This window comes from Balaenoptera physalus, assembly GCF_965194825.1.
Source record: "Balaenoptera physalus genome assembly, chromosome: 4".
Lineage (NCBI taxonomy): Eukaryota > Metazoa > Chordata > Mammalia > Artiodactyla > Balaenopteridae > Balaenoptera > Balaenoptera physalus.
In genome coordinates, this window is record NC_138891.1 from 563,019 (window position 1) to 707,197 (window position 144,179).

A 144,179-nucleotide genomic window follows, 5' to 3' on the forward strand; every position below is an offset into this window, starting at 1 on the left:
GTTTTGACGCTATCTCTCCTGCTTAGGAAAAATGAGAAACTAAATTTACTGCATACTTTCCCAAGGAAAAGAGTGTGTGTTATGGCTGACAGCACCCAATCTGTCATGGAGAAGAGCAATTGGAACATTAATAAATTGGGATTCAGCATGTACCCACAGTGTGATACACTGTAATTTATTATCTTAAGACCTTTTACCTTAACTATAGCCGTCAACTCTCAAAATGGTTGGCACTTTCTCAGTACTGACATGTACTGTCATATAGGTGAAAAGCAAATATTCCTGTAGTTATTAAACTGTATAGTCTGTTCCTTATGATGGACAAGAGTTATTAAATCCTGGCAGCTTGGTTAAGACATACAAATTGTTAACTTGGATAAAGTCCAATGTCGCTTAATTCACAAAATGTCCAGCTAGGCCTCCGCATGACAGGCGGTAGCTAATTTCAAGAGTGACAACACAGACTTGGAATGACGTGTACTGATACAAGAAGAGGCAGTGCAGCCCTCTGTGTATGAGAAGACTGTGGTTACGGTCTCTATTCTGCCTAAGTAAATCGTGGGACCTGGAGAGTCACTAAAGGGTGTTGGGTGTAAATCCTTATGTAAAGAATGAGGATAATAATTATATATAAGGTTCTCAGGCTTAAGTGAATTAACCCACGTGTTAATTATCATGAGGATGACAAACGTGGAGCAGTATTGTGAGGCAGCCGCTGGAGTCCGATCGTGGCACTGAAATCCCCGCTGTACCTCGGAGAAGGCGTGGCCTCAGCGTGTTCATTGCTCTCTCCATGCTGCTGTTCCCCCATCTGTAAAATGTGAACCATAATAGTTTCTACTTCAGGGACTTCCCTGGTGGCACAGTGGTTAAGAATCCGCCTGCCGATGCAGGGGACACGGGTTTGAGCCCTGGTCCGGGAAGATCCCACATGCCTTGGAAAAACTAAGCACATGTGTCACAACTATTGAGCCTGTGTGACACAACTACTGAGCCCGCATCTAGAGCCCCTGCTCTGCAGCAAGAGAAGCCACCGCAACGAGAAACCCGTGCACCACAACGGCGCCCCGGCTCACCGCAACTAAAGAAAGCCCGCGCGCAGCAACGAAGACCCAACGTAGCCATAAATAAATAAATAATTAATTAATTAAAAAAAAATAGTATCTACTTCAGAAGGTTGCTCTGAAGAGTAACCAAGGAAGGCCAGGAAGTGCTCAGTGTGATACCAAGCACATAGTAATTGTTTAATAAATGTTACTAGCTGACGGTGATAAATTTTCATTACTTTATGGTAGATGTTAAATTTCTGCAACACAAAAGGGTCCCAGGGAGAATTTTCTTATATTGAGTCTTAAAAACATTGCACTTAATCTTGTTTTTTGGCAACTAGGATTACCTTTTTAATAGAACATTTTTTTATTGGCCTTTTTAGACTCTATGAGATGCCATTTGAGTGGCGTGGGTGAGCTCAAGGTATAGGCATTTCATACTCTACTCTCCTGAATGAAATATAGAGGTTGCCCAGGTCTCCAAGCAGCAGGTCCCCCACGTGTGTGGGGGGAGCTAAAAAGACAGAGATTTCAGCTGGTTCCAGCTCTCAGGTCAAGTGTTAGACAAGGAATTTAATAAACGGCGTTAGCCCGAGCTCAGTCATCTCCCTGCAAGGTGACAAGCAGTTACAGCTCTAGATTTAAAGCCTTCATTAAAAGAGGTCTTCAAACGAAATGAACTTCATCCTTTTATGACAAGCAGAAGGAAAAATGTAAGACCATTTAATCTGCGATGCAGTTGAAATCAAACCTATTTTTGGCTACATCAGGTTGAACGTGACAGTGAAATCATGTGGCCCGGCTAGAATAATTAGGCTGGTTTTATGAAGCCCCTTCACTGATTCCATTATTTTCATGTAAAATCATTCGACTTTAGGGTTGGAGCACGACCCCAGCAGTAACAACTATGATGGCGATAGTGACCATGATGATGGTGACCTCGATCATCTCCCTAACCTCCCTCCAAGTCACTGAAAACTCCATCTCCACTGCCACATCTCTGCCCAATTCATCGGCATGTTCTACCTGGATCTAGCGCAATAAATACCTGGGCTCCTCATCCCCAGTCATCCCACCGCTCCTGACAATTCGTTCTGACCACTTCTGCCAGGTATCTCTCAGAAATGCAAAAATTGACTACCCTCTCATCTGGGCTTGAACTCTCCAAAGGATCCCACGAGAGGCAGTGGGAGTTTCCAGGAACTTCAAGATGGGAAAGGCAGAAGCCTAGTGGGTTTGGGGGATAGAGGCAAGAGATCATTCTGGAAAACCGGACAGAGGCGGTCAGGAAGGGCCATGTTAGCATTAAGGGGCCTGGTCTTGCCATTGTTGAGGGGAAACAGGAAGCCATTACATGCACCTGCACAGCAAGCATAGTATGTCCCTTTTCTGCAGATGTGTACAGACAGAGCGGTCCAGAGGGAAGCTGAAAATATCAACAGGAGTTCTGAGTGGTGGGATTTGGACCACTTTATACCTTTTGCTTCATGTTCTTTAATATTGCTCTCATTTTCTACATGATTGTCTTCTCAGATGTTTAAACACAAGTTATTTTTATTTTGTAAGTGAAATAAATCCTGTGCCCTTTTTGCCATACCACAAGGCAAATTAAAACACTGGCTTAATTGGGCCTCTCTGCTCTTTATGCCTTCACAGCAACTGAATCTGTGGCACAATTAACTGTTTTCTGATGGGCTTCCTGGTGTCTAAGTTTCTTGCCCGTAGAAAAGTCTTTTGAGTCTCTACCTAACTGGTGCCAGCTGTGTGCACCACTGACCAAAGGTAAGCCAGCTCCAGTGACTGCCTGTATTGCTCTGTGAAAGGTAAGGGTCTTCATGTACGATACTGGTTGGAGTTTTCAAAGCCCCTCATCAAGACATGATCATTGAAGTTGTAAACTGAGCCAGTCTACCCTGAAAATGGCTAAAAAGGAATTGATAAAAAAAAAACTTTCCATTTTTTAATGTTTTTTATTGTAGTCAATATTTTTTAATTGAACTATAATTGATTTACAATGTGTTAATTGCTGCTGCAAAGTGATTCAGTTACACACACACACACACACACACACACACACACACACACACACACATTCTTTTTTATATAGTCTTTTCCATTATGGTTTATCATAGGATATTGAATATAGTTCTCTGTGCTGCACAGTAGGACCTTGTGGTTTATCCAAAAAACTTTCCACTTTTCAGCCCCTGCTTTTAAGGACAACTAGTTTAATGGAGTGGCTGGGATTTTTAACTCTGTGGAAATTTTCTAATGAAGCTTGGACAGGAGGTGGAATTCAGATGTGATTAAATAGGGGACACACAGATGATTATATCATTCTTCCAATTAAGATGTTTTATTACCTATGGCCATTTTCCCCTTTAAAAATAGTCTTTGTTTTCTGGAAATGAAGCCAGCACAACCTGATCACATATTCACTCTGTCTCTTGTTCCTATACATCCACATGAAAGTCCTCATTTCTTAGAGCTCTTATACTTACTTTCCAGCCCTGCGGCATGTCCAAAGGACAGAGGTAGATCCATTTCAAAAACCAAATTCTCCCTGAAAACTAAGGGCAACACAGGAAGATCCAGACATGCGATGGCATACATTGATCGATTGCATTTCTTCAAATATCTCATAGTGCCTCTCAAGAAAACCTGCAAATTCTCCCTGGGAATCAAGAGTTAATGTGATGTCTTAGCTTGTTAGGGCTGCCGTAACCAAGTACCGCAGACTGGGTGACTTAAACAACAGAAGTGTATTTTCTCACAGTTCTGCAAGTCCAAGATCAAGGTGCCAGCATGTTGGTTTCTCCTGAGATTTGTCTCCTTGACTGCAGACGGCGCCTTCTCTCTGCATCCTCATGTGGTCTTTCTCTGCACGTGCATCCCTGCTCTCTGTGTGTCCTGATCTCCTCTTCTTACAAGGACAGCAGTCAGATTGATGAGGGCCCATCCTAAAGACCTCATTTTAACTGAATTATCTCTTTAAAGGCCTATCTCCAAATGCAGTCGCATTCAGGAAATTCCCTGGTGGTCCAGTGGTTAGGACTCGGCACTTTCACTGCTGGGCCTGGGTTCAGTCCCTGGTCAGGGAACTAAGATCCTGCAAGGTGCATGGCATTGGCAAAAAAAAAACAAAAAACAAAAACAAAAAAACCCCCACAGTCTCATTCTGAGATACTGGGGGTTAGGACTTCAACATATAACTTTGGAGGGGACACCACTCAGCTGATAACATATGGCATCAGTTGGAAAGCACAAAGGGAGGAAAAAAACAACAAAGCACTAAAATATTACTTGTTGTCTTAAAACAACAGTAACAACGACAATATGATCTACCAACTTTGAGTAGAGATGCATATGGACTTTTTTCAAAACCCCCCAAAAGTCAAGTGTTCTCTTGAACCAGATCATTGCTCCTCTCCTTGCAAAGGTGCACATAGTTCATAAATGAGAGGTGGATAGAGCTTCCTGCAAGTCCCAGCTCTCACCTCTTACCTGGAGACACCTTGGCAGGTCACTAAGCATCTCTAGGTCTCAGTTTCCTCATTTGGAAAGTGATGCTCTCATACCCTGTACCTCCTCCTTTCCAAGGAGGGTGAGGGAATTACATGAACAAAATCCATTCAGGGGTTGTGAGTTTGTGAGGCTTGAACTTATGTTTGATTCTGAATCTTGTTGATTTGGGCAGATGCAGTTTCATAGCAAAGGATGATTGGATATCACACATTTGGGGGACATGAAAGCAAGGGGAAAGAAATGATAAAAAAAAAAATAGAACTTAAGCAATACAGAATAAAAAATGAGTCTAATAGAGAATAGACTGCTGGTTGCCAAGGGGGAGGGGGCTGGGGGAGGGATGGAGTGGGAGGTTGAGGTTAGCAGATGTCAGCTTTTATACATAGAATGGATAGACAAGGTCCTACTGTATAGCACAGGGAACTATATTCAATATCATATAATGAAACAAAATGGAAAAGAATATTAAAAAAGAATATATATATGTACAACTGAATCGATTTGTTGTACAGCAGTAACTAACAACATTGTAAATCAACTCTACTTCAATTAAAAAAGAGAAAGAAATGAGCCTAAAACAATCTATACATTTGAGAGAAATGTAAAAGGTGGGAAATAAACATAAATGTTTTCCCTGTTTAATGACATCAAGGGTTTGAGGGGTCTTAAGGAGATACTTAAAATAAAAACATGCAAATAATAAATTAAAACCAGTCAGAATAACTGACAACTTACAAGTAACAGCAGGTCAAAATAAAGGAAATTAAACTGCAGCTAGACGGATTATGAGATCCTCTATAGTTACTAAATTAGCAGCACGGATTTTCTTTTTTTTTTTTTTTCTCTTAATTTCCTGGCATGTGAGGCGGAAAGGAGAACTTTATTATGGGCTCGTACGACACTCACTCAGCATGAGAGGAGAGAAGCTGACTTTTTGTGGCAGCAACGTTTCGAGAAGCACAAACTCTGATGACCCAGAGTGGGTCGCACGTTCTGGCGAGGGAGGGGCCGTGTGTTTACCCACCAAGTCCCCAGGAGTTGTGGCTTGTGGGCCACTCCTAGAAGGTGGCAGCTCCCTGGTGCCTCCAACCTTCTGTGTAAGTGCAAAGTGTGCTGTGGAAGCCAGAGAAAACCCTCTGGTGAAGGCCTGCCAGAGCTTCCAGGGCGATTTGCCTGGTGCAGATGAATATGGTAGGACCGAGGGAGATATGGCTCCACAAAGCAGGGCCTTGAACACCACCCTGAGCCCCGTCCCAGAGGCAACCCGGTAACTGAGGGTCATCGTTCCCAGGACTGAGAGCTACACATGCATCTGTCCCGCCAAGAACGTGGTTTCCTTTACGCGTCCGTGGGATTTCAGGGCTGGGCGCAGAAAGGATGGGTGTGAAAAGGGGATGAACCGATGCGGTTCCCAAGCACAGGCTCTGCTAACCGGCTGAGTGAAAAAGCGTGTGCTTCTTTTCTTTTGAACTTCCTTTCTCCCTTGTGCCAATTAAGAAAAATCTCCTGCTCTATTCTCCTCCATTTATCCTCATGAAATTTAAGGTGAGACTTCATAAAATGAAAAGATGCAGCATAACTAAACACTGTGGCTAGATGACTAGACCTGGGCTCTGCTATTGCACATCAGCCGAGTGATCCTGGGTCATTCTGGACCTCAGTTTCCTCATCTGTGTCATGGGAACAATGATAGTATCCACTTGGCAGGGCTGTCGTGAGAACGAGGAAAGGTACAAACAGAACTTAGTACTATGCCAAGTAAATGATACCTGTAGTGAGGGAAAGGTAAAACTATTTGATGAAGTGTTCTTCTATTTTATATAAGGTTCTTTATCTGTGACTTACACACAGGGATTCCTCAGTCCATGTTTTAATATGAAGATGAAATGTCTTGTCAATGTCAGTCAAAGTCCGTCCTGTTTGTCCCCCCAGAGCCTTGCTTCCAGGGAGCACTTTCCAGAGTTTTCTTCACTTCTCATTCTCCTCTTGTCACTGCAGCTTGTTTCTCAGAGAGCCAGGCAATCAGCATGACTGTCGGTGAGGATGAAAGACTTTGAGAGCAGACCAGCGTCTTTCCTGTATCTTTCTTCCAGAAGAAATGTGGACAACCTAAGGAAGCTGGATTTGTGTAAATTAGCACCATCCTACTTCCTATGAGCCACTTTATCTTACTTTTAAATTTTTATTGGAGTATAGTTGATGTACGAAGTTGTGTTATTTTCAGGTGTACAGATACAGATATATGTATATAAAGGTATACATATACATATATCCATTCTTTTTCAGATTCTTTTCTCATGTAGGTTATCACAAGATATTGAGTAGAGTTCCCTGTGCTATATAGTAGAAACTTGTTGGTTATCTATGAGCCACTTCATTTTAAAATCTATTCAACAAGCAATGCCATTAGCTCAATAGCTGGCTTGTTCATCTTTAGCCCAACAGCCAGACTTTAGATCACCTTTCATTTTGCAAATGCGTCTCTGAGGAAAAAAAATAAATGAAATATAAAAGAAAAAAAGAGAATTTTGGTCCCAACCCCAGAGAAACCCACAATGTATTCATTACAGGCTTAGCTTTCGAGGTCAGATCCAGAAAACTTTTGTCAGTTGGAAGCTCATACGGCCACAGGCAAAGAAAGTAAATGCATTGATTCTTTTTTGAAAATAGTGAGCAAAATGTAGGCGATCCATCAGCTAAAGAAAGAGTACGGTTCACAAACTTGATCGACTCAGCTGCCATTAGTGACAAGTGTAAATGTTTTCACTGAACTTGGGGACAGTCTTGAAAATACATCTAATAATTTCCCCGGAAAACCCAAACCTGGGCTATCTCTAGATCAAATGACTGACAGATAGATTTTGTTTTCATTGCTCCCACTGTCTCTTTTCCTGATGCTTTTGGGACCCAGTTCCCCATATTACCCCAACATGCATGTGGACACACGCTCTCATGCATGCACGTGTGAGAGCGCACACTTCTTGAGCGATTTACACCACTTTCTGGTTCTTTTAATGTTGAAGAAGTTAGAACCATAAAGAGAAATGGATTTCCTTTTACTGTCACTCACCCATGAAACATAGGGCTCTATGTGGCCCTAGGAGGACTCTATGTGGTCTTGTGGCCTCAAGATCATAAATTCCCTGGGTTGGATGGAAAAAGTGGACTTTGAGGAGTGCCTCCTGCTGGATCTACGTGACCCACTAATTCATGTGGTGTATTTGGGACCATCCATATAATGAGTTTGGGCAAATGCGGGGTGAGGAATTCAGGTCTTCCTTTTCCCTAAATCCTACTTCACCTATTTGGATTTGGAAAGGGCTGAGGAGGGCATGTGCAAATGTGTGGTAAATGAATTAGCCTCGGGTTCACTTTGTCTGGGTCAGACCCAGCCAACTTGATGAATCAGTGGTACCACTTTGGGAAGCCAGGTTGACAACAGCTCTGGAAACAGAGTAGAACGTCACATAAGGGCAATCACTCTCCTTTTGCCGGCAGGGCTGTACTTGACCACCCTGGGTTTATGCTGCTACTCAAAGAAGCAAATGCTAATCATCTCTCCCTAGCCAGGAAGGTGCATCAAGATCATCTTCTCCATCTCTCCACGGGGAAGCCAGACCATGCACAGCACAGAACACATTATCCAGGGCCTATTTGTGAAAGGGAAAATAATCCTCTCATTATATCTTAACATTCATAGATATTCTTTATTACAACTCTGTGGCAATGTAGGAACCTTAAGTGCATTCCAAACCCTCAAAGACACTTGCTGATAGCCAATGATGTTTTCACTGTGTGTAATATTATGTTGTTCTGTTTCTTTGAAGACTGGGGAGCAGTTTATCAGGAGAAGCCTATTAGGGACACTGCACGGGTATATGGAGATGTGAGCCCTAATGCCCAAGCCTGTAGGGATTTCAATGTCAACACCTGAGAAATCAGTGGATGAGATCATCTCTAGGACTCTTCCATTCCTGACATTCTAGGAGTTCACCTATCTCTAGTAACGTGAACATTTAATTAAGCAGAATTTTCCACTCTCCAGCTGTGCCAGACAAATGAGAGAACTTACTGTATGAGCCAATAAGAAAAACCTACCCACACCCCAGGCTGCCTTATGCTGGTGGATGTGAGAACAAGAATTATTATGGGTAATCAAAGAAGGATATAAAAAAGAACAACACGTACATGGCAGACTTTGTATATCAGTGCCTTATGATTTGCCAATGCATTCTTGAAAGTTAAATCTTCCATTACATAACTTTTCATCACTTTCTGAAAACTGTTTGAGTCGGGTTGGCATGTTTTATGATTTGCCTTGCTTCGGAGATAAGCACCTTGTCAACGATTAGATTAAAATTCCCAGGTATTTTTTTCATTTAAAAGGTTGAGGTTAGGGAGGGGTAAATTGGGAGTCTGAGATTGGCAGATACACACTACTATATATAAAACAGATAACCAACAAGGACCTACTGTATGCACAGGGAACTCTATTCAATATTCTGTAATAACCCAAAAGGGAAAAGAATCTGAAAAAGAATAGATACATGTATATGTATAACTGAACCACTTTGCTGTACACCTGAAACTAACACAGCATTGTAACTCAACTATATTCCAATAAAAAATTTTTAAAAAATACATGAGGGTAACTTTCTCAAGTTTCTCACCGGACATTGAGAACTACTGAGATATTTATCTCTGTGATATATATTGATACTATGTGAAAACAACTGCTGAGATAACCATTATTATTCAACAGCTGCAGATGTTTCAACCCATGTTAAATCCTGGGAAGAAGCTCAGAGACCACTGGCCTCCAGTCTAGGACTGTCTGAGACTGGGAATGAGTCCCTGCCCTGTCGCCTTTGCTGGCTACATTGATGCTGTGATAGCCTTTCGGTGGCCACCTCTGACTGACCAAGATCATACAGAAGGCAGTCGCTAAGCCTGGGCAAGACAGGCTTTTGACAGATCTATGAAGGCCTGTGAATAGTGAACCCATTCCTCTGGCAGATGCAAGAGAGAAATAAAAGTATTTCCTGCATATACATGTGGAACCTAGAAAAATGGTACAGATGAACCAGTTTGCAGGGCAGAAATTGAGACACAGATGTAGAGAACAAACGTATGGACACCAAGGGGGGAAAGCGGTGAAGGGCAGTGGTGGTGTGATGAATTGGGAGATTGGGATTGACATGTATTCACTAATATGTATAAAATAGATAACTAATAAGAACCTGCTGTATAAAAAAAAAAATTAAAAAAAAAAGTATTTCCTGCATACCAAACAAGCTTCCAAGACACTAACCAAGCTCCTCAGGAAAAGCTTCATGTTGTAATTCCCTTAGTTTAAGCTGAATTCTGGGAAGAAATTTGGTTTGGAAAGAGTGTCCGTTTATTCAACAAACTCCAGACATTTAATGATAGAAAGTAAATTTTCTGACTTGATCTGAGTTACTCCCAACCCTGTACACTGTAAAACTCTGTAACTCACATATCTCCTTTTTTTCTCGATGCATTTTGTTGAGTATAAAGAATAGATGCTTATATATGTATAACTGAATCACTTTGCTGTACACCTGAAACGAACACAACATTGTTAATCCACTACACTCCAATATAAAATAAAAATTTAAAAAGTAAATAAATAAAGGTTGAAGTTAAAAGAGTGATGCCAAAGGAGAGAGCTGAGCAAAGAAGCTGTTATGTAGAATATTTAGAAGGGAAGACGCCATGTGCATCAGATAATAGTTCGTTTCAAAAACCTTACAGCCCTAAAATAAGTTGCTCTCCATGTAACGTAAACATGTGCAAGGGTTTGGAAATTAAGGAGCGTGTTGGGATCAAAGCCAGGGTGTGCACATTGGGCCTTTTTCTATATAGCCAGCCGTGAGCTTCAGGAAGATCTTTCCACTCCCTGACATCATTCCTACAGGCTGATAGGAAGAGTATTTCCTTTCAGTTTTGGCCCTGTTATTTGTTTAAAAAAAAAAAGAATTAATTTTCTCCTCCAACGGCTTATATATTCCAATTCATGGCAATTTAAAGCATTAGGTTTTTTTAAGCACTTGCACTTATGGCACTGTTAACTGGAAACATACAGGCAGGGAAAGGGATTAACCTAGGATGTGCTTTTAACTCTACGTATGCTGAGAATTACAAACTAAAATGTGGGAATTGAACTTGGCCACATCTGGACAAGACCAGGACTCTACATCAACACATTTCAGAGGTTTTTTTCCCCTTGACAGGTACTTTCACTAGACTAATATAATTGGGCAGTAGGAAAATAAGCTCTTATTCCTAAGAATATACAGATTATTTTGGAAGAAACAACCTGAAATGGATTATGTGATTTATGAAAGCTTTTCTAAAATGAATGTGATTCACACACTCAGATAAACACAATTAATTTATTGACTGTTTTAAAAGGTTGTCTTAGCAAAGCCTTGATTTTTCTATTCTTTAGGGAAAAAAAAAAAAAAGCATATTCTGTTAGGCATCTTTCTATGGTAATACTCACAGAGATATATTATAAGGTTGTCCTCCAGGGGGTGTTAAATCTTCAGCAAAGCTCCAGTGTTGCTGCAAGGCGTTCAAATCCAGTTAGCACAGGCAGATAATGTGGCTTCCTTCTCACGGGGATGCAGGAGTTCTAGGGCCCGCATCCTGAATTTCGCATCTCAGGCTTCTACACGAGACCTCATACTTTTCAGTAAGGCTAACGCAGGCATGAAAAGCCGGTGGCCGTGAGGTGTGCGCCATGAGCCCAGCCATACTGCTCTGAATGTCAGACGGCAAATCTTGGGCTGGCTGATCCACAGCGTTCACACTGCTAAACTTTGCAAGACACTATTGTTACGGATAGAAACCGTGGTGCTTTCCAAGGGCAGAAATGTGATTCCTGAAGGCCCAAAGATAACCTCATACGAGCTGGAGAAGGCTACGTCTGTCAAAATGGCAAAGGATCCTTCCTTCCTACTTAATCCCCTCAAAGGGCTATTTTTGCTGTTATTTCTTAATGAAACCATCCCTTGGGAGTCTGCAAACCTCTAGGTCTGGCGAACCAGCAACTTGAAGTAGTAAAAGTCTACGACGGCAAAGCATACAGTACAGCAGCTAAGAGGTCTGTTGGTTCTGGAGTTGACTGACTGGGTTTCAATATCTGCAGTACTTCTTACAAGCTTATAATACTTCTCTAGGATCCTGAATTAACGACTTAAACTCCTGCGTCTCTGATTCGTCATTCACAGAAGACTATCTCATAGGGTAATGGTAGGATTAACCAAGACAACCCAAAGAAAGTGTTTGGTGTATAAGTGTTCCATAAACAGTATTAGTTACTTTTATTCCTGAGTCTGGGGTCGAGTGCCCATGACGTGGCCCCAGCCCTGTCTCTCGCTTCCTGTTACATAGACCCCTTCATCCCCCACACCTTCCTACTTTTATCCCTGTGTTCTGCTTCCTTTACCTTCCTCACCTACAGCATCTGATGAGATCCCACCCAAGTCTCAAGGATGACCTTTAACTGCAGCTTAAACCCGAAGAAACACAATTCCCTCCTCCGAGCACCAAATGAGCTTTCTCCTATCTCTGAACAATGTCAGGGACAGACTATCTTGATACACAGGTGTTTGCATTTGTCAACTATATGGAACTGTACGCTTAACATGGGTGCATTTTTTAATATGTAAATTATACCTCTATCAGCCAACCCAGTCAGAACATAATGAGAAGACCTCAGTCTTTGGAGTCAGGGAGACTTGGTTCAAGTTCGAGTTCTGATACTTTCTACCTCGCAGGTCACTGGACTTCTTTCACGCACAGCTTCTTCCTCTGCAGATGGGGTGGTTGTCACTTTCTCCTCTGGGAGTCAGGGTTTGGAGTCATCGTATACAAATGCCTCACACCATGCTTGCACATAGTTGATGCTACATGATTATTAAGACCTTCCTTTTTGGCATGGCTATTTCTATGTTGATCACACACCTCTGTCCACCAGAAGGTAATCCTGAGGACAGAATATGTGCTCCTTTTTTTTTCCCATGTGTCTAGCATAGAGTAGAAGTAGTGTGTTTTGCTAAACACACCGACTTTTAGGTAGCAAACACCTAGAGACCGCCCAACTTACGCCTCTGCAGGTTGCCACGCTATGTATTATCACTTAAGTTTGCTAAGGCTTATTAGTATTTTGAAGTCTGACATATTTTCCTTGGCCGATAGCTCAGCTATGGCACCCCAGTGTACGGTAGAACTTAATAACATCTCTCACTATGATCATTCTTTAGGTTCACAAGAGTTGTCTGTTTCTCTTTAAAGCAATGGAATGACTGTACTGTTTTCTGGACCAATAAGTCACTCTGTTTTTCATGGTTCAAAGTTAGGCTTTTATTTGGTTTCAAATTAAAAAAATAAATTTCATTATTAAATACTGAGATGGATAGAACTAAGGTTCAGAGAAGTAGCTGACTCAGGAATATACCACCAGGAGTACAACGGAGGGGTGGATCACCTAAACGAAAATGATTTGTTATGCTGTCATGTTCGTTAAAAGTTCAACAGTGGCATGATTCAAAAGAAACTGAGATACAAAGTTTCAAATGTTTACAATGGATGAGAGAAGTAAACCACTTATTCTACTGCAATCCCAAACGGATTTCTTTTTCCATGCCAGTCAGTTGGGACACTACACCACTGTACTAATATCGTCGGGTTCGTCGGCTTTCTTTTGCCTGCTCGGCAGGGATTTCAAGTATTCAAGGTGTCTTCGCGCATCTTCCTGATTTTGCCTCACATAATACACCACATACGAGATCACCATGGTGAACCAGCCAAACATGGTGACCAGCATGGCATAATCAGTCGTTTTTTTAGGGAGGTTACAAAGGTCAGCATCATCGGCAGCGTTGAGGAACGGTCTCCCGGCGTGTTCATCCAGCACAGAGGTCTTGCAGATCACATTGTGGGCCGTCTCGTGATTGGACACCATGCCCCTCAGAACTTGCTGGAGCGTACAGTCGCAGTGCCAGGGGTTGTTGGCAATCCTGGCCCTGGCCTTCAGGTTATTGAAAGCGTTTTTGTGCACGCTCTGAATCCGGTTGTCAGACAAGTCCAGAGTCTGCAGAGTTTCAGCGACTCCTTTGAAGGCATGCTCATCGATAAACTCAATGCCATTTTTGGACAGGTTGAGAACCCTTAGTTGATGGAGGTCCTTAAAAATCTCATTGGGGATGGATGTGATCTGATTGGAGTCCAGATACAGTAAGACTGTTTCAGGAGGAAGATCTCTAGGTATTTCCTTGAGATTTGCATTGCTACAGGTGACATTTAAACCCCCAGAGGAAGAACAAAGACAGCCCTTGGGACACATACTGGCGGAATGAAAGCACAGTATCATAAGAACAAAACTTTGTAGGAGGAGACACATGGAGAGGGAACGAGTTAACCACAGGTCCACCAGATTCATGCTGGGATGTCAGCATAATCACAAGCCCATTCTTCATTTATTCCAACAAGCGAGTGTGGTAACGCTTCCAGCCCTGTCCACACTGTTGATTTCCTTCTTGCGTGGTTCAAAGGGCTGCAGCTAATACACGTATCTCTTCATTATTCCGGTCCATGCTTGGGTACCTAAAGGAAAGGAAAGCAGATGCAATTAGCTCTTTTGCAAAGGGAGGTACATTGCAATTGAAAATGCTCTCAGGCATCTGGCATTTTATGTGGGCAGGAGAGTTGGTTATGCAGGTAATTTCCATCAACACCACAGGGAGTTATCTGTGTAATGGGGTCTCCTGCTCAAATCCCAGGTCCTGGGGGAAAGGACTGTCAATAAATGACATTTCCAAATGATGTTGACTCGTTGTTCATTGCACAGAATTAGAGCAGACAGTCCAGATTTCTCTCATTTCTACTGGCCTTCACCACATCCTGAACCCTTTGTAAATTTCACAGCAATAAGATGTAATTACCCCTTTGCTTCTTCCTACAATAACAGAGGCATCAAGGCAACTGAGCCCTTCACTTGGGCAGCAGTGAGAAATAATACTGATATTTTACAGTTAATGACCATAGATAACAATATCTTTCATGGCTTTTGAATGGATGCCCAATTTGGACTATTTTCTCTAAAGAAATCTCTTACTTGAACTATGGAACGTATAAGTGCATTCCATCCTTCACAACAAAATGTTGCTAAGGACCTACAGCATGGAATCTCCAAAAGAGTTGCCTCCTTTGTGACCTCTTAAGATTACATTTTACCCGGAAGGATGTCCTTAACTGAATTTCCAAAGGATTCTCTCTTTGTTTTCTAAACAACTTATCCCCTCTCCAATAGATCTTTAAATATGACACACACCTCCAAGCCTTTTTTTTTTTTTTAGTATAAAAAGAGAATTAAGAAATACTAGCCTCTTATATGTAAGTCAAATCATTATGCTGTGCACCATAAACTTATACAGTGCTGTATGCAAATTATATGTCAATGAAACTGGAAAAAAATGATGTAATTAGCAGCCAGAGAAATGCAACTATAAAATGAGATATGAATGTTTTTCTTCTATCAATGTAATTTTTGAAAATACCATCCATACGCTTATAAAAATAGTATAATATAGCTTCCTCATTAACACATCTTTTGAGAATACGTTTTGGAAAGAAATTTGGCAATATCTATTGAGAACATTAAATTTTATATACATATACATCTCTCTCTCTATATATATATATCTTTTGACATTGTAATTTTCTTTCAAGTAATCTGTTCTAGGGAAATGTTCTAAAATTAAACAAAAATTTACCTCCCCCCCAAAAAAAGAAATACTAGGCTCCTAGGCTCTAAGACTTCCTCAATAGCCTATTTTTCTTTCTAATCATATTTTTATATATATATATATATATATATATATATATATATATATATATATATATATATATATATATATATACACACATGTATTAGTGTTGGAAAAAGGCCAAAAGTAATTGGAAAACTTTAGTGATATGAGCAAGGTTATGAACTTACCCCAAAATGGAGATGAGAACATAAGTGAACATTCAAAACTACTCTCTCATGTAAAGAGGACAGGCATCCTCACAGGTTAGGCAAGTGGATCTTGGACAGATTATGTGACTTGTCCAAGGTCAAATAGCTTGCAGGTGGTAGAGACAGGAGTCAGGCCAAAGACTTTGTTCTGACTCATTAATCTCACAAGTCTTTCTACTCCCCCTACAGCTCTTTCCCAATCCCATCTGCTCCACGAGGGCAAACAGAATCCAGGGATTGCTGTAACTTCTGATGCTGTTACGTTGCTACTCCATCCCTCAATTAAGGACCCCATCGGGTCCCAGGGAGGGGGCCCTCTGCCTTGTGGAGGGGATCCGTGTCTGACTTCCGAGGATTCTCTCTCAGGATCTGAGAAACAAGGAGAACATTCATTCCCCTTACAGCAGTGAGCAACAAATGACTCTCTGCAAACTTGTCTTTTCTAAAGATCCCAGATGGATAAATACAGAGGGAAATGACTCCAAATGTTACCAAACTCACAGAAAGGAAGATTAATGTGAGCTGAAAACATAATGAACTGGGTTGTTCATCATGGAAAAAATAAGATTAGCAACAGCAGAATGCAATGAATGTGCTTTTGGAATCCTGAGTCCCTCCAATGCCAGAGATGCTAGAGATGAACCCCTAGGCGTACTAAGCCGTGTGTCAACAGCTCATTTCATCTGCAGTGGAAGTTTACCTCCCTTCCATGTTTTCCTTCCTTCAAAACTTCATCGCATGGCATTTGGGGACTGTAGTAATTGTCTAGATGGGAGAGAAAAAGCACGAACAGGTGTGGAGGGGAGAACGCTCAGAGAAGAAAGAGTGTGGCAGTAGGACAAGGCAAATGTGGCTGTGAGCAGCACGTGAGAAGGACACAGGAGATGGGAGAAATGAGTGTGATTACAGAAAACAAAGGGAGTCCCTGTCATCAAGCGACTTCCACCACCTGAGCATGTGCGACCTGAGTATGTGCGGAAAGAAGGAAAGTCTTCTCTGGAGGGCATTCCACATCTCTCCAGAGACTGATTCCAAGTCTATCTGGAGGAAAGTGTTTTCTAATTTAGACTCTAAGTTCTGTGAGGGCAGGGACTTGTTTCTACCTTGTGTAGAGACAATAGTAAACAATTAAGAAGTGAAAAGTACACTGGGTTTGTATTTCAGCTCTAATCCTGATGAGCCTTATGCTATCTGAACCTCACTCCCCTTCTCTTCATATAGAGATTATAAAAGCATCTAATAACAATGTTGACTTGAGCATTATATGAGATAATCCGTGTAAAGCATTTAGCACAATGCCTGATAGATAGTAAGTGCACAGTACTTGTTAGCTAGAGTTATTATTATTATTCCAGGAACATTCTGAACTCCTAGCATTGTGCCTGGCCTGTGTGAAGGGCTAAATAAATATCCATTGTATGAATGAACCAATGAAGTATTGAGCAATCTAGCTGTGGTTTTTCTTCCCTACGGTGATTATTTTTATTACTTCAAACATAAGCACTGCCTCATCAAATGTCTGTTGGTTTTACATGTCAAAATGGTGGCCTTTGGAAAAATCACAAATGCACACTCCTATTTGAAGAATAGAACTTTTTCCCAGTACACGTCTCTAGACTTAATCTATTGTTTCTCCAGAATGATCAGTCCAATGGTCATGGTCACAGACAAGAAATGGTGCAACGTTTCTTGAGATGAAATCCTTCATGCCTCAAATGGTCCACCTGAACACCAGATGGAATGCCTATTGGGTGTACAAATACCGATTATTCCTTGCATTCAAAGAGTTTGGACTCAAACTATTTCGTTTTCTCTCTATGATTCATAAAAAGGGAATAAAATCTTCTGAGATTGGCTGGATCACTGGGTTGCCATGACAGCCTCTAGAGCCTCCACTCTCATCCAGTATAAAGTGACAAAAGATGCAGGGTGTACAGAGCTGAGCCCTTAGATGTCCAAATACATCGAATCAAGGTTATCTTCAGCAGGAAGGACAGAAGAGCTGCCTCTCCACTCTATTGTGCTGAATTACTATTTTCCAAAGGGATTATCAGCTTGGCATTGCCTTAAAGTACTGGAAAGGTAAACAGTGATTCCTAGGAAAGGAAGCCGTGGGGAGATGTGCCTCAGAGTAAAACACCGGGCATTCTGCAGACATCAGTGATCATCCAGCAGAGGACAGAGCTAGGGAGAAGCCTGGAAACCTACAGCTCCCTCCTGCTCTGTTCGTCATCAGGTCTACCCGCAAACCCAAAGTAGCAAACAAGCCATACTGCTGGTGGAAAAGATGCCTCCTTGCTAACTTCAGAATGAGCGGGTGGAACACAGTGAAGGCTTGGGGTCACACTGGTGATGCAACAGTGGTGGCAGCAATTCCCGCCTGCCCTCCTGAAAAGGAAGAAGACCCACCAAGAGGACAGCCCAAATTCAACAGCATCTTTCCTACCTCCTGCCTCCCCCTTCAAATTTCTCCACTCATTATACTGCCCTATCCTCATACCCTCATTCCTTTCAAATATGTTTGGGGCAACCAGGAAGCTACAGGATTTCTGGATGTGCTGTTCAGGTCTGAGCTGTGCCTCCAAAGAGGGCCATTTTATCCCTATATCCATGTCTTGCTCCCATTTCCCTCTCACACGAGTTTCAGAGCTACAGCAATTAATGCTGGGATTGGGTGTCAACCATCAAATACTGTTTCCAGGAGAAAAAAAAAAATGCACTTGGCAGCCTGCCTGAGAAGACTGTTCTTTCAGTGCTGATTAAAAACTCTGTCTTGGGCTTCCCTGGTGGCGCAGTGGTTGAGAATCTGCCTGCCAAGGCAGGGGACACGGGTTCGAGCCCTGGTCTGGGAAGATCCCACATGCCGCGGAGCAATTGGGCCCGTGAGCCACAACTACTGAGCCTGCGCATCTGGAGCCTGTGCTCTGCAACAAGAGAGGCCGCGACAGTGAGAGGCCCGCGCACCGCGATGAAGAGTGGCCCCTGCTCGCCGCAACTAGGGAAAGCCCTCGCACAGAAACGAAGACCCAACACAGCCAAAAATAAATAAATAAATAATTAATTAATTTTTAAAAAAACCCCAACTCTGTCTTGTTTCCTGTTTCTTTCTTCTCATCATTAGGGGATACCCAGGAACACTCAGGGTTTCATGAACTCTTCAGAGATAGCTATATGCCTTGATTCAGAGAGGAATACCGGACACACCAATTTCTTCCAATTACCTTCCATGCAACTCTGCTACCAAACAGGAGGATTTGATTAAAAGGCCAAAAATAGAAAAACAGGAAGGTATTTCAATTTAGGACATAAAATTCAAACCAATAAAAAACCATAAAAGTAAGTACTTAAAATTCAAACTTCAGTATGGCAAATATACAAAGTGAAATGACCAATGATAAAATAAAAGGCTGATTTCTCTAATATACAAGAAGGTCTTCCCAGAGGCATAAGAAATGGATCCAACAGAAAAATGGACAGAAAAACAATATATACAAATGGACAATAAATTATATGGCCAAGACCAGGAGATATTTTGCAAGATTCATGGCCTTTTTACTTTACTTCCTCACCTCCTCCCGCTCTCTGTTCTATAAAAGAAACTGGCATCCAGAACCCAATAAGATGGTACTCTAGGACACTGATAAGATGGTACTCTAGGACACTGATAAGATGGTACTCTAGGACACTGATAAGATGGTACTCTAGGACACTGATAAGATGGTACTCTAGGACACTGATAAGATGGTACTCTAGGACACTGATAAGATGGTACTCTAGGACACTGATAAGATGGTACTCTAGGACACTAGTCCGCCATCTTCTTAGTTGCCCGGCTTTCCGAATACATTCCTTGCCTCAACACCTCGTCTCCTGATTTATTGGCCTGTTGCGCGGCAAGCAGAACGAGCTTGGACTCGGTAACATCTATCACCAAAAGATTCCACCGGGGCGTCAAACTGGGCATCCCTAAAAGCAAAATCATTTTCACCCTTCCACCCCACCCAACGACCTCTCTTCTACCACAAACCATATCCCATATATAGAAAAGCACTAAAATCCTTAACTTGAGATGCCTGGTTTTTGTTTGTTTGTTTGTTTGTGACTAAAGTAATCTTTTGATTGACTACCTGGGGTTTTTTTGTTCGTTTTTTGTTCTTTTTCAGCAAAAACTCCTATGTATCTGGGCTCCTCCCTTACGTCTTCTGAGCAGTCCCTCAGAGCTACCTGAGAGGCTGTCTCTCCTGGGCTATATTCCTCATAATGTCTCCGAATGAAACTTAACTGGAAACTTTTAGGTTGTGGGTTTTTTTTTTCCAGTTGACACTAACAAATAAACAGCACCTTTTTTTTGAACCCAGCATCTATCCCTCTCTGGGTACTAACAAAGACTAAAGATAAGATTATATCTTGGCTAACATCTGTATTTATTATTCAACATGCTGCAAGTTTATAGGAAGACTGAGTGGGAACCCATCTGTCTCAGTTTCCTTCTGCTTCTCTGTTATTATTTCTCAGTAAGTGCCTAAGGCATTTACAACCATGAGAGCTTTGCAAACTCTTAACACATAATCTACATAAATGTAGGGTCCCAAAGATGCTCCAGGGTCCAGAGGCAACTTGAAAGCTGCTTTTAGAAAGCACTAACTTATGCTGTATTCAGTTGTACTTCTGAGTGGGGTGAACGATTGTTATCATTTTTTAAAAACTTATCCTACTTAACCCTAGCCAATGACTTGGTGGCAAATGTATAGGATTCAGATCCAAACCCAAGGTCCAGAAACTGGATTCAAAGTCCAGCTTCCTTGAATTCTAGGAATTTACTGAATCACTTACACACCCATGACTTAGTTGCCTTAGGACTATCACCAGTAATATCCACCTCACTGGTCTCATAATTACAAGGATAAAATAAAATAAATATATGTCAAATGTGCTTCAGAAACTGTCAATGACTGTTCAAAGATTATGCTCTATTATGAGTTTTAGTATTTAGTTGTTTTTCTCAAATATCAATCATCATTTTTTCCAGAGCCTCACATTTATTTTTCGTAAGCATAATCAACTATGAAATAGTTCTCACATCACTTATACAGCTGTCAATGAAAAAAGGTTGCTGCTGTATCAGTAAACAAAGGATGCTGCAGCCATCACATTACAGCCGCCAGGTGAGCCCTGAGGGAACTCAGGATAGAAACTGGAAGCCTTCCATCAGGCCACCAGCTGCTGCAGCCACTCTCTCTCCCCCCACCCCACACACACACTGTGCACCCTGAAAAGACTCAGGATGTGAACACACAGGATACTGGTCCCAGAAAGCTGAGGTGCATATCAAAGGAATGATTTCAACGAGCCCAGACTCTTGCATCTTCCCATACATAGAAAAGCACTAAATTCCTTAACTTGAGATGTCTGGTCTTCTTTAATGAACAGGAATCTTTTGGTGTTCCAACTACCTGGTGTTTCTTGCAAAAACTCCTATATATCCTGGCTCCCCCCCTGACCTCTTCACAGCAGTCCCTCAGAGCGATCTGAAAGGCTGTTTCCCGGGCTTAAGACCTCGGTGTTGTCCGCAAATGAAACATAAATCTCAACTTTTAGGTTGTGCTTTTTTTTTTTTCAGTAGATACAGTATGCCAAAATATATTTAACCTGAATCTAATCAAGAGGAAGCGACCTGACCAATCCAGAACTTGAGACATCTTACAGGGTGACTGGTCAGGATTCTTCAAAGAGTCACTGAAGGGAAAAAACAAACAAAAACAACAAACAAAACCAAAATCAAATAAGAACAGGCTGAGGAACGGTTCTAGATTAAAGAAAAAAGAGACGTGACAACTAAAAATGTTACCGAATTAGTTGCCTGAACCCACACTGGGGTCCTAGCCTGGGCTGAGACCCTTTGTCTCGGCCAGGGAGGTTCTTTTTCTGATCAGATTTGCACAGCCAATGACAAAACCAGTGCTGAGACTGGAATAGCGCAAGCTTTATTCAACGGCCAAGAATGGAGAAGCAGGAACTTAGTTCGCAAGTCAACTTCTCTTGTATATTTGGAGACAGCAAATATATAGGAGATTCACAGTAAAGGGAGGGGGTTGGAAAGAGTGGGAAGAATATTTGTGAGTTATCTGAGAACAGGGGTGTGGTTAGGACCTGAGGCAACACTCCTTTTCAGTCCTTATATGGGCTTTTCTGGCTGTTGTCATGGCAACTGTCAACTGTCATGGTGCTGGTGGGAGTGTCATTTAGCTAATTTAATGAGTGTATAATGAGGATCAAGACCCACTGGAAGTCAAATTCTCTGTCATCTTGGGTCCAGCAGGTTCCAACCAGTTCTTGTTTTTTCCTCTTTGCAGCTTCCTCCTTAAACTTAAGTAAGAGTAATTGGTTTCCATTCGAGGGAGGGGCGGGGTATGATTCTGGGGCAACAGCCTTGGTAACAAAGGCGTTGTGAGAGATTGACTTCTGGATTTTTAAAAAAAAGGTTGGAAAAGGGCATTATTGGAACGATTGGGAGAAATTTTGTGTAAAAACAATGTCAGCTATTATTGTATAAAATTTAAATTTATTTGGTTTTATCATGATATAAGTAGAAAGGAGAGAGTCCTTGTTCTTAGAAGGTACCAGATTTGGTGGTCAAGAGTCACGACGACTGCAACTTTCACATTGTCCAGCAGAAACAAAACTATATTTATATGTAGAAAGAAAAAGACAAAAGTGGCAAAAGATTAACAATTGGTAAATGGAAAGTGAAGGGATGAACGTGTTCATCGTACCGATTTTTCAACTTATCTGAAAGTTTTGAATTTTTTCAAATGAAAATTTGGAGGGGAGGTTCTATGTTTTAAAAATAAACAACCACAAAAAAGAACTTCAAGAGGAGAAGAAACCCCTTCCTGAAAGCAGGAGAATCTTAGGAATGCTAATCAGAGTTTGACTTATCTCCTCAGAGATACACAAAATGGAAACCCAAGGTGAAAGGAGCAGCGATTCTTTAAAACTTCATTTCATGAATATCAAGACTAGAAAAAGGAGGGCACACTGACATAAGACTCATGTGTCAGGTGGACCTAGTTTTAATTGGGCAGCATGGAGATCATGGCTTGGCTCCTTACTAATTAGGTAACCTCTCTATCCCACAGTTTTCTCAAATGAACATGGGGGTAATAATAGTTCGTACCACAAAGGGGTTTCATGAGGATTAATTTAGATAACATGTATTGCTCAGCCATAAAAAGGAACAAAATAGTGCCGTTTGCAGAGACGTGGATGGACCTAGAGACTGTCATACAGAGTGAAGCAAGTCAGAAAAAGAAAAACAAATACCATATGGTATCGCTTCTATGTGGAACCTAGAAAAATGGTACAGATTAACTTATTTGCAAAGCAGAAATACAGACACAGTTGTAGAGAACAAACTTACAGATACCAAGGGGGGAAGGGTGGGTGGGATGAACTGGGAGATTGGGATTGACATATATACACTATTAATACCATGTATAAAAGAGATAACTGTATAGCACAGGGAACTCTATTCAGTGCCCTGTGGTGACCTAAATGGGAAGGAAATCCAAAAAGGAGGGGATATATGTATACGTATAGCTGATTCACTTTGCTGTGCAGCAGGAACTAGAACAACATTGTAAAGCAGCTATACTCCAATAAAAATTAAAAACAGAAAAAACCTTAAAGCTTCAGTTGCATGAAAAACTCTCAGCAAGAGTTACTGTTACCACCACTTCTGCTACTACTACTGTTATTGTTATCATTATCATCATTTTATATCTTGTCTTCTCTCTGCTAGGACAATGTGGAGGCTACAAGTGTTACCCTCCCCTTAATGCAATGAAGGGAATAATTCTGATGGTGGCTAACATTTCTACTATATGCAAGGCAGTGAACCAAATGCTTTACTTTAAAAATAAAGAGGAATTTTGCCCCAGGGTGGATCATACCTGGAGTGTCCCCATATCTACTTTGAATAATTTAGATGATGAGATTTGGGACTTTAAAGCTGACGCTATTTAGATGAGATTTTGGATTCTGAATTGATGCTGTAATGGGTTGAGACTTTGGGGAATGTTGGAATAGAATAAATATATTTTGCATGGGGATGAATATAAATCTTTAGGGGCCATAAGGTAGGTTGTGGTTGGCGAAAAGATGCCCCCCAAATATCTAGGTCCTAATTCCTAGAACCCATGAATGTTACATTTAGGAAAAAGAGACTTTGCAGATGGGACTAAGTTAGGGATCTTGAGATAGAGGGACTATCCTGAATAATCTTTGTGACCCTCTAAGTAGGAGGCAGAGGGACAATTGACACAGAAGAGGAGAAGGCATGATGTCTACTGAGTTAGAGCTTGAAGTGATGTGGCTACAAGTCAAGGAATGCTGGCTGCCACCAGAAGCTGGAAGCATCAGGGAATGGATTCTTCCCTAGAGACTTTGGAGGAGATATGGGCCTGCCAACAGACTGATTTAGGTCCAGAAAGACTGACTCAAAATTATGGCCTCCAGAATTATAAGAGACATGTGCTTTTTTTAAACCACAAAGTTGTTGGTAATTTTTTCAGCAACCATAGGAAACCAATACAGTAGAGTAAGTGGGAAACAGAACTCGAAGTCCATTCTATCTGACTCCCCATTACACTGGGTTAAGGACTTTTGCTGCAACTAAGTAGCTGGCTTAGCTCTGAGTTTCCAGGTAGCCAGTGGAAGATAAATAATGTCGTTACAAAATGGTAATTATCTAATACAGTGAAGGATGACTGGTTATTGGCAGAGATAAACTTTTTCAAATTTCAGCATTTTTAGAAGGTCCTGTGAAAGGGTTACCATACAGCATAAGGGATAATATCTTTTAAATTTCACCTTATGCTTGAAGCTAAAGAGGCCCCAGTGAATGGAGTTATATGTTAAATTTAACAGCTAATTATAATTTTGTTAGATATTTTGGGGTTTTGTCCCCATTTTTGTTCTCATAAACAATGTGGAATTGAAAAGAATGTTTTGCATCAACGCATTTATCTCTTTTGGATAAATTCCTAGTGGTGAAATTAATAGGGTTAAAGGATTCTCAACTTGTCATCTGAATTCAGTTCATGGTCTACATCATTGAAAGGGCCATTGCATAACATAATGAGCAATGTCTTTAAAATGACAAAAAAAAGTTGGTTACATCTGTCCAATGTGTGTTGCATCTGTGTCTACAGCATCAAAAACAAACCATGCAGAGCCGTCCAGTGGGGAAGGTAGCAGCTCCAGGAGGCTAAGTTGCCTTCTCCTCGTTTAGCCATCATTGATCTTGGTCATAAAGGCACCTAATGGGACCAGTGGCTCAGTCATTTTGCTCCCTGGTAAGAGCCCAGCCCACCAGATAAACAGGATACTATTTCTTGGTCAAAAAATGTGTATTTAAATAAACCTGCTTGGGCTTCCCTGGTGGCGCAGTGGTTGAGAATCTGCCTGCCAATGCAGGGGGCGCGGGTTCGAGCCCTGGTCTGGGAGGGTCCCATGTGCCGCGGAGCGGCTGGGCCCGTGAGCCACAACTACTGAGCCTGCGCGTCTGGAGCCTGTGCTCCGCAACAAGAGAGGCCGCGACGGTGAGAGGCCTGTGCACCGCGATGAAGAGTGGCCCCCGCTTGCCACAACTAGAAAAAGCCCTCGCACAGAAACGAAGACCCAACACAGCCATAAAATAAATTAATTAATTAATTAATAAAAGCAATCTTTAAAAAAAAAAAAAAGAATGTTAACAGGCAATTATTGAACGCTGTAACTCTGTGCCATGGGAAAAAAACCTGCTTATTTACAGCTCCTATAATATTTTCTTGGCAATAGTACACTATTCTTCTATGGTATGGTACCCTGCATTTTTTTTTGTTTTGTTTTCCATTAAAAACATAACTGTGCAAAGATGTATGTATAATATTGTTTCTTCATTGAGGCACTGTTTGTTATAGCAAAAATATATAAATATATACATAAATAAATGAATAAATTAAAAACCTACAAGGAACCTAAAAATCCATCACACAAAGGCTGATTAAATAAATATGGTACATCAATACAAAACAAAGAAACAATCTACAAATCCTGATAAAAATGATGCCAAATAAGGTACAAACTTCCAGTTATAAAATAAATAAATCCTGGGGTGTATAGCATGATGATTATAGTTAATAACACTGCATTATACATTTAAAAGTTGCTAAGAGAATAGATCTTAAAAGTTCTCTTCCCAAGAAAAAATATCATGTCACTATTTGCAGAGGACATGATACTATATATAGAAAACCCTAAAGTCTCCACCAAAGAACTGTTGCAGGATACAAGATTAACATAGAGAAATCTGTTGTATTTCTATACACTAAAAATGAACTAGCAGAAAGAGAAAGCAAGAAAACAAACCAGTTTAAAATCGCATCAAAAAGAATAAAACACCCAGGAATAAACTTAACCAAGGAGGTTATAGACCTATACTCTGAAAACTATACTCTGATGAAGGAAATTGAAGATGATACAAAGAAATGGAAAGATATCCTGTGTTAATGGATTGGAAGAATTAATATTGTTAAAATATCCACATTAAACAAATCAGTCTGTCTACATATTTAATGCAATCCCTATCAAAATACCCATGACATTTTTCACTGAACTAGAACAAATAGTCTTAAAATTCCTATAGAGCCACAAAAGACCCTGAATAGCCAAAGCAATCTTGAGAAAAAAGAACAAAGCTGGAGTTATCATGCTCCCTGACTTCAGACTATACTATAAAGCTACAGCAATCAAAACACTATGGTACTGGCACAAAAACGGACACATAGCTCAGTAGAACAGAGTAGAGAGCCCAGAAATAAACCCATGTGCCTATGGTCAACTAATCTACATCAAAGGAGGCAAGAAGATACAATGAAGAAAAGACAGTCTCTTCAATAAGTGGTGCTGGGAAACTGGACAGCTACATGTAAAAAATGAGATTAGAACATTTTCTCACAGGATAAACAAACAAACAAAAAAACCCCGAATGTATTAAAGACCTAAATGTGAGACCAGAAACCATAAAAATCCTAGAAGAGAACATAGAAAGAACACTCTTTGACATAAACTGTAGCTATATATATATATATATATATGTATATATATATTTTTTGGATCTGTCTCCTAAGGCAAAAGGAATAAAAACAAAAGTAAACAAATGGGACCTAATCAAACTTAAAAGCATTTGCACAGTGAAGGAAACCATTAACAAAATGGGAAGACAACCTACTGAACTGGAGAAGATATTTGCACATGATATGACCATTAAGGGGTAAATATTCAACACATAAAAACAACTCATACAACTCAACATCAAAAAAACAAACAACTCAATTAAAACAGGGAAGACTTGAATAGACATTTTGCCAAAGAAGGTACATAGATGGCCAACAGGCACATGAAAAGATGTTCAACACCAGGGAAATGCAAATCAAAACCACAGTGAGATATCACCACACACCTGTCAGAATAGCTGTTGTCAAAAAATAAATAATAAATGTTGGCAAGGATTTAGAGAAGAGGAACCTTAGTACATTGTTGGTGGGAATGTAAATTGGTCCAGTCACTATGGAAAACAGTATGGAGGGTCCTCATATAACTAAAAATAGAACTACCAGATGGTAGTGGAATCTACCAGCAATTCTACTCCTGGGTATATATCCGAAGAAAATGAAAACACTAATTTGAAAGGCTACATGCACCCCAGTGCTCACAGCAGCATTATTTACAATAGCTAAGATATGGAAACAACCTATGTGTCCATCAACACTTGCATAAAGGATGGACAATAAAATGTGGTATATATATAGACAGTGGAATATTATTCAGCCATAAAAAAGAATGAAATCTTGCCTTTTCCAACAACATAGATGGACCTGGAGGGTATTATGCATAGTGAAGTAAGTCAGAGAAAGACAAATACTGTGTGTTTTCACTTGTATGTGAAATCTAAAAAATTAAAACAAACAAATGAGTATAATAAAACAGAAACAGTGTCACAGATACAGAAAACAAACTGCTAACAGTGGGGAGAGGGATGGGGGAAGAGGCAAAATAGGGAAAGGGGATTGAGAGGTAACAAACTACTAGGTATTAAAAAAAATAAGATACAACGATGTAATGGACAGCACAGGGAATATAGCCAATATTTTATAATAACTTCGTATGGAGTATAATCTATTAAAATATAGAATCACTACATTATATACCTGAAACTAATATAATACTGTAAACCAACTAGTTGTAACTATACGTGGTGATGGATGTTAACTAGACTTGTAACAATTTTCTGCAATATATACAAATATCAAATCAATGTTGTATACCTGAAATAATATGTTACACATCAATTATATATATATATTTTAATTAATTTATTTAATTTATTTATTTCTGGCTGTGTTGGGTCTTCATTGCTGCGCGTGGGCTTTCTCTAGTTGCAGCAAGCCGGGGCTACTCTTCTTTGTGGTGCATGGGCTTCTCATTGCGGTGGCTTCTCTTGTTGAGGAGCTCGGGCTCTAGGCACGTGGGCTTCAGCAGTTGTAGCACTTGGGCTCAGTAGTTGTGGCTCACAGGCTCTAGAGCTCAGGCTCAGTAGTCGCGGTGCAGGGGCTTTTTGTTGCTCCGCAGCATGTAGGATCTTCCCGGACCAGGGCTCGAACCTGTGTCCCCTCCATTGGCAGGCGGATTCTTAACCACTGTGCCACCAGGGAAGCCCCCATCAATTATATTTTAATAAAAGGTTTCAAAACATATATTAAGTGAAAAATGTACATATATGATCTCATCTGTGTAAAACAAAACAGAATGATACACACACACACACGTATAATTAAAACATTATGGAAGAACATATAAAAAATGGATAATGGTCTTATCTTTAGAGTATGGTTCTGGAGTTGATGGTATGGAGAATTTTTACGTTTTATCTTATACTCTTCTCTACTATTGCAATTTTTGCCATGAGCATAAGGATAATAATAACTAGGTAATAAAAAAAGGGACTGGCCTGTAGGTACTGACTGATAAGCTATCTTCTATTAGGAGCTACAGGGACTACAAAAGTATGTAAGACATGGTGTCTCTTCTGACCAGCTGAGTCATCCTAAAAAGTCACTTAAACTTTCTGAATCTCAGCAAAGGCTGCAGGACACACCCTAGGCGTGAAGTTAGATAAAAGCAGGGTCAACTTTCAGTTTTGGTACCAGCTGGGGGATCTTGAGCAAACAGAGTAACTGCTTGCAGTCTCAGCTTCCTCAACTATCAATAAGAATAAAACCTATTTCATGGGTTTCTGATGTGGTTCTAATAGTGCCTCTCTCACAGCAGATGCTTCACAAAATACTATTGACTCCAAACATACCTTCAAAGGGATCAGAATCAAGGTCAGATTTCCCAAGGGTTCTATGGAATACTAGGCATCTGTGAGTGGCACCAAATAAATGAATATTCTGCAGTTATGGAAGTCTGAGAAATGGACTCAGTGAGAATTACAATGGTCATCAGCCTACGTAAGATTCTGAGAAATTACAGCAAAGTAACCTGTTAACTCAGAATTTCCCAAACATACCTGGTCACCCTGCCAAAGGTCTCCCATGTCCCGTAGTTTTTATAGTATAACCACCCACAGAATATGATAATTGGTCAATTCAGATCTAATTAAAGAACATTTAATACTACCTCTACTGCTGCTATTACTCTTACTTTCCCCAAATATTCTGAAGGAATATGGGTGACAAGTTTTGCAAATGAGAATTCTATTTGCACTTGATCCTTCTCAAGCCAAATAATATTACCATACAGAAACACCCACCACCACCAAATATTTATTGCAGGAAGAGATGAAAAAATTAATAATCCATAGCTATCACAAAGGATCATTTTGTTTGATGAAAGAAATGCCCCTTGATTAAAACATTCATGCCTATAAATAGACTGCAACAAATGGGCTATTATTATGTTTGAATTTTCTCCTCTCCTATTTCCTCATCCTCAGGCACCACTTTCATTTTTGAAAAAATCATTAATAACGTGACCCTTAAAGGCCTTGAAAACCTTATAGAGTGGCAATTCAAAGAAAGGGCTTTGCAGTTAGACATACCTAAGCTTGTCAAACTTTGACATTCAACAACTTACTAGATACTAATTAATGCTAGTAACTTACTATTTATTAGTTTTACAATTTTTAGGGTATGTTACTTAGCTCTGAACCTCAGCTTCTTCATCTATAAAATGGGCATAATACTGCTCATTTTTCATGGAAAATGTTCTTTAATTAATCTGAATTTAGCAAATATCATATTCTGTGGGTGGTTATGCTATGAAAACTACGGGGCAAGGGAGACCTTTGGCAGGGGGACCAGGTATGTTTGGGAAATTCTGAGTTAACGGATTACTTTGCTGTGGATTGTTTTCAAAAATGGCTCCCACGATCCCCTGCCTTGTATTATTCCTGCTTTTTCGCTAGGTAACCTGCAAACTCCTCCCACCAAGAGGTGGGGTCTGTTTCCCCACCCCTCGGATCTAGGCTGGCCTTGGGCTTTGCTTTGACCATAGATGAGGGGGAAGTTACGTTATGCCAGTTCTAAGCCTAGGCCTTTTCAGGAGTCAGTACACGCTCTGGCCTTTGCTCGTGGGCTCTCCCCAGCCACCGTAGGGACAGTGCCTGGCTAGCCTACTGGCTAATGAGTGTTCCTGTGAAGGAGAGGCCCGCTGTCCCAAACTAGAGCCAACCACACTCCCAACATGTGAGAAAGCCCAGCCAGATCGTCAGAGCCACCGCCCTGACCTGCGGCTGACCACAGACTCATGGGCGAACCCAGCTAAGACCAGAAGGGCCACCCAGGTGCTCATGAACTTGTAAGCAATAAATGCCACCGAGTCTGGGGACACCGTTATGTCGCAAAAGCTAGCTGATACGCACGACCATTTTAACCGTTTAAAAAACTAACATATTTATGTTAATCATCACAAGGCCTGATTGATGTTTAACAGATTTATACCAACAACTGTTAGAAGAGTAAACTTCTTAAAGTCTCATAGGAACCTCATTCAAGAATGTTGTGATGGCTCAGTGCTGAAGGACATAAGCCGTTACATTATCAGTAGAAACCAAATTATTTAATTCTACCTGCTGACCGTGATCGTCAATAATGTTCCAAATTGTTATGGGATTCTCCCAGTAGCCCAGGAAAACCGATACATAGATGAAAGCTATCCATCCAATGCCAGGGCCAAATCTGAATAATACATCTAAATACTGTTTGCTCCCATATCCCTGGTGCCTATGGCTCAGTGACCAGCATGAAGTCAGTGCTCTGTCTGTGTAGCCCGATGGCCAGGAGCAGGGGCTCAGGAGTCAGACTGTCTGAGACGGAACCCCAGTTCTGTCCAGGACTTCGCCTGACTCAGTCTCCTCATTTGTAAATGAGGTTAGAAGCAACAGTTACTTCTATTTGTAGTGAGGATGGAGATTATTCAGGCAAAGCAGTTGAAATAGTACCTGGCACAAAGTCAGTGCACAATAGATGTTAGTTATTCCTCTTTGTTGAGTGAGTTCTGCTGGAAGCCTACTCTTGGAGAAGGAGCCTGTGTGGTCGTTCTGGGTATTTGTGCTATAGCCATCCTAGTGCTTTTGCCAGTTCTGCCAGGCTTCAGAAACTAGCATGCAGACACAGAGACAAATATCAAAGAGACAGCTACAGGGAAACCAAAGTTTCTAGAGATTCCGTGAAGAATTGAAATGTTACGTTTTAACAATCATGATGAAACAGAACTGAAATAAATAATGTTTTATTAATTCAGGAGCTACTGCCAGCATATAGTTACTCTGAGATTCTCACCTATTGTTTGTCTGTAAAAGGTTCCCATCAAATGAAACCTGCTCTCCATTACAGACACCTGAAGGTAGAACCCCGAAGGATTGTTTTCTTCAATTTCAGGTTGGCCATTCACCCATCAGCAAGCCTGCCCAGACCTGTGACTTCACATAAATTGTCACCGAATAATCCAAGCTGATAACCTGGGACCGACACCTGAACCCTGATTTCAATTTAAGGTGAACAGAGAACTCGTTTGCATTCAGATTATCCTTCCTTCTAGAACTTCATAATTTTTCCTTTCCAGAATGACTGTCTGTCAAACCAAGTAGAATTGCTACCCCTCCAATCTGTTAGCAAAAACCAAGTGGTGTACAAATCATCCTCAATCTTCACGTGATTTGCCTTTGATTTCAGACTTAGAGTCTTCATTCTGTTAAGTATCCTACTTTCATTTTCTCAGTGATCACATGGGGGATCATGCAATATGTAACTTTTCCTCATTAATTTTATCCTGTGATACATGTTTTTCAAAAAACTTAAGTCCTCTACTGTGTAGCACAGGGAACTCTACTCAGTGCTCTGTAATAACCTACGTGGGAAAAGAATCTGAAAAAGAATAGATATACGAATATGTATAATTAAATTACTTTGCTGTACACCTGAAACTAACACAACATTGTGAATCAACTATACTCCAATATAAAATTTAAAAATTTTTTAAATAAATAAATATGCTAATCTGCGTTAAAAAAACTTAAGTCCTCCTTAAAGAAGAAGATAGAATGGAAAAAAAACAACCAATATCCATAAAGTCATACGAAGAACTTGCTTGGATATTACTGATGACAATTTAATTCTAACAGAAAGCTCATCAGACAGGCCGCCTCCTGTTTATGAAATTACGCCAGTGGGTTAATGAAGCAGTGCTTTTTAGATCAGTGGGTTGGATCTAGTCTAGAATTGTTCTTACCTCTTCCTGTTCTCCACCTGAGTCCTTTATCTTCTCAGTTAAACATAGATTTCTTCCCCAAAACTTCCTTTTACGTAAGGAAACTCAACAAAACAAAAAACGGAAATCAGAACTGAGATCTCCATACTACGTAGTTCACTGAAGTTCCATAGGGAAATGTAGGGGCCTGTGTTGGCTTGGTTTTCCTCTGGGAATCACCCAGAAAAATGAACAGCCACCCAGGGACTTAGTTTTTGTCAACAACAAACCAAATGAAAACCTTCCAAACTCATTTAATTGTCTGCAGGATGCAGTTAAGACTTCCCCATCTCCTCGCTCAGACATAAGATGCCAATGTAAATGAAACGGAATTTGTGTTCTCCATCCTAGCATTTACTCTATCTTGGGGAGCCAACCAGCCAGGTAACATAAGTAAAAAAGGTAAGAATCAGTCCAGGAGAAGATAAGAAAGTCAAGCAGAGAAGAGAAAGGCACTCCCAGAAAAAGATAACAAATTCCCATTTTGTCTCCTCTAAATGCTTGCACAATTTAAAACATGTAAACCGTCACAATATTAAGCTGCAGTCACAAACTTCATTGCCTATAGGACGGTTTCAGGAATTGTGACCAAACTGCTATTGCATTAAACCAAGTTTTATACGTATTCAGCTGAAAGAATGATTGGTCAGGGGACAGTGTGTTCTTTTTACCCCACCTGCGGCTTTTTGCTTTGCACAGGGTCTCGGGGTGTGAGAATGGGAGGGACGTGAGTCTGGGCTGGTCTCCCAACTCCCTGACGTAGAAACAGTTGATCTAGCATGAGGGGGACACCGCTCCCCCCCTCCACATAGCAAGCACTTCTTTCCTTTTTACCCTTTCCACCTCAGCAGTTCCTAAAGTAACAGGTGGGAGTGTGGACAGGGTAGGGAAAATGCCCAGGCGTGGGTGGGTGCGAGCCTCCCCAGGGCCGTCTTGGGGCGAATGACACAGCAGGCGCTCAGGACCTCTTTGCTCAGTGAAGGGCTGAACGGCTGAAAACAAAGCGGAAGTTTCTCAAGAAGCTAAGAGCCTGATGGGGTGCAGACTTCCCCTGCTTTCAACTAGATGGCAACCCATGTGGAAACGCAGGAAGAGAGAGAGCACCATTAAGCGTGAGCTGCTTCTCTTGCAGTCGGGCTCAGAATAAAAACAGGTAGCTTTTCACACTGAGGAAAGGGAGATGACAGCGACCAATTCAAGAAAACCAGCCTCTAACACATATATATGGAATCTAAAAAAAAAAAAAACAGGTTCTGAAGAACTTAGAGGCAGGACAGGAATAAAGACGCAGACATAGAGAACGGATTTGAGGACACAGGGAGGGGGAAGGGTAAGCTGTGACAAAGTGAGAGAGTGGCAGGGACATATACACACTACCAAATGTAAAATAGATAGCTAGTGGGAAGCAGCTGCATAGCACGGGGAGATCAGCTCGGTGCTTTGTGACCCCCTAGAGGGGTGGGATAGGGAGGGTGGGAGGGAGACGCAGGAGGGAGGGGATATGGGGATATATGTATACGTATAGCTGATTCACTTTGTTATACAGCAGAAACTAACACAACAACGTAAAGCAATTATACTCCAATGAAGATGTTAAAAAAAAAAAAGAAAACCAGCATCTAACAAGATCAGGAGGACGACAGCCAAGCATGGCCACAGTTGCAGGAGGTCGGGCCCTGGGAGGGCTCACTGTGTTTAACACGTCGAGATGGGGCCCAGCCCCCCAGACACACTGTCATCAAGCCTGTGACATTGGCCTGGCCTACGAGTTTCAGAAACACGAAGTCAAAACACGAAGGTAAAATATTTATGGGGAAGCAGTGGCAGACAGAGACTGAATCTGTACCAACTGTATTTTTCACTTTAAATTCGCAGCATTTCCCTCTTTGCCTGTACCGTGTCTCATCTAATCATCGACCCTGGGGGAGATGAAGGGTCTCTGAGTCTACGAGGCCTCTTTGTGCTCCGCGGCAGGGAATTCCCCGGAATCGAGGCAACCTTGGCAGGACTGACACACCGAGCTCTCTCCAGCTGCAGGAACAGATGGCACTCATCCCGTGATGGGGAAACCGAGGCCTGGACCACAGGAAGAGCTGACTCTTCTAGTATCCACGTAGTAGACTCTTATCTCTTTGGGGATCCAGGTAGATCTGTTCCAGCAGATCAGCAATTATATATGGCAGGGGCTGTGCTTGCCTTTCTGTAGGCAGAATTAGGAGAGAGTGATTGAAAAGTCTACTCTAAGCAGTGATGATTGGGGTGGTTTGGAAAAGGTCATTATTCTCTGCTGATGCTGGCGGATAGTCCCTGATGAGACTTGACTTTTCCCCCAGCACAATAAAGCAACAAGCACCCTTCCTTCTGTGGTCCTTTATTTAAAATATATGTCTGTGGAAACAACCTAAAAGTCCATCAACAGATGAACGGATAAAGAAGATGTGGTACATATATACAATGGAATATTACTCAGGATCAAAAAGAATGAAATAATGCCATTTGCAGCAACATGGATGGACCTAGAGATTATCATACTAAGTGAAGTAAGTCAGACCAAGACAAATATCATATGATATCACTTATATGGGGAATCTAAAATATGACACAAATGAACTTATCTACAAAACAGAAATAGAATCATGGACATAGAGAACAGACTGGTGGTTGCCAAGAGGGAGGGGGATGGGGGAGGGATGGAGTGGGAGTTTGGGATTAGCAGATGCAAACTATTATATAGAGAATGGATAAACAACAAGGTCCTACTGTATAGCACAGAGAACTATATTCAATATCTTGTGATAAATCATAATAGAAAACAATATATATATAAAAAGAACGTATATATGTGTATATATATATGTATGACTGAATCAGTTTGCTATACAGCAGTAATTAACACAACATTGTAAATCAACGATACTTCAATAAAAAAATAAAATAAAATAAATAAAAATAAAACGTATGTCTGTTATCCTCTGCAGGGGAGAATTACTCTTATCTGCTGACCTGAGAAGGGCAGATGCCTGGGTATCTGTTTGTGGACATATTTTTAAAGACCTCTTTCCTCTTAATCTATCACAAAACTTCCATGTTATGTCTTCCCAGGTGACCTGGGGTACCCGAACCTCTTTCTGCGATGACCAGGATGGAAGCTTCAATGAGGTGTCTCTACAGTGTTAACACCCTGACAGGCACCCTTCCGCTTTGGGAATGTCTCCTTGTTTGGAGGCTCTGCCCAGTGGCCACAAGGTGATACACCTGCGGGAGGGTACAGGAGCCAAGGGCTAATGTTTGATTAGTCAGACTCTGGATTCTCTCAACCCCGGTTCTCGCTTTCATCTGCCTCCTGGGTCCCAGGTCATTTTCCACCCCTTATTATCACTAGCACCAGAGGGAAGGCAGAGGAAATGAAAGAAGATGAAATTCAAATGAATCAATTCTGTCACTTGTTAGCAGCTCAGTTCGCAAGTATACAAGGGGGAGAAGGCTGCAGCTCTTCTGTGGGTTCCCATTCTCCGTGCTATTCCCGTCGCCCTTGCTGCCAGGCAATGTTGAGTGGGAAGGATGGAGATGATCTGTGGGATGACAGAAGAAAGGCAGGGGGAACACCCACTCCAAAAGCAACTTCTTCAAAGAAAAGGGAAAGGGTGTCACACAGAGTAGCCCGAATTTTATTAAACAAGCTCATGTTTGGACTCATCTTATCCCCTCAGAACTAGAGGAAAAGGGGTGCTGAGACCATATTGAGAGCAATTATAATACAGAAGATGCACGGATTGTCATAGCAACAAAAAGAAAGTATTCTGGAAAGATTATGGCAAGGACCGCAAAAGCAGAAACAAGTAAGGACTGTATGAAAATCTTAAAGGATAATGAAAGGAAAGCAAAACACAGTAAGACCTTTAACCCCGCTATCACCCACACAGGTAGGATGGCAGGAGAGGGCAGGGAATGTCCTCTTCTCTCTGAGCTTATGTAAGAGGAAGGGATTGGACTTTGGTTCCCAATGTCCTGTCCTGCTCTGCAGTGGACCCTGAGATGTGCCACCCACACGGCCCTGCAGTGGAGGGCTTGTCCCAGCTACTGGGATGCCGACGGACAGGTTCCCCTTTGGGGACTGTGTCCATGGCAGAGTGACTTTGCCTTCCAGGAAGAGCCTACATCCAATGACTGACCAATGCAGGAGAGAAAGTCCTGGCCACGGCGGCCCAATCTGAGCAGCTACGGGGCTGGCTGAGGCTGCTGCAGGGCCTGCATCACAGTTAAACTTCTTCCTCTCTCCAGCCCAGCCCATCTCGTCCACAAATGTTGAGCCCAAAGGCACTTCTTAATAAACCTCTTCGGTATAGAGTCCCATTTCCAGAAGCTTCTCCCCTGAAAGCTCAACAAGTGATCATCCTGCCTGGGATGTACAGCTGATCATTTTTTTCTGAGCTAAAAGATTTACTTTTGGTTATGATATTGGTGTATACAGGAGAAGCTATAAAGCACATAAAAGAAAAAATATAAGTTGGGGAGATGCGGGATGCAGGAGAGAAAAAGGCTATGCATGAGTGAAATGGAAACAGGATAACGAGATTGGCCTTCAAATTGAAAATTAAAAGAAGCAGGTGAAGTGACCCTAAGGAACAGGGAGCACTAAGAAGTCACAGCTACATCATTCAGCAAATGTTATGGCACCCAGATCGGGTCCAAGCTTTGCAGGGAACAGCGAAGGGGTCAAGCGTGGCGTTCACCAGGTGAGGGCAAGGGGTAGAGTCTGTGTACCTCCTATACCACAGCTGGGTCCATTAATGGGAAAGTGACCATTTGGGGCCAAACCCAAGAACATGGTACTTTCTATCTGGGGGAAGTTTTGGCAATACAACCATAAGAGAATGTTTGCCACCAGATAAAGATGTCATAACAGAGAGACTGGGCTAAATTATCAGTAGATCTGGACATACTTCCCCACCAAATGGCATTAGACACAGTCTTTAGACCCTACGTCTGAGGGGGGTAAGGCAGGAAACAGGTCAATGAATGGAGACGCATGAAACCATGGTCTTCTTGAATTGTACTACAGGAAGTTTTAATCAATTGAACGGCAATTAAGATATGGCCAAAAAACAGAATAGTATGTAGCTATTTTTAAAAACAAGATGAATACACACACATATATGCACAAACATACACACAGAAATATATATATATGTATATATATATATAAAATCTACCACATCTTAATATTAAAAGAAAAAAGCCAGTTGTATTCCATTTAATAAGCAAATACATATATGGCATCAGGTACTCCATCTGATAATTTCACAATCGTTAACATTTAACATGCATAATCACCTCTGGAGGAATTCACAATTGCTGTCCCCACTTTCCAGGTGAAGAAATTCATGCCCAGAGACGTTAATTTGCCCAAGATCACAGAGTTAGTAACTGGTTAAGGTAGTATTTGAACTGGTGTAGAATTCACGCTAGCTACTTCTTTCTCTCTCTCTCTCTCTCTCTCTCAGTGTGTGTGTGTGTGTGTGTGTGTGTGTGTGTGTGTGTGTCTGTATGTGCTCTGTCTCTCTCTTATCTCCAGATTGACGCTGGCCCTTGCAAAGAGAAAGTACAGTGACTCCGCCTGACAGCTGTATGATATTCTAGGGTTTACCAGGTGCCTTGACGGAGGGGTGCTGTCATCAAAGTGCTTCAGAAAATCGTCAGCACTCCTTGAGGGAGGGGGAGGGCTACACTTCCCCACCCTCTTTGCAGTTAGTTGTGGCCATGTGATCACTTTGGTGAATGAATTCTGAGCAGAACTTCGGTGAGAATTAAGGACCCTTTTACTCCCCTCCTCCATCTTCCTGGGTCAATAAGTAACTGGGAAAAGCAGATCCTGTCACTGATACATACTGGACACATAGCATGAATGAGAAATAAACTTTCGTCCTTCTTATTTATTTATTTTTTTGCTGCACCACGTGGCTTGTGGGATCTTAGTTCCCTGACCAGGGATTGAACCTGCGCCCCCGGCAGTGAAAGCTCAGAGTCCTAACCACTGGACTGCCAGGGAATTCCCCAACTTTTGTCCTTTTAAGCCACTGAGATCTGGGGATCATTTATTAATGCAGCATTACCAAGCCCATCCTCAGCACTGTAAATTGCTTATCTTCCTTCTACAGATAAAGAAACTAAGGTTCAGAGAAGCTTAATGATTTGTCCATGGACACAGGCTAGTAAGATGAGAAGCCCTTGACAAGCAGAGACTCAGGAGAGGAACCATTTTAGGAAGCGCGCGCGCGCACACACACACACACACACACACACACACACACACACACACACGCACACACACACACACACACACGCACACACACACACACACACGCACACACACACACACGCACACACACACACACACACACACACGCACACACACACACACACACACGCACACACACGCACACACACACACACACACACACGCACACACACACACACACACACACACACACACACACGCACACACACACACACACACACACACACACACACACACACACACACGCACACACACACTCCAGCAAAGTCAAGAAGGCAAAAGAGTACATTTGAGCCACTGTAAATATTCCAGTGTGGGGAATGCAGAGCTGCTGACAGGGAAAATCAGAGTTCTGAATTCCACATGAATATCAAGTTCATTCTGAACTAAATATGTTTATAGTAAGTCAGTAAGAAAGCTGGAGCAAAGGACTGGACATTGTCAGAAAAGAGATAGAAAACTGTCAACACGGTTGCAGCACGCATCATGCTCAAGGCCAGGACACCATCAAGATTTTCCTACCAACTCACCCAATTCCTGACACTGCCCGGTCTTTTAAACGGCACGTAGAATGATTCTCTGACTTGATGCCCTGGGAACCAGCTCCACTGACCAGTTCCAAGCAATCTGCTCTCACCTTTGGTTCCTTGGCCACTATCAGAAAATGCAAAGCCTTCACAGAGAGGGCTGGAACTTTCCCAACTTTATTTTTTAAAAGGTTGGGGGGGAGCTCCCAAGGGAATTGTTCATCCAGCCACGATCCCTCTGAATAACTTACGCAAACTGTGTAAGTTGGCAGATTCACCAGCAGAAATGGGACAAGGCCACGGCAGGCGCTTCAGCTAGAAGGATCCTGAGAAAATACTGAAAGGAACAAGCCATGTGGGCAGAGGATCAGCCTCTGTCAGACTTCACCGTGCCTGACACTCAGAAAACAGCCCAAAGAGCCGGCACCAAGATGTGTCTGGCGAAGTGTCACAAGGTAAGAACAGAGGTTTGTTCCCCAGAAATTCTGTTGCAGGTATTTTAGGAAAAGTGAGCATCCCAATTCTGTAAAATAAGCAGCAGGACACAAAATGGAAACCTGAGCGGCTTCTCTCTTGGCCCAGAAGAACTGATGACCACTGGCCTGGGCAGGGTGGTAGAAGCAACCGGCTTGGAGCAGGCAGGACTTTATGAATGTAGTCTGGGATGCATTCACTGCTTCAACAGGCAGAGACCTCCGGCACCCATGAGCCCACATAGCCACAGCCCGTCCACGCTGGACCAGACCTTTGAAAATGGCTGAGCTTTCATTCCTGATCTGCATTCTACAAACCCTGGGGGGAAGCCCTGCCAGGAACCTCCCTGCTCCTTGGGGATCCAACCCCCGGAATACTCTTGTCACTCCTCTTCTTCATGTTTCTACATCTTGCTAGAGCTTCTGCTGGGTCCCCAGGAACGGAGGTGCTGCAAGTGCTCAAATCTGGCTTTGCCAGCGGTTAGAGGGTCCAGCTGCGGTCTGTGCTGCAACTTACCCAACAGACGAGTTGGTTGTGATGCTAATGCCACCCGGTGTCAAGCCAGTGTCTGCCATGCCCCTATTATAGGTGTGGCCTGAACTGCTGTCCCCTTCCCGGATGGGCCAAGGGAAGCCTCAGAGCCTCCTCAGTTTCCCTTTCCCAGGTCCTGACCTTTCCGAAGCTCCTCCCATTTCCCAAAGGTGCAGCTGCCTCCTCAGCATGCCTAAGAACTAAGCATGACTAGAATATAAAAGATCTCCCGAACCAAGCTGCCCAGGTTTAACTGGTATAGAAAAAAAAAAATGCAGCCAGAATTGTTTTAGTGTGCCGCTCTTCGTACATGCTGCAGAATGCCTGTGTAAAGAAACACAGGGTGTCAATTAGGAAATCTCAGATTTTGCATTGTTTGGGGTAAACACAATGGAAAAGGGAAATAGGAGATAATTGATGTAGAAGGAGGAAAAACAGCAAGCTTTTGGTGCTGACATTCTGTGGGCGGACACCACGTGCAACTGCAATGGAAGGGGAGACCCACCCCACTGGGGTAACGATGCCCCCGGTGTAAGCGTCCTGAGTGGGGGCAGTGCACGGGCCCAGGGGTGCTTTAGAGTGAACAATGCCACCACCAAAGAGGGTGTCTGCTTTTTCTCCAGGCTGGGGACTGTCTTTCCAGAGGCACTCGGCCAGGAAGCGTATTTTCCCATCTCAAGGACAGGACTTCCTGGGGGAAAATAAATAGCTCTTCCTCACCACCAGGAAAAAAAGCAAAAGGAAATTTAGTCATGCAGTAAACCAGGTGACGAGAGAGCCACCAAAGAAGTTCTCTTCTGCAGGTGACATGTGTGTATGCACTGGGAGGGGAGCAAAGGAGAAAGAGGATGCATTTAGAGTCTGCAAGGGAAAGGTGGTGATACCTGGATACAGGTAATGTCCAGAGGGATCTAAATTCTAGGTAGCATGTGAGAAAAACAAAATGAACGTAAAATAAATGGGTTGAACAAAGAGGAAGGAGTGGTTACAAAACTTTTGCCAAGTCCCGAGTGAGAAGGGATTCGGTATTAACTGTATAACTTGGCTAGGGTGTAAAATGGGTGTGGTTAACTGCTAACTCTGGTAAACACATTGCACAGACTGGTTTATTAAATGAATCATTTTGTTTACATTTTCAAGAGCCTTTGCCCATTTCAGAAATACTTTTGTTTATACCAGGTTCGTCAGCCATCTGGCTTCTACTCTAGTATCAGACGGTGATTGACATTAATGATAATATAGTGATTATAATTGTGGTGGCTGATAGTTATTTAGCCCTTACTTTGGACCAGATGTTCTATACACATTGCATCATCCTATCCCACCCGCAGAGCTACCCAGAGAGGTGGGAACCACAGTCTTCCCTGTCATAGATGAAGGAATGAAAGCTCAGAAGAGCTTGCTTGAGTCAGTGGCACAGCCTGGATTTTGACCCATATCTGCCAATTCATAATCTTGGGTTCATCAACATTATAGAATATCATCCCTTGCTGAGTGGCATTGATGCGGTTTACATCTATTCTTGCCTATTAGATTGTGAGGAAGAGAGATTTCACGTGCTACCGTGTTCTCGTAAGTACATTTAATTCAGCCTTCGTTTTCAAATTGCTTTCGCTGTTATAACTACATATTCAATATTACATGTTTTTAACCATAAAATCAACACCTATAATTATGTTTGTTAACACAATTTACTGTGATCTCAGATTACCTGTCGAAAAGAACTTCCATAAACACAAAAGAACAATAAAAAGAACAAGTAAATGCCAATGAGAACAGAAACTATATATTACTATCTCACCTTCCAATCTTTCCTTACTTCTTTCTCACTCCCTTAAAAGCTATTTTTTTAAAAGCCTGATCTAGACCACAGTATTTAAATTGTCTTGTGTAGCATGTAAGTGACAAAAACACATTTTTGAGAGAACAAAAGAACAGATTTTCTCTTATCTGTCCAATGTTACCTCTGGGTTTTAGCTTCTAAAAGAAAACTCAATGATTAATAATGAAATAAGAAAGATAAAATCATCTTTCTAGATTAGGATACTTGTCTGAAATAGTTGGAAATCTGTGTTTTGAGATATGCAAAAATAGGTTCTCTTTCTGGGCTGGAACATACTTTGATTCTTTTGATCACAATGAAATAAAAGTTCTTGGAGACCAAGAGGGAGAAGCCGGCTATAGTTTCCTCCACCAAATGCAAAACCCAAAGAATGTTTGCATATTACCCATAGGCTTTTGGCAGGCATTCGCTTTGAAGGTGTAAAAGGTCAATTGTTTGAACAGCTCTGTGCTGTGGAGTAGAAACTGCACTTTTGTGAGTTGGAGTGAGAGAGGCTTAAGGAAACTACAGAGTACCTAACGTGTGTATGACATTTCTGGGATAACCTTCCAGCAAAGAGATAAAATGTAAAATCCTACGTCCCAGACCCATTGAGAAATTTACAATCTCTGCCCATGGCATTAGACCTCGTCCAGGAGAAATTCCCATCAGAACTTCTTTTTATTTATTTGAGAAATAAAGACATAGTCAATCCCTAAATTAAGAAGACATACATTTCAAAATGCAACTTAGCAGGATTCCTAAACATAGAAACTTCAAAAAGAGCATTTATGCATGTCATTTTTTTCTCCATGGATATTTTTACTGGGAAAGTTCTTGAAACTTTGGGACAATAGCCACAATTTATTGATACCTTTGGACTCATATAAGAAAAAAAAAACTTGAAATGGCAAGAACCAGGAGATTCAGATTCCTATGGAAACAACCTAAGGTTCCCCCATCAATTTCAGTTAATGCTAAAGCTCTGTGCATCCCTTTCTCAATTTAAAAAAATGGGCTATTTAAGCTTATTTGACATTTCTTCCATAAAATAATAAAGCAGAATAAAAGGCGTGTTCTGGGGTGCTATTTCAGATAGAAGAGTTGGTAGAAGCCTCTCCAAGGAGGTAACTTTTGAGCAGAGAAATGATTTATGAAGCTGGTGGGGGGAATAGTGTTCCAGGCAGAAGGAACAGCATGTGCTAAGACCCTGAGACACCCTCAGCTTCTTTGAGGAAGAGTGAGAAGCCCAGTAAGTGGTCAGGGGAAGGGTGGTAGTGAGAGGTTTAGGGAGGTCAGGAGGGGCCAGACCACGGAGGTCCTCACAGAACATGGAAGGGGCTGGGGTTTATTTTAAGCATGATAAAAAGCCATTGGAGGATTTTACACAGAGAAGCAAGATGGTCTGATTTATTCATTAGAAAAGTCACACTGGCTGTTGTGATCGCACCAAGGCCACCACATGCCATCATCTCTCCTACAAAAACCTACAATACCACAGAATGTCCATCCTTGAGGACTTTGTGCCTTCTTGTTCAGAAGTTTGATGACTGAATGAATATGCCAATGAATGGTTCTAGTTGTCCAGATTTTGGCTACCCAAGGCCAAGAATCCGGTGTTATCCCATATTCATTAAAATCTTTTCTCATCAAATCTATTTGGACTTGTTATAGGCCAGCAGACATGTTGTCAACAGAAAGTCCACCCAAATATTTACGGAAGAGGAATTCTAGTTTTCACTTTGTTTCTAAGGGGGAGATAAGAAAAATATACATTTTTCTCATGACCAATCAGTGATGGAACGAGAATGGGAATCCATGCTCCCTGACCCCTAGACTAGTGTCATTCCTAGTCTATTCCGACACCTTACCCAGCTCCTACTTTATACCGTGATTCTGAGTGGCAAACATTTCCATTCTACACGTGAATCCAGGGCAGTGCCTACAATGAAGCCTAGACCGCCACCTTCCAAAACCACGCTTCTAGCCCACTGTTCACAGCAGTGTACAATTTGGAAATGAAGCAGACCAAGGACTGACATAGGGTTGCTACATTTTGCCTAGCCTGTCACCACCATTATTTCCTAAAAGTGACATGTTCACCACGAAAATAAGAAGGGGAACACTTAAGAGTAAGAGCTTAGCCTTTCCTAAGAAACAACCATGAAAGCATTTTATATCACTCTATTTTTTTAAATATAATTATATTTTTGAATTTAAATGCAGAAAAATTAAAATAACTTTCCTGGATGCTTTGTATATAATTATTAATTGTCAATCTCAGTACCTGTAGGTATGTACATATAATATATATGCATATATATTCAGCAAGGTAAGGAAAAATATTCCATTTAACTTTATTTTTATCCTTATCATTATCAAACCTCCAGTTTCATTTCTGTTTGGCAAAAATGGAAACAACCCTCACTGGGGCTTCTTCACACAGCTTGGAATATTCTGGGCAAACAAAGAAGTTGAGGATTAACTGTTTCCATGCCACTAGCTGCTTTTCTGACCATCTCTCTCTCTGGAACGCCAGGAAGGTGGTGGGTAGTTGGAAGATTGTGTATCTGGCTGAAGGTGGTAAATGCTGAAAGAAGGGGGATGTGGTACCCAGAGCCACTGCAAAGACCCAGCCAGACTCACAGCCCCGCCCGTCTGTCAGCTGCAAGTTACTGATTATGGTATCACATTGCAGACCTCACTGTTAGAATCACTGGCTTTGTTTCCAGGCTATACCTGAAAGTCTCCATTTATTTTAAGAAAATGACACAAGTTTCTACCTGAATGGTATCTACCAACCTATTACTTAAATGCAGCAGAAATCAGGAAGAACTCTGTACATAAGACATTCTCCTACAGTACACAGAAAACATACACAAAACACCATTAAAGAGAAGGATTCTTGTCCTTTCTGCTTGTGGTACCTCAGGGTGCTTCCAGTTATTTCAAGTCAAGTCATGGAACATCAACACAATAGCCAATATAAAACTACTTTGAACCCATTTAAATTCTATTTAAGCACATGCTATTTGAGAAATAGTCAGGAGGGCCAATTAGTAGGACTCAGTCCATGTTGACACTCAGGTCAAACCTGGTGACTCTTCACTGAGAAAGAAAATATGGAAGGAGCAGATAAGAAAGGAGCAAATTTGAGTTCATTTTTATAAATGCTCAGTTTGAAGTACTTGTGGGACTTCCAGGTTGTGAGGTCTGGTACACATTTATAAATCCACCTAGTTAACTAAAAATGTTTATTATATACATTTACTGAAGGTCAAACTCTGTGCGAGGTATGATGGGTAAGAAAGAACGTGGGCACTGCTTCCGCAATGAACCTGGATTTTAACAGCAATAATTTCTGAGGTAACTGATAGCATGTTTTTATTCTTTAAGAAAACTTGTTTTAAAATATACCATTCATTTGGAAATTTTAAAGATCATCCTTCATTCTTTTTTTATGAGAAAACAGAAATAGAAGCCAAGTGCTGTAATTTGCATAATATTTTACTTTTCTTTTTTTGATTTAGCTACATTAGTCAAGAGCTTACATTTTATTTTGGTCCATTTAATTTCATCTTAATATTTTTCATTCATCAGTACATGTGTTTGCTTTTGTCCTGTGAGAGCATGACAACATATATTGACCAAATGTGCATAATTAACCTGTTGAATTGGAGATATTTAACGTCACACAGACTTCAGAAAAATCTCCATCAATTAACTTTGGGATATGGTAAACGTCATAGCCACATTTCTGATGGTGCTGCCCCATTAATTCAAAAACTAACTCAATCTAACCTCTCCTGTAAAATGCAGAGTATGCTTGCTCTAAAAATTCAAGTGGTTTACATGACTTCTCTCAAATCATGGAGTTGACTTAGTTCAGAACCCCCTCAACAGCAGATCTATTTGTTTCTTCGTTATTTATTATTACTTGTTATGTACCATCTACAGAAGGCCAGGGGTTGAGACTGGGTCTCCTGCAGCCTGTTTAGCTTTCTGATGTGGTGCACAACCCAGGAACAAGGAATTCCGTGGAGAAGGGTGAGTGTCACTCACCAAGTCACGTGGTTGTGTTTAGAAAATGCCTTTGGCACTAGCAGAGTTCATCCACCTTTATATCTGAAATCAGGTGGGAAAGCACTCTATAGGGAAGGCATCGTACTACAGGACACAGAAAATATACATCCAAACTAGAAAATGACGAGAGGAGGATTCTTGTCCTTTCTGCTTGGGAAATCCCAGGATGTTTCTAATTATTTCAAGTCAAGTCATGGGACATCAACACAAGAGCCCATATAAACTACTCTGAATCCATTTTAAATTGTATTTGAGCACATGGTCTCCTATAAATAGTCAGGAGGGACGATGGGTAGAACTTGGTCTAGGCTGACACCCAGGTGTCAGATCTGGTGACTCTTCACTAAGAAGGTTGAGAAGGATGCTATCCAAGGACTGAAACAGGGATGGGGACATTCTCAGGGGGATGGTGGCCGAGACCTCACAGGGCCTATGACATCATAGAAGGAAGAGCAGCCAGAGAGACGCAAACCAGGAAGAAAGACTGAGGGCGCTGCTCCCACCCACCTCACACCGGGGGACCAGGACCACTGGGTTCTTCTCCCTGCCGTGTTACAGCCTGGAATCAGGTATGGAACAGGCAAGCACTCACTAGTAGGTCTGAGTATCCACCCCACCCCATGGAGCTGCCCCATTTCCTAAGACTGCCCCTCAAAACCACCCCAGGCAGCTGAGAAAAACCTTAACAGAAGGAGACTTTCATTGTACTGTGGCTCAAATCTGGTGCCAAGTTTTTCTCCCCATCTACAAATTCCACAATCCCCCTTCCATGTACATGGGCTTTCATCTCACACAGGTACGTCTAAAGACACAGCACTGCACTTACTGCTTGAAATGAAAACCTTAGCCTAAGAGAAGTAAAAGACAGCGTAACCTCAGTTTTAGACAATTCACATTCTTTTTTTGGTTTTTTTTTTTTTAAGTTATGACTTCTAGGAAAAACATGAAAGCAACCTATGAACACTTTGATTTTTTATTTTTTTGATTTGACATATGTGCAGAAATGATGGCTAACCACCACAACACACCTTTGTTTGGACAATTCAGGACTGAATTGTCGCTAAGGTTTGTTTCACATGGCAACATCGACAGATGCTGAGGCTAGAATTGGAATCCCCAGTGCTATGAGGCTGGGTGAGTGGCCCTTTTGGACAGTGAGTAACTAGCCCACCTCCCACCCAGCATCCTCACCTCACCTCAAGTGCAGCTCGCTATTCTCCCAATACCACCCTGAACTCTTTATGTGCATTGTTGCTTTCCACTCTCCTAACCTAATGAGGTAGTTACTATGATTATCTCTATTTCATGCTCAGGGAAACTGAGATACACAGAGGTCAAATAACTTGCCCAAGGTCATACAGTTAGCTACTATGGCTGGGAATCCATACCCGGACTCATGATCTCCTTCTACAATAAAGAAACTAATTTTAAAAAAACTAAAAATAGAGCTACCATATGATCCAGAAATCTGACTCTTGGAGAAAACCATGGTTTGAAAGAATACATGCACCCCAATGCTCATTGCAGCACTATTCACAATAGCCAAGACATGTATGCAACCTCAGTGTCCATCAACAGAGGAGTGGGTAAATAAGACATGGTATGTATATACAATGGAATATTACTCAGCCATGAAAAAGAACAAAATAATGCCACTTCAGCAACATGGATGGACCTAGAGATTATCATACTAAGTGAAGTAAGTCAGACAGAGAAAGACAAATACCATATGATATTGCTTATATGTGGAATCTAAAAAAAAAAAAAAATGAACTTATTTACAAAACAGAAACAGACTCACAGACTAGAAAACAAACTTATAGTTACCAGGGGGAAAAGTGGAGGGGGAGAGATAAATTGGGAGTTTGGGATTAACATACACACACTACTATATATAAAAGAGATAAACAACAAGGACATACTGTATAGCACAAGGAACACTGCTGAATATTCTGTAATAACCTAAATGGGAAAAGAATTTGAAAAAGAATAGATATATGTATATGTATAACTGAATCACTTCACTGTACACCTGCAGCTAGCACAACATTGTAAATCAACTATAGTCCAATATAAAATAAAAATTTTAAAAAACCCTCAAAAAATAAAATAAATGGCCTTTGCCTTCAGCTTTCTCATAAAATCTTTGATGCAGTAATAATTCTTGATATTTTTATAGCACGTGTGATATTTCATGACCCAAACAACCTGGGGAAAACATTAGCTCCATTTTATAGGTTAAAAAGCTCAAAGCTCAGGGACTTCCCTGGCGGTCCAGTGGCTAAGACTCCATGTTTCCAATGCAGGGGGCGTGGGTTTGATCCCTGTTCAAGGAACTAAGATCCCACATATGCCGCAGGGCCAAAAAAAAAAAAAAAAAAAAAGCTCAGAAAGAAGAAACAAGACTTCAAGTCTTCAGGATAATAACAGAATGAAAATTCCCTGTATCATCCACTGTGCCCTTCCAGCAAGTAGGAAGGAGGGGATGGGCCTCAAAATCAAATCCCTTGAGTTATTTTGAGTAACACACTGTGTCTCCACATTCTAGGAGACTGCTTCCTGTCTCTAATTGCTGAAAGTAAAAGTGATGAAATAACTTCTCCTTGGAGCTGAGCATACTCCAGGAAATGTCCATCATTCTCTAAGCCACCCTCACTTCTCCTGTGATGAAAGCAATGAACAGCACATGCAGGATAAAAATGAATGGGACAAAGGAGAGAAATGATGAGGATGAGGCTCTAAACTGAGCGCAAACTCAGGCACAGAGAGGGTCAGGGAGATTAACTTAAGCAATTTACAAAGAGAAAGCTAAGTAGGGTGTAGAGAGGGTAAAGAGCATTTTATTAAGCTTAAACAAAATGTGCTTAGGGATGTTCAAGATGGTGGAGGAGTAAGACGTGGAGGTCACCTTCCTCCCCACAAATACATCAGAAATACATCCGCATGTGGAACAGCTCCTACAGAAGACCCACTGAATGATGACAGAAGACCTCAGGCTTCCCAAAAGGCACAAAACTCCCCACGTACCTGGCCATGTGGCTGACAGGGTCTTGGTGTCACCTGGCCGGGTGTCAGGCCTGAGCCTCTGAGGGGGGAGAGCTGAGTTCAGGACATTGGACCACCAGAGACCTGGCCATACATAATATCAATCAGGAAGAGCTCTCCCAGAGATCTCTATCTCAATGCTAAGATCCAGCTCCACGCAATGACCAGCAAGCTCCAGTGCTGGAAGCCCCATGCCAAACAACTAGCAAGACAGGAACACAACCCCACCCATTAGCAGAGAGGCTGCCTAAAATCACACTAAGTTCACAGACACACCAAAACACACCACCGGACACGGTCCTGCCCACCAGAAAGACAACATCCAGCCTCATCCACCAGAACACAGGCACCAGTCCCCTCCACCAGGAAGCCTACACAACCCACTGAACCAACCTTACCCACTGGGGGCAGACACCAAAAACAATGGGAACTACGAAGCTGCAGCCTGCAAAAAGGACACCCCAAACACAGTAAGTTAAGCAAAATGAAAAGACAGAGAAATACGCAGCAGATGAAGGAGCAAGGTAAAAACCCACCAGACCAAACAAATGAAGAGGAAATAGGCAGGCTACCTGAAAAAGAATTCAGAGTAATGATAGTAAACATGGTTCAAAATTTTGGAAATAGAATGGAGAAAACACAAGAAACGTTTAACAAGGACCTAGGAGAACTGAGGAGCAAACAAACAATGAGTGAAATTTAAAATTCTCTAGAAAGAATCAATAGCAGAATAACTGAGGCAGAAGAACGGATAAGTGACCTGGAAGATAAAATAGTGGGAATAATTACAACAGAGCAGAATAAAGAAAAAAGAATGAAAAGAATTGAGGACAGTCTCGGAGAACTCTGGGACAACATTAAACACACCAACATTCGAATTATAGGGGTCCCATAAGAAGAAGAGAAAAACAAAGAGACTGAGAAAATATTTGAAGAGATTATAGTCGAAAACGTCCCTAATATGGGAAAAGAAATAGTCAATCAAGTCCAGGAAGCACAGAGAGTCTCATACAGAATAAATCCAAGGAGAAACATGCCAAGACACATATTAATCAAACTATTCAAAAATTAAATACAAAGAAAAAATATTAAAAGCAGCAAAGGGAAAGCAACAAATAATATACAAGGGAATCCCCATAAGGTTAACAGCTGATCTTTCAGCAGAAACTCTGCAAGCTAGAAGGGAGTGGCAGGATATATTTAAAGTGATGAAAGGGAAAAACCTACAACCAAGATTATTCTACCCAGCAGGATCTCACTGAGATTCGATGGAGATATTAAAACCTTTTCAGACAGGCAAAAGCTAAGAGAATTCAGCACCACTAAACTAGCTTTACAACAAATGCTAAAGGAACTTCTCTAGGTAGGAAACACAACAGAAGGAAAAGACCTACAATAACAAACCCAAGACAATTAAGAAAATGGTAATAGGAATCAATAATTACCTTAAATGTAAATGGATTAAATGCTCCAACCAAAAGACATAGACTGGCTGAATGGATACAAAAAATAAGACCTGTATATAGGCTGTCTGCAAGAGACACACTTCAGACCTAGGGACACTTACAGACTGAAAGTGAGGGGATGGAAAAAGATATTTCATGGAAATGGAAATCAAAAGAAAGCTGGAGTAGCAATTCTCATATCAGACAAAATAGACTTTAAAATAAAGAATATTACAAGAGACAAGGAAGGACACTACATAATGATCAAGGGATCAATCCAAGAAGAAGATATAACAATTGTAAATATTTATGCACTCAACATAGGAGCACCTCAATACAAAAGGCAAATGCTAACAGCCATAAAACGGGAAATCAACAGTAACACAATAATAGTAGGGAACTTTAACACCCCACTTCCACCAGTGGACAGATCAACCAAAATGAAAATAAATAAGGAAACACAAGCTTTAAATGATACATTAAACAATATGGACTTAAGTGATATTTATGGGACATTCCATCCAAAAACAACAGAATACACTTTCTTCTCAACTGCTCATGGAACATTCTCCAGGATACATCATACCTTGGGTCACAAAACAAGCACTGTTAAATTTAAGAAAATTGAAATCATATCAAGTATCTTTACTGACCACAATGCTATGAGACTAGATATCAATTACAGGGAAAAAAAATGTAAAAAATACGAGCACATGGAGGCTCAACAATACACTACTAAATAACCAAGAGATCACTGAAGAAATCAAACAGGAAATCAAAAAATACATAGAAACAAATGACAATGAAAACAGGACGACCCAAAACCTATGGGATGCAGTCTAAAAGGGAAGTTTAAAGCAATACAATCCTACCTCAAGAAACAAGAAACATCTCAAATAAACAACTTAACCTTACACCTAAAACAATCAGAGAAAGAAGAACAAAAAAACTCCAAAGTTAGCAGAAGGAAAGAAATCATAAACAACAGTTCAGAAATAAATGAAAAAGAAATGAAGAAAATGATAGCAAAGATCAATAAAACTAAAAGCTCGTTCTTTGAAAAGATAAACAAAATTGATAAACCATTAGCCAGACTCATCAAGAAAAAAAGGGTGAAGACTCAAATCAACAGAATTAGAAATGAAAAAGAAAGTAACAACTGACACTGCAGAAATACAAAGTGTCATGAGAGATTACTACAAGCAACTCTATGCCAATAAAACGGACAACCTGGAAGAAATGGACAAATTCTTAGAAAGGCACAACCTTCTGAGACTGAACCAGGAAGAAACAGAAAATATAAACAGACCAATCACAAGCACTGAAATTGAAACTGTGATTTAAAATCTTCCAACAAACAAAAGCCCAGGACCAGACGGCTTCACAGGTGAATTCTATCAAACATTTAGAGAAGAGCTAACACCTTTCCTTCTCAATCTCTACCAAAATATAGCAGAGGGAGGAACACCCCCCAACTCATTCTACGAGGCCACCATCACCCTGATACCAAAACCAGACAAAGAGGTCACAAAAAAAGAAAACTACAGGCCAATATCACTGATGAATATGGATGCAAACATCCTCAACAAAATACTAGCAAACAGAATCCAACAGCACATTAAAAGGATCATACACTATGATCAAGTGGGGTTTATCCCAGGAATGCAAGGATTCTTCAATATACGCAGAACAATCAATGTGATATACAATATTAACAAACTGAAGGAGAAAAATCATAGGATAATCTCAATAGATGCAGAAAAAGCTTTTGACAAAATTCAACACGAATTTATGATAAAAACTCTCCAGAAAGTAGGCACAGAGGGAACTTACCTCAACATAATAAAGGCCATATATGACAAACCCACAGCCAACATCATTCTCAATGGTGAAAAACTGAAAGCATTTCCTCTCAGATCAAGAACAAGACAAGGTTGTCCACTCTCACCACTATTATTCAACATAGTTTTGGAAGTCTAGCAACAGAAATCAGAGAAGAAAAAGAAATAAAAGGATTCCAAATCGTAAAAGAAGAAGTAAAACTGTCACTGTTTACAGATGACATGATACTATACATAGAGAATCCTAAAGATGCTACTAGAAAACTACCAGAGCTAATCCATGAATTTGGTAAAGTAGCAGGATGCACAATTAATTCACAGAAATCTCTTGCATTCCTATACACTAATGATGAAAAATCTGAAACAGAAATTAAGGAAACACTCCCATTTATCACTGAAACAAAAAGAATAAAAATACCTAGGAATAAGCATACCTAAGGAGACAAAAGAGCTGTATGCAGAAAAGTATAAGACACTGATGAAAGAAATTAAAGATGACAGAAGGAGATGGAGAGATATACCACGTTCTGGGATTGGAAGAATCAATATTGTGAAAATGACTATATTACCCAAAGCAGTCTACAGATTCAATGCAATCCCTTTCAAACTACCAATGGTATTTTTCACAGAAGTAGAACAAAAAATTTCACAATTTGTATGGAAACACAAAAGACCCCGAATAGCCAAAGCAATCTTGAGAACGAAAAACAGAGCTGGAGGAATCAGACTCCCTGACTTCAGACTATACTACAAAGCTACAGTAATCAAGACAGTATGGTACTGGCACAAAAACAGAATTATAGATCAATGGAACAGGATAGAAAACCCAGAGATAAACCCATGCACATATGGTCACCTTATCTTTGATAAAGGAGGCAAAATTATACAATAGAGAAAAGACTCCCTCTTCAATAAGTGGTGCTGGGAAAACTGGACAGCTACATGTAAAAGAATGAAATTAGAACACTCCCTAACACCATACACAAAAAAAAACTCAAAATGGATTAAAGATCTAAATGTAAGGCCAGACACTATAAAACTCTTAGAGGAAAAAATAGGCAGAACACTCTATGACGTAAATCACAGCAAGATCATTTTTGACCCACCTCCTAGAGAAATGGAAATAAAAACAAAAATAAATAAATGGGACCTAATGAAACTTAAAACCTTTTGCACACAAAGGAAACGATAAACAAGACGAAAAGACAACCCTCAGAATGGGAGAAAATATTTGCAAACGAAGCAACTGACAAAGGATTAATCTCCAAAATATACAAGCAGCTCATGCAGCTCAATATCAAATAAACAAACAACCCAATCCAAAAATGGGCAGAAGATCTAAATAGACATTTCTCCAAAAAAGATATACAGATTGCCAACCAACACATGAAAGGATGCTTAATGTCACTAATCATTAGAGAAATACAAATCAAAACTACAATGAAACTAAAAATAGAACTGCCATATGATACAGCAATCCCACTACTGGGCATAGACCCTGAGAAAACCAAAATTCAAAAAGAGTCATGTACCACAATATTCATTGCAGCTCTATTTACAATAGCCAGGACATGGAAGCAACCTAAGTGTCCATCGACAGATGAATGGATAAAGAAGATGTGGCACATATATACACTGGAATATTACTCAGCCATAAAAAGAAATGAAATTGAGTTATTTGTAGTGAAGTGGATGGAGTTAGAGTTTGTCACACAGAGTGAAGTAAGTCAGAAAGAGAAAAACAAATACCGTATGCTAACACATATATATGGAATCTAAAAAAAAATTAAAGGTTCTGAAGAACCTAGGGGCAGGACAGGAATAAAGACACAGACGTAGAGAATGGACTTGAGGACACGGGGAGGGGGAAGGGTAAGCAGGGACGAAGTGAGAGAGTGGCATGTACATATATACACTACCAAATGTAAAATAGATAGCTAGTGGGAAGCAGCCGCATAGCACAGGGAGATCAGCTTGGTGATTTGTGACCAGGTAGAGGGGTGGGATAGGACAGGTGGAAGGGAGACACAAGAGGGAGGGGATATGGGGATATATGTATACGTATAGCTGATGCACTTTGTTGTACAGCAGAAACTAACACACCATTGTAAAGCAATTATACTCCAATAAAGATGTTTTTTAAAAATGTGCTTAAAGTTGGAATTTACTGTAGTGGAAGAGGAGAGCTTTATCTTTCACCTGGGGGCCAGTTTCCACCCCTAAGTAACAGGACTGAACCAAACCAAACTAAAACAAACTAAACTAAAATAATTGGCTGGGAAGGGGTATCTTTTAACACATCCTGCTTATGGAAAATCCAGGAAATCATCTTTCACCAGCAACCATATGATTTCAAGTAAGAGTCAACTCTGGAGTAAGAAAAGTAATGAAGTGTGAGATAGTTTTTTCTTTAGAATGGCAAATAGGAAACGCCTTTTATTTTCCAAGTTATTGGTTTGCTCTCTTCAAATAGGACAGATTGTACTAAGAGAGTAAATCTTAAGACTACATTTCAAGTAAGTAGCAAAGGTTGGGTTTCAGCCATAGTACTCTTGGGGTCACCGTGGGGCAAAAAGGTAAAAATCACCATCTCCGTATTTTACAAGTAATGGTATATTTAGATAATATTTTTGCTTTGATAATCAAATCTTTCATTTTCTGGATTTAGCTAAGCCAGTTAAAGTTAATCCACCTGTGGAAGAAGGATCACCCAACAAGGTGAGCAATCTGCTGCCTCTTAATGAAAGGATCTAAATGGGAAAATCAAAGGCAAAAGAGGTGTCCTGGGCACATGTGACCAGCGTGGGCTGAAGTATGACAGGGTGGAAACAGCAATGACTCTGCACTCCTTCCCTCATCGCATTTTTGTTTTCACCTTTATAAGCACAAGAACCCCTTTGGAACATCAGCACATCTGTGGCCCATAAAACCGTTGAAGTTATTTAATATTCATTGACTGAAAGAAATAACTAATGGCAACAAGCTACTCTAAATTCAGTGGGGCTTGTGAATGCATTTGCATGTATTAATCTCAATGAATAGCATATTTGTGTGTTTACCCAATGGTTGAACGTGTGTGCAACATACTAAGTTGTTCAATCTACAGACGATGTTTGATAAGCGTGTGGATTTGAAGACCCTTATAAAGTAATCCATGGCTCCCCAGGATTTTCAGCTGCCAGACGAGAACTACTGAACCCTTCTCTCCTACTAAAGACTCCATGGTCTAAAAATAGACTTTGGAAGGTATTCCAGCATGTTATCCTGCAAAAATTTGCAGCCTATATGCATTAATAAAGAACCGGAATATCACACGTTGAAATGAACAACATTCACTGCTGACTAGAATAGTTTAGGGAGGTTTATTTGCTTTGCTGTGTTTTCCAAGTAGTAGTGAAAACAAACAACAAAAAAGCAAAACAAAGAAACAACAAAAGGGCTCCATACCACTTGATCAGAAAGGCCCCAGCAGTAGTCTGTAAACTTAACAAAAGAGAGATAAGAGTCACAGATGTAGGAAACAAACTTATGGTTACTGGGGGCGGGGGAGAGATAAACTTGGAGGTTGTGATTAACATATACATAGTACTATACATAAAATATCAATAGATAACTAAGAAGGACCTACTCTATAGCACAGGGAACTCTGCTCAACATTATGTAACAACCTAAATGGGAAAAGAATTTGAAAAAGCATAGATACATGTATATGTATAACTGAATCACTTTGCTGTACACCTGAAACTAACACAACATTTTTTAATCAACTATACTCCAATAAAAATTTTAAAAAAACAAAAACTCAGATTCTGGGAAAATGTCCCTAATATCTGCTCCCAGTCGTCCTGGGGACCCATTCCTACAAAGTGACATAGGAAATTATGGAAACTGAAATGTTCATTCTACCATCACGACATAGTCCACAAAAACTAAGTTTCTGGCAAGAACAACTACCTTGTCGTTGCACAAGTAAACCTGTCACGCTTCTGCTTAAGTTCTTCACCCCATTAACTTTTAAGGTAACACCATGGTCCCCCAAACTGCCTGATCCTGTCCTACTAACCGCTCTAGCCGCACACCTAACCACTCTGTTGAGTAACCAACACTAGATCTGTCAGAACCGCCTTACTTGCTACTTCTTGGAAGAGCATGTGCTCTGGAGCAAGGCTCCCCAGTTCTCCTACCAGAGCTCCTTTTTGCAGGGAGAAGGAAAGCCATCTCGCATTCTGAGGACACAATACAAAGACAGCAAATACATTTTCTTTAGGATTTAACTGCAACCCAGATACGTTCCCATCATCTAGTTATTGGAAAATTACAGGTCCAAAACAGTTTATGCAAAAATTAATGAGAGGTCCAAAACAATGTTGAGTCCAAAGACCCAACATGGATGGTGCACTGAGAACTGTTAGTAAACCAATCATCTGTGTCTATATGTGCATGAGGGGTTGAATAGTGTTGCCAAGTGTGGTAGCGACCACTATTTATCTCCCAGTTGCCAGTCTCATCTTCATCTTTGGTGAGAGATATTCCCTTTTGCCAGGCACAAGACCCCCGCCATGAAAATCATACACCCCAGCCTCCTTTGTGCTGGGGAGTGCCCATGTGACTAGGTTTTGGTTAAGGGGCTATAAAGAGGCTGCATCATGTTGTACTTCCAGAAAATCTTCTTATAAGAGAGAAGACACACCCTCTTCTTGCTCCATCCTATTACATGGAATGTGGAGGTGATGACCAGAGTTTTGTCCACCCCTCTGGATCCTGAGGATGTGGCCACACTCTGGGGATGACAGAACAGTGAGCCAGAAGGAGCTGAAGTCCCTAATTAAGTAATTTCTGTAGCTTCTATTCCAGGTCTGGATTGCCTACTATGCATTGTTCCTAGGTGAGAAAAGAATAAACATTTTCCTTCTTCAAGTCTCTGTATTTGCAGGCCAATTTTTTTTCAGGTCTTTTTACTTGCAGCCAAACCTAATCGTATAGAATATATGGAGCTTTTCTTGACACCAGGCATTTCAGCAGAATATAGAATTAGAACCCTTAATAAACCTAATAATGCACTACGTTAAGTTAGTGAATACAAGTGTTAGTGATCCTTAAGAAGTCACTTAGAAGGCTAGCATCCTCAGCAAATCTCCCAGGGGCTGAAAGGCCATGGGATTGGGTACGCCTGTCTAAACCGAGGCTTTTTTCTTTTTGTTGGAAGAGAGCCTTTACTAGCAGTGAAAAAAATCACAGAGGGAGAATTCCCAGAATTCAAGGAGCCCAGGCATTGCTACAAAACAGTCCATTCTTAGTCTTAAATGTTGTTGCTGGCAAAAGTTATTAGTGATACCTCTTTTCTTTTCCATTTTTACAATTTTTTAATTGAAGTATAATTAACATGTAACATTATATTAGCTTCAGGGATAAAATATAATGATTCAATATTTGTATATTTCTGCACTATTTTTATTTTATTGTTTATTTATCTATCTATCTATCTATCTATTTATTTAGTGGCCACACCATGCAGGATCTTAGTTCCCCAACCAGGAATCAAACCTGCACCCCCTGCAGTGGAAGCACAGAGTCTTAACCACTGGACTGCCAGGGAAGTCCCAGCTGCATGCACTGTTTTAAAAGGTCAGATGTAGACTATTACATCCATAGCAAAGTTCTGTAAGGTTATATGAGAAAAATTTAGCGGATGTTAACTCTGGTTAACTCCTCTGTGTGGGACTGGGGACTTTCAATTTCCTTTCTACAATAGTGAAACCTCTTTTCAGCTGAAATTCCTATCTTTGATGAAAACGTTGCAGTCGATATATTTCTATTGGTGTAGCAATTTCCACCCTATGAAATAGCTCATCAGTGATCCTCAAAACTGTCAAGGTCATGAAACAGAAGGGAGGCCTGAAATATCATCACAGACCAGAAGAGAAGGTGGCAGGAAAGCAGAAGATAATCTGGATCCTGGATTGGACTCTGGAAAAGAAAAGCACAGTAGTCGAAAACAGGCGGCATCCGAAAAATGTCTGGAGTGTGGTTGAGGGCAGTGCACCAATATTTGTAACTGGGACAGACAAACCAAACTAACATAAGATGTGAACAACAGGGGAAACGGGTGATGGCACACAGAAACTCTCTGTTCTATCTTTATAACTTTGTGTATGTCTAAAATCATTCAATTTTTAAATTTTTATTTAAAAAATTAGCAATATTTACTGCTAAATAGTCAGGAGGATTGGTTGAGATAATAGGTATAAAGGCTTGTAGAAGGAATACAATAAGTGTTCATATACTTCCTCTCAAGTAAACCCTTAAAATCCCACCAACCCTTTTGTGATTAGATAAATTCTTTTTTTGTTGTTCGTTTTTTTTAAAATTGGGTCTGTTTTAGTAGAAGAGCATATGATCCCAAGACAGAGTCTCACACTCCCTCAAAGCAAACTCTTTGCCCTAAAATAGTTAGTTTTGAGATGATATTTTCATAAAGTAAATATTTATCATTATCATGTATCATTCAAAAATGTGGTTTACTATGACCTATGGGGTTGAGTCCATATCTGTCCAGTAGTATGTGAAATTATGCATACATGCATACCTACCTGAACATTTTTCTTAGCTCAATTCCTCTCTCATGGTAAGACTCAGAATTGGTTAACTTCCTCTCAGACTCAGCAGACAATCACCCAATAACTACCCTGATAGAATGCCAGTTGGTACTCACTCCCCCCTCCCTCCTACCTGATATAAGGAACTTCATTTGTTTTCACCCATGGATAAAATATTGGATCAGCTGTAAAGTAATCTAATTGGGACAAGATAAACCGCTTACTTCATCATTTAACTGAACTTATCAGATACTTTCTTTGACATGTACTTCTGTCTTGGCTGAACAACTTACCCTCTTGTCATAAACTTTCACGAATTTGAAGATGGGCTGTAGGCTTTCCAGCCCTTTCCTTCTCCACCATGACTGAGGTGTTTGTTGTCAGATTTTCCTCATACACTTCCTTGAAGGCTTCTCTCTGTAGTCTTTCAAATTTCCACACATAGACTAGATTTAGGATCCACATCATGTGTCTTTTTTTTTTAATCGTTTCTTTCTTTCTTTCTTTCTTTCTTTCTTTCTTTCTTTCTTTCTTTCTTTCTATTTATTTATTTTTGGCTGTGTTGGGTCTTCATTGCTGTGAGCAGCTTTTCTCTAGTTGCAGCAAGCAGGGGCTACTCTTCATTGTGGTGCACGGGCTTCTCATTGTGGTGGCTTCTCTTGTTGCAGAGCACGGGCTCTAGGCGTGCAGGCTCAGTAGTTGTGGCTCGCAGGCTCTAGAGCGCAGGCTCAGTAGCTGTGGCACATGGGCTTAGTTGCTCCATGGCATGTGGGATCTTCCCGGACCAGGGCTCGAACCCGTGGTCCCCTGAATTGGCAGGCAGATTCTTAACCACTGCGCCACCAGGGAAGTCCCATAAGAAGTGTCCTAAGGACAAAGTTCCTTTTCTCCATGGGGATCCGCCCTCCCTTCCCTCCCTTATGGTCCATAAAGATATGGCCACACTCTAGGCATGACAGAATAAGTTTTACACCGAGTAGGTTCTCAGTATGTTTCTGTGAACTTGATTTAAATTGCTGAACACCAACACCAAGCATAATGAAAGGACCGTTTCATGATTTTTGAATGATTTATTACCTTTGCAAGCATTCCAGCATGATGTCAGATTTAATTATGACACGAAACACTTAGCTCTTTCATATTTATTTCAAAGCACCAAGTTAAACAGGTTTCCCAGTACATGAGCTCCTCTTGAGAACATTAGGTGACTCTGGGAGCTCCATGAACTCTTTCAATCAACCAGGAGGAAACGGCAATGGAAACTCTCTTAGTAAGATAAAAACATACCTTAAGGTTTGACCATAATTCCCACAATTGCCAAAAAATTCCTCACTATTTCCAAAGAATGTCTGGCAAATCAACCACTTTTTTTTACTCTAGGTTCTTTCTTGCTCATTTAGCAATTTTGGTATCTGGTTATTTATTTCTTTCACTGTACATATTTATATGATTTATTGTCTCAACTCTCTTTTCTATACTTATCAGGACTGAACTCTACCTTTTTCTAATAACAACATTTTGAAATTTTGGTCAATTATAATAAAAGAACACACAAAGGTTCAGCTGGGAAGAAAAACATGTCAATAAGACAAAGCAATGGTGCCTCCAGGAAATATTTTTAGCAGAACTGAATGAGGAAGGATAAAAGATGACCAAAGATGGTAAAAAGAAACAGTTTAGTAAGTGTGATTTTCAATCACGGCAAAGTGAAGTTTGGTTTGAATTTGGATACTCAGCTGAGTGAGTCCTGCAAATTGGGACCTGAGTTACTTGGATCATAAATGGGGCCAGCAGCTCCCTGCTCTCAAGAGCTCAAATCCTCTTGGACATTAGTCAGAGCCCACCCCCAGAAGCAGGTGCTGGAGATGCTCTACCCTTGTCTCTGTGGATCCCTTGATGACCGCTTCCGGTGTGTTTCACTCCCAAAAGCCTGCACGCATACATTTATTGTAGGATGACCCTGGGGTTGCTGTAAACTTAAATTAGTGCTCGTCAAAGTGTGATCCACAGACAAGCAGCAGCGACATCACGGGGGAACTCGTTAGATATGCAAAGGTGGATCCCACCCAAACCCGCTGAATCAGAAACTCTAGGAGTGGGGTTGCTAAATGTAAGGCCAGACACTATAAAACTCTTGGAGGAAAACATAGGCAGAACACTCTCTGACATAAATTGCAGCAATATCTTTTTGGATCCACCTCCTAGATTAAGGAAAATAAAAACAAAAATAAACAGATGGGACCTAATGAAATTTAAAAGCTTTTACACAGCAAAGGAAACCATAAATAAGACAAAAAGACAACCTTCAGAATGGGAGAAAATATTTGCAAGTGAAGCAACCGACAAGGGATTAATCTCCAAAATTTACAAGCAGCTCATGCAGCTCAATATCGAACAAACAAACAACCAAATCAAAAAATAGACAGAAGACCTAAATAGACATTTCTCCAAAGAAGACATACAGGTGGCCAAAAAACACATGGAAAGATACTCATCGTTGCTAATTACTAGAGAAATGCAAATCAAAACTACAATGAGGTATCACCTCACACTGGTCAGAATGGCCATCATCAAAAAATCTACAAACAATAAATGCTGGAGAAGGTGTGGAGAAAAGGGAACCCTCCTACACTGTTGGTGGGAATGTAAATTGATACAATCATTATGGAGAACAGTATGGAGGTTCCTCAAAAAACTAAAAATAGAACTACCATATGATCCAGCAATCCCACTACTGGGCATATACTGGGAGAAAACCATAATTCAAAAAAACACATGCACCCCAATGTTCACTGCAGCACTATTTACAACAGCCAGGACATGGAAGCAACCTAAATGCCCATCAACAGATGAATGGATAAAGAAGATGTGGCACATATATACAGTGGAATATTACTCAGCCATAAAAAGGTGAAATAGTGCCACAAACTGTATTTTAATAAGCCCCCTAGGTTCTTCTGACACATGCTAAATGTTGAGCCCCACTGACCTATCTACATGGGCAGCTGAGCGACTGGGAGTTTATATTTTGGGGAGAGGCAGCCCTGAGCCAATGCTGGCACAGTGGGTGTATCAACACCCCTCTGCCTCACTGCTGGTGGGGCCCTGACTGTTTCCAGAACCCCCTGCAGAACTGAGCCACAGTTACCCTCTGTGGGACTCTCTGAATAGCACAACCTCACCTGGCCTCCTTCCTTTCAACTCCTTGTCTCACTTTCCCACTCCCCCACCAGCTTTTCCTAGGACCACTTCCTAATCAATCAATTTCACAGGAATCTTCAGCTCAGAGTCTGCTTCTAGGGAACCAAACCAAACCTACCTCTTTCCATGAAAACTTCAACTTTGGTTACAGCATGGTGTCCTGGCAATTTTTTCTAGACTAGGTACTAACTAGAGTCTGAGGATAACAAGGTTAGAACTCTCTCTGACCTCACAGCACTTAGGGCTAGTGGAGTCGTGGTGCGGAGCATACACATGAATGGATCTTGTCAATAGAACAATATTGAAATTCTCAACAGTGCTGGGAAAACATTTCCCCCAAAATTCCTGGAAGAGGTAGTAGGCCAAGCTAACTGCTGAAGTGTGGTTGAGGGTCAGCGAGTTAGGATACGGAAAGTGAACAAAATATTCTTGCCAAAGTCATGGACCAAAACATGGAAGTGAGGAACAGAGAAGGCCATGCATCACTTGGCATTCCTCTGGTGTTAAATTCAAATTGAAGAAGGGCAGGTGATGAAATTGAAAAAAATAGAGACACAGAAAGACTGCTATGCCCTGCTAACTAGTGGGGCCTTTATTCCGTGCACGATGGGCATTGCTGATGGGTTTTCAGCATAAGGATTCTCCTGGCTGAATTAAGAGGGCAATCTGTCAGCAAGGAGACCAAGTCAAAGACTACAGCCATAGTCTAAGCAAGATATAACGAGCGCCTGAACTTGAGGAGAAGGTGGAACCCAGGAAAGATTTAGGAGGTGAAACTGGCAGGGCTTCAACTGAATAAATGTAGTAGTGAATGACAGGGAGGAGTGAGACCAGGACAAACCCAGGTTTCTGGCTTGAGTGTTGCAATTAACTTAGAGTCATAATCTTTTCTATTTTGCCAAACTTCATCAGTGTTGAAAGACATAAGGCAGCTCTGATTAGTGCTGGTACAGAATTGCTTAATCAACAAAAACACCAGGCACAATTAATACACAAGACTTTTCAGTTAAACACAATTTAGGGATGATCACTTTAAATGGAAAGTTTATGAAAATTTTCAGTATTAAATTAACGAAATTCTAATTCTTGATAAAAGTAGACTTAAAGACACACAGAAGTTTACTAGAAGAAGAAACAGTACAATGAACAGTAATGGGTGGGGAGCAAAAACATAATCAGAGTGATCTGTCAACAAGCAAACTGCAAAATGAGTCCCACAGATTCCTATTTGGATGGAAGCAAAACACAACCCTAACCCTAACCCTAACCCTAACCTTAACCCTAACCCTATCCCTAACCCTAACTGTGGTTCATAAAGACTAATCATTAAATGTGCCCCTTTGTCAGAGACAGAACCCAATCAAGCCAAAAGCCGCTGCCAATAGGGGGAAGCCTGGGGAAATGGCTTGGAAGAGGTTGTTTACTGATGTCACTGTGCCTGGAGTGGTTCACAGCACAACCCAGTTTACCCTGTCCTCTTGTACCTGATGCCTTGGGAGGAAAAGGGACAGAATGGCAGAGCCAGAGCAAGAGTCCAGTTACCCTTCTGCCTAACTGTTCTGTCTCTTGATTCTTAGAAAGGCCCCTGGATTAACAAAGATGCACACACTCACATCTTCCTTTCTGCTCTATTTGACTTCAACTCCTTGGTATCCAAAATGAGGGAAATATCAACAGGAAAGGCCAGTTTCAGGCTTTCCTAAAAATAATGGAGATGCCAATTGGCCTCATCACCCACCATCAATCTGAGAAAAGGCTTCCAGTAAAGGATTGAGTAAAAGCATGAGGCAGTGGTAGGAATCAATATCACTACCACCAGAGCAGGTAGATTCTCTCCAAGAAACTTATAGTTACAGACTCAAATCCCAATTTGAATAAAGCAAAGGGTGGTATTAACACACACACACACACACACACACACACACACACACACACACAATCTGTCTGTTTATCTTAAGATAGAGGCAGAAACTAATCAGTGTGGACAATGTCATAGCTGTGTCACAATGTCACGGTAAGTCCCCTACATACAAATGAGTTCCATTCTGAGAGCATGTTCATAAGTCCAATTTGGTCGTAAGTCCAACAAAGTTAGCCTAGGTACCCAACAAACACAATCGGCTATAGAGTCCTGTACTGTAATAGCTTTATAATAGTTTTCACACAAATAATACAGAAACAAACAAACAAACACAAAAAATAAAGAAGACATTTTTAATCTTACAGTACAGTACCTTGAAAGGTACAGTAGTGCAGTACAACAGCTGGCACACAAGGGCTGGCACTGAGTGAACAGGCAAGAAGAATTACTGACTGGAGAAGCAAGAAGAACTAGTTCTGCAGCCTGTGAAATAGAAACCACATTCACAGAAAGATAGACAAAATGAAAAGGCAGAGGACTATATACCAGATGAAGGAACAAGATAAAACCCCAGAAAAACAACTAAATGAAGAGGAGATAGGCAACCTTCCAGAAAAAGAATTCAGAATAATGATAGTGAAGATGATCCAGGATGTCGGAAAAAGAATGGAGGCAAAGATCGAGAAGATGCAAGAAATGATTAACAAAGACCTAGAAGAATTAAAGAACAAACACCTAGAAGAATTAAAGAACAAACAAACAGAAATGAACAATACAATAACTGAAATGAAAAATACACTAGAAGGAATCAATAGCAGAATAACTGAGGCAGAAGAATGGATAAGTGACCTGGAAGACAGAATGGTGGAATTCACTGCTGCAGAACAGAAGAAAAAAGAATGGAAAGAAATGAAGACAGCCTAAGAGACTTCTGAGACAATATTAAACGCAACAACATTCACATTATAGGGGTCCCAGAAGGAGAAGAGAGAGAAAGGACCCAAGAAAATATTTGAAGAGATTATAGTAAAAAACTTCCCTAACATGGGAAAGGAAATAGCCACCCAAGTCCAGGAAGCACAGAGAGCCCCATACAGAATAAACCCAAGGAGAAACACGCCAGGACACATAGTAATCAAAGTGGCAAAAATTAAAGACAAAGAAAAATGATTGAAAGCAACAAGGGAAAAACGACAAATAACATACAAGGGAACTCCCATAAGGTTAACAGCTAATTTCTCAGCAGAAACTCTACAAGCCAAAAGGGAGTGGCATGATATATTTAAAGTGATGAAAGGGAAGAACCTACAACCAAGATTACTCTACCCAGGAAGGATGTCATTCAGATTCGATGGAGAAATCAAAAGCTTTACAGACAAGCAAAAGCTAAGAGAATTCAGCATCACAAAACCAGCTCTACAACAACTGCTAAAGGAACTTCTCTAAATGGGAAACACAAGAGAAGAAAAGGACCTACAAAAACAAACTGATAACAATTAAGAAAATGGTAATAGGAACATACATATTGATAATTACCTTAAACGTGAATGGATTAAATGCTCCAACCAAAGGACACAGGCTCGCTGAATGGATACAAAAACGAGACCCATACATATGCTGTCTACAAGAGAACCACTTCAGACCTAGGGGCACATACAGACTGAAAGTGAGGGGATGGAAAAAGATATTCCATGCAAATGGAAATCAAAAGAAAGCTGGAGTAGCAATACTCATATTAGATAAAATAGACTTTAAAATAAAGAATGTTACAAGAGACAAGGAAGGACACTACATAATGATCAAGGGATCAATCCAAGAAGAAGATATAACAATTATAAATATATATGCACCCAACATAGGAGCGCCTCAATACATAAGGCAACTGCTAACAGTAAGTAAGTCAGAAAGAGAAAAACAAATATCGTATATTAACGCATGTATGTGGAATCTAGAAAAATGGTACAGATGAACCAGTTTGCAGGGCAGAAATAGAGACACAGGTGTAGAGAACAAACGTATGGACATCAAAGGGGGAAAGTTGGGGTGGGGTGGTGGGATGAATTGGGAGATTGGGATTAACATATGTACACTAATATGTATAAAATAGAGAACTAATAAGAACCTGTTGTATAAAAAATAAATAAATAAAATTAAATTTTAAAAAAAGTATTCATTAGGAAGTGAGCATTGGGCTGGAAAACAAGGACCAGGCATGCAAAGAAAAAAAAAAAAAAGAAGAAGAAGAAGAAGAGTTACTGACTGGAGGAGGGAGTGGGGGTGGGAGATGGTAGAGGTGAAGATCATCAGCAGTAGGAGACAGAGGGCAAGCTGCAATTTCACTCACGTCTGAGGTTGATGGCACAGGTTCTGGGCTTGAAATAAAGATACTGTACTCTCTACAGCACTGTACAGTAAAGTACACAAAAGCACAACCACTTGCAGAGGATGCACACATGTGACAATATACACCAGACATGTGAACTAACTTACGTGATTGGACACACGAACTCACGTTCACATCTTTGAAAGTTCACAACTTGAGGGTTCGTATTAGGGGACCCCCTGTATAGCATCCAGCTCCTGAGGAGCTGGATGCCAGAGAAATTTCAGAGAGGGGGCTGGGCTTGCCAGGGCATAGTGGGAGTGGGAGGAAGTTCAGGGGTGAATGGGGGCCCTTTAAGGGGACATAGTGGCAGAAACTATTAATCTGTGCTAATGCATTTCAATATTTCAGCAATTGGTATGTTGGTACCATGTCTATCAGATGACAATCAGCCCTAGCGAACAAGAATGTTTTCCTTGTATTAAACTCCATAAATCCCAGAATGTGGAGCATGATTAGGGCATGGCAGAGAGTCTAAGAACAGTAATGAATTAAATTGACTATAGTGATGTATTAAAAAAAAAAGATAGGACAGGCTAACTTTAATAGCTAGAAGAAAGGACTTAATTATCTAATTCAAGAGATGGATAAAGGAAGACTTTCATGAAAAGACCGGAAATGTTTATTTCTTTCAAGGTGAGGTGAGTATGATTGTTTGCTGGGACAGCCAAGGGAATGCTGGGGAGATATGTTAAGGACAATAGCATTTCACAGAGGAGCCACAGGATCCTCAGATAATTACTAGAAGTTTCTGAGGGAGTCACAAAGACAGCACCTGTAACCCCAGGAACATAGTGATCAGCACAATTTATCTGAGCAGGATAGACACCCTCTCGCCATTCTGAACCTTTCTGCACTTTCCTGACCTTCCAGGCTTTCAGAAGAACTGAAATGTCTGAGACCCACTCTGGACTTTGATCTTGAGGCTGAGGAATCTAAGAATATCAGGAAATGCAGTGTAAGAAATTGATGGTGGCTGCATCAACCAGGTGATACCAAGCAGGACCCTGTGGGGCTCCTGGGCATGGAAGTCTTTCTGTGTCCCCCGTTTCTTGTTTGTAGGGAATATACTTCAGCCTCCATGACCTCCCCTGAGATCCAAAGGGCAGGTTCAAACAGTTGCTGATCAGGGAAGGGAGGGAGGGGATGCAGAGACAAGGGAGGAGAAGACAAGACACAACAGTGCAGCCTTGGGGCGGGTCCTGGTTCCCCCTCAAGGGATACACGTCACAATATCTTTGAGCTGTTTTGCAGATACTGAAACCCCCACCAGGTGGGAGAAGTTAAAACTATGCTGCCCACAGGCATGTAGACCCCAGACCTGTTGGAACAAGTAGGTTGATGATGCTGACGCCTGCTTACCTCCCCATCAACCAATCAGAAGAATGTCCACGAGCTGACCACACCCTCCTCTTTGAACCATTGCTATAAAACTCCTCACTACCCGCTCCAAGTTGGGACACACAGGTTTGAGGGCACTCCTCAAAGGGGGCACACCTCTGGCCCCCTTTTCCTGGCAAAGCAATAAAGCTATTCTTTTCTACTTCACCCAAACCTCTGTCTCTGAGATTCAATTCGTCAGGGTGTAAGGGCCGGATTTGGCTTCACAAGTTCCAACTCTAACGACTGTCACAGGTTTGGCACCTGCAGGGCTCGGGTGACCACTGCCATAAATGCCACAGCATCAGTATTTACAGAGACATTCATGGCAGCAGTGTGTATGACAGCAATCACCAGGGGAAGCATAAATGTTTACGAAGTTGGCTAGATAATCAACAACACATCGTTCAGGGTGATGTTACACAACCATTAAAATTATGTTGTAAAAATTTTGCAATAATGTATTTATATATATAAATAAAAGGAAAGATATAAAATTGCCTGTATAGTATGATCACAAATAAAAACAAAAAACCACCTAAAGTCATCAAAATCACCAAAATATTAACACTATTTAGGGGTGAAGTTTGAGATTTTGAGTGTCATTTCTTCATCCTCCTATTTAGTATTTTACCAATTTACTTTAAATAACCATGTAATAACAAAATGAATTGAAAACAGTAGTGTGCTTTGGATGAAGTGTAGGCACTTATACTAGTTCTGTAGGTAGTAAGTGTAGTCTTCAGAGAGGAATTACCCTTTTGGCTCCACAGTAGAAGCTATAACATTTCACATGCTGTTCGCGCAAGACCTTCCCCTAAACAAAGGCCGATATATACGTGGGTATATGTGTGTGTGTGTGTGTGTGTGTGTGTGTATAGTGAGGGGATTTCAATTAAAGATGCACACAGCTCTGGGGTCAGCATTTCTATAGGATTGTTTGAAAGACACTCATAATGCATTCAGGGGGTTTTTGAAATTGTTCAAAAGTCTAAGAAGATTTATTGGAGCTGTTAGGATCCCACATGCATTAATGGTAGGTCAAAGATAAATTCATAACAAAATTAACTTTCTTTTTTTTTTGGAGAGAAGAATAGGCTCCCTGGAGTAAGAAGTATTTTTTAAATTTTCTTGGAGTAGAGTTGATTTACAATGTTGTGTCAGTTTCAGGTGTACAGCAAAGTGACTCAGTTATACACATACATATATTCATTTCTTTTTCAGATTCTTTTCCAAAATTAACTCAGCTTAACAATTTTGTTTTTTAAGAAATATATGATACGTCACACACCACAAAGCCCTGAGGTCGGTACTACTATCATCCCCCTTGTATGGATGAGGAAACAGACATTGAGGCAAGATAAGTGACTCACTCAGGGTCACACAGCTAAGAAGTGGAGCTGCATACTCTCTGACCTCAAGGTCTGCCTCTTTGACCACACTCTATATTGTCTATATATTTTGATACCAGAAATACACACCTAGATATCTTGGAAGTCGCTGGTCCTCACAGACCATCCTTCTCTATCAATGTTTGCTCTAGAACAATACCGGAGAAGACAAGCAACGTTCTGGAAGACACACACATATTAACTACTGGAGTTGCTTATACCAGCCACTCCAGAAACCTAAATGAACCCTATCTTAGAAGCCACAGTTAAAAGAAAATGATGATGCAATTGTCTGACGCTTCTCCTTTTATTAAATCAGCTTTAAAATGTTACCTATTTGCATGCATAAAGCTCACTGCATCTTTGTTCTGGTTTGAATTTGCTAATTTATTTAAGAGAGTTAACTGTATCCAGCTCTAATATTTACTCTGAAAGACTTATCATGATCTGTTGCTGAAAAGGAAAAGATTCTGACTGGCTAAAATGAATGAAACAGAATCAAGTTCTGGTTTAAACTTTACTTGCTTTCGTGGGGGAAGGATAAATTGGTAGTTTGGGATTGACATATACATACTACTATATTTAAAACAAATAACCAACAAGGACCTACTGTATAGCACAGGGAACTCTACTCAATATTCTGTAATAATCTAAATGGGAAAAAATTTGAAAAATAATAGATATATGTATATGCATAACTGAATCACTTTGCTGTACACCTGAAACTAACACAACATTGTTAATCAACTATACTCCAACATAAAATAAAAATTTTAAAAATAAAATAAAATACTTCCATGGATTTCTGACAAAAAGAAAAGGAAATTCATCTCTAATTACAATGTTCATAATTTAATAATTAGGAGGCACTTCCATCCCCTGCATCCAGGAGCCAGAGACATAGAAATCCTGGCCCCAGCAACACAAGCAAAACCCCCGTCATCCTTCCTTCTCACAGCTCCATATTCTCATAAGTCCCCTGAATTCTTGGGCTGAGGGGGGATGTAATAATACAATGATGAGGGAAACCCTATGTTAATTCCTGCTAAGATTCAGAGGGAGAAAAATGTGTGCAGCTGGAACATTAAAACTATAAGAAAAGTGAGGGGTTTTGAAGAATGATGACCATACTGGGATGAGACAAGGTAACAAAAAAATCACGATCCACATCGAAGTGCAAAGTTCTAGGGTGAAATTGATTTCATCACAAAACACCTTTCCAAACGAAGAAGTAAATGCAAGAGGAGTTGGAAAATCATTTCAATCCAGATGGGCTAACACTTCGGAGAAGTACCTCCAGGGAATAATATCACAAACTAGGAATGAATGAAATCAGCTGATAGGCCATCAACTGGTTTTTAGCCTCTACAGAATAGTCTATTTTCAGAAAACCTAAGAAAACAAATCCAAAAATATTTTTGTTGTTGTTGCTTTTTGTTTAAGGGTCCCGGCAAAACTAGTTCTTCCGAGGAAGCAGCAGAAATATAAACATAGGGACTAAAGAAACATAAGTTGTCTATTTACACAATACTATTCAAAATATAACAATAGTAATCAAATGCATCCATCTAATCTTTGAATCTGTCTGTACAGCTGTATATAATTTATAACGTTTCACATGCATTGTCTTATTTCAACTTCTCAACCATCCTGAGAGGTTCCCAGGGCATCATGAGGACAGAGAGACTAGAGAGCTTATTCAAGGGCAAGTGCAAATGGCCGAGTCTGAACTTGAACTCACATGTCTTTACGGTATGTGAGTCCAGGAAAAGCATGATAAGAGCCAGCCTACCCAGATTGAAAACCTGAACACTGGTGATTTGGAGAATGTACTTAACCTTTCTGTGACTCAGTTTCTTTATCTATAGAGTCGATAACAGTACCTACTTCATAAGGTTGTTGTCAGAATGAAATGAGTTGATATTTGCAAAGTGGTCGGAAGCACCATGCATGTGGCTGTTATTAATAGAAGTACAGGTATCTGGTTCCACCTCCTCTTTTAAGCATACAAATATATTTGTAAAGTCATGTTCCCAACGTTTATTTTTGGATATCCCAAAACTCCCAATGTACTGTGCAAAATCATTAGCAAGTTAGCATCTGAGCCCAACCCAGATCCTTAATTTCCTGTGATCCTGATACATCCCTGCTTTTATAGTTAAGGAGCCCTTCTGCCGGGTAATTAGTGGTAGTGACGCCCATCCCATCACTCAGATGGAATGGGCTGTTACCTTCCTGTTCATTGTCAGTGTAAATGCAATCTTAGAATTGGAGCTGCCTAACTTACGCAAATTCACAATGACCCAGAGGAGGAACTCTGTAAAATACTGTAGATTGAAAAGACATAAAAGATTCCACTTTCCTCCTGATTGCAATTTCTTATCTGTTGCTACAAGTACAGCCTGGATATTACTCCTTATTACAGAAACTACATCATCTGAAAATATGTATGAAGAATGAGGCCTTGGTACGAATGGGCCCTTCCTCAACAACTCTTCCCCCTCCTCAAAGTGTGGTAGCTGGCCCAGCAGCATCCCTGGGGAGCTTGTTGGAAATGCCAGACCCCTGGTCCCACTTCAGGTCGAATGCATGAGGATCTTCATGGTAAGAAAATCCCAGGTGATTCCTGTGCACGTGAAAGTTTGAGAAGCACAGAGTTCCCTCTCTGCAAGTGCTTTATTTGCAATTTCTCTTTTCTTGGAGGGGCCATTTACAGAATGACATGCTGCTAGTTGTTCCGTGGGTGGATAAAGTCAAGATTAGCCTAAGTTGGATCGTCAGTGCTACACTTTGGCAACCATTCTAGAACTAAAGGCAGCCGGTCCCTTCCTGATTTTCTCTACTGTCTGTTGTTACTTATTAAAGCTTGAAAAAAAGCAGATGCAGCCTCACCTGCAACAACCCAGAAAAATGGAAGAGTGAATCATCCCACGCCCCGATTAGCAGAGCAAGCTCTGCCTGTCGGTTCATAGCTGACTGAGCCCAGAAGTGAATGAGAAGGCAGGCCAGACGATCATCCCTCTGCACGACTCGACTCAGAAGGCAACCTGGAAGGAAATCAGCGCCTTGGCTGGAATTAAGAAGTTACAAGAGAAATAAAAGAGGGAAAGGAAGATAACTTGATGAATCACTCTAATTCTGGAACCACTCAATGCAGAAAGAAAGCATGAGTCTGTTTAAGTGACTATTATCATATTCAGAGAAGTGACTTAGCAAATAAGAAAGTTGGAATGTGATCAGCCAGGATAAACCCTCCCTTCAAAGACAGAATGGCAGCGGGGAGAGCTTCACATTACTGCCAGTGTCACTAACTATTACTGTGCTGGCCCCTTGGTCACTTTGTCTTTGGCCAGATAGTCTATTTGAAACTTCAGGGGCTTCCCTGGTGGCACAGTGGTTAAGAATCTGCCCGCCAATGCAGGGGACACGGGTTTGAGCCCTGGTCCGGGAAGATTCCACATGCCGCGGAGCAACTAAGCCCCTGCGCCACAACTACTGAGCCCGCGCTCTACAGCCCACGAGCCACAGCTACTGAGGCCGTGTGCCACAACTACTGAGCCCGTGTGTCACAACTACTGAGCCTGTGCTCTACAGCCCACGAGCCACAACTACTGAGCCCACAAGCCACAGCTACTGAGGCCGTGTGCCACAACTACTGAGCCCGTGTGCCACAACTACTGAGCCTGCGCTCTACAGCCCACGAGCCACAACTACTGAGCCCGCGTGCCACAACTACTGAGCCTGCGCTCTAGAGCCCGTGAGCCACAACTACTGAGCCTGCATGCCACAACTACTGAAGCCCGTGCACCTACAGCCCGTGCTCCACAACAAGAGAAGCCACCGCAATGAGAAGACTGCACGCCACAACGAAGAGTAGCCCCCGCTCGCCGCAACTGAAGTCCGCACACAGCAATGAAGACCCAACACAGCCATAAATAAATAAATAAATAAGAAACTTGAATGTATCAGTCCCAAACTCCCAATTTATCCCCCTACCCACCACCTTTCCCCTTTGGTAACCATAAGTTTGTTTTCTAAGTCTGTGAGTCTGTTTCTGTTTTATAAATAAGTTCATTTGTATCATTTTTTAATTTTTTAAATTTAGATTCCCACTACTATATTCAAAATAGATAACCAACAAGGATCTACTGTACAGCACAGGGAGCTCTACTCAATATTCTGTAATCACCTAAATGGGAAAAGAATTTGAAAAAGAATAGATACATGTATATGTAAAACTGAATCTCTTTGCTGTACACCTGAAACTAACACAACATTGTTAATCAACTGTACTCCAATATATAAAAAACAAACAAAAAAGACACACTATTTACATTTGACTTGTTTATAAAAAGAAAAAAAGAAAGAAACTTGAATGTAATTCAGTGAGTATCAGTTGGGCAGGGACTGTACACACCGGGCATGATGGGAATTTCAAACACGGAGGTGATTCGGGCTGTTCCCTCAGAAGTTTATGGCCACTCATGGTGTGTGCTGAGACATCTATTTCAGTTTTTTGAAAAAAATATTATTTTGTGCATAAATGTCCTACTTCATTCAGTCAGGAGGAAAGGATAAAGCAGGGAGTTTGGGTTCAGAAAGCACTCTCCAAGGAAAATAGTCCCCAGTGATATCAAAAACAAAAATTTGACATTTAATGACTTTCAAACACTTTTGCACAGGCTGCTGATTTGTACATGCTCTGGATCCCTATAAAGAAGGTAAGGTAAGTGCTTTTCCTTCTAACTTAACAGAAAAGGCTTCCCAGCTCAGAGACCTCAAATGAGTGAGTCATGCTTGCACGGCCACAGAGTAGTGGAAAAAAGAATATCAACTTGGATTCCATGTCCCAGTCTAGAACTTTGTCTACTCTCCCATGCTAAGTCTTATGAAGTTGCTTATAAAGCATGCCCACATATCTTATTTAATTCTAATTTCGATCTTAAATTATCCTATGGAGTAGAAAGCAGCAGGGGACGGTGATTCTGATTTTCAGATGAAAAACTTATCAAGTGGCTCTACAATGGCTCATAAGGACTGAAACCTCAATCTTTGGATTCCTGACTGGGGAGCTTTCTTCTTCTTCCCTGGTATGAATACTCCCTAAAATCTATTTCCTCTTCTTCTTGCATACCTGGCTTGACTATATTTCACAGCCTCCTTTGCAATTAGCGATAGCCATGCAACTGAATGCTAGCCAATGAACTGGGAATGCAAGGCATGTATGCCTCTTCCAAGGCTTGGTCCGTAAAAGTCTCCCAGGTACACACCTCTAAGCCTGCTCTGCTCCTGGCTGAGTGCAATGGAGACAACAGTGACAAACTTGGAAGCTATGTATTGATGACAAGAGTGCCATAGTCCCTCTCGGCCCCTGAATGCGTGGAGCCAAGTCCCCTTCCCACCTCACCACCAGCCTCAAATTGCCCTCAAATTGGACAATCACGTGATTAAGAAATAAACTTCCACTGTGTTGAGTCATGACATGTTTTGGTGGATCCGTTATGGATTTTCTTGGCTGTGATACACAAGCTGTAGTGAATGCCAGCTCAGTGGGGCAGCAGCTCCATGCCTCCTGCTCTACTTCAGAGACTATCAAATCCATCCCTGCTGTGATTCTTCAGGGCATTCGGGGATCTGAGCAAGCAGGCAGAGCCATTTGGAGGCAGTGTCGAGAAGCAGAAGAGACCAGGCTTTGTGAACACACCTCAGTCTGAAGTCCTGCTCTATCATTTATTAGCTACGCAAATCCTGGCTGCTCCCGTAGCCTCTCTGAGCCTTGGTTTCCTCATCGGTAACATAGCGACACTAAACAGCAATAATGTTATGGTGAATTTTAAGCTATATCACGACTTAAGTGACATGCTCGGCACAGACCCTGGTACATAAAGGATATTTAGTCACCAATAGGCATTATTCATCTTCAGCTTGTGTGAGCTTTTCTATCACCACAACACAAGTAGAATTGTAGCTGAGGGTAATATGGGTGGTTAATAGTGGAGAAGTAGAGACTGCAGCTCTTCATTTGTTATTCTAAAGAGGACGCAGCTACGAAAGACAGTTAAGACAATTAAAAAGGTAAAGGTAAGTGCTGTTGATGCCACTGGGACAGATGAGTTAGTGAAATGAGCAGAAGCGCATTTATCTCCAGTACTACCGGCTTCCACTAATAATTCTAGGTCACCCTGCCAAGTAAGAGCTACGATCAGCAAAACGGCTTAGTCACGTCATCGTAGGAGGCTGTGGATTGGATTTTACTAATAGTCTACGTAATCAAAGCAGCATGTAACCCAAATACAGACACGATTACACCTCTCAGAGTCCTTAAAAGAACTCCAGTGGGTTAGAGAGAATTACATCTCCTTATCTCTTGCCCACTGACTTTAAAGATAGGGTCATAATATTTGTTCTATGACTGCAGGCTTATTTCTTTCATTACCTTCTTTGGCTAGTAATTTCAAAACTTTACTTTGGAAAATTCCCATTTACCCTAGTGCTTCGTGACCATCTCACACACACACACACGCACATATGGACACAACAATTTTCCTGTTGCTTCAAACCTAATCCAACCATCACCAAAATAAAATGTGCCCATATAAGACAATAGCCGTGCGGTACACGGTTTTCAAATTCCATGACATTTCAAATTCTTATGTTACTCAATATTGCATTTTAAAAATGACACTCTCTAAATCCAAGTATGTTGAGTTAAATTACACGTTACCAGTTCAGTTCATTCACAGTGAGAACAAGTACATCCTTCCTGGGATTATCAAACCATTGGGAGCTGCCTTTCCTGCAAGCAGAATAAAAGGGGATGATTATGGGGCTTCCCTGGTGGCGCAGTGGTTGAGAATCTGCCTGCTAATGCAGGGGACACGGGTTCGAGCCCTGGTCTGGGAAGATCCCACATGCCGCGGAGCAACTGGGCCCGTGAGCCACAACTACTGAGCCTGCGCGTCTGGAGCCTGTGCTCCGCAACAAGAGAGGCCGCGATAGTGAGAGGCCAGTGCACCGCGATGTAGAGTGGCCCCCGCTCGCCGCAGCTAGAGGAAGCCCTCACACAGAAACGAAGACCCAACACAGGCAAAAATAAATAAATAAATTTATTTTAAAAAAAAAATTAAAAAAAAAAGGGGGATGATTAAATCTGAAAGCACTTTCAGAGATTTGCTGTTGTGATTTTTACCATGTTTCTCAGCCAACCCCTTGCAGTATCTCAGCATTCAAGCTGACACACGGCAGACTCTGCATTCTCTGGGGCAACACTGATGAAATGCCCATCACCCCGGGCAGAGTCAACAAGGGCCACTGGCCAAAGCCTGGGTGTGTCTGTCCCTGAGCTGTCTCACTCCCAGCCCCTCTCCTCCATCCTCACTGCCACCACCCTGCTCAGTGCTATTCCGGCTTTAACACCACTTGCAAATCTCCTCTTGCAAAGAGTTAAAGGTGTTAAAGACAGAATCGTTGGCAGGTGACGGTATCTAACAAGAAACAACTTTATTTTTATGGTACTGGTTCCTAAGGTTAAACGTCTATGTATGAATAGTGATACCGGTTTTCCACTAAGATGGTATGAGCCTGGCATCCAAGCCCCTTTCCAGCATATTCTGATGCTCCCTGACATTCTCCCCTGCTCTTCCTTTACGCTTCCATGCTCTAGGCAACAGGAACTTCACACTGGCCCACTACCTGCTTTCTTATTTCTGTTTTTGCCCAGGTTGTACCTTCCACCTACCACCCCCTCCTTACTCCCTGCCAAAGAAGTCTTTGCTATTTCTCTTTGAAGTACTCCTTGAGCTATCTGCATGTCTCATGAGCATTATTATACCTTACCTTATTTTATAGCCATGTATCAGAACCACCCGGGAGATATTTTAAACTACTGATGCCTTAGCTCCAGCCTTAGAAATCCTGGTTTCTAGAGTAGAGCTCAGGCCTTGGAGGACTGTAGAACCTCTGCAGGAGACTCCAGTCTGAAGAGAAGTTTGAGAACCATTGCTATAGACACTTGTGATCTTCTCCAGGCCCCTGCAACCGGATGGTCAGTCTCATATTTGCTCACCTCGGCATGGATGGAATGGCCGAGAAAGGCTTGACCATTCATTTCAGTGTCCTGAACCCATCTGGGCCTGGGCTTGCTAAGTCCACTCTGGTCTTGTTCCAGGACACCCAAATCTCTGATGGCTTTTCAATCATGACTCTATTACATTATTGTACACGTTATTAAAAACAGACCACCAGGAACAGGAAGGCAGCACAATTCAGCCAAGCATTGGACTGCTTCCACATCTAGGAAAAGTATCATGCAGGCTATTTTAGGTTGTTAATTAAACATGGAAAAAACAATAGCCATCTGGTGCCACCAAGTATGGACACTAAAATTTTTTGTCTCCAATTTCCACATGATATAATTCACCTCTATAAACTAAATGCTATCGATTAGAGAAACCATTGTTTTTAATATGGCGTCTCTCAGTATGGCTGTGCCTAACTCCCTCATGGCATACAGGTGGGGATAGTCTGTTCTCCAGAAGAAGCAGTTCAGAATGAGTTTAAATGGCTGCCATCATAAGTCATGGTACAATCTAACACCTGGCCATGAGTCGTAACCAGAGAAATGATTTAAGAGCCTAAGATACCCAACATGATCAAGAGCTCTCACAATCTCTGCCAGACTTCAGGTTATCTTACTGTTGTTTAAAAGACACTGTCAGCTTTTTTTCTGTGAGTTCTTCTGACAGTTTACAGGTTTTGTTTTATACTCCATCTCTCTCAGCCTCCCAGGTTCTGAAATCAGTGAGAAATGGCATGTCTGTTTCTCCTAAAACATTATTAATGACAGACCAAGGTCTGCAACATCTGACCTCACATGTATATCCAAGTGCATCTTTGAGAATATTTTAAATCATTCTTTGCCATTTTCGTTACTCTGCCTGTAGAAAAATGACAGACATTCCAGATTTCACGGAGAAACTGTCCAGATAGAGACTGTGGCTAGTACAAGTCAGCCGAGCTAAATGTCAGGGAGATGCAAGTCATTTTCCTTTCATTAATTCCCACTAATATCTTCTCCTCCCCTCATTCTTCTCTGTCCCCACGTACGTTCCACGTTTTGTGTTCAGTCTTTTAGGCCCTTTTGTTCTCTCTTCCTTAGAATCTTCTCTGATACCTCCTTCATTCTTTTATCTCACAAGCTCAGCCTCTGGTTTGGGGGAGACCTCTCCCTAAGAGTAAATCTACCAGGGATGCTCTCACCCTTTCAGTTCATCCTTGGCCCTGGTGATGCCTTGCTTGTACTGGTAGCCGTGGAAACAACTCCGTCTGGAAACAGATCCTAGCACATTAAAGATAGAAGCATATGCCATAATAAAAGCGGGAATGCATATGCACAACGACCGGAAAGGAAAAGACCCAGAAAAAATGGAAAATCTTTTGTAGTGCTGTGTGTAGATGCTTTGTTTATTTTCCCTAGTGTTGTTATCATTTTGTTAGTAGAATTTTAAACTTTGGAATTAAAAAATGCATGCACTTTTTTAAAAAGTGACTTATCTCTAAAACATTTATGGAGTGTTAAAGAAAAAAAAAAAAAGCGGGGCTCTAGGGTGAGGAATTCAAAGAGTGAGACAGAAAATAAGGAGAACTTTTGCAGAGGCAGACTTAACTTAGTACACGGATGTTTGAAAATGGCCCGTCTTGCTCGCGCACGACTCTTCTGGAATAAAGGCTTCCTACACATCCTTCCCCAGAGGACCGTCTTCTGTATTCTTGCAGGATTTGAGCTGACACCGCTCTCCCACCTCTCTGAAGCCTTGCATTACGCTCGGCTCTGCTGTGCTCGTCCTTTTGCTTCTCTCTTCCGCCCCACTTCCCAGCTGTGCGGTGACGCGCTGACACCTAACACTTCGCGGTGGCATATGCCGGCGGTAGCAGGTGCCAAAGCAGCAGAGGCTGTGAGAGATGGACAGGATCCCGCGAAGGGCCGGGCCCCCAGCTGCTCTTCCTTCCCGGTCCGTGGTCCCGGGGACCTGGACCTTCCTTCCCGGTCCCCGTCCTGGGGGGAACGGGCAGGCCCAGATGACCACGCTGGTGGCGTCATTTTCTCACCTCTACAATGGCTTTTTGAGAATTCATTGAGAGAAGGCATTTTAAAGGGCCTAATTATAGTACATTGTCAATATATGGTCATTTTTATTATACCGCCCCCTTCCCAGTTAGGTTTACAGGTTAAACGGATGCGGTGGGAAGCTCAGGCAATTTTCCACCGACCTCAAGAAAACCACGTTCTTTTAAGATCGGCAAAAGGTACTTCTGGAACCCGTCTGAAGGTCTGTTCATTCTCCCCACTTCAGATGGGCTCCGGAGAGAAGAAAATAAACGAAAGGCCTCTGTGGGATTTATTCTGACACTTCTCTCATTCGTTCATTTATTCAGTCACTCAGCAAATGTGGATTGAGTGTCGACCACAGGCCAGACCATCTGACAGGCGCCTGGGATACTGCGTCGATAAAACAAATTTCCTGACCCTATGGAACCTGAGACTAACAGAGGCGACAATACTCACAAGCGAACACACACACACACACACACACACACACACACTCATGTATAATATATCAGGAGGTGATAAGTGCTATGGAGAAAAACTCACTGGGCTAAGAATGCTAGAGATCGGGCAGGAGAGGGTAGAGGAGTGATCACATCTTGCAGCTGCTGGCTAGAAAAAGCCTCTCTGACAGTTGTGTAGAGCCTTCTCTGGAGACCTCTTTGGAAACTGTTCTTCAGTAAGAGGAGCAAAACGGATACACAGAAATTCTCACTATATAGTACTCTCAGAGTAATTCGTTTTTAACATACCCCTCCTCTATCTGAAAAAAGTGATTTTCAGTGATAATCATGAAATGTGCCCTCACCAAACGAAATCACATACGTGAAGTATCCGAACGATAAACACAAATAAAAACGAAAAATGGCCTCAGAGAATGACAGAATGCATGTAGCTCAAGGTTTACTCATTTTTATAATCATTGTGTTCTTGTGGTTTATTCCAAAGGTACTATTTAAATGCAAGAATATCAAAGGTTCTGGAGACCTGAGCTGTGCCTGAAGCAGGAGAAAGGTCCCAGAACGGGTGTGTCCTGGGACTTCTCCCCTGCAATTAACTTCCGCGTAGACTACAGCGTTTATTAAATAATGATAACAATGTGCTAATTTGGAGCTTACGTATATTATTAAAACTTAACAGTAGCCCCAGCAACACATATTTTGGGGAAGAAAGAGTATTTTATCACTGACATTATTTAGATACGCTGGTGTTTGGTGAGGATAAGAAACAAAACAACTGAGTCCATTTCACGTTAGTTTTAAATTCTCTACGTGCCTGCTATTATTACCTGCCCCCAGGATGTGCCACTCCCACTGCCCCCCTAGAGATGCCACCGATGGGCTGAGATGGGCGACCCCTCTCTCCTCATTTCCAGATCTAGCAGGGTCCCTTCTTCCAAATACGTTTCACACTTTCCTTCATGGACCTTTCAGAACCTGGAATACAGCAGCCCGCATCCTGAAAGTCAAGTGATCTGACATGGCTGCGGAAGCTCAACAGAAAAGCTCATTTGACTCCTTCAAACTGGAAGCCAGCCAGCCTTCCTGTTTATTAGAAAGAGCATTACCTCACTTTTGAGAGCAAATAACAGATATTACTCAATACTTACAATGTGTAAGTTGGTGAGATAGGCAGCGAATGGGGGTACGCAAAGTTATGAGACGTGGTCTGGGGCCCTAAGACATATAGTCTGGGACACAGCTTACGAAAGGCAAAAAACATAGAGCAAATAAATTCAAGAGATAGAAGCTTATTTAAAAGGAGGGATTACTTTAATCAGGGGTGGGGAAGGAAAACTTCTGCATTAGTATTTGACCCAGGTCTCAAAAGGATGCAATGGCTTTGGATAAGTAAAGAGGAAGAGGAGAGAGAAGGTGCAGAGTGTGTTAAAGAGTCAAACGACAGTTTGGATGACGGTCCGACGTGAGATGCACCATGAAGTGTATCAGGAGGGTAAAATAGGGCCACGGGGGCCTCGCACGCCGGGTTTAGGAATCTGACGTTATAGACAACTGAGAGTCACCAAATGCTTTAAGCAAAGAGGTAACCCACTCAAAGTGGTATTTTTTAAAAAAAACCGAATCTGGTGGAAATATAAAGTAAGAACTGAGCTGAGGAAGGGGGTAAAGAAGGAGCAAAGTTGGATACATAAAGGCAAAAAGTGATAAAGGCCCAAACCGAGGAAATTCTCCTTCAAATAGAATGGAAATATATGACATTAGACAAGGGATCAAACACCACAAATTCAAACTCAGAGTCTGAATTTATTTTTAATTTGGAGACCATGAAGATAAGGGTATGGGGAAAATAGTCCCACAACTGGCATCTAGGAAAGTTCCTTTCGATTCGTTGATGCAGTATTCTGAATCAAAGATGAAATGTTCTGACCTAAAGGTTCCCGAAGAAGCAATACAGAGAAGTATGAGGAACAAAGAATTTTCTTTGAGCGTTAGAGCTCAAATGTTAGTTTCTCCACAAAAGCCAGTAAAAAGCTTTCCGTCCTCCAAAACAAGCAAACAAGCAAAAGAATCACTTGCATAGTGTTCAGGAACATTCTGTCTGGTGGTTGGCCTCACCCAAGACAACCTGGCCTTGAGTCAGATGATGTGAAACCCTTAGTCCCTTAGGAATTTAGCATCTACCTTCTGTTTCTAATTCTTTCCTTGAAAACATACGTAACTTCAATTGAAAGAAGAGGTGTGTTTTAATCCCCTGAATGAACCGTATTTCAGAGCTGTTTTAATTTGTGATGGCTTCTGTGCTAATTAATTCAACTCTCCGCTTCAAAGCTCCATATGAGAACCCTTAAGTTCTCCAGAAGAGAAAAGTGCCCCATTCTTATTTATCAGTTGACTTAAGGGAGGAATGTAAGTTTAAGAGAGTTTATAAAGTCACTATATTTATCTTTATTACAGATAATTTGCTGATTTTAAGGCATAGTCCATGTTAGAAATTTGGTGTTGCCATGGCCATGACCTTCAATGTCCCTGGATCCTCTTAGCTTCTCATGAACACTAGCAGTCTACCTGTCTAATGGTATAATGTTTGTAAGACAAAATCTGTAAACTGTAATAGTCTTAGCCTCTACTTAGTAGGAGATGAAAGTGTGGTTCTTGTCAAGCAAGTTTAAAGGTTCAAGTATTTATTTCTAGATACTGATAAAAAATTTAGTCACTTCTCCTATGCTCAGTTATTTATTACAGATAAGTTAGGCTCAGGATGTTGTTAAAACGAAGTTCAATTCTAAGAACAGATATTGTCCATTCTTCAAGTTTACTCATTATATAGGGAAAATCGATGAAAGTGTTCAAAGGGTGCAAACTTCCAGTTATAAGAGGAAAACATTCTGGGGATGTAATGTACAGCTGGTGACAATAGTTAACAATACTGTATTGTATATTTAAAAGTTGCTAAGACAGTAGATCTTAAAAGTTCTCAAAAAAATGTTTTATATGAAGTGATGAATGTGTTAACGAAACTTGCTGTGGTAATCGTTTCACAATGTGTACATATATTGGATCATTATAATGTACACCTTAAACTAACACAATGTTATATGTCAGTTATATTTCAATAAAGCTAGGGAAATTTTTGCTTAAAAAAGAAATTTCGTGTTGCATTGTTCATTCTAATTAAAAATTTAAAAGAATATAATTAAAATATTTTTGCATCAAGCCTCAACATCCTTGTGCTATATACTTTTTTTTTTCAGTAGATATGGACATTTATGTGAGGAGTTTGACAAAGCTGGGAGTTTGACAAAGAAACCACATGTCTCAGGAGGTGGGCAGGATCTGGTCCTCTGGGGAGGGGAGAGGAATAGAGTGGATGTGCAATTTCCTTTTCTGACCCAGTTTACCAAAATCTTTACACTTCAATAAAGAGGGAGACTATCCATCTTGAGAGCCACAGATAAAGTAATTTTTTTCCCAAATTCAAGGTTTGTTTTCATTTTCTTAAACCAGAGATTCCAATTTCCACTGAAACTCGAATCCCTTTTCATTTCCTGGAAAACCTGAGAGGGAGTGGCCAGAGGAAAAGGCACAGGACCCTTGCATACTGTGTCTACAACGAGGTGGCCGAGACGGCTTTGGCCATCCAAAATCAGCGCTGTCCACTGCCTGACCCAGTCTCTCTCAGGATGATTGTCACACTTCCAAAAAAACACATCTTTCTAAACATGAATCATGGATTGAGATTTCTGAAACCCCCTTCTTTTCCTTCCACAATTTAAATGAAGCTCTTTCAAAGCCAAAATACTACATCTTTTTTTTTTTTAAACATCTTTACTGGAGTATAATTGCTTTACAATGGTGTGTTAGCTTCTGCTGTATAACAAAGTGAATCAGCTATACGTATACATATATCCCCATATCTCCTCCCTCTTGCGTCTCCCTCCCACCCTCCCTATCCCACCCTTCCAGGTGGTCACAGAGCACTGAGCTGATCTCCCTGTGTTATGAGGCTGCTTTGCACTAGCTTCCTATTTTACATTTGGTAGTGTATATATGTCCATGTCACTCTCTCACTTTGTCTCGAGGTGGATGGACCTAGAGTCTGCCATACAGAGTGAAGTAAGTCAGAAAGAGAAAAACAAATACCGTATGCTAACACATATATATGGAATCTAAATGCTACGTCTTGATTGAAGCCTGAAAAGGTGATAAATGGTAAAGGTTGAAAATTTTCCACAAAGGTAGGTAGACGGGGAAGAAAAAGTCCTTACACTGCACCCAGGCAGGATGTGCTTAGAGGCTCATGACCAACGCTGCCCGCCTGGATCACAGCACTGCTCTCCTGAAGGGACACAAGGAACAAGGGCTCTGCTCACCTCTGAGCTGAGCTCTGTGCGTTTGTCTCCTCCTCCCCAAACCAGGCACAGGACGCCGTTATCTTGAAGCCACGCTTGGCCCAGGGAAGCTGTGTGGAGCTTGAAAGCTGGGCATCACTGCAATGCTGCGGGCTCTGCGTGCTCCCCGGCACCGAAGCTGCACCTGGGAACGGCTTGCTGATGACCAGTTTCCAAGCCGGAGAATTTTTCCTCTTGCTTCAAATTCCTCCGAGTTTCATTTGAAACTCCTGCTAATGAGATGTATCAGGAGTTAAGGCATGTGTCAGAAATGCCAGATCTTTACAGAAAATGCTGCAGGAATATGAAGAGTATGCCTTAGTTTGGGGCAATGGGAAAGGGGTGCTTCCATGGGAGGGAAGACTGAACGATGTGTTATTTGCATAGAGTTTTATAACTCCTAAAGTCCTCTCAGAAACCTCGTACCATCTGACCTTCAGACCGGCTCCACGAGGTTCCTCCACCTCGCAAGGAGTCACCCATAACTCCCATGCAACTAATATTTAGTGAGCAACTAGTATATGCCAGGGGCTGGTGCACCCACAGTAGTCAAGGCCACTGCTCCCACGGAGCTCAGGGTGGAAAGATCATCAAAACCAGCAAAGGAAGCATCAAGGTAACTTAGGAGAGGGAGAGAAGCCATAAGGAAAACCCATCAGGGTAATGTGTTGGTGTGATCGAGGATGGGAGCTGCTCTGAGTGGCGAAGTCTGAGCTGAGAGCTAAGCTGAGAGCAGCCACGGGTGATCTGAAGGGGGGACCCAGGGAGCAGCATCAAGTGCAAACTCAGCAGGTTTGGAGCAGGAAGAGGTTCAGAGTCTCCTACAGACAGAACGAAGGCCAGCAGACTGGCCGGGGCTGAGCGGGTGGGTGGTGAGAGGTGGGTGGGAGTGTGAGCCACTAGGCATAAAGAAACAAGACGGGGGGAAGGAGGAAAGCAGGTTCACGTCTGCTGAGTGTTTACTTTGGGCCAGGCCTTGAGCCAAGTTCACAGCTGTAAGTGGAGGGGCTGGACCTCGGACGAGGCTCTCGGACTCTAGATCCTTTATGTGCTGTGCTATGGCCCACACCCTGCCATCCGGAAGGCCAGCTCTGGTTCACCTAGGTGGAAACGGGAAATAAAGGAACCCAGATATCTTGAATCCTACGTAGAATCTTTTTTACCTGCCAGCCTATCTCCTGAGTGATTTTATATGAGGGACATCATTTTGGCCTGAATTTTAAAAATTGGAATTTCTCTAATGCTAAGGAATACTGTCTTCACATCCTGTCCTTGGCGGCCTCCGGGCTAGAGAATCAGCTCACTGGTTCTATGCTCTGGGATAAATTCAAGCACTGCAGATAGAATACAATTATCAGATGAAACTGAAAAGGTGGCTGAAAAGGAAAAAATAAACCATATTTAATGCCTCCAGGAAATGAATCTCAATGGATCTTGCTTGGTGCTACAAGGAGAATGTCATATAGTTCTTTCCTCCACCCTCCTTTACGCAAGTTTGAATAATCTCTCTGTCACCGCTTTTACATGAACTTGAATTGCTTTCGAAACCTGTCATAGTGAATTAGCAAAAGCAGATAGTAATTCAGAGGGGTGCCAGTGCGGCGTTCCTGAAAACTGCTGGTTGGAAGACTTCCTGCGGCATTATTCGGGGGCAATAACTCACTTTCATCACCATGTGTCAGTGTGAGCAAATGATGGGCTTTCTGTGGTTTTTAGATTTCACTTTCTTAAAAGTCCATCATAAAGATGAAAAGTGCACAGAGAACATCCGCCTTCATCAAACAAGAGAACGAGGAAACGAGCACACCCTGCTGTCACTTGGCGTGGATAAACCAGACGCACAGACCCCGTGGCAGCCCAGCAGGCAGCACTCAGGTTTCAGAAGATCCTTGACTTTGACATCAAGGGCAAACTTGAAGGCTGAGGGAGTGAGGAGTCAATAACAGAGACATGTAAAATAAAACATTCTTCCTCGTGAGCTTGATGATGGGTCACCCCCTCGGAGAAGCCTTCACGTCATGACTGTCCTGTCGCACCTGCCTCATCACTCTCTGTCCTGTCACCCTCATGATTTTCTTTTTCTTTACAAGACTTAGCAATTTCTGAAATCACCCAGTCCATCTCATTCCTTGCTTAGCGACTTCTATCCCTCCCACCCAGAGCACAATTTCCATGAGAAGCAGGATCTCAAAGGTCTTCCATGAGCCCCGAGGAACAATGCCTGGAGCATGGAAGTCCTTGATGAGTATTTAGTGAAGGACTTCTGAATTCACAAAATTCTTATTATACCAGAGGCTATTCTGTACGTTAACAGTGTTGTTTGATCAGCGGTCATAGTAAAGCCTGTGCAAACTAGAATCCAGGCAGTCACCGTGAACCACCCTTGGCTCTGCTGATCAGAGACCGACTATGTCTAACGGTTACTTGGAGGAGGGAATCTTAGCTGTGGAGCAGCTGTAGGTCTATGCACTACGGAAGCACGTTCCTTAGTGAAACCGTGCACAAGCCCCTGTTTCCTTGTCTTTGGAAGTAAAAGGCTGAATCGAGAGTTAATGATGGGAAACGTGAAGATGGAGAAACAAAGAATAGCTGTTGGGCTGGGGAACTGGTAACGCTTTAGACTATAAATCCGCCACATCACAGAGTCACCGAACTCCCAGTTTCCTGAAAGCTATAGATAAAGGCCTGACACACCTTCCTAAGTTGTTTGTACGGGAAGCAGAACCCACCAGATGAAAACTGCTGACTGCAAGAACAGAGACTCCAGACTGGTTGAAACCAGAAGGTCAATGATTCTTGAAACTTCACCTTGATGTCAACCAGTCTGAGAACTGGGCACAAGCTAATCACGCACCTACAGCCCCCTCCCTCCCACTGCCTTTAAAACCCCTTCCGTGAAAGCCACTGGGGAGCTCAGGTCTTTTGAACGAGAGCTGCCTGTTCTCCTTGCTTGGTACCTGCAATAAATGCTATACTTTCTTCACCACAACCTGGTGTCAGTAGGTTGGATTTACTGTGTGCGGGTGAGTGGACCCAAGTTTGGTTTGGTAACAGTAGTAGCTCGAGAAACTGTTATCCACATTCTCAACACTTACTTCTACTTGATGAAAGTCTTAGATTATCACTGAGATTTCTCTACTTCACAAAGTCTAATAGTTTCTGCAACTTTTTATTTTGAAAAGCATTTAAGTCTGAATCCATGAAAAGGGTACAAGAATTGCACAATGGGCACTTTGGATGAACCAACTGTTAATTTGCTGTCACACTTGCTTTCCCTCTCCTTGCACATATGTGAGTGTGTATGTGTGAAAGTATGCATGTGTGTCTATGTATACGGGCAGGTATGTCTATGTGTATGTATGTGCATAAGTGTGTCTTTGTGTGTTTGTATCTGTGTGTACATGGGCATGCATGTCTACATGTCTATGTCTATGTATATGCATAACTGTGTCTTTGTGTGTATGTATCTGTGTGTATATGGGCATGTATGTCTGCATGTCTATGTACGTGCACATGTGTGTTTTTTGTGTGTATGTATCTGTGTGTGTATATGGGCATTATGTATGCATGTGGGTATATGTGAATGCATGTATATTTTGGCTCAAACTACTTGAGAGTTAGTTGTAGACATTAATGTACTTCATCCCTCAGTACTTCACCATGAGTCTCCTAAGACCAAGAATAGTCCCCTGTATGACGATTATCACACTTGGGAAATTTAAAATCGATAACTCTATTCTTGTCTAATAAGCAGTTGATTTTCAAATTTCCCTAAGTGTCCCAACATGTCCTTTATAACTTCTTATTTTTTGATCCAGGGTGCAATCAAGGATCACGCATTATATCTAGCTGTCAAACCTCTAGTTTCCTTTAGTCTAGAATGGTCCCCAAGCCATGGCTTTCTTTTTGTTTGTTTTGGAGGGGGTGGTGTTTCTGACATTGCCATTTTTGTAGAGTACAGGGTCAGTCGTTTTACGGAATTTGCCTTCATTTTAATTTGCCTGATTTTTTCCCTTAGTTAAATCCAGGTTAAAATCTAACATTTTAAGTACCTAACATGACCAATATAAAGTAGATATAAAAAGCTCAGGTCCCCAGAAGGAATTTTTAGGCTGAAATACCAAACCCATGAAAAATAAAAACACTTCCGACATAGGTATCAGGATCAGGGATCACCTGATAAGACCATCTCCTTTTCTGAATTTGTTAAAAGCCCCATTAATATGATTAAGTTAATGTTACTCACATATTAGTCACTCACATCCTGCCTTCAAGAATTTTGCCTCTCTTGGGCTTCCCTGGTGGCGCAGTGATTGAGAATCTGCCTGCCAATGCAGGGAACACGGGTTCGAGCCCTGGTCTGGGAAGATCCCACATGCCGCGGGGCAACTGGGCCCGTGAGCCACAACTACTGAGCCTGCGCGTCTGGAGCCTGTGCTCCGCAGCAAGAGAGGCCGCGCACTGCGATGAAGAGTGGTCCCCGCTTGTCGCAACTAGAGAAAGCCCTCGCACAGAAACGAAGACCCAACACAGCCATATATAAATTAATTAATTAATTTAAAAAAAAAAAGAATTTTCCTACAGGGCTTCCCTGGTGGCACAGTGGTTAAGAATCTGCCTGCCAATGCAGGGCACATGGGTTCGAGCCCTGGTTCGGGAAGATCCCACATGCTGTGGAGCAACTAAGCCCATGCACCACAACTACTGAGCCCACGTGCCACAACTACTGAAGCCTGGGCACCTAGAGCCCGTGCCACAAGAGAAGCCACTGCAATGAGAAGCCCGTGCACTGCAACGAAGAGTAGCCCCCGCTTGCCGCAACTAGAGAAAGCCCGTGTACAGCAATGAAGACCCAACGCAGCCAAAAATAAATAAATAAATAAATTTGTTCAAAAAAAAAGAATTTTGTTACATCCAAGTTTTACCTGCATTAGCATTTATGCAATCTTTTTAAAATTCAATTTACTTATTTAAACTCTTAGCCTATGAAATAATACCAATTTAAATGGTTTTGCTATGCTTGCTCTATTTTTCTATACTATCAAAGTTTACATAGACACCATCTGTGACCATCTAAAACCACCTCCCATTGCACACTTGGGGAATCACTGAGCAGAGTAGGGTCAAACTGCTCTGTGGGCACACGCGTGTGGACAGAATTAGCACAAAAGGCTTTCTCAAGGACTAAGGAAACAAGAGGGGGCCAGGTTGCCAGGCCAAGCCGGGGACCACATTCAAACCAATGACAAGACCTGCAGCTCCTGAGAGACCCAGCTGCTGTCCCTTGACACCAGATGGATTGCTTCTCTGTTCATTTCCCAACCCCTCAGCAGGCAAGATTGAAAACAGGGCCGGGAAAACATTACTTGAGCAAACGCTGACACTGATGGAATCGCTGTGTCCTCCAGAAGATCACTCTTTGTGGCCTGTAAAATACCTGGATTGGATCACGCGATTCCTACGTTTCATACCTTCTACGTTTCCCAGACAAGGAGCTCGAGACCCTGAGATGCCTAGTGGGCTGTCCAGAGTCACCCTGGGAGTTGGTGGTAAACCAGGACTTTCATCCACAACTTCAGATACGCAGCTCCCTGAGCCTATATAGCTATTTATATATAAAACCATACACACCATATACATATATAAAACCGTATTTATACACATATATATAGAACACACATATACACATACACATGCGCACACACACTTACATTGTGTAAAACCACGTTCTGGCTTCCTGAGTGACTTGTGAATGCTCTTTCACCACAAATGCGTCCAGCCCCAAAGAGAAGGGCGTCCCCCAAACCTCAACCCTTGTCATCTTTGCTACTCACCAAACAGCCTTCTCTCCCTGTGTCCCTGCATACATGAACCACGCAGCCTGGAAGGCTTTCAGGAACTCTGCCCATCCTAAAAGATACATTCCTGCCAATGTATAATCACACCATAGAAGGCAGCTTTAGACCTGCAGACAATTACTCTAGGGCTGGACCTGACACCTCCCTTCCCCCTCAGCTGTGACCCTGAGGAACAGAGGCCTGGCCAGCTCAGGGCTGGATACCAGCAGCTGGTGGATCTCCATTGACCCAGGACATCCTCAGGGCCTCTCCCGTCTTTCATCCCCACACCCGCTTGGTTGGTTCTGTGGCATCTGTCTCCTTGGCATCTCTCCCTCACCCTCCCTTCTCAGCCCCGCTGATACACCTTGATGCAGGCCCTCCCTCACCTCCCCCGACACTGTTACGAGGTCTCCTCCCCGTTTCCTGGTCACACTGCCTGCTCCTGGTCACACACCCTCCTCACCAATGGCTCTCAAAATGTGGTCCAGGGACTCCTGGGGGGTTCCTGAGGCCCTTCCCAGTGATCGATGAGGATGAGACGCTTTCCATCATTCTGTAGATATGACTTGACTCCAGTTATGATATAGACTATTTCCATAATACCACAGACACGACACTAAAGACATGACTTGTCTTTTCTGCTCTTCACCTGTCACAAGTGGACTAGGGTTTTCCCAAGGCTTTCTGCCACAGGCTATCACAACAGAATGAACACAGAAGCAGGCGTGGGAATCAGATATTAATGTGATGTGCAGAAACGTAACACGATGCCACTCTCCTCACTGAATTTTTGTTTTGGAAAATGAATTATTTTTCACAAAAAATTGCTTTTATGTTAACACAAAATGTGCTTACTATTGTTATTTTTAATGAATTAGTAAACTTTTTTTTTAATTTCTCAGTTTTAACTTCTAATTTAGCATATTTGGTAAATATGGATAATATAACCCATGTCAACAAAAACTCTCTGGGATCCTCCATCATGGTTGAGAGTCTAAAATGTTTCTGACGCCAGAAATGTGAGAACCACTGCCTGAGTTATTCTCGTAAAGAAAATTCATTTATCAGGTCACACCTCCAATGTAGAAGCCACTGCTATCCAGAGGTAAAGTCCTTATGGATTTAGCAGGGCCCTCGAGGCTGGACGTCCCACCCATCACCCCACTCCCTCCTGCACGGAGCCGACCCCAGCACAGGTGTCCCAAGGAGCTGCAGTGGTTTTGCATTGGGTTGACTTTGCTTTGTTTGGCCTTGTTCTCCAGAGTTCCCTTGCCTGGGGGTTTCAAGTGAAGGTCACCCACAGCAGAAATCTGTGAAGCCACAGCGTCAGACTGGACAGTTCTGTGGCATGTGCAGTTGGGGCATATTATGGGCAACAAGATACAAAAAGACCAAAAAAAAAAAAACCCAAAAAGCCAACTGCCACTTCTGAAGAGCTGGGAGCAAATGCAGGGTCCTGCGCATGCCCCCTGCACACAACACCACCTAAGGGTGGGCAGACCACCTAAGCCACCCCTGTGGCCCGACCCCTGGACACACCCCTACCCCTCACCCCATATAAGGAACCAGCTCCCCCCCTCAGGGAGTGAGTGAGCAAGGGAACCTGTTGTTTGTTTTCACTCCCCTCTGCTGCAGCAGGGGCCCCAGTAAAGCCTTGCCTGGATTTCTTGTCTGGCCTTTGATCAATTTCTACTGATTAAGGAGGCCACAAACCCTGGTTGGTAGCAGGTCTCTGAAGCCCTTTTGAAGCCATTCTCATCAACTCCCGACCCAGGTGCATAAATGACTCTTGTCTTCTTCGTGTCCTCAAGGTGCCCAGCACATATATGTGGCGCTCCACCTGTAGTGCTTTATGACCTCAGTTTTCCATAAATCTGCCTCTCCCTCCTATGTCTGCAAGCTCTCTGCAGTCAGAGACAGGATCTCACAATCTATATTTTTCTTTCCCCAGTCCCTGGAACAAATGCATATTCGTTAAATAACCCTAACACAGGGGAGGTAGAATAAATATGGCAAGTGGGTTTCTAAAGGTCAGACGTCGGGGGAAGGATGAATGAGAAAGGATGGAATTGAAGAATTCCAAATTTCTAAGCAGGAAGGTCTGCATAAGGTTTGTTTGTTTGTTTGTTTACATCTTTATTGGAGTATAATTGCTTTACACTGTTGTGTTAGTTGCTGCTGTATAACAAAGTGAATCAGCTGTGTGTATACATATATCCCCATATCCCCTCCCTCTTGTGTCTCCCTCCCACCCTCCCTATCCCACCCCTCTAGGTGGTCACAATGCATAAGGTTTAAAGTCTTTAAACTTTAGGAGGCATAAGAATTACTTGGGAACTTGTTAAAAATGCCGATTCCTAGTGTCACACCTTCAGATATTCTGATTTAGCTGGTTTGGGGAAGGGCCTACAGCTCTTCAGTTTAAGGAGACACAGGGCCTTCTGATGAAGAGGGTCTTCAGAACACACCTTATGAACCACTAGCAAAAAGACTACGTGGGAGGAGGGATGCTTAGGTCAGCAGTTCTTAAATTAAGCTGTTCTGAGTCACTTGGTGGGGGAAGGTAGGGAGAGCAAGGAAGACTTGATGAAAATGCAGTTTCCTGGGCTCTACCCCAATTTTTCAGAATCAGAATCAGAGGTACTGGACATCCAGTGGGGCTCAGAGTCAGAAAACTTTACTCTCAGTCTTGAGAACCTGGGGCAGAGGTATGAGCTTCCTGTCTCCAGCTAATCACCTACCCTGATCCCTGAACCTTCCTTCTAGGAGGCAGAAGCTATAGGATGCCCCTGGATGGAGGGGATCAATAGTCCTAAGAAAAGGCCTTTTTGGGAGGGGGGGTCATATGAAAGGTTCTAAAGAAAAGATCAGGAGCTTCTGGAAAAATACTCGATTAACAAAAAGACTAATAGGACTGATTCACAGAAAAGACAGACAACTGCAAAGACAAGCCTCTCTCCATAATTTTGTCAATGAGTTTTGACTGTCTGCTTGGTGCCTATGGATTTCTCTCCAGTGGTATCCCATACGGTTTTGTTATTTTTTTTAATTTTTATTGGAGTATAGTTAATTTACAATGTTGTATTAGTTTCCAGTGTACAGCAAAGTGGATGAGTTATACATGTACATATGTCCACTTTTTTTAGATTCTTTTCCCATATAGGCCATTACAGAGTATTGAGTAGAGTTCCCTGTGCTATATAGTAGGTCCTACTGTATATATAGCCCCATACAGTCTTGACCTGCACCATCCAGTATGGTAACCAGCAGTGTGGCCACTCAGCCCTGGAAATGGGGCCTGCAAGACTGAGAAGCTAAAGGTTGAATTTTAATTGTGATTTATTTAAAATTTAAAAACTAATACTCATTCAGTTATTAGAAAATGTTTAAGTATATTTGCTACAACTTGGATATGTAAATCTGATTTTTCAACGGTACATTTTATGAAATCTAAATATAGGTCAAGTGTTTCTGATGAAAATTCAGTGTCCAAAGTGCAATGTGCTGTGGGTATAAAATACACACGAGATTTCAAAGACTCGGTGTGAAAAACATTTAATAAATTTTAATTTGGTTTTGAGTTTAAATGATACTTTTGGAGCTACTGGGTTAAGTAAAATATACTATTCAAACTAATTTCACCTTTTTCTTTTTACATGTGTAGTGTAGCTACTGGAAAGCTGAAATTGCATAGGTAGCTGGCATTATGTTTCTGCTGGGCGGGGCAGTTCTAGTCAAGACTGTGTAAACTGTGACACTGAATATTGTCACTAAATATTTTGAAACTGTCTTGGAACGTCACTCTATAGAGTGAAGTGCGTGTATAAAGTTGTCACCCCAGAGGACCAAAGGCTGACTCCAGAGATGCTATCGTGTTAGAAACACAGTCTTTTCTGGATCTCATCCCTACCCCACCTCCACCCATGATGGAGCAACCTTCAGCGTAGCTGGCGAGTCGCCTCTGAAAAGAAACCTTGGGATTTTCAAGTCCCAATCTGGGGTCTACACACCTCGATCACCCTCTGCATTCAACAGCCTTACTTCAAACAACTTTGGCTTATTTCAAACCACCCCAAAACGGTTTAAGAATGAACACTGATGAAAATATTCAAAATATTACACTCCCCGCTCTCAAAGAAGACCCAACACTATTTTAGATCAAATCAATGGCATATCTCTCCGAAGGGACCAGTTAGGAGGCCAGCCACACTCCTTAGCCATGTTTGTTAAATAAAGTACCGAACAGAAAATGACATTCTTTTATAATCCCTTCTAATGGGTCTTATCCATCTGAAAATTGCTTTGTTTGTTATCGGGTGTTTACTCACACCTTGAGACAGAGGTTTTTAACCCAGGGTCCATGCCCTACCCCTCCGTATACTGTGGCCATAGCTAGAATACAAGGAATCCACAACCGTGGAAGGTCTTTTCTGATTTTTTTTCTCCACTGATCTCCAACTGGAATTTAGCATTTCCTTCAAATTTCAAGGCAAGCAACAAACTACATTAGTATTATCGGTACCCGTGACATGAGCAGTAAAAAAAATCACAGCTTTTTTCCACATGACAACACAGTTGTTCCAGAAATCCTGAAATACCGTTTACGTGCATCATAACTTTATGGTAGTTCATTCTTCCTGACTATAGCCCCTCATACTATACAGGGGCAACTCTTAGTCAATTTCTAATCTGGTCGTCGTTCAGCTACAAAACAGGGAAGGTGCCTTCTCCACCTAGCGACCAGACAACTAGGATGCTTTATAGTCTTAAATTATTTGTTAGAGTTTCGCAAAACTGGACCGTTCAAATGAGAATTTTTAATTCTTCATAAGTTAACACTGTCTTTTGAAATATGAGAGGCATGTGGGCTACAAGTCTATAACAGGCAAGTTCAGACACATCTGATGGTTAAGCTAACTATTAAAGTGTGTTATTTAAAGTAATTTTTAAAATATTGTTGACAGATTGGGCAGTGATATCCATGTGTTTTTTAACTAGAAGCACCTGTATCTAGTAGAATCCACAATGCTACCCAGCTCCCGTCAGGTAACACTCACACTGCCTACTCCACCCACAAGTGAGTAGCAGAAAGTCTCTCTGTATTTCTGTCTCTATTCTTGTCAGCACACAGAAAAGGTGGAGAAAGGAACATTGCTTCTTAAAGAAGTAATGGTGCACAGCTTCACCTGATGAAAGCCCTGGAAGCTGATGATGACTTAGAGTTTTTGGAGCTTGGGAAGCAAACAGTAACTACCTAGTAACTCAATAAAATGCCATTAATTTTCCTGAGAAACCAGTTGGCCCTTCCACCTTCAATATGAAAAGTGAATTAAAATTTTACCTGTTATTTCCAAAGCTATTTCCCTGCATCCATCGAGTACCACACAAATGTATATTTAGAAACAGTACAGCCCTTGCCAATTAAAAAGAAAGTTATGCGGGGTAGTAGTAAAACCAGGCTAGGCAGAAGAAAGTGACACGTATGGGAGGCCCACATTTCCCAGCACTGTTGTCCCAACATTTAGAAAACACCCCTGGCATAAAAACAACGCTGTCGCTTTTAGAAATTTTATTCTGTTTTTCTTTTCTTTTTTTTTAAAACACCAAAACCAAGATTCAGCCACAATTTAACGCTGTCAATACTTATTCTTCATTATACAACTGGCACGCCAACTGTTACCTAAGCACGTCAGACGCTTCAAATCCCACACCCACACATTCTTAGCTCATCTGCACCCAGATATGAATAAAGATGAATAGCATCTTGAGGAAACAGTATCTCCATTCTCAAATTGCAAAAGCCATGGAGGAAAGTCCTCCTAGTGTCTGAAGGATCTCTCTCAGAGGAGCAAGAAAGACCCTGAAAGCCACGATTTTGTCAGAAAAAAAATCACTTCCTTCTATGGCAACCTGCCCATTGGGTATTTAAAATGAAAAAGGACCTCACGAGTCCTTTCCAATGTTGAGGTTCTATGACTCGTGTATAAAGAAATGACTCTTCTTTGTCATTTTACTAAAATTAAGTGAATTATGTTTTTTTGGTAGGCCAGCAGTTCAACTCAGCATCTCTTTACAGAGAAGCGCTCCAGGAGACCCTATGTGGGGTGAACTAGTAAAAAGTTCAGGATGCTAACAGCTTCTTCTCTAAAAGAATTTATGTTTCCTTCATCTCCAAACCGCAGTTGCAGGAAATTTCCAACACTCAAATGAACTGTTTTCTAAATGTTTGTTTATAAATTGGACGTTTCCCACTCCATTCATTAGTGTTCACTCATTCTCTCATTCAACAAGAAGTTACTGAGTGCCTATTAAGTGCCAGGCTGGTGGTAAACATCAGACACCATGGTATGAAAAAGGCACATCTTTGCCCAGATATGTTTCACAAGACGGCTAGGTGCCAGGCTAAATTATAGTAACCTCCTATATTAGTCATCTCAGGCTGCCTGTTAACTTTGTTATAAATTCCATAGACCGGGTGCAACAGGAATTTATTTCTCTCAGTTCTAGTGACTGGAGTCCAAGATCAAGGTGCCAGCATGGTCAGGGTCTGATGAGGGCCCTCTCCTTGGGTTACAGACGGCCATGCTCTTGCTGTATCCTGATGTGGCCTTTCCTGGATGTGTGTGCCTGGAAAAGAGGAAGCAAGCTCTCCCGTGTCTGGCCCTACCCTCCTGACCTCACCCAAACCTAATCACCTCCCAAAGGCCCCGTCTCTAAACACCATCACATTAGGGGTTAGGCCTTCAACACCTCCTTCACAGCAATTGTGCTATTTGACCCATAATGTTAATTCAATAAACTTAAGTGTTTCAAATCCACCTCAGAAGAGGAGGACCTTGGTTTCTCTGGGGTTTGGTTCCTGAAGTGGCTGGTATGGGATGGGACCCCAGACACCAACAGGGGGTGAGAGCTACAGCAGCACCAGACACCTCAGTCCTGAGGGCCCAGGGGGCTTAGGGCTTGGACGCGAGTGAGACAGACCCTGAGGCTCAGATCAGCTCCTGGAGAAGAGGTGGTAGGAGCTCGGCAGTGAGGCCAGAATCCAGATCTGAGGTGCTTTTGTTAAGTCAGGTGTCCTTACTCCAAGGCCTGCCTGCAACTCCGAAGCTTCTCATGATCAAGTTCAATCAAGCAATACAAGGAAACAAACACAGATAACCCCAAATCAGAATAACACCAGGATTCAACGTATTATCATCACAAAGCTGCAATTACAGGGTGCTTTTCATCAGGCCTGATGAAGTAGGCTGCTGGCCTAGCCACCTCTCTACTTTACGGAAGCCAGCATCCACCAAGCTCCCTCAACTAGAAATAATTCCACTCTTCGAAGGTTTGATCGTTTTCTTAAAACCTGCTCGATCAAAGCCAGCCTGGAATGGAAGGTACTCAAAAGAGGGGAAATTTCACAAACGTTAAGTGCAGATCTTGACAGAACCCCGACTAACATCTAGAGCGGCTGACTGCTTCTCAGAGGATCTCCCCCGCCTCGAAAGAACAATCAACACACACCGCACAGAAGTCGAGTGCACCTTTTCCCCAGGATCTTAAATCCAAGCAGAAGCAATCAATCGCTCTCAGCTGGATCTGTGACATCCAGCCTTCCAAAATGGAATGTCAAGCTCCTTGTGATGTTTTTAACAGAATGAAGGGGAAAAAAAAAATACTCCTACATTTCTCTTCCCCCATCTATTGTTAAAATTAAAAAGGCAGGTAAGGCTATCCGGGTATCTTTGGGTGATGGAGATCAGGCTTGGGCTGTACTGAGTGGACATCTCTGCCACAGTCCGTGGGGTCTGGGAAAAATTCTAACACGTGTCGGGTTCTTTGCAAGGGCTTTTATCTACATAAGCCAAAAGGTTCTTTGTGGCGAGGCCGTTTGGCAGAAAACCAGGGCTCCGAGACCCTGAGGCACTCTCACCTGTGGGTCACACAGCGCCCAGCAGAACCACATTCGAAGTCAGGTATTCAACTGCAGACCTTATCCTGGCACAGCTTGAGGACCTAGAATCCCATTCTCCCACAGGAGACTGGATATAGCCTCCGGATAGGCTTTGTTTTGTTAATTTTGTTTATTTTTTAATTGAGTGAGTTCTACCATTAACCATTAGGAGCTTTCGCATACAAATCTGGATGTCTGACATTTTTTTTGGCAAATCCGAAGCTCAGACCCGCACTGCTGCAGGCAACAGAAAGGCAGAGCTAAGAGGAGACCGCAGCTGACTTCCCAGTGGATGTTAGCATAACCCAGATATGATCAGAGCCCCTCTCCCTCCACGCTCTCACGCTCAGCTACACAGAAACTTAACAGACCATGCTGTTCCCTCTTGTGTTCCGGTGCCCATGTGACTATCCTCCTCCTGAGATGCCTCTGTCTGTCTTGCCAGTTTGGTGGGGTTTTGCCATCAGTCTTTCAGGATTCAGTTTCAATGCCCCTGGCTCCATGAAGTCCATTCTGATATGCCTGGAAGAACTAACCAGGCTTTGCTCAAGGCTCTTAAACATTGTCTTCTGCTTGTTTTGTTGAACCTCTCTTCCTATGTGCAATATTCAGTGCCAGGTACATAGCAAGCGATCCATAATGTTGTGATCAATACTAGAAACAAAGACTTTTAAATAGTACTTATCATGTACTAGTCACAGTACCTTATACGTATTAACTCATTTAAGCCTCACAACGACCGATGATTACACCCATTTTACGTAGAGAAAACTGGGGCATGTTAAAAGTTAGGAAATTCTGCCAGATTCACTCACTCAGCTATGAAGTGGCAGGAGAGGGATGAGAACGGAGTCTGGCAATCTCTGGATGAGAAGGTGGATGGACCCTTAGAAGGAAGGGAGGGAGGGAAAGAAGAAGGGAAAGCAAGAGAGAAGGAAAGAAAGACAGATGAGCTATCAGGAGTCGGGAAGTGCAGATGGAGAGACGGGAAAGAGAAGCTTTTGTGGCAGGAAGTGCAAGTCTTTGGGCGAGGCAGGGGCAGTGGTGTGTGCTAGTCAGTTTTAACACGAGACTCTCTGGGAAAACAGCACCGCTTTATAATGCCTGTCAGTTTCTGTGGTGTAGATGCCCCTGCCGTAGCTGATTTCAGGCTGCCGTGTGGCATCACCAAGGGCAGAGTTTCAGAGAAGAAGTGAGAAGCCTTGTCACTACTAACGAGTACTAACACACCAGCTGGAACACACCAGGGCGTACGTGTGCCCAGGAAAATGACAGATGGAGAGATAGGCAGGACCAGGTGACAAAGGACCTATTAAACCATCATAAGGATGTAACCCTCCTGGAGACGACCAGGAGTAACTGAAAAGTTTTTAGCGGGGATTCACATGATTACATGGTCATAAAGAGTTAGACACAGATGAACACACAGTCAAAATTTTAGGAACTCCTCCTCCATCTTCCCTCCATCTTTCCTGAGCGACTATTATTGTTGCAAAAGGAAAGTTATCAGTTGGTCCACTCCTTTCCTACTCTATCCCTTTGCCTCCCCGCTACTCTTCCCTCCACCTTCCCACCCCCATCCCCTCACTCTAGTCACAGACCCTAAGGATGGCGGAGTGCCTCCATCTGTCATTGTTGGATCTGTGGTACGTAAGGTCTGGAAGCCCTAAGCAGGAAAGTGAGCCTGGACCCGCTTAAAGAGGAAGGCCAGCGAATGGCGTATAAATAGAACAATGCCCTTGCAGACCACCGCACTGGAAGGGGCTTCAGAAACCATATACCTTCCAAGCATCCTCTGTCTGAGGAAGGGGAGCAGGGGGCAGTCATCCTAACCAGCCCATCACCACCCAGCTGGTTAGGGCCAAAGCTGGTTGCCCGGCTGCTGATCAAATACTCTACATGCACATAAAGACAAGGTTTCTGAGATGCTGCATCCCCCCCTGCAGAGTCACAGGCTTTCTTAGAAGACACTTTTTTTCTACTAAGCAGGTTCCACTTGACCAGTCGGTACAGACAGACGCACGGCGATCCCCAGGCTCAGGGACCTGCGGTCATCTTCCCCCAGCACCGGACAATATGAGCCACGTGCTTCGGGAACACTCCGTGACCTCAGTCCGTCTCCGTCACTCGAGGTCTTGTGATCCAGTTTAAGAATTCTCCAGATCCCTAGGAATAGGGCAGATAATGCCAATTCCTTGGGCCAGAGAAGTGAAAACTGATCTGGGAAGAGAGACCCCAAGGAGGTCTCCACAGCTGAGGGACCCTGTGATACAATTTGCCCAGACCCATCCCAATTCACACCCACTTCTTAGAGGAACAACTATGCTCCCTTTCATTCTCAAAAGTATCCCGGCCATGAATGATATGGTCACCCCACTCGCAGACCTCCAAGGCATCTATCAACAGGATTCAAGCAACCCATGAGCCCGAATGGGACAAAAGTCATGAATTTGTTTACTAATGTTGAACTACAGTTTAGCGTTTCACTCTATTATAAATGCAGGCCACAGACCTTAAGCACAGGACCGGGACCGGTGATGTTGCCACCCAAGCGTACAGATGGGACGTTTCCCTATCACGGTGCAGGTCTGCAGTCACCGACAGCAGAATTATACTCATCCCACTGGCCCACCATCAGATCCTGTTGTGCGTACACTAGGAGGTCACAATGGTTTATACAGCTCGTGTTATAATCTTACGTATTGCAATTTATATATCTAAACACATCATTCTAGGGTCCCTAAATGTGTCAGACTGCCAAAGGGCACCATGGCATAAATAAGATGAAGAGTCCTTGGTCTGGTGATGGAGAAGCCACATTAACCAAGGACAGGGAGTGTGGGAAAGAGAGCCTGCCCTCTGGCTGAGGTCTCAGCCTGCCTCTGGGTTGATCTAGACCTTGAGGAATTATTTAGGTGCATTATTAATAACTTGTACACCTCTTCTTCAGGCCTTTATCACACCCATTAGCTTTCTTCATCTTCTCTTATTTTTATGCCTTTTTTCCTTATCCTTTGGATTTGGCTTTTACCGAGTATCTCTCAGTCTTCCTGTGTTAACCGCTGGGCCCCCTTCCTTTGGGTGGTCCGTTTCCCCTGATGCTTGACCCTCCTACTCCCTTTCTCTCCTACCTCCCCCCGCTCACTGCTTCTCTGTGGCCTCTCTCCTGGGCCTCCTGACCTGGTGGCTCTCAGCCATCCCTCTCTCATGAGTTTTGTAGCAGATGCTTTGAGCACCAAGGGTCTACTTTATACCTTTCGTTAGGGAAGGGTATTAATTTTGTTGGTAGGAAGTGTTTTTGAGAAGCAACTAAAAAACAGACCGACCACCCAAATAAATGACTACAAAACACTCCATGGCAGGAGATGACGCGACTTCGCCAACCCAAGCTTAAATATAATCTGTAGAAAGGATGGAAAACTTTCCTGCTTGCTAATTGCTCATGACCAGATGTCTAGGGAAGGTCAGCAAGCTGGACCAGGATTCGTCTCAGAGCATAAATTCCCAGTGTAGCCAAGGAAGGGACACTGCTTAGTCACTGCTACCAGGGCGAGCCCTCTGTATGCAGGCCTATGCAAGGACTGCTTTTCTAGACCAGAACTGAGGCTGAAAAACTAGAGGAGAAGCCAGGACCTTTGTGCTTTAGTTCTGGACAAATATACAAGTGCCCGGTGCCTTCTTCCTGCTACTACCAGGGGAAATATTTGTCCAGCTGTCTCTGCCAGCAAGGTACTGATTATTTACATGCAGAATGAAAATTCTATCAGTGACCTTAAAAAAAAAAAAGGAAGAAGAAGAAAGAAAGAAGAAACAGAAGGAAACCAATCTAAATTTGTATTGTTCCATGCTTGAGAATGACTCACAATATTTTATTTTTTATATTTCTTTTCCATTTTACTTCTAATAAAAGGCACAGGGCTTCCCTGGTGGCGCAGTGGCTAAGAATCCGCCTGCCAATGCAGGGGACACGGGTTCGAGCCCTGGTCCGGGAAGATCCCACATGATGCAGAGCAACTAAGCCCGTGCGCCACAACTGCTGAGCCTGTGCTCTAGAACCCGCGAGCCACAACTACTGAGCCCACGTGCCACAACTACTGAAGCCCACACGCCTAGAGCCCGTAGTCCCGCAACAAGAGAAGCCACTGCAATGAGAAGCCCGTGCATTGCAATGAAGAGTAGCCCCAGCTCACCGCAACTAGAGAAAGCCCGCACGCAGAAACGAAAACCCAGCACAGCCAAAAATAAATAAATAAAATAAATTTTTTAAAAAGGCATAAATCCTTTTTCAAAAAGTGTCTTAAATCCTTTTTCAAAAACTGTCACTGGACAAGTATTAACATAAAAAGCAGCTCAGAGAGCTTAGGAGAAATTGAAACCATAAATTTTATAAACTTAACTATCTGTTAATTTATCCTCTGAAAGAGAAAAATCTTGTTTTTATCCGGGTGGTTCTTTTTCAATATGTATTCTTTATTTATTTATTTATTTAAATGAATTATACAGCCCTTACTCTTAGCTTATTCACTTTGGAAAAATATGTTCCAGGCCTGTCAGCTCTTGAGAAGGTTGCAGACTTCATTCTTATATCAAATGGTCATTTCATAGGTCATGTTGTGATGTATTAATTCACCAGGTTTTTACAAAGCACAGGTAGGTAGATACTAGCATGGCAGGTACAAGGGCTGCCATCATGGTTCCCAATCACTTGTAGAATAAAGCTCATGGAAGCCACAATCTGAAGATAAAATAGTAACTCTATGAATCCTATGGATTATTCAAATCTAAACATAGATTAAGATATTATGTTTTTATTTAAAATAAAATCCGTGAGGGAATAGCTTCTCAGGTTCTACTTGCTTATGTTTTCTTTTTCTTTTCTTCCCCCTGCTGTCCTCTTCAAATTCCACAGATGCTTATTATTTGGCTTCTCTTGTTATTTAAAATTGGTCAAGTTCAGATGCTCTAGTTCTTGATTCTCTTTTATTTTTAAGTATCTCACCAAAACCAAAAATTTTATCGATACTTCTTACTGTGTATTGCATACAAATATTTATTCATTGTGTTCTGAACAAAAAGGTTTCTTTTTTTAAATAACATTTTCCCAGAGCCTGTTGCTTAATAATAATTGTTATTCTGTCAACAAACTTGTGTTTATATGATTTAAGATAAATACACCCCCAACGAATTGCCCCGGTAGAAGTGTTATGTGGGCCACACAGGAATGAGTAAGTAAGTAAGTAGAGGGGGTATGGACCACACACATGGGATAAGGATACAGCTAACTCCCTGACACCCCTGAAAAGCTAGGAATTGGAAACCAGGATGTCTGCCCAGGTGCAAAAGAATTCTTCTTCCTGAGGTTCCCAAAAAAGAAACCATTCCTCTGGGATGTTGTCACACCTGATTTCAATGCCACATCTTTTATTCTCTAACACTGCAATAATCCAACTAAAGCAGTATCCTCACCTTCAGAAGATCACCCTTCTGGGATGATCTGAGGTTCAGGGCTCTCCCTGAGGACTGGGGCATCTGTGCATATTTTCCCCTCCTTACATAAAAACAATATGCGTTTCTAATGAATTCTCTAGAAAGTGAATGCTTCCCCTGAGATAACTGAGGACGCTGGGATTCAGATCAGTCAACCCAACACAGATGGCGGATTGAGGAGGTGGGTAGGAGGGGAAGGGGGGGAAGGACAGCATCTCTCAGTGCAGGCTCTCCGGGGCCATCTCTGCCACCCCAAGGCCCTTCATCAGCCAAGCCTCCTTTCCATCCCCCTCATCCTCTGCCTCTTCCTCCTTCACCCCAACCCCACTCATCACTGCCCGAGGGCCTCTGTCCTGGTTTAGCACAGCATCAGGGATGGAAATCTTGTTCCAGGTGACATAAAAGGCACCAAATTTCCACCATCCACCTGTAACTCTTAGCTACCGCCCACCCCCCAAACACACACACACAATGTGACTCTGAGAAACAGACTTTCCCAATTCTCCTCTCTGTTTACTGACTTTTTGTTGGTTCAGCTCCAGGGAAAGAACATCTTACTATTGTAGCTACAGAGAAAAGACATGGGATGCTCTTAGAAATCAAAATTCCGTCCTACAAGAATGCCTAGGGGCATATGGAATCCCTAAACTGCTAGAGAAAGTCCCCTTTGTTAAAGGGACTCAGCGAGTGAGAAAAGGACAAAGAATTATTTTCCCCTTTCTGAGCCTCAAGTATGTCCACTAGAAAGATGTGATTTTGCCTCAAATTGACATCGGCCTAAAGTTTAACTCAATGGTCAGAAGTCCCAAAGAAATAACAGCAAATCATCTCATTGGATGCAAAAGGATTTTTCCCTCTGAGGTCCAACATTTTCTTATTTTCACAAATAATTGGGTTTGCGGCAGGACAGAGCCACTCAACTTGACAGAAGGACTTGGCTAAAATGGTTGAGAATCCATTAAATTTTACTTAGAATCATCTAAAGGGTTGCATGGTTAGTTAATTTTTTTATTGGAAGGCTTATCAATAGTATACTGCAATGTTTGGCAAAAGACACACATCTGTGGTGGTTTATCCACTACATGAAAGCGGCTTTTTCTGGTTATGCAGATGGAGGCATTTATGAGAAATTAGCAAAATGGTCTACTTTTTAAATAAACAAGCGTTTCCCTAATTAAATTTTCATGAATTAATTTTAAGATGCTGAAAAACAGCCACAGTGAACCTAATCTATACATGCATAAACAGAGCTTATTTTGACCATGGGTCAGAAGACAGTGGTTCTAGTACTAGTGGTACCAGAAACACACTGTGTGGCCTTGACCACATCAAGAAGGCCCCTCCCGGCTTCTGGATTGGGAAGGGTGATATCTGAGCCGACTCTAATATTCTGTGATTCGGTCACTAGAAAGGGACTCATTTGCAGAATACTGTGTCTACAGTGTGTGGCCCTAGAGCAGAGCCCTGCTCACATTCGGATCCCCCTTCCATTTCTCCTCACGTTTACAAAGGGAATGTCCTCCAAAAGATTCAGAAAAGAAATCCAGTGCCAGCAGCCAATTCCCTAAATCTGCTTTTGGTGCCAGGATCCCATCCTCTGGAGGTGCGCCCCATGGGGCTCTGAGGGGGTATATGCACCATCGGTCTCCCCAGCGTCACAGCTACAGGGGCCTCCAGGGCAAGGATGGCACTGCCAGCATGGCCTGGGGTTTGAGCAGAAAACGGGGGGCCTCACCCATGCTTCCCTGGGACAAAGGTTCTTTGGTACCAAATGGGGTTCAAAGAAGGGGGCACACCAGTGTTCTCTACCCGCAAGCTTAACCAGTCCCATCACTTACTGGCTGGGTGACAATGAGCAAGGAAATTAATTTCTCCATGGCTTAGTTTCCCCACCAATAAAATGGGAGTAATAACTACCTTCCAGGGTTGTTGTGAGGATTAGTGCCCATGAATGAAATCTTTAGAGCCTGGCACAGAGTAAATGCAAGTGCTGATGGTTATTATTACTACCTGTCTCCCCAGAATAGCTCAGCAACCTGAAAAAAAAAAAACACCTTGGTGTGGATTTTAAGTCTTCCTTCAAGAGTTGCCAAGGGACACGTTCCAATCTGTTTCTACAGGCAAAGCAAGTGGCCCGAGCACAAAACCGGGCGACAAGCACCCAGAAAGAACCAGGTCCTGGGGTGTCCAAAGTTCAGTGGTGCCGAGTGAGGGACTTAATTCTGGGATCCTACCTCGGTTATCCAGGGAATTCGGAGAAGGCCAACGCTCTATCCCCCTCGACGCCTGGCCGGGGAGGGTGTGGAGTTTGCGCTCAGCAGGTGCACCCCAGCCTGCTCCGAGGGCATCCCCTGTCCGCTGCCTGGGACTCTGGAGCTTGCTGTGGGGAGACAGGGAGCTCGCGGCTTCCGGGGGGGCCCCGATGGGAGTGACCGAACTCAGGATTCCTCCGGAGCCCTGGCCAGTCGATATCTCTTCCGGAAGGGTCTGGCCAGGGCGTAGGGCCCAGAAAAGGGGGCTGCGCTGAGCTCTGCTTTCTCCCAGCTCGGGTCCGGAGAGCAGAAGATGTCCGCAGGGCAACCGCAGAGCCGGTGGTGCCCCTCAAAGCCTGCACGTGGGAGAGCTGCACAGGGAAGACCAGAGGGATTTACGGGGCTCCTGACCCACGCAACCTCCAAATTCGCCTCCTATGGAGCCAGGAGGAAGCAACCGGGAATTGGATTCTCAGCCCAAGGCGCCACTTGGAGAGGGGCGTGCACCTCCTCAGAGAGAGAAGGGTTAAAGGAGGCGCTTCCAGGCCTTTGACAGCCCGGGGTGTCCCCCGCCAGCATCAGAGGATCCCAGGGACTGCCCTTGCCTCGCCACAGCAGTCTAGGCCCCCTTCCAGATTGCCGGGGTGCAAAGGAGGAAAGCGCCTCGCCTTTCCGCATCCGCCAAAGCGTCTGCAACAACCAGAGGATCTACCTGGGGGGCTGAGAGGTGGGCAGACGCACCTCTGCCTGGGGCCCCGGGTCTGGGAGCCGGGCCTCCCCTCACCCGATGCCCACACTCCTTAGCCCAGCGCCCTGCGTTTCGCCGCACGCCCTCCAGTGCCGCGCCTCCGAGCCTCCCGGGCGTCTGGGGCTCCCCGGGTCCCTCGCTCCGCCCAGGTGCGAGGTGGGGAGGGGCGGGAGAGGGGGGCGGGGGCTCCCACTGCAGCCTCCGCCCCCTGCGCTGTCCTCCAACCAGTTGGGACCGAGGTCTACTCGCCAGGCGCTGGGACTCTCCCCAACCCAGCAGCCAAGCCTGCCGCCGGAGTACCGGAATCCCCTTCCCACCCTGCGGCCGTGGAAACATCCCTAACTCCCCGGCGCGGGGCAGGGAGGGTGGGCGTGGGGAGTGGAAGGGTGTGGAAGCCGGTGTCGGAGAAAGGAGGGGACACGGGGGTCGTCTTCGAGCAGGGAAAAGCTCCCCTGGTCCCTGATCCGACCACTCAGTCACCGCCCAAGACGCCAACGTACACAGAATCGGGAGGTCTGTTTCTCCCGGGGAGAAAGGTCGCCCCATCCCAGGCACCCAGAAGCCTGCCTTCCCAAGGCCGCCGGGGCCCGGCATTCCAGGGCTCGGGTCTGCCCCTCTGCGTTTCTCAGGTATCAACCCCTCCGCCATCTGTCTGTACGCACCCGCCCCAGGCTCAAATTCCTTTTCCTCCACGTCTGAAGGCGGCCCGGGGCCGGCCCCTCGCCCCCTTTAGCAGAGCCTTTTGGTCCCACCCTCAACCAGATCGTCCCCATCCTCAGCTTCCTCCCCCGCCTCACCAGCACCCTGTCCCTCCCCTAACCACTTACTTCACCCACCCGCAGCTGCACTTGCCTTCCCACGGCGCACAGCCTCGAGCCACTCCAGGGGGTTCATTCCCGAGCTGGAGGTGGCAAATGGAAGAGCGGGCCGACTCCCGCCGCGCCGGACGGAGCCCCAGGGGCGGGGGCAGCCTTCCCCCACGTCCCACCTATACTACCTCTCCATCTCCGCTCCCACTCAACCCCTACAGGCAGGATCAGCCCCGCTGGGTCCCAAACCCTCGCCTCTCTAGCGGGAGCTGCAGGGAGCGAAAAGTCGACTGGCAAGAACGCACGGAGAAAACAGGCAGATGCCTAAGGCGAGGAGAGGTTCGGGGTGAGGTGGGGGGAGGAGTGGGGGAAGGGCGCAAGCGAGAACTGGACACGCAACTTGCACCGCACTGGCTGAGCACCACGCAGGGAGGGGGCACAAAAGTTTGCAGACTGTTGCACTGCAGCCAGCGGCACGCGAGCAAAGAGGGTAGACCACCCACCCCCGCCCCCAACTCCCCAGGAGGGGATCTCTCCAAGGATCTGCGCCAGGGAACCGGGGGCGGGGGGGGGGGAGGGTTGGACAAGACTCAGAAATGGGGTGATAGTTGTCCTCTACCGGTGCCGGGAGGGATGGCCTAGGCTCCCGGGCCGAGGGGACGATGCCGCGCTTTGCGAAAAGCAACAGGCGGCTGCACCTTACCTTGCGCCGGTCCGCGGCCGGGGTGGTTGCTCCATCCTCGCAGCGCAGGGAGCACTGCCAGACCCGTAGCAGCCGCCGTCCCCACCCTCCTGCCAGCGGGGCTGCCGGCCTCGGACCCGGCCGGCCGGGTGGGCTGGTTCTCCCGCGGCGGCTGCGGCGTTGGTGCGCGGGACGCGGGCGGTGCGTGGCTGGGCCGCTGTCCGCCGGCGCCTCCGCCGAGAGAGGGTGCGGCCCCGGGCGGCCGCGCCGGGAGGCACCGCTGGGCTCCCGCCGCTGCGGCGGCCGCTGCAGACCCTGCGCCGGGCCCGGAGCCTCGCCGGAGGAGGAGACAAAGCCGGGAGGGGGCGAAGCGCCGCTCGCCCAGAAACGCTCGGTTCAGTCGCTAGAGGGGAATCGCCTCCAGACCCGGGCCGGGGAGGAGGGAGGAGGGGACTGCAAGAGCTGCAGGGGACGAACGTGACCGCCGGAGCCAGCCTCGGCGGCGCGGGCGCCGCTCTCCCGCCTCGCGGGCGGTGGTCCGGGATGGAGAGAGAGGGCGGGGGCTGGGCGATTGCTGCGGGGGGAGGGAGCTGAGGTGGGAGTGTTCGCTCGGCCCGCCGCCTTCGCCGCCCTCCCTCCCCACCCCACCCCCGCCCCCCCCCCCCCCCAAGGCAGAGCTCCACTCTCAGGGTACTCCGGGCCGATGCTTTCTCCTGCTTTTCTAACTCTGGAGATCGGAGATGAACCGAGCTGGCAGAGGGAGCGTAACGTGCTGATGGGGGGATGGTCCTCTAACGGGGAAAAAGGCGGATGCATGAAATCCTTTGGACAAACCATTGCTTACTGGGTGTTAAGTATTGCACTGGGCGATTTTGCGGTAGGGTGAAAAAAGTGGGATACCCCTGCCCCGAAGACTACAAGATCAGACCCCGCAATCGTCCCCTGCAGCTCCTGAAGCCCAAAGTTTTGGGATTGAGTCCTGGACCCTGAGCCCTACCCCCAACCAGTCCAGTTTCCCAAAGCAGAGGAGGTGTGAGAAATTTCAATTTTTCCTTCCTCTTCCAGGATGACTTTGAACGTGCAGCCGAAATGGAGTCTATATGTCCCCGAAGAAAGTGTGTGTAAGATTAAAGCAAATTATTGGTTTTCATAATGTTATTGTTTCATGATTTCAATTCTTTATCAGATCTACACCAAAAGAAGAAAAAAAAAAAAAAAGGTCCAGAGGACCCGGCCTTGCCACGGTCTACAGATACCACCTTCTTTTCCACCCCTATCCTCATCCCCTCACCAGGTAGAATTAATCTTTCCCTTCTCTTTGCTGTCACAGTTGTATTTGCCGATCATTTGCAGAATTTACATATTTATAGATTTGTTATAGATTTCTATTGCTTCACTGACCTGTATTATTATTATTTTTTTCCACTGCAACATCCAGCAATGTTTTGTATCTAATGGGTAACGTACTCAAGGAAAGCTTAACCAGCGGAAGGTCACTTTCTCTTTCAGCTAAATCCCAGTGGCCCTAAAATTAAAGGGGCTCAGCGATGAAATTTTTCAGAGTTTGGGTGGAAGAGAAGACACAAAAAGTTAAACTCACAGCCCCTATGACCTAGAAATGTAACACTATTTAATTCATTTTTGTTTCTAAACAATCTTCCCACTGACCACCCCACCTCTGTTTGTGGAATTTCCAAAGGCAAAGAAAACCAAGCTGTTGCACAACTGCATATGGCAAGTGGTATATACTCAGCTGCCAAAACCTAGAGCAAACCCATTCCAGGTGGAGAAGGACCAGAAAATCTTTATCATTTTGTGACCTGTGTCAAGTATGTTGGAATCCTGCCAAGATTTCCTCATTTTCCCCATGAGTCTCTCTTATTCTGGATGCATTTTTGAACTGTTAGAGCAGTATTTCATTGCTGACTGTTTGTGCTTTGTGGTTTAGGGATATTTTAAATCATTCTTTGTTTTCTGTCTCCACTTTCTATGAATTATAGGACAGATACCCCAGATCAGGTACGCACTGTGAAAAAGGTCCATAATGTGTAGGAGATTAGAAAAAACGAAAAAAGAAAAAAGACTCCTAAGATATTTTCTATTTCTAAGATGATACTGAGATTGGAAAGGTTGTAGTTTTGTTTATTTGGGTTTTTTTGTTTTGTTTTAAATGAATTCACAGATAAATAAATGGCAGGTGTGTAATTTGGTATAGTTTTTCTGAAGGGAAATTTTACTATTGAAAGCATAAAATGTTTGTATGTCATTGTCCCAATGACTCTATTTCTAGAAATTCATCCTCAGGAAGTAATTAAGGATGTACAACAGGATTTATCTACAACGGTATTTATTGCCATTGTTTATATCGATACTAGTAGAAAATTAAAAACAAACAAAACCAAACTCAAGTGTCTTAACAAGAGAGAAATGGTGAAATATTTTGAAGAACTATAAATGGAGTATTAGTCAGACATTCAACTGTTGTTGTAGTGGATAGGTGAATATTGTCAGGAATGATGGTTATAATACAATTTTAATTGAAAAAATCAGATGCAGGGATGAGAGAATAGTGAAAATTAAAATCTGGAATGGACAGATCTTGGTTTAGAGTCAGACATTTCAACGTGCCAGCTGTGACCGTGACCTCCAATAATTGGGTTGATGTTATTTATCTCATAGTGTTGTGCTTTAAATGAAATAGTATTTATGAAGAACTTAGTGCAGTGCCTAGGGCATAGTAAAATCTCCATATGTTTTTCTTTGGCAATCGTTAAATGTTTAAAAATGAGTTTAAAGTATAATACATTTTTTATTACATCTATATGTATTTGGACTCCCATCTAGAGTAATACGCACTCCAGTATTAAGAGGGATAAACTGTGTTTATCCCTGTTAATACTGGGATTATGGGTTTCTTTGTAAAAATGTATGTAGTAATCAGAAGCAGTGGAATTAGTTTTCTCTTAATTAAAACAAACAATTTCTAACTATTGACACAGGAAATCTCTAGACTAGGATGCTTGCTGCTCCAGTCGATTCATGTAATCAACAAGACTTGCTGACTCTTGGTATCGCCCATGCTATAAAAAGAATAAATGACAGGGCATGGAGTTTGTCACCTTCCATATAAACTTAGATTTGTTTTGTAGCAACTAGGAGTCAAGTCCCAGCTCAGCAAAATATCCTGCTTAATATGAAGAGCTGCCTTATCTTGAGAGCCAATAAAAAAAAGCAGAGGAGAGAGAAGGGATGAGAAGCTATATTCGTAACTTGTGATTAGCGAATCAGAGAAGAAAGCCTGGCACTGAAGGGCCATGAGAGTCTGTGACCTTCACATCTACAATAATGGGCCCTCTGGGTCGGAGGTGGAGCTTTCGTAAAACTTGCCTGTGTATATTATGTTACAGAAATACAGAGGCAAACATCATTTACTGGTGTTTTCAGTTTAACTCGTTTTAGAAATAGGGGTCAATTGTTTTAGAAGCAATATGTTTCAGTAATTTTGCGTGTCAAGGAAATTCCTTGAATTTTGAATCGTCTCCCTTTGAAACTCTCCGCAGAAATGGAAATGCATTTCTCTGAGCCCTTGAGTTGAATTTCTGAAATCTGAATAGTTGGGGTGTCTAAAACCCTGCTGTCCAAGGAATGAACGGGATCAAGGCAAAAAGGTGTTACTGTCATGAGTCTTTTGTGGAAGGTGTTCCCGTTAACCGTTCTTTATAAGGAACCACCCTAGAACTTCTTGGCTTAAAATAACAATCCTTCATTATCCTGAATCTGGAATTTGGACGAGGCTCTCGGGAAGGCAGGCTCATTTCCGCGGGCTCTGGGTCAGCTGAGGGTCACTGAACTCAGAGCTGGAAGTTTCAGTACCTCCCGAATGGCTCACTCTCGTGCCTGGCAGCCTGCACTGCACTCTCGACATCCGGCAGGAGCTGAGGGCCGTGTCCTCACGTTCCTTCCACGTTGACCCCTCTGTGTGCATCTCTCCACAGTTTCTCATAGATTGCTCACTTCGCGGCAGTTTGGTTCACAAAGAGAGCGTAGGCGTCAGAACTTCCACGGGTAATGAACATCTGATATGTTAAGAAACGCCCAGTATACAAACAATCCAGTCTTCACACGATGCTATAAGTTTTCATCCAGAACTCACCAGGCAAACCGATCATTTGAAAGATTTAGGCAAATGGATCCATTTTTCTTCCACGTATTGAGATTATTCCGTTAAGAATGGGAGGACTAGCTAGGAAAGTAAATTGGTGCAGCCACTATGGAAAACAGTATGGAGGTTCCTCAAGAACATTAAAAATAGAACTACCATACGACCCAGAAATCCGACTTCTGGGTATTTATTTGAAGGAAACAAAATCACTGTCTTGAAAAGGTACCTATACCCTCATGTTCATTGCAGCATTATTTGCAATAGCTAAGATATGGAAACAACCTAAGGGTCTAGCAACAGATGAATGGATACAGAAAACGTAGTTTACATATGTATAATGGAATATTATTCAGCTATAAAAAAAGAAGGAAATCCTGCCATTTGTGACAACATGGATGGACCTTGAAAGTATTATGCGAAGTGAAATAACTTAGACAGAGAAAGACAAACGCTGTAGGAGCTCAACTCATATGTGGACTCCAAACAAACAAACCAAAAACAAAAACAGACAAAAAAACCAAACTCATAGATACAGAGAACACATTAGTGGTTACCAGAGGCGGGGGTTTAGGGGTTGGTGGAGGTGGGAGAAATGAGTTTATTGTTTAGTACCAAAATAATAACAATAATTTTACGATTAGCCATTTAAATGAACTCATAATATTTATTTATTTACTTATTTAACGGTGGCTCCACATAGTGAAAGACCAAATTCCTAAACATGGCTTTCACGAGCCTCTGCAATTTAACTTTCTTCCCAGCCCTATTTCATACCCTCATAGCCTCCTGTAGCTTCTCATGTCTCTCCATCCTTTCTGGGCCCTTTGTTTTGATTTGTATTAGAGCTAGAGGTTGACGAGGTCACCTCCCCAACTAGACTGTAAGATCCTTGAGAGCAAGGACTTTATTTCAATCTGTTTACACCCTCACAACCCTCAGCCCAGAGCCACGCATGGTGTGGATGCCTGATATACCGTTAGTGCAAAGATGAATAATTCAGCATCGCTTGCCTTTCCTACTCAATCATTCCATCTCCAGGTTGGCAATACTGCTTGTGAGCTGCTCCACAGGGAAGCTAATTAATTCTCTGAAACTGGAAAATGTTTTTAAGTTCCACAGTACTTTTGAAGCACTCAAGAATATTAATATGTGTGATAAAGACATTATTATCACTTCCCTGACACATAAATGGTGAGTAATCCCTTTTTAATGTGTTTGTTTTGAACATACTACAAAAATTTGCAGGTAGTAATGGATTGTGGGCTCATTTCTACTGATGGACACCTTATGTGGACTGAGTAAGATGTGGCTTCTTCTAGCTCTGTTGTTTGTTCATTTCTCCAGCTTTCAGAGCAGCTATTTGTACATGCTTCCTGCCAGGAAGGTGACCATGATGTAAGAATCAGCCTTCTGGGGATTCTATGTCTTGACAGGTAGTATGGGCACCTATAGAGTTCTAGGAGTGCCCTATTTTTTTTTTTTTTTTTAATTTTCTTGGCATATAGTTGATTTACAATGTTGTGTTAGTTCAGGTGTACAGCAAAGTGATTCAGTTTTACATATACATAAATCCATTCTTTTTCAGATTCGTTTCCCACATAGGTTATTACAGAATACTGAGCAGAGTTCCCTGTGCTATGCAGTAGGTCCTTGTTGGTTATCTGTCTTATATATAGTAGTGTGTGTGTGTTCATCCCAAGCTCCTGATTTATCCCTCCCCGCCACATTTCCCCTTTGGTAACCATAAGTTTGTTTTTGATATCTGTAAGTCTGTTTCTGTTTTGTAAATAGTTCACTTGTATCATTTTTTTAAATTAGATTCCACCTATGAGTGATATGCCCTCTTAGTCCCCCAGCCATAGAATTGCCATGGGAGACGTCGTGTAACTACAAAGCTGAATGACCCAAGAGAATCCCTGTCCCAAGCTGGAATTATCAGAATGTTGGACTAGTAAACTGGGAGCATTCGGTTAGTCTCTCTGGTTGCTTATGAAACAAGATGTGAATTGTAGAAGCCATGGGCAGGAATGCTGTCTGCCATGTGGAGAAAGCCACACTGCTGTGTGACATAAAGCTGCCACACAGGGACAGATATGAGAGGGACAGCAATTGAGTCCCTGGGTCCAGCTGTCTGGAGGTCCAGCCACAGCTTTTTATTCATCGTCTCTTTTCAATAAATGTGTCTCTTGCTTTAACAAATTCAAAGTTTCTGTCACTTGGGACCAAAAGGATTCCAACCAATGCAACATAAAAAATATTTGAGAAAAGCTTCTCAGAATATATTTGATTAAAGGTTGGAGAGAGAACGTTTTGGGGACACTTTGGTATGAAGCTTATGTTTTGAGAAGTTAAAAGCCCAGTGAATAACATAAATTGAACCCTATTTTTCTAGGCAATAAAAATAGGACCTGACATGCAGAAACAGGATCCGAGTGTTTGTGATTTATTAGAATGGTGGCTTCATGAGGCCAGAGGTTTGAATTCTTTGTCATTTTCCCCAGTAATGACAATAGAATTCTGCACATAGTAGGGGTTTGATAAATATCTGTTGAATGAGTTAATGTATTTCTTCCTTGCTCCCAGTGAGAAGTAGGAAAAACTACCACTTATTGAACTCACATTATAAACCAGCCACAGTCCCACGTGTCATCAAGCATCTCATGTAATTTGTTACCAGACTTTGGAGTGGAAGTGGGGGACAGCTTTGCATTGAGGTAACTTGTTCTCAGAGACTAGACTGTTCGCTCAGTTTGCACACAGATGATGTATGTTGGGGTCAAGATTTGTGCCCAGGAGCGTGAGTCTCCAAGATGTGTGCTCTCTCCACCACACCACAATTACGTATTAACATATTTATCTATAGGCAGAAATATCTTCCGGGTAGGGTTGGACTGGAATATTGCTTCATAAATGATTTCAGCCCCAGTTATCAAGGGTGTAGTGAACACAGAATGAGTCCCCATTCTACAGATGAACAAGTGCAGGTCGGAGGTGCTGCCTCTGGTATTCACTAATCAGCGTCTCCTTGGAAAGTCTCGTCGTCAGGATGGAAGCCCTCCTCTTGCTCCCCCTGCCTTTCCGTAAGGAGACGTCATGACACCCCCTGTCCCTGGTAACTGTTGGTCCTCCACCATCGCCCGGTGGCAGCTCCATTCTCAACCCCACATCTTCCAACTGCAGGCACCTGGTCCTCTGCGGGGTAGCCTGGGAGTGCCAGGAGTCTGACTGCCTCTCCCCCAGTGACTGATGGGAGTTGATGGGTAGAGAGTCTACACAACTCCTCTGCTGTTATGACTCGAAGGCACGGTCCACACTGTCTCCCAGAGGCCCTCAGCATCACTGTGCCCCAATTATCCGCAGCGCTAACTTGCTCAAAAGTGAAGCCTTTACTGGCTTCCTTGTTTCCCTTTCCTACACCTCTAATAGAACTTTCCAAATAAATTGAACTCTCACCTTTATCTCAAGGGTCTGCTTCTGGGGTAACCTAAGTCATCTCTCTGGCCCCTACTGATCCCTAAAGGAGAAGGTCAAATTACCAGCTTGACGAATTTGAAGAAAGAAACTGAGCATTATCCATTACATTCCCCCCTTTTGGTGATGGTAAATCCATAGGCCACGCGTGTTTGGACTGCCCTCTGCCATGTGTTTGAGGACTCGCCCTCAAGGAAAGGTCTTTAATTAGCATCTGGATGGATAAGTGAATTTAATTCAAGAGTGATATATTAGGACACCCTCCAGGTCCTTATACATCTAAGATCATGTTCTCCCATCAGCTTTGTTAGCAATACAGTAGACATTTTGATTCTACGTTTGATTCTAGAATAGGTCCACATGATTCATAAAAGCCAAAAGGTGGAATCAACCCAAATATACATCAAGTGACAAATAGACAAAATATGTTATATCCATACAGTGGAATATTATTTGGCCATTAAAAGAAATAAAGTACTTGTACATGCTACAGCATGGATGGGCCTTGAAAACATTATGGTAAGTGAAAGAATCCAGTCACAGAAGACTACATATTATATAATCATATTCATATGAAATGTCCAGGAGAGCTATAGGGACATAAAACAGATTAGTGGTTGCTTAGGGTTTTGGGGTGGAGGAGGGGGAAGGAAAGTGATAGCTAAAATGTATGGGGTTTCTTTTTGAGGTCATGAAAATGTTCTAAAATTGACTCTAGTGGTGGTTACCTATATCTGTTAATGTACTAGAAAAACCATTGAACAGTACACTTTAAACGGGTGAATTATATGGTATGTGAGTTACGTCTCAATAAACCTGTCAAAGTTAGGTCTACCTGGTGATGTTAAATGTTAAGATTAGGGGAAGCTGGTTAAAAGGTCTATGAGAATGCTCTGGACTAAACTTGCAACTCTTCTGTGAATATGAAATGATTGCAGAATAGTTTTTTAAGTGGGTCTAAACTTGAGAAGGTCCAAACTTGGGGAGGTTCAAAACCTTTCTGACTCAGTTTTTCTGCTTATAAGGGACAACATTTTCTAATAATCCTCTCATATGGCGGTTTTAAGAATGAATTGAGATAGTGTATATGACATCAAGAGATAGTGTATATGACATCAATGTATTTGGCAAATAGCCTCTCTCTCTCTAACTAAAATAATAGGGACCTAGGTGCACAGGACAGAATCATCACTGTGTCTCAGGTATCCCATTTGTTCCTAAGATCTCCGTTATCTTCCATGTCCCCCTGTTACTTTTCTGCTATAAGATTTGGCCTGACAAGGTGTGGTCAGAGTTCCAGCAGCGAGGTTAATCATTTTATGACTACAGTTTAATAGACTGCAATGAGCCAGCTCAGTTTGCAACGCCAGAGATTTGGGGGGAAAAAAAGCAGGGTGACCTTAACAATAGATGCCCAAGTGGCCCTCCTTAGCAATTAGTTGTAGCTATTTTTGTTATTAGCTGGATTTTATGAAAATGGGACCCACATGTGAGGCTCTAGTGGCTGATGCAGGCTTTCTTTTCCTCCTGTAGCTCTCATGGAAGCCAGCACAATATTGCTGCTAGTTGGTCTTGAGTCGGTGCTGTATCTAATTATGGGGTTGATTTCCTTCTTTTGTATTAAAGTTTTCTCCACCCACGGGGGGTGTTAGGGATTTGACAGGGAAGCTTTTCCTATCGTCCCTGTTTCTTTGCAAAAAGCCAGGGGTGTAGGGGAAATGCCCTTGTTGGGGTGGAGGCTGAGGTTTCAGTCTTTTCTCTAAACTCAAGGGACAAAGGAAGTCACAGTCAAGTCACTTAATCCCCTAGGCTTCAGTGACTTCCTCTGGAAAACGAGAGGATTGGCCTCTCGTCTTCGGCAGTCATCTGCAAAGTTCCTCTCAGGCCTGACGTTCTCCAAAAAAACAAGTATTTTCCTGAAGTTCACTGACAAGTAGTTGCCAAACACCAGAGGAGTGCTGAAATGTTGTTAGCTAATATCATCTCTCATCTGTTTGCAGCATCTCATTGGGAACTCACCCCTGGGAGCAACTCGGTGTTCCGGTGTCTGCTCTGAGAAAAGACTTAGAGAATACAGGAAGAGGGAATCGTGGAGAGAGTCGGTCCCTCCGACATGGTCAGGGATGGTGCTATTATGATGCTGAAACAGACACACAGAAACCAGCGGCAGGCTGGTCTCAGTACCTGGAAGATGAGCATTACATAAGTGCAATTTTACTTTCTGTGTTAATCTTTGCTGAGGTAATTGCCTTCATTCTATTTTCGGTGTGTTTTTGGCAATGCTGCATGGTCTCCTGACAGTTGTTCAATAAAAATAGAGATCATACCCAAGAGGAAAAGTGCAATACTCACACGTGGCCAGTGTTCTGCTTCTGTGAGCGATGGTATTCAATTCCTTAAGAGTTAAGCGGGGAGAGGCGTTTGCCAGTGAGTTTGACCAGGAATCAAGCCTGAGTTACAGTTGCAGGCTCCTGGATATGTCTGGCACACAACTTTGTACCCAAGAAGTCATGCAGCAATTCCAGCGAGGGGGATTCTCTTCAGAATGAAGGGACCTGGAAGGCATATTCTTCTCTTGCATATGCATCACCTAACAGAACCAAGTGTACCTCCCAAATAGCTCTCTAATGGTCCACACCACGCTATCAGACGCCCTCTGCTGCTGTCTTGATTCGGAACATGGTCATTTCTCACTTGAACTCTGAACTCCCTCCTGAAAGGCTCTCTCCCCCTCCCTCCCTTCTCAGCACAGCAGCTGGAGTGACCCTCTAGCCTGCAGATGTGACTGTGACATGCCATGCTCAAAATTCTTCAGTGGTTCATGATAAAAGTCTTCACCTCCCATACAGCCTCCAGATTCATTATCTGCTGCTTCTTTCATTAGCCTCACCTTCTACCACTCCCCCTTCTTCTAGGTCCAGCCAAGCTTAGCGGCTCACGGTTCTGTCAAATTCCCCACACCCGTGTGCCTCTCACTGGGATCCTGCCTGGCATCTCCACTTCTTTTTTTTTTTGTAATGTAATCTTTATTCGATTATAATTGCTTTACAATGTTGTGCTAGTTTTCTGCTGTACAACAAAGTGAATCAGCTATACTTATACATATATCCCCATATCCCCTCCCTCTTGTGTCTCCCTCCCACGCTCCACATCCCACCCCTCTAGGTGGTCACAAAGCACCGAGCTGATCTCCCTGTGCTATGCGGCTGCTTCCCACTAGCTATCTATTTTACACATGGTAGTGTATATATGTCCATGCCACTCTCTCAGTTCATCCCACCCTCCCCTTCCCACCCTGTGTCCACAATACAAACAGCGCATGCAGCTCAATATCAAAAAAACAATCAACCCAATCCCAAAATCGGTAGAAGACCTAAATAAACATTTCTCCAAAGAAGACATACAGATGGCCAACAAACACATGAAAAGATGCTCATCATCACTAATCATTAGGGAAATGGCATCTCCACTTCTGCAGCCAGGTTTTCCTTGCTTTTAGGTTTCTGTCACCAACACCCTCCCCAAATTGTCTTTCCTAACCCATCAGGAAGACCTAAGGACTATTTCCTCCCCATTGTCAGTGCTCCATGGACATGCTTTCAATATGGCAACCATCAGACTAACATGGCCATGGAGAACACGTGTGGTCACCTACAGTCTGGAGCCATGTGTTGGATCTTTAAGCCCCTAGCACCAAACCTGATAAGAGATGTTAAATACCCTAAGAAAGAAAATGGAAAGAACATTCCCTAGGCACCTAAGATATGACAGGCTCCATGTTGGATTTGGTAGGGGAGAGAGGGGCTGTGAGGGACAGGAAGGGAAAAGAAGGAGTCTATGACCCACATCTGGTTGAATAATAAAAACAATGAGAGGCTGGGCAGAGACATCAGTAAACAAAAACCATGCCTATTGAAAAGTCAGTACGCTGCAAAGTCCTCCAGTCTTGGGTAGAACTTAATCAATCATGGAAGGGAAGGCAAACTAAGGGTAATGTTAAGGAAATACGAACTTTGACTCCAAATGACTTTGACTCCCTCGGTGAGTGGAAAGACCCTAGAGTCTTCACTGGAGCCTTCTGGCATATTTGAAGATGACTTGATAATGAAGCATCTAGCATATGGAGTAGATCAGAAAATGTAGATGTTCCGAATCAGGGGAATTCCAATCATCACTTTTCATGATCTGCAGAGATATTGAAAGGAATTCTTAAGTAGATGACTTTATACCCAAAGAATTTAATCGTTGGCCCTAGCAACCGTTGGTCTCTAGCAATACTAAAGAGAATTAGTATTCTCTTTAACATCGAAGATGTTGACTTTTTTTTTTTTTTTTGGCTATGCTGCGGGATCTCAGTTCCCCGACCAGGGACTGAACCTGAGCCACGGCAGTGAAAACTCAGAATCCTAACCACTAGGCCACCAGGGAACCCCCACTCCCACCCCAAAGACATTGGCCTTTAATGGAGAGTGTTGGGAGAGGTGGCAGGACAAGTAGTAGAGAGGAAATTTCAATGAGACTTGAAGAGTATACTATACTGTGGAGTTAATATTTTAATATTAACATTTATCATGAAGGATATGAGGAACCATTAAAGAATTTTGAACAAGGTATATCACAGTCGCATTTGCAGGCTAGAAGTCTCTGACTCTCTATGCAGGATGGAGAGAGGTGTAAATGGAGGGATGGGGTAGTGAGGTCATTTAAGACTTGATTACAGTCCTCTAGGTGAGAAAGGTTAGTGTTCTGAATGCAGACAACAGAAAGGGGGGTGAGGCGTGCACCTGTAGAGAGAGATGGCTCTGACATAATCTAAGTGACACGTGATATGATGGATGGCAATCTTCCCTTCCCTGTGCCAGCTCAGCGGGGTATTCCTAGCCCTACAAGATTTCCATGGCCAAGAGAACGCCAGCCCCACTGATGAATGCAGTTGACTGCCCAACAGAATGACCATTCTCCTCCCCACCATTCTGCCATGAGAGCCCGTATCTCACTGCAGCGGCTGAACACTTGCAGCCAGAATCTGGCCTCTGAGCACCAGTACTGAATTAAATCTCAGAGACAGAGTTTTGGGTGAAATAGGAAAGAAGAGCTTTATCGCTTTGCCAGGCAAAGGGGGCCACAGCAGGCAAATACTCCCAAAACTGTGTGTCCCAACCTGGAGGGGTAGTGAGGAGTTTTATAGTAATGGTTCAAAGAGGGTGTGATGAGCTAGTAGACATTCTTCTGATTGGTTAGTGGGAGTCGGCATCATCAACCTTCTGATTACATCTCGTCTGGGGTTTACATGCCTGTGGGCAGCATACCTTTAACTTCTCCCACCTAGTAGGGGTTTCAGTATCTTCGAAACAGCTCAAAGATATTGTTACGTGTATCCCTTCAGGGGGAACCAGGACCCTGCCCCAAGGCTGCACTATTGTGTCTTGGCTGTTCCTCCCTTGTCTCTGCATCCCCTCCCTTCCCTGACTAACAACTATTTGAACCTGCCCTTTGGAACTCAGGGAAGGTCATGGAGGCTGAAGCCTATTCCCTACAAACAAGAAACGGGCGACACAGAAAGGCTTCCATGACCAGGAGCCCCACAGGGTCCTGCTCGGTTTCAGACTCACTTTCCCAGCAGCCTTTGCAGTGGAGGACGGGCATCAGACATGATTTCAGTCATTGGAAACTAAGGGGAAGCTTGGTGCCAAGAATTTTTTAGTAAAGGCCTTTCTTCCTCTGAAAAGAATCACAAGAGGAGCACTATTCATCTTCTGCTGCTCATGCACTTTGTCACGCCTGTGTGTGATGCCTAGAGCCCTGGCAGCCATCTCGAGACCTTGAGGGAAAAGCCTGAAGACAGAGCCATGACGCCGAGGATGGGGAGAAGAAGAATGGAAAACGCCTGGGTCCTTATGAATGTTGTTTGAGCTTTTAAATCAGCCCTGTCATCACCTGCCTACCTCCAAACTTTTGTTATGTGAGATAATACAAAATCTTGTTTTAAAAGTCCCTGCTGCTCAAAGGGTGGCCACTGGATGAACTATATCAACATAACTCCAAACGTGTTAAAACTGCAGAATCCTGGGTAACACCCCAGAAATACTGAATCAGAATCTGCATGTTGACAAGATCCCCAGCACCGGTTTAAGCCACTTTTAATTGCATACAGTGTTCTGTTATTTGTGGTTGAAGCATCCAAATTAAGATACTCACTAAACACATCTCCTTTCATAACTAGAATTAACTGTACTTTTTTCTGTTATTTTGCATATGTGACCTCTCCTCTATCACTGGATGAGTTTTATTTTGTCATGTGTATGTAGTCCAATTAGAACTATCCATGTCAGTCTGAACCATACGACTTCATGAACTCCTTAAGAGAAGGCCTATGTCCTATTGAATTTGTCTTCCCCTTTCTGCCTAGCATTAAGCTCTGTGAAAACAAATGTTCAAATATTTGTTGAAGGAAAGAATAAAGGGAATAATCATTTCTTTGCAATTCCTCTGGCCAATGAAATTATTAGAACTTCCAATAAGTAGACTTAATGCCTTCTAATGTATGCTGATGACCTGCCTTGGGATATAAATGTATTCTGTTTTCTTATTCAACCACTTTTCCAGGTAGAACCCTGATTGACAGAGCTCTTCAGAGGCCAGATGCTCGATAAATGTTGGGCCTTCTTCACGGTGGACCACATCACTGCCATCTCCGTAGAGCTTAGTTGTCAGAATGACGAAAGTCATCTCAAGGTTTCTCCTGTCAGTCACCAGATTCAGTCCTCTTGGGACCACTCTGTACATATGCTGCTTAATTTAATCAATGTCACAAATCAATCCACCATTTAGCATCAAGCATTGACAACTGAGTATGGCCAGGAAAGAAATCCCTGGCCATCTAGAATTCAGGAAAAGCCAAAAAAGGCAGGTACATTCAGCTGACTCTGCTTTCCTTAAAAATCTCTGGCAGTGGCCAAGCTTAGAAAAGCTAGAATGCAGACATTACATATAGAAAATTGATTTTTCTTTTTCATTTAATAAAAAGCATCCATAGATTTCATAAAGTAGAAACCCTACATACAGGTCATCCAAATAGAGAACACACACACACACAGAACAGCTTTCAGCCATCTTACAGCACATACACAAATATATAACAATGTGGTTTGACTTTCTGTTGTATCCATGGTTTTGTAAAGGCACCCTCATAGCCCATGGTAAATCTGTGTGCTGACTCGCTTCCTCAACATCTGGCAAAAAAGCAGACCTTGCAGTTGTGCCCAGCAAAGCCCAGACCTCAGATGAAGAGGCCCAGGCTGTGTTTCCAGCTCCACACTGCTTAGAGGAGAGCCCACAAGCCCATCTCAGCCTCAGTTTATTCAAATGAGTGCCATCCTTTTGATCCCGAACACCTCTCAATCACAAATTTCAGGGTAGATAAGAGAAAATGTACCATTATTACCTATAGCTCTAATTGGGCAAAGAAGCAGATGTGATGGGACAGAATAATCCCTAACAGTGTCTGCCATAATTCAATATCGTCAACAAACAGCTACACTTTATTGGACCAAACTGCCCAATAAGGACCACAGAAAACCACCCATGGACAGCTGTGGTTATAAGTCCTCAATTGTCCTGGAAATTGCAGATGCTTTTTCAGAATCTGGGAATGCCTATTAGCAAATATTCCCTGTTCAAATCTTGGCCAACATTGAGAAAATGAGCTGTATAATTGGTGGGGACATTTTTTCACTCCCAAAAGAGAAACTAATTTTGTGTTTTTGTTAAAATATTTTTGAGACACTACTCATCTGAAGTTCAGTGGAAGTTAATTCCTTAGAAAGACAGAGTTGGTTAACTAATTCATACGGTTTCCAGCTTGGGTTAGCAGACATCTTACTCACACTTATGATAAACACAAAGGAAAACACTGAGCCCTGAGAGGCTTAGTGACTTGCCCAAGGTCACTCCGGTAGAGACAGCCTCGGTGCCACCTTTGCTGAGAGCAGTGATTCTCCACTGGGGACAGTTTTGCTCCCTAGAAAAACTGCACAATGTCTGGAGACATTTTTGGTTGTCACACGAGGAGGAATGTACTACATGCACATACTGCCCTCTTGCATTTAGTGTGTAAAGGTTAGGGATGTTGTTAAACATCCTGCAATTGACAGAACAGTTCTCCAGCATAGTAGTGTCGAGGCGAGGAAAGCCAGGGATAGAAGGGACACTCAGATGTAAAGGCTTCCACACACGCTCACGCGCGCACACACACACACACACACACACAAATGACACACAGAAGAGGATAAAAGAGCCATCTGCATTATTTCTAACGTGATAAGCAAAACAAGAACAGTCATGGCAACAGCAAACCTTAACGTTTTCCAGGACACTTCCAACGTCAGCATATCCTGCCAGCTCCACTTTCAGATTCTGCCTCGAGACCAGCTGCTTCTCACCACCTCCACTGATACCTCATAGTCTGGCCATTATTGTCTTTCACCTGGACCACTGTAAGAACCATCTAAATGGTTGATCTTCTTCAACTCTCCACCCATTCGATCTGTTTTCTATGCAGCAGCCACAGTGACCTCAACTATGTGAACCTGATCATGTCACTTCCTTGTTGGAAAGCTTAGTCCTTCACTGGGACGAATCCCACATCCCAGTGTGCCATTGGAAATCAGTAGGGCATATTTTTGATTGTCATAATAAGTGAGGTGTCACTAGCCTTTAGTAACGGGGGCAGAGGAAGCCAGTTGTCCTGTAGTAGGAGGGATTAGGAAGAACTCACATGATGGAGTGGGAGGGTGGGATTAACAGATGTAAACTATTATATAGAGGATGGATAAACAGCAAGGTCCTACTGTATAGCACAGGGAACTATAGTCAACATCCTGTGATAAACCATAATGGAAAAGAATATGAAAAAAAGAATATATGTGTATGTATAACTGAATCACTTTGCTGTACAGCAATAATTAACACAACATTGTAAATCAACTCTACTTCAATAAAAAATAATACAAAATAAAATTAAAATAATTTTTAAAAAAAGAACTGACTTGCCCACGCTATTTGGCACCTCTGGTAAGACACAGCCGCCTCCTTGCCGACCCCATGCTCCATCCTGCCATCTGGGCTGCACTCAGCAACCCTGATGCTCTTTGAACCTGCCAATCATGTTGGCATCTCAGAGGTTTAGCACTAACTGTTCCCTGACTCAAAGCTCTTCCCCCAAAACCCATCTGCCTGGCTCTCTCACTTCATCCAGGTCTCGGCGAAATTGTCATCTAATGAGAAACAATGTGTCACAATTTTATCTAAATTATCATCTCCTTCATTAAGGTGAGGTGCTATTCTGCTAAATGTTTCTTCCTTTCATTTATCAACATCTGATATCATAATATACTGTATATTTATCAGTGTATTCTATTTCTTATCTGTCTCCCCATTAGAAAGTGAGCTGCAAGAGGGCAGGGTTTTGTCTGTCTGTTGTTTATTCTCATATTTGTATCTTCAGTACCTAGAATAGTGCCTGGTCCACAGGTGATATTAGACTAACAAGTGACGAATGAATAAATAAATGTGTGTGTTCACTTAGAAAAAAAAGTCCATCTGGAAATGTGGTCAGAATAAAGAGAAAAAACATAAATTTCCCTTGAACTCGATGACTGTGTATTTTAAAAACCTGTCATTACCAAAAAAAAAAAAAAAAAAAAAAAGCCTGCATTCACCAAGGACTGTTTGCAGAATTATGATTAGGAAATAGCCCTAATTGTCATTTTAATTATTTGGTGACCATAATCTGTCTTTGTGAACCGAGGAGTATAAATAGATCAAGCTATTTCTCTAGAACTCCAGGGATCGTGGAAGAAAAGAGTAACATTCAATTAGATCTATTCGCTTAAGACATGATTAATAGTATTGTTAAGGGATGCAGTTTCACAGACTACTTTGTGTGGATAATCCTACATGTGTAAATTGATTAAGAATGGTTACGTAAGAAAAATTCCTCCCCATTAACCTTGATGGGAGCTGGGTGTCTGGCAAAGCTCCCATTGCCTTGGGGCCTGGTTTCAGGCCCAAGAGACAAATTGCTCTCTCAGGGAAAAGTGGGGGTTGGGAGAGACAGCCTCCCAGCAAACCTTTGCTCCTCAGGTAGAGCTTGGAATCCTCTCCGACCACACCTGCCTGAGTTCCAGTGGGTCCCCTGCATCTCCTTCGGGCCCCTGGCTGAGGAGCAGGACTGCAGTGGAGGGGAGAGTGTGCCGTGAAGAAGGACCTGGAATACTCCTCATCGTTTGGATTTGCTGACCCCATGTGTCTTGGGGCCAGGTTCCATAGACCCAGAGCCCCAGTGGGGTACTTTTGTGAAAGTGATGTACTGGGGGCTGCTCTCAGGAGAAAGGGGGTGTAGGGAGTCGAATAGAACAGGGGAAGAAAGCTAAGCAAAATCGTAGCCGGCGTCCAGCTGCAACCGGATCACATGGAGAGCTCTGGAGTATGAAGTGTGCCATGGAGATGATCTTCCTTCAGGCAGGGGACCATCCTTTCACATCCCTTTGTCAGTCTGAGACAGGCTAGGACCTGGGACCTGGGACCCTTTGCTGCAGTGCTTGCACCTGGACAAAATCTCCTCCAGCAACAAAATACAAAGAAACTATAAGGGACTAAAAATAACTGTGTGTATGTCCAGTTGGGGCAAATTATGGACAACAAGATACAAAAAGTCCAAAAAGCCCAACTGCCACTTCTGAAGCCGGAAGCAAAAGCAGAGGGTCAGGAGCAAAAGCAGGGTACTGTGCATGCCCCCTGCACACAACACCACCAAAGGGGGTGGGCAAACCACCTAAGCTACCCCTCCCACCTGACCCGTGGACCCGCCCCTACTCTCACCCCATGTAAGGAATCAGCTCACTCCCCAGCGGGGAGTGAGCAAGGGAACCTGTAACTTGTTCTCACTCCCCTCTGCTGCAGCAGGAGCCCCCCAAAAGCCTTGCCTGGTTTTCATGTCTGGCCTCTGATCAGTTTCTATTGATTGCGGAAGGCCAAGAACCCTGGTCAGTAACAAGTCTATCTTGGGCCTCTGCTCCATAGGAAGGGGCATGACCTCCCTGGAGGCAGCCATGGACCCTTAGCAGCCAAAAATCACAGTAGCTGGATGCCCTCTCCTGTAAGCGGACTGGAATGAGGCAGCAACAGCATTTGCTTCTTGTCTGCCAGAGTCCCAAAGGGATGTGAATCACAGCTTTACGAAAAAAATACCCCAGAACACTTCCTCTAAGTATCACTGCTTAGCACAGCATAATTCACAGTGGCCCTAACAATCACGTCTGGCCGCTTGAGCTTCTTCTCAGGGAATTCTGCTAATGTAGGGCAATGTCCACTTGGTATTTGCAGTGTCGAAAAGCATCTCCCTCTCTCCCTGACATGTTCCAAGCATTTTACAAAAAGCCGTATTACCAAGTCTCAGAGAGCAGTGGAAGAGGTTAAAAATAGATGTTAAATCATCCACTTTAAAGACTTTTAGAAAAGAGTCCCATTTCATCAGCAACATTGAATAATAATCGAATGAAACCATTTCAGCAAGTTCTTTAGAAATCTTATTGTCACCAATCAGATTTCTTGGCTTTCCCCAATCAATAGAAATTGATCAGAGGAGACAAGAAATCCAGGCAAGGCTTTACTGGGGCCCCTGCTGCAGCAGAGGGGAGCGAGAACAAGCAACAGGTTCCCTTGCTCACTCACTCCCTGAGGGGGGGGCGAGCTGGTTCCTTATAGGGGTGGGTCCAGCCAGAGGGGTGGCTTAGGTGGTCTGCCCACCCCTTCGGTGGTGCTGAGTGCAGGAGTCACGAGCAGTGCCCTGCTTTTGCTCCTGACCCCCTGCTTTTGTTCCTGGCTCCTCAGAAGTGGCAGTTGGTCTTTTTGTATCTTGTTGTGCATAATTTGCCCCAACTGTGCATGCACGCAGTTATTTTTAGTCCCTTATAGTTTCTCTGTATTTTGTAGCTTGAGGAGACATTTGTTCAGGTGCAAGCACTGCAGCAAAGGGTCCCAGGTTCCAGGTCCCAGACTGTCTCATTATATGCATGTACTTTCTTTTCACTTATTTTCTTTAAACAAAACAAATAAAAACACCTCTGAAGCAGCGTGATCTCACCCAGGGTTCTCAACCTCGGTACCATTTACACTGGGGACAGGTAATTGGAGGCTGTTCTGGGCACTGTAGGATGTTTACCAGTATCCCTGCCCTCTACCTACTAGAGGTTAGTGCCACCCCTGCCCCACCTCCATCCCCTCACATGGCCAAATGCCCCCCAGAGGGCAAAAATGCTCCTGGATGAGAACCATCAATAAAGCCAAAGAAACTATGCGTCTTGAGCAAGCTAAGGAGCTATTCTAAACCTTGGTTGAATCACTCGTGTAGTGAGGATAATGCGACCCCTGCAGTACAGTTGTGATGATTTAAGTAGAGAACCTCGCGTGTCCATCCTTACGGGTCACCACTCCTCCTTTCCTTCTGGACTAAAGTACTTTCAAAAGTGGTTTGCTTCCATGTCCTGGCTATTGTAAATAGAGCTGCGTCTGTCATACAGAGTGAAGTAAGTCAGAAAGAGAAAAACAAATACAGTATGCTAACACATATATATGGAATCTAAGGAAAAAAAAGGTCGCGAAGAACCTAGTGGCAAGATGGGAATAAAGACACAGATCTACTAGAGAACGGACTTGAGGATATGGGGAGGGGGAAGGGTAAGATGTGACAGGGTGAGAGAGTGGCATAGACATATATACACTAACAAATATAAAATAGATAGCTAGTGGGAAGCAACTGCATAGCACAGGGAGATGAGCTTGGTGCTTTGTGACCACCTAGAGGGGTGGGACAGGGAGGGTGGGAGGGAGGGAGACGCAAGAGGGAAGAGATATGGGAACATATGTATATGTATAACTGATTCACTTTGTTATAAAGCAGAAACTAACACACCATTGTAAAGCAATTATAATCCAATAAAGATGTTTTAAAAAAAAAAAAAGTGGTTTGCATTCTTATGGGTAAAAGAGTGATTGAAGGACCATTTTATACCAGTTAGGACAGGAAGAACGGTTTAACTTCAAAGATCTAAGGTTGATAGGGAAAAGACTAATTCCTTCTAATTGGAAAAGATGCCACTCCTACTTCTCCCCTTTCAGTTTTTACTAAATATTCTTGGGGGAAAGTATATTGGGAGTTTAAACAGGCATTTATAATAACATTTTCTGAACACCCAAATGTGCACCAGATATTGTTCTAAGAACTTTACATGGATTATCGACTATCTATCCCCAATGTATAGATGAGAATTAAGAAACAGAGAGCGCTTAACTAATTTCCCCCAAATAACAGAAAATGATGGGGCTGGAATTTATACTGAAGTGGTCTATTGGAAAGTAGAAGAGCCAGGTCAGCTTCTAAAAAGACAGTTGGTGTTTTGGGAAGAGAAATAGCCACAAAATGTTGACAGCCCTTTGTCGGCCTGCCTGTAAAGTCCAGTCCTGGAGACACAATTCTTCCTTGAATTAAGACCTTGTAGGCCCTAAGTATGGAAGAGTTGCCCCCCAGACCATGCCATATGCAGTTCAAAGTAAAACAACTAAAAATATGAAATAAATTTAAGAAATCCCAAGAAAGTTCTAATTTTTCCCATGATGTATATATTGATGATTTTTTGGAAACATCTAATATCATAGTTTTTCAAAAATACTTTCCCAGTATTTATTATGTCTGTTGGGTATGCAGTACTGGTAACTGAGTTCTTTCATCCTCTTGCAAATGTGCTTATTTGTATCAGTTATCTTGACCTTGACTTTGGAATGAAGGGTTTATGAGCATGGATTGGAGAACTTAGCCTCACTCTCTGAACTTTGGTTAGACACCCTCATTTGGATCCTTCATGTTCCTTTTGATCTAGGTCAGGCATTAACAGACTTTTTCTGTAAAGGGCCAGAGAGTAAATACATTAGGCTTTATGGGCCACTGGGTCTCTGTCACAGATGTTCAAGTCTATCACTGTAGTTCAAAAGCAGCCGTAGCCAATATATAAACAAAGTGGCATGGCTGTGTTCCAATAATATTCTATTCACAAAAATAGGCAATCGTCCAGATTTGGCCTGTGGACCATAGTTTGACAACCTCTGATCAAGGACCCAGCTATGACGCAACATTATGCAAAATTACACAATAAAAGCACTAGGGCTTATAGGGAAAAAATAGGGTTAGGGGAACCACAGTCCAGAATTCTATTCATGACACATTAAAAAAAAAAAAAAAAAAAAGATGAAACCTAATAAAATCAATGTTACAATTTACACATATTAACCAGTTAAGAAGTACACAATACTGCAATAAATACAGCACTTTACCTTGAAAAAGACCTGAAGTTTGCCTGTAGAAGTGTGCTTTGGAATCACTATACTTTGTGAATTATTGTGACGTGGTAGAAAGAGGGATATGTGAAATCATTCAGAAACATGTAGCACTACAAAACATTATCACTCATCGTGGTTTCACCCATACGTAAATGACAGATTTGCTAGATATAATTTTCCCTGTGAACAATCAGAGAAACTAACTCTACCATGTCAGATATCTATTGCATTCATAGGGCATGAAGCATAGTAATATGTTGTAATTTCCAGTTAACTAGATATAAATTGTAGATACAAAATATTAGCCCTAGTACTTTCTTCTATTTATATTATATCAAACACTTCACTATATAATATGGTTGGATAAAATCATGTCCTGGTTGGTTTAATTTTATTTAATCATCTAAAATTTCATACATGTTATATATATATATATATGTATTCATTTTCAAAAGATTTAAAAACTGATAAATACACTTACTGGTGAAATTTTAATAAATAATATCTAATCAGAAATACTTCTGAACTTGCAGTTACACAAAATTGTATGATTATTAACAATAATTATCACTGCACTGGTGAAAATTCAAAGTACTGGGGACGGCACTTCCCTGGTGGTACAGTGGATAAGACTCCACGCTCCCAATGCAGGGGGCTGGGGTCCGATCCCCGGTTGGGGAACTAGATCCCACATGCATGCCGCAACTAGGAGTTCACATGCCACAACTAAGGAGCCCTGGAGCCGCAACTAAGGAGCCAGCCTGCTGCAACTAAGACCTGGTGCAACCAAATAAATAAATATTTTTTAAAAAAAGTACTGGGGAGTAGATTCCATATAGCCAAAGGCTTAACAGGAAAAAAAAAAAAAGAAATGTGTAGTACTAGATGTGGGTAGGAGTGGCTCATAACACAGGTGACCTGAGGTAGCTGGTAGATGTGTGACGTATGTATCTGTGTGTGTGTGAATATGTGAGTTCCGATATTCCTGTGTGGCTTGGTCCAGCTCAGTTCTCTTTTCTGTATTCACCTAGTGCTTCTTGTAGATGAAATCACACATGAGCAGACACAAAATTTCGTTATTCTCAAACTGTTCCTTAATGTATTAATAACATTGGAACCAATTCAAGGTTTCAAAATAAGTGGTAGAGCAGAACTGATGTCTCACAGATGTCTCAGTGTCAACACATCACACCGTAGTATGTCCAGCTATTTTTCTTTGCAAGTCTTGCTTTCTCCGTAGAGTCTGTTGGTGCCAACAGCTACCCAACTGCCTCAACAGAAACCTTGACAGGGTCTTCAACTACATCCCTCTCACTCCCTATATCCAATTAGTCGTCAACTACTGTGTCTAGAATCCATCCTCTCTTCTCCATTGTGGGAACTGCACATGTTCAAACTTACCGTCTCTTGCCAGGACTCTCACAAGAGTCTCCCACCTGGTTTTCCTGTCTCTATTCCCATCTCCCTACACCTGATCTTCTGTACAAGCATCCTAGAGATCTTCCTTAGAGCAAGGCTTTCTAAGAGTAAAGGCACTGTCCCCACTGTCTGTATGAGCTTGAGTGACTTACTTAATATTTCTACCACACAGTTTCCTCATCTGGAAAATGGCAATAATAATAAATCTTGCATCGTAGGATTGCTGTGAGAATAAAATGTGGAAAGCGTTCAGCAAAGTGTCCAGTATATCCCAGGTGCTCAGTGAAGGGTGGCTGTCATCATAATTATCATTACTGCCATCATCAGGATATCATCGTTCCTGGAGAGTTTCCCCACGCTAAAATACTGGACTTTTACTCTTTATGTCATTCACTTTAATTCAATGCAATATAACACTTACTGAGTGTCTACTGCATCCAGAGCAGTATCAAGGGAGATACTCAGTGGAATGGTACCTCCAAAGCTGAAAAAAATATCATATTAATACCGCCACTTTAAAGTGATTGTCATGATGGCTATGGATAAAGTACAAAGGGAGTATTAAAGAAGGAAAGTTCTAATGGAGGATTTGGGAGGCCTTTGGAGAGATCAGATGTGACTGGTCCTGACGGATGAGAGTAGCCTTGAGAGGTAGTTATGATGAATAAACTCTATTTTAGAGCCATCATGAGGGTTGGATGTGGCTGGAGGAGGAGAGCTTTGTCTGTTGTGGTTGAAGTGTGTTTGGGATATGGTTTGGGAGGAACTGGGATGAGACACGGATTACTGATGGAATGGTACGGGGTAAGGGGTCAGTGGGTCCTGTACACTCTACTTCAAAATGAAATTCGAATTCACCCATTTGTCTTCATGTCCACCATCAAGCCCAGGATCCATCGCTCACGTGGAATGCTGCAAAGGCTTCCTGTGGACCCTCCTTGCTTCTGCTTTCACCCTTAGTGCCTGGCTCGTGTGCTTTTCCATACGTTGGTCAAGGTAGAAATCATGCTATCTCCTCCCTCTGCTGTTTCCCATTCCTCTTATAAAACCCTAAACCCCTTTCTCCAGCGTGCACAACTTCCCCCATCTTGCCCTCACCGTAATACACCTGCATTAACCGCACCTCCCATCTCAGGCCCATGACCTTCTTATGTCCCTGGAACAGGAGAAGGCCGTTACCTCCTCTGGGCTTTCCCCTTGCTGTTCCTCTGGCCAAAGTTCTTCCCTCGTTCTCTGGGTGGTTACCTCCTTCTCCTCATTCAAGACTCAACACAAATGTCTCTTTCAGAGAAACCATTCCTAACAAACCTATAGAAAAGACACCACCCTAACCACAATCTCTAACGTCACCTTGGCTTCTTACCTATTCATATATCCATCACCCGTCTATGCCACCAGGACACATACTCCGCCCCCGTCCGGTTCACTGTTGTATCTGCAGTGCACAAAATAATGCCTGTGCAGAGTACAGTCAACCGTCCAAATCCACCAGCTCTGCATCTGTGCATTCAACCAACCGCAGAGCAAAGATATTCAGAAAAAAAATTCCACAAAGTTCCAAAAAGCACAACTTGAATTTGCCACATACAGACAACAGTTTACATAGGTTAGCATTGTATTATTAGGTATTATAAGCAGTCTAAAGATGATTTAAAGTAAATGGGGAGATGTGCATAGGTTAAATAAGGGACTTGAGTATCCCAGAATTTTGGACTCTGTGGGAATTCTGGACCCAATCCGTCGGGAACACTGAGGGGAGACTGTAAGTGCAGAGAAGTTCCGATGGAATGAATGCATGACTGTAGATCAGGACGGCTACCCAGACGGACAGGAGAGGCCCGAAGTGACAGACTGAGAAGTCCAGGCTTTGCTCTGTGCTACTGGGTGCTTTTTGAATGGATGTGTTTTATCTTCCTGTTCCTCTTCTTCCTGACTTACCTAAATCCCACCTACCTAAATTTCAAGGCTCTGCTTGGTCTCCACCTTATAATGGTGATTAACCTTGGTCACATCAGCTGATAGGCTCTATCTTTTTTCTCCTCTGCATCCTGCAGTCATTTTTATTATTTATGTCTTTTTGGCACACCTATACACTGCAGAGAATTGCTGGGTATTTGCCAATCTGTTTATGCTTATCACCTCAAATAGATTTCTAGCTCCTTGAAGAACTCTGCGTATGATCTATGTCTTGTGGCTCTTAGCATGTAAGTCTGAGGTGCTCCATAAGTTTTCCAAACCAGTTGCAGCCAGGACCATCCTGCGATAAAGAGTCTCCAGGGAGTAATGGTGTTGGATTGAACTAGTGGTCTACCCGCCCCCATCGCAGTGAGCGCCCCAGCCTGGGAGCAGCCCGAGCTGGAGCTGGCAGAGCCGTCGCTTGCAAGTCCTGCTCCCTGGTGGTTTACACCATCACGAAGCAAAGGTAACCCAACCTGGAGGAGCGGAGCCACCAGAAATGTCAGCTTCACGTTTCACTCAGTGAAATAACTCCCAGCCTGACTCAACCCCCAAGCATTTCTGAAATGTGTTTGGCATCAGCAACTGCAATTCCAGTCTCTGGGATGTGCTTGCCACACGGACGTGGCGTGCGAACAGCACATGGGAGAGACCAACTCAGACATCCTGAGAGCCTGGGTTATGCTCTGTCTGGGTCACATAGGTGTCAGCGCAGGGTCAGGCAGGGTGAGGCAACCGTGTCTCCACTCGCCACACCAGGAAGGGACAGAGCCGGTGCGGTGCTGCCTTAATGAGGATGGTGAGGTGATGGCCCAGAGGCACTGTCCTAGCCCAGAACTTGCTCAGACTGTTTTCTGATACAACAGAAGCTACGTGGATGAGAGCTGGTAAAATTCACTAACCTCTAGTTCTTACCCTGGGGACCCGCGCCTTAACTATTAGGAACCGGGCACTGAAATAGGATAGGAAAGAGAGATACGGGCCACAATCCTCCTTCACCCTGGAGAGGAAGAATGCAGCCATCATCCCGTGACGGGCAGGGGCTTGGTAGATAAACGCCACCCAGCATCCCTGCCCCGCGCAGAGATGGTTCTGAGGTGCCTGTAAAGGCTCCAGAGTGCCCGAAGGGCTGAGTCCCAGGCGCCCGCCCCGGGACCCTGGTAGCTGGTGATGCAGCCTCTGCAGGGGGCTGTCTTCTCCCTGCCCCTCCCCTGCCCCTCTCCGCGCGAAACTTGCTTCGTGGTGTCACCTCTCAAGAAAACCACTGGCCCTCCATCTCTGTCTCACTCCTTGGAGGGAATCGCCAATATAGCCAGAGTAGACTTGAAGGATAGAATCGGGCCATGGAAACTTTTTTAAAAGGCAGAGGGGAGGTTTCAGACATTCATTGGAAACTTAATAGGAGGCAGGTTCTCTGCCTGGTGCGCGCCCTGCGCAGGACTGGAATCTGGAACCGCGCTGTCTGCCTGCCCGCAGCCCTCGCCCCTGCAGGAAGGCTGCTCCAGCCCTGCTCAGAATGTTCGAGAAGCAACTCCGAAGCGCGCGGACGGCAGCCAACCCTCACCCCTCAGAGACACAGCTTTCAGGCACGTCTGACCCAGTTTCCCAAAGCCCCCCGCCCCCAGGTCGGCGTCTCCTGCGCCCACAGCGGTAACCTGGCCACAGGGCACACCTGGCAGCCGCCTTCTCTTCCTTCTCCTGCAGCTTCATGACCCCCTCCCAGTGCCTCTTGAGACCCCGCTCCCAGACAAACGGTCCACAGCCAAATTATAGCCACAGCGTCTGCTTCCGGGGAGGCCAACCCAAGACAACACATATATTTCATTCGGTGCTCATAAGAAACAACTGAGTCCAGTGATAGAGTGATGATATCATTCTCACATCACCATAAAGATCTGGGTATTGATATTATCCCCGTTAGAGATGAGGAAAGCAAGACAGAAAACGTTACCTATCTTGCCCAAGTTTACCCACCTGGTTAGCAGAGGGACCAGGGTTCTAGGCCAGGCAGCCTGGCACAAGAATCGATGCTATTTTTCATATAAGGAATCAAGGTTCAGACAAGTTAGTTAACTTGCCAAAGGTCACACAGATGGCAAGTGGCAAGGCAGAGATCAGAACCCAAGTCTGTCTGCAGCCATTGCACTTTTGCCCGGTATAATTAACAAAATTCTCCTGGAGGTCCCTGAATGCATTCAGCCTGGTTCTCTGGAGAAACAAGGCTGGACATGTCGTCTGGAGCCCCATCCAGTGGTACATAGCTTCATTTCACCCCACAAGCCTGTGCTGAGAAGGAAACAAACCCTGTGGGGTAAGATAGGAGGAACTCCCAAGCCACCCTGTAGCCTGACCCTGCCCATGCTCCCACCTGGATGTTTTCCAAAATGTGAAATCCTTTAACAAGAAAAAAAGGTAACATTTTTCTTTAAATGTTTCTGATCTGATCGTTGATCCTACCAGAATAAATGCTGTTTGATGAATGTATTGTTCTTCAGAAGAAAGGGGAGAAAGAGTAAGGCTTGGGCTTTAAGAAATATCAAAGCTTTCTTTGAAAAACATCAAAGGTTTTCAGAATTCTTCTCTGCATCTCCCCTAAATCGCTAACCACATCTGTAAGGAGAAAACACTCAAGAGTCATAGCACACCGCTGTGGGATGCCGTGACACTTCTCAGCTGTGTGAATTTAGGAAAATCACTTCACCACTCTGAGCCTGACCTTTCACAAAGTGAGGATCATAATAGCGGAACTGAGCAGGACTCTCTGGGGACCTTCCTGGGACAGACCCCTGTGCCCTCCACCTGCTTCTTGTTTGTAGAAAAGCTGTGGTCTCCCAGGCCTCCCCTGACTCACAAAAGGCTGGTTCAAAATTATTGATTGAAAGGATGTGAACGTGTAGTAACAAAAAATAATAAAAAATAGCATTTGGACCAGGAGAACTGGTAACAACTGAAACAAAAGTTCAGCCATGCAGCAGTCACAGAATCTTTAGTTCCTCCCTGAAGGACATGAATAACAGCGTCTGATGCACATTCCTGAGTGGTTTTACAGACACTAAAACCCCCACCAAATGGAAGAAGTTAACTGCATGATGACCATGAGCATGTAGCCCCCAGACCTACTAGAGCCTGAGGATTGGTGGTGTTGACCCCTGTGGCACCACCCTGTTACCTCACCACCAACCCATCAGAGAACTGTGCACGAGCTGATCTCATACCCTGCGACTCCCCTTCCTCACCTGGCCTTTAAAAACCCTTCCCTGAAAACCATCCTGGAGTTCGGGTCTTTTGAGCATGACCCACCTGTACTCGTGGCTTAGCTCCTGCAACAAACGTCGCACTTTCCTTCACCTCAACCCCGTGTCGGGAGGCTGGCTTTACCTCACGAGGGAGCAGACCCGAATTTGGTAATGTTACAATAGTGCTGGCTGTGTCAACCTAAGGTGAGGAACAGAATGTGGCAAGGCGTAGGGAAGATTTTGCAGATATTAAGATGCTGTAACAGGGCTTCCCTGGTGGCGCAGTGGTTAAGAATCCACCTGCCAATGCAGGGGACACGGGTTCGAGTCCTGGCCCGGGAAGATCCCACATGCCGCGGAGCAGCTAGGCCCGTGCGCCACAACTACTGAGCCTGTGTTCTAGAGCCCACGAGCCACAACTACTGAGCCCACGTGCCACAACTACTGAAGCCTGTGCGCCTAGAACCCGTGCTCCGCAACAAGAGAAGCCACCGCAATGAGAATCCCCTGCACCGCAACTAGAGAAGAGTAGCCCCTGCTCACCGCAACTAGAGAAAGCCCGGGCGCAGCAACGAAGACTCAACGCAGCCAAAAATAAAATAAATTAAATAAATAAATTTAAAAAAAAATTTTTTTTAAATGATGCTGTAACATACTAGGGAATTGCAACATTGCAAGGCAAGGTGTATGTACCTTCTTGTCATTTTACCAATATTAATTAATGCAACAAATATTTATGGAGTACATACGAGGTGCCGGACAAGGTTCTAGGCTCTGAGGACATGAGGTAAATAAAACAATTTCTCGACGCACATCCTAGTATAGGCAAAATAAGTAAATATTCAGTTTGTTAAGGGTGCTAAGTCCCGAGGGGAAAAGAAGAGAAGGTAGGAGAAGTATTGGGAGAACAGCTACATTTTTAGATACAGTGGCTAGGAAAGACCTCACTGAGAAGGTGACATTTGGGTACAGACTTGAGGAGGTGAGAGTGCAGACCATGAAGGAATAACTCAAAGTGGTCAGGCAGTCTGGGCTTCCAAGAAACACACTTTGGTGAGTGCTACCCTGGTGACCAGCCCAAGTGCACCTTGGGAACAAGCAGAGTCCCCCAGTCCAGCAAAAAGAAAAGTGACTTCAGCTGACCCCGATTCTGAGAATGCTGTTGTCATTTATCGGGTCCAGGACACGCTCCCCCAAATATTATAGCCTCAGCATATTCATATCTTCAGCTGAAGGACTTTTTTAAAACTACACCAGGGGGAAGGGTTTTACTGAACAAGTGTTGGGCACACGTTGCTGTGCTTGGCTTTCTGGTGAAGCAAGAATAAGAGGTTGAAGGTGTCTCAGACGCTCTGGGCTGTGTCCTTGCGTCTCAGGGATGAGATAAGAGACTCAGAGGCTGAGAGCAGGGCCAGGCTTCTCAGCCCACACGTGTCTAGCCAGGCACCTCCAGCTAGAGGGCTTCAGGGTTTCTCTCTGTACAATGGGAAACCATTTCCTCATCTCTAGTAAAAATTTTCTTGAGGATAAACCATCTGTGTTGTAAGTGATCATTATGTTACTTAAAACAGGGGTTTTTTTGATAATCAGTCAGGAGCAGACATGAAATAACACAAGAGAGGCGTAAGAAAGTGAGAGACATTTATTACACTCACAGGTCCGAGAGACGGGGCACAGCATACCATGCAGGGGACACGTGGGAGGAGGGACTGATCTGGGGGAGACAGCAGTGAACAGCAGCTTGAAGCAAGATCTCAGTTCCTTGACCAGGGGTCAAATCCTGGTCATGGCAGTGAGAGTACAAAATCCTAACCACCAGACCACGACAGCCAGGGGCTAGAATCTGGGCCCCAGGTCTTGTCCGCCCTGAGGAAAGAATTTGACAAGGAGACAGAAGGTAGAGAGGAAAGTAAGGTGTTTATTAGAAAAGCAGAATACAGTTAAGTCCCCAACATACGAACCTTCAAGTTGCAAACTTTCAAAGAAGTGAATGTGTGTTTGCATGTCCAGTCACTTAAGTTAGTTCCTGTGTCTGGCATACACTGTCACGTGCGTGCATCCTCTACAAGTGGTTGTGCTTTTGTGTACTTTACTGTACAGTAGTGTTCAGAGTACAGTAGTACAGTATCTTTGCTTCAAGCCCAGGATGTCTGGAAGCAAGTGTGAAAGCAGCGGTGATGGAGCTGGTACTACTGTACTTTTCAAGGTACTGTACTGCAAGATTAAAAAAATTTTTTTGGTTTTTTTTATGTATTATTTGTGTGAAAAGTATTATAAACATATTACAGTACAGTAGTACTATATAGCCGATTGTGTTAGTTGGGTACCTAGGCTAACTTTGTTGGACTTACAAACAAATTGGACTTATAAACGTGCTCTCAGAACGGAACTCGTTTGTATGTAGGGGACTTAACTGTACATGCAGACAGATACATGGGTGAGCTCAGAAAGAGTCGTGCCTTTCAGAAGGTTAAGTCATTTATAAGGGGCAGTCTTCCGGGTCTTTGTTTTCCTCTGACCAATCATCTTGCTTTATTCTTTGACTCAGGGCTCCCCTATGTGCCTGCACATCCTCTAGCCAAGATGGATTTCAGCACAAGGGCCTTTGGGAAGTTAGCAAAACTTATTATGGTCTGGCATCCCTCCTTTTTTGACCCCTGAGGAGTCTTTCTGTGCATGTGCAGTCGAGATCTCTCTGGCCCTAAGGATGGGAAATATGTGACCTCTTGATCTTTTACCCAAGCAGCATTTAGCCCCTCTCTGTCCCTGCCATAACTGTTATCTTAAAGTGTCCACAGGAGACAAAGTCCAGCTGTTTACCCTGTTTCTGTTGTTATTTCCATCTCAAAGTATAAATAGGGGGCTGGTTGTAAAGGTCTGACCTGGAGCCCATCTATCTCCTGCCTCAGGACCAGGGAGCAGACTCAATCAAACAGGGGGGAAGCCGAGAGAGTGAGGACCCGGGGGCAAATGCCTTTCCAGGGGCTCAGGGTGGAGGGCAGGAGCCAAAGACGGGAGGGGATTTCACTGCAGCATTTGACTGTCACTAGGTCACAGCAGGGGAGGGCAAGAAAGGGAACTCCTGGCAGGGACCAGCCTTCCTACACCTGTGTACCTGGTCACCTGGGAGAGGTTCTCACAGCCTGCTTGTGGGAGTGATGAAGTTCCAGGAAAATAGGAAGTTTTAAGAATTTACAACACAACATCCTGAAGGAGAAAAGAGACTGTTCATGTCTGCCTGAGCAGGACATTCCGTCAGGATACAGGCCATCATGCAAAAACCTTCCAGGTCCTGCTGGCAAGCTAAAAATCTCTCCGTGGGGATTTATGTTAATACATAAATGAATCATGCCATGGGGTCCCTTCTGTGTCACCAGACATCCACCATTTTTACCTGCTTCCCATCCATCTTATCTGTACTGCCCATTGGATTCTTATTAGTCAATCTGTTTTCTCCAGGGGTTTTCATTAGAAACTATTTGCACACCAAATGTAGATTAAGGAGGTGTTTTGGTTTTTTTTTTTAACATCTTTAGTGGAGTATAATTGCTTTACAATGATGTGCTGGTTTCTGCTATAACAAAGTGACTCAGCTATACATATACATATATCCCCATATCTCTTCCCTCTTGCGTCTCCCTCCCACCCTCCCTATCCCACCCATCTAGGTGGTCACAAAGCACCGAACTAATCTCCCTGTGCTATGCAGCTGCTTCCCACTAGCTATCTATTTCACATTTGGTAGTGTATATATGTCCATGCCACTCTCTCACTTCGTCCCAGCTTACCCTTCCCCCTCCCCGTGTCCTCAAGTCCATTCTCTACATCTGCGTCTTTATTCCTGTCCTGCCCCTAGGTTTTTCAGAAATTTTTTTTTTTTTTTTTTAGATTCCATATATATGTGTTAGCATATGGTATTTGTTTTTCTCTTTCTGACTTACTTCACTCTGTATGACAGACTCTAGGTCCATCCACCTCACTAAAATAACTCAATTTCATTTCATTTTATGGGTGTGTAATATTCCATTGTATATATGTGCCACATCTTCTCTATCCATTCATCTGTCGATGGACACTTAGGTTGCTTCCATGTCCTGGCTATTGTAAATAGAGCTGCAATGAACATTGTGGTACATGACTCTTTTTGAATTATGGTTTTCTCAGGGTCTATGCCCAGTAGTGGGATTGCTGGCTCGTATGATAGCTCTATTTTTAGTTTTTTAAGGAACCAAGGAGGTGTTCTTAAAAATATTTAGATTAATATCTGGTACTTCTTTAAGTTAATTATGAATTAATGAGCACTAAACTCTCACTAACACTGGGCAATCCCAGCATTAAGTGTGCCACATACTTTTTTCCCCATTTAATCATATCTTTATGAGGTCAGAATTATGAGATAAAGTTGATATTTTAAATGAGAAACCTGGGGCTCAGAGAGGTAAAGAGCCCACAGAGGTCACACAGCCAGACAGGGGTGATGCCAGCCCCAGTCTGTTTGATATCAACTCCCTGATCTCACTGCAAAGCTGTACTAGTTAACTATTTCTGCCTAAAAATTATCCCCAAACTTAGCAGTTTAAGATAACAAAGATTAATGACGTCAGCTTCTGAGGGTTAGGAGTCAGGGAGAACTCAGATGGGTGGTTCTGGTGGAAGGTGTCTCTAGAAGTTGTGGTCAAGATGTTTCCTAGGGCTGCAGTTGTCCCGTTGCTTCGCTGGATTAGAAGATCCAAACTCACTCACGTGGGTGCTGGCAGAAAGCTCCAGTTCCCCATCATGTGGACCTGTCCGAAGGATGGCTGACAAGGTGACAGCTGGCTTCCTCAGAGTGAACCATCTGAGAGAGCAGTTGACTAAGATGAAAGCTCTAGGGCGAGTCTAATCGCATCTCAGAAGAGACATTCACTCTTTTCATAAGATGCTATTGGTCCCAGTGGCCAACCCCGGTAGAATATGAGGGCACTGGGCAAGCTGTGACTCCCGGGTTGGGGGCAGGTTCATGGGCTGCCTTGGATGTTGGACTTCATTACCTACCAGAGGTTGATGTCATCACCTGAAAGGGACCCACAGTCCCCGTGGCTCCAGGTGTCTGTACAGCTGCAAATCAACACGGAGAATGTGGCAGATGGTTTTCCCAGGCATATTCTCCTTAATAAGAGACCGGGAGAACGGAAGAGGAGAACTACCTAAAATTCATTCTTTTCACAACTCTCACAGTGCCTCGGATAGCGTGAGCTCGGTGTGCTATGTTGAGGGTAGCTAACCTTCTCAGGACACACACGCACCCATTTCTTTTTTTTTTTTTTACTAAGATCCTTTATGAGTTACAATTTACATATCATAAAATTCACTCGCTTTATGTGTATAATTCAATGCTTTTTACAAATCATTACACATACAGAGTTTTGTAACCAGCACTACAATCCAGTTTTAGAAACTTTCCAAGCCTGCCCCAACTCCAAAAGCATCTTTATGCCCATTTGTGGTCATGTGGTCCATGCTGTTCCCACACTCAGCCCAGGGTAACCCTGATCTGCTTTCTGTTGCTATAGATGTGCCTTTCCCTAACATTCAAATAGATGACACTACTATATATAAAAACACTGCGATATATAAAATAGATAACTAATAAGAACCTACTGTATGGCACAGGGAACTCTATTCAATACTCTGTAATGGCCTATATGGGAAAAGAATCTAAAAAACAAAAAAAGAGTGGATCTATGTATATGTATAACTGATTCACTTTGTTGTACACCTGAAACTAACACAACATTGTAAATCAACTATACTCCAATAACATTTTTCAAAAATAAATAAAATTACCAACTTTAAACTTTAAAAAAGTTTAAAAACTTTTTAAAGTTTTTCAAACTTTAAAAAAAAGGAAAAAACAGAAGGAGTCATATAAGACGTAGTCTTTTCCATCTGACTCCTTTCACTCAGCATAATGTTTTTGACCCTCAAATACTTTGAATCCCTTTCCAGCAATATTACTTTATCTTTATTTTTAATTTTATTGGAGTATAGTTGATTTACAATGTGGTGTTAATTTCAGGTGCACGGCAAAGTGATTCAGTTATACATATACATTCATTCTTTTTCAGATTTCTTTCTCATATAGGTTATCACAGAATATTGAGTAGAGTTCCCTGTGCTATACAGTAGGTCCTTGTTGATTATTTTATATATAGTGGTGTGTGTATGTTAATCCCAAGCTCCTAATTTATCCCTTCCCCCCACGTTTCCCCTTTGGTAACCGTAAGTTTGTTTTTGATATCTGTAAGTCTGTTTCTGTTGTGTAAATAAGATCATTTGTGTCACACACTCATTTTTGACAAGAGACAGAAAGAGAGAGAGAGCTTACTTTTCCAGACTCCCTGAACACAGACTCACTATCAGATTTAGTACAGTTTTTCTCGTTAACGTGGAGGACATAATCCAGCTCAGGAACTAAGAAAACTCAATGGTGAAAGAAACGGAGAAATGAACCATAAATGTTCGAATGATTCCACAGCACCAACGAATGGTAAACTCCCGCTGTTCCTCACATAGATCTGTAACCACTACAGCACTTGTCCTTTTAAAAATAGCAACTGGAGCTGAGAGTATTTCTAGGATAGAAGAATGTCATCTTCATTTTTAAACATGAATAAGCTACACAAATGGAGCCTGAGGGGGCTAAAGCATTAGACAAGTGAACCTCAGAGCCCAGGAAGGAGCAGGGGCAGATTGCATCAGGGGGTTCCAGAAAATGCTTTATTCTTTCATTCCTTCCACCAGCTTTTAGGTAGCATTTATTATGAGACAGCTGCTAAGCATTTGGGGGCATATTAAAACTATTAAAGCACAAGCCCTACTTTCCAGAAGTGGAATATTACCGATTGGTTCCCATAGATGTAATAGACAGACATCGTCCCAAACACTTATTCGTTCATTCACCAAACACCTCTGTAATCAGGCACTGTGCTAGACACTGGCGTGGCAAAGAGAAATAAAATACGTTATCTCTCTTGAGGCAGATCCAGAATGATAAGAGAAGGAGAAAAGGGGGTACCTAATTCAGTTTAAGGGGAAGTGAGCCTCAAAGAGAGAGTTTAAGTCAATCTTTAGATGCATATCTATATAACTGACTTTCCATCTATCTGTCCATTAAAGGGGTGTTACTTACTGGTTACAATCACAGGCTCTGGTGTGAATCCCAGCTCTGCCACTTATTAACTGTGTAACCTTAGGTAAGTGAGCCTCTTGCTGCCTCATTTCCTCATCTGTACAATGGGGAGAATAATAGAAATTACTCACTATGATCATTATGGAAACTAAATGGCTGAATGAATTAAAGGGCTCAAAAGAATACCTAGCATAAGTAAGCTGTACGTGAGTATTAGTTCTTTCTATCTACGGGGAGAGACAGTAAAATTTTGCACAGGAAAGCCTCCCAGCGATGTTCCTGGGTCTTGGGAATTAAAATTAGGGTCCT

General features: G+C 42.8%; 1 protein-coding gene and 1 long non-coding RNA gene across 6 annotated transcripts; one reads left to right on the forward strand and one right to left on the reverse strand.

The window, feature by feature from the left end:
• Positions 1–10,566: 10,566 nt before the first annotated feature.
• On the reverse strand, positions 10,567–108,707 carry LRRC3B (leucine rich repeat containing 3B). 5 transcript variants are annotated; one of them, XM_082460783.1, is made up of 4 exons: positions 108,083–108,707; positions 105,805–106,193; positions 84,287–86,224; positions 10,567–14,207 (listed from the first exon to the last, which is right to left on the reverse strand). In XM_082460783.1, the coding sequence occupies exon 4, from the start codon at positions 14,041–14,043 to the stop codon at positions 13,264–13,266; it is 780 nt and encodes a 259-aa protein (XP_082316909.1). In that variant the 5' UTR covers positions 14,044–14,207; positions 84,287–86,224; positions 105,805–106,193; positions 108,083–108,707; the 3' UTR covers positions 10,567–13,263. The 5 variants fall into 5 exon arrangements, with proteins under 5 accessions (XP_082316909.1, XP_082316913.1, XP_082316912.1 ...); XM_082460787.1 differs by lacking the exon at positions 105,805–106,193 and having other exon boundaries at positions 84,287–84,534; XM_082460786.1 differs by lacking the exon at positions 84,287–86,224.
• LOC309660317 lies at positions 106,816–109,214 on the forward strand. The gene is made up of 2 exons (XR_014263336.1): positions 106,816–107,199; positions 109,127–109,214. It is a non-coding gene; the product is annotated as an uncharacterized lncRNA (long non-coding RNA).
• Positions 109,215–144,179: the final 34,965 nt, after the last annotated feature.

Coding starts and splice junctions, on each gene's coding strand:
- LRRC3B (XM_082460785.1), bottom strand. CDS start 14,043: ATGAATCTGGTGGACCTGTGGTTAACTCGTTCCCTCTCCATGTGTCTC.